This window comes from Solanum verrucosum, unplaced genomic scaffold (genome assembly GCF_900185275.1).
Source record: "Solanum verrucosum unplaced genomic scaffold, falcon-dt-bn FXZP01000103.1, whole genome shotgun sequence".
Taxonomy (NCBI): Eukaryota; Viridiplantae; Streptophyta; class Magnoliopsida; order Solanales; family Solanaceae; genus Solanum; species Solanum verrucosum.
The window spans coordinates 7,408,482-7,552,660 of record NW_026020048.1 but is presented as its reverse complement, the minus strand read 5'-3'; the positions used below and the strand labels follow the sequence as shown (position 1 = coordinate 7,552,660).

The window sequence follows — 144,179 nt, the reverse complement described above, 5'->3', positions numbered from 1 at the left end:
TCTGTTAGCGTCTCAGCTGATTGTAGATAACTGAACAGGAGATTGACGATGGAATCATCTTCGTCTGTCATAACGCCAGAAGATGTAATGGGGACACTCATGAACGATGGAACAATTGATTCCATGAGGTTGAAAATCATTACTCAGCTCAAAGCTAATGTATGGTTTGCTTTCACCTACCCACAATTACCTACTTTTTATTCAAGCATATGTTTTCCTACTAATGTTTATCTAATATTATAAGTCGGTGTGTGCCGAGTACTATGAAACCCGTAACTCTTTTGTTATATGATTCCAGAATTTGAGTGTATGTTTATTTATTATGCCTTTAGTAGAAATATGTATATCGAAAAAAAGATTTCTCTCTTTAAGCACGCAGACTTTGTATGTGAGGGTATACACATTGCCTGAACATGCATCAGCCCCTTCTTGTTATTACACTGATAATCCATTTCTATTGTCATGTAGGAAGAACTCAAGAATACCACCATAAAGATGGTTGAGCAAAGCAGGGTTCTGAACACACCTGGTGCAGAAAAGCAGACCAAAAGGGAGCTCTTTGATGCATTGCGACAAGAACTTGAGTATGTTTGTTATTTGTTCTGGTTTGCTTCTGCATTATCTCAAGAAAGTTCAATTTGACAGCATGAAATATAATTGAAAGAATAAGTTTTTGAAAAAGGAGAGTTACTAAATAAGAATTTTCCTCTAAATAGGAGATACCATATATTGTGCAAGAAAGAAAGAAAACTCTATACTATTAACCTTAACAAATCGAAAGAATTCAAAACATTCTAACACTGAATTTCTGCATAAATTCTTGACTTTCACTAGGGCCCTGAAATTGAGTTTGTCAACCTAAATTGAAAAGTCAAGTGAAGCATGTTGAAAGAACTTACAGTTTGATGACTTATCAGTACCACTGACGATTCTCTCGACTTTCAGTACATTTGCTCACATAAAAATTTGGTTCTTTGACTGGTGTGCATAATCATCTCAGAATACTGAATTGAAATACAATTGAGGTGCGCGAAAGTTGGCCCCGACATTACGGTCATCAAAAAATAAAATAAAATACTGAATTGAAATACATTGGGGGAATTATTATTTTGTCTTATTATACTTGTAAAAGTGGTCCATACAGTAAATTTAGTATTTTGTTTTGCTTGCACTATTTTGGTTGAGATATTCCTCAAGTGCGGAGTAATGAAACATTATCGACCCAAATAGAGCATTTATCATATTAAGGATTCATTCACCTGACCTCAGCTTGCTTGAGATTGAGACAGTTGTTATAATACACTATTTTGGTAGAAGGTCAGACATATCTCTGACGGTACATGTGAATGTGGGTTTTGGGTGCATTAAACATATAGGAAGAGTAAAAAGGCATTTCAAGGAAGTCCCTTGACCTTGTGCTACATCTCAGCAAGCGTTTGATTGGTATGGAAGTTTTTACAAAGGTTTTCAGGATCTTGATATTAGACATTTGTTGTTGGAGATGCCGATGCTTTATAATTAGAGCTTGAAAATTATGTGATCTTAATCAACGTTGTTCATTTATAGTGTATATTTGGTAGATAACTGAATCTTGTCCAATATCCAAGTTAGTCAGATTTAATCCGCTCCTGTACTTTCACCAGGACTTGGAGATGCTCATTGCTCCTGCACACCCTGCTTAGGATGCGATGATGCTGAAAATTTCACGTGCTGGCCACTGTTCTTAATTTATTCTAGAATTATATTCCCACAAAATCTCACCTACATCATCTCATTTAAGAATTGACAAATTTTCAGCTGCATAAAATCAGAGTGTCAATGCTTTTTCCTATTTTAAACGCTTCAGACCTTGCTGGCTGAACTCAAACCAAAAATAAGTACAGTGATAAGTGCTCACCTTATGAAATTGTCTCTTATTTTTTTGGTTGCCAATAATTTGGTTTTTATTCTCTGCTTGCCCAATTTTTCCTGTAGGACTTCAGTGCTTGAGAAAGCCTCCAAATCGGTTTGGGAACTTATTTTGGATAATAAAGGGATAGGGAAGGAAATAAGTGAAACAGTTGAACAAGTTTTCTGTCGGTTGAGTGGAAGAGAAGCACCATTATTTGTGTCGGATTTCGGACCTCAACCAGAGAAAGGGAAAGAGAAAAAGAGTGGGCAGAAAGAGGAAAACAGTGAAACTGGGAAAGATAATTCTGAATCTGCAGCAAAGAAGAGAAAGATGAACACAGAAGAAGAGTTTGATGAAGCTGTCTGCAAATCTAGTGACAAATCGCCCTCATCGGATGATTCTAGTAAAATGCCGCCACCAAGTGTGAGAAGTCAATCCACTTCCTGAATCAACTCCATTGTGTCTTATCCAGCTTTTAGCGAGGGTATTCTTTTCTCCCTGCCCTCTTGTTTGTTCGTAGATAGAATCTTTTTCACATATACTGGATCGACATAGTTAATACTAAAAAGTTATAACTTATCCCTAGGTGTTAGCTTCTTTGAAATCTATGTAGCTGTATCATTTACTCCTGAGCTTCCAGAATGAGCATTGCTTTATTTATTTCTTGTCCCAATTGGAAGTAGAATAAGTTTTATAGTGGTATTGAATTAATCTCTCTTGTTTTCTTTCCTAAAGAATTTCATGATATAATTTGGAGTATAGTTTTGAATTCCTATAAATTAGAAAGAAAAAGTTAGATATGTATCTTCAAATATTTTATCACATCAAATTATTTAGTCAATGAAAGTAATTCAAAATTTTCTTATTCAGTTGTCGTTCTCTTGTGAAGTAAGGTTCAATAGATGGGTTTAATTTTATACTAAGTTGCTTGGACTCTCCAAAATTGTTGGTACTGTCCAAATTTAGCTTCAAACTGTCCATCTTCCACCCCTAGTCAAAACATATTTAGATGAGTGATGAAAATGTATTTCCTAAAAGATCGAATGTTTAACGAAGAGGGATTAGGCATAGATGTGTTGGGCAGGATATTTTTTTCTTGGTTGTTAAACCAAAGCTTTTGTTGATAGCAAGTAGAAGTTACATAATAGAGGCTGAACACGAGGTTAAAAGTAGTACAGTACAAAGAAAAGGAAAGTAAAAGTCGGAGAGTTATTTAGCAGCAATGAGCATTGTCTTCAGAAGAGGTCAGGACCTTGCCAAAACATCAGCCACATTATTGCTCTCTCTTTGAATGTTGCTAATGTGTTGTATTGCAGCTCCTCGTTAGCTGGTGAAGGAGTACATGATAATCTGTTTCAATTAGCGCAACTTTTTCACAGTAGCAAGTTGATGTCCAAGCATTAGCGCATATAGTTCAACATATATTACCATAGTGTGATATTGTGATTGCATGTATCCAACAACTGAATGCCCACTATGATCGTGAATACCACCAGTAGCCTCACCTCTGAGTGAGTGAGTGAATGTAGGTGCTTTGCGTTTTGGTTTTTGTTCGAGAGGGAAAAAAGAAGACAGTAAAATGCAGAAATTTCAAATATGTGTGTAAAGAAGAGGAAAGCAGCCAACTTGGATTGTTTTTAGTCTTGTTTATACAGCCATTTCAGTATAAATTCCTATACATGTTGAATGAAAATCTGAATTTCTATCCATATATTTGTTTTTCCATCCTTCCTTCCGCCGTGGAATTTGCAACATTGAGTGCGTGTGTTACCTCTTTGTATGGTCTTGACTAACTCTTTTCTCATAAGTTAACTTTTTTGAGGTTGAGTTGGAGAATGTTTTTGGGGGCATTTGCCCAAATGGCCAGACACTGAAAATTTTATCTGCCAGCAAGAAAAAAGGGAAAAATCATCCAAATAATTTGAAGTTCGAAATTTAGGCATTGAGCTCACAGTAATAGGAAAGAGTGACCTCAAAAAAGGGCCATATTATGCATACAATCCAATTTTTGATGGCAGCATATTCATGGATTTAATCAACGATGATAACTTGGTTGATACATGGTCCAAAGCAAATATAGTATATTTCCCCTACTATGCCTAAAATTATTAGTATGAATATATTAAAATTAAATGCGATTTCTCACTTGGAATACTCGCAAACCGTTAGTTTAGAGTTGAAACGTACGGCTATCTTTCTTTAATAGCAACATGGTGAATTTAATTGTTGAGAGACATATGGGTGTATTTCGTAAGAAGAAAAATATTTTCTACGAGAATTGATTTTCATATGGGTGTTTAAATCTTGTTATAAATTAATTATAGGTAGAATGTAGTAAAATATAATAGTATATTAATTTTAAATATTGTTACGTGAAAAATTAAAACTAAAGGGTTCTCACTTATTTTTACGGATAAACATGAATAACTCGATTCCTAAGTAAGCCGATGGCTCACGGGTTGAGTCTCCTTCCCCCGGTCCCGCACACAGAACCGAAACCCAAAACCGCAAATTTTATTTACCGGTTTTTTACCCCATAAGCGGTTTTCCCGTAAACCGGGAGCGCTTTAACGTGGGGACACTAAAATGGTCCACATTTCTCCAGGATATGTGGCGATTCGACCGCACTCTGACATTTTCACGTGATATCCACGCGCTTTTCATCCTTCCAATATATTTTGTTGTCACTTGCATGGCACCAAAGCCCAATGCTCCCCATCTCATCTCCACCTGTCTTTTCCTATTTCTCCATTCGGAAAATATAAATGGCAAGACACCAATTTGTCACGAAATGGCACGAGGAACAAAAATGTTGTTTATTTCGAAATTTGTGTGAGAAGTTGAGGGTGATTGGGTAATTTCAATAATTTCTTGTACCCAAATTACCCTCAAAAGTAAAATTACTATTCTTAAAAAGTAAAACCACTTTTCAGTCACACTTTCCAAGAGGTGGCTGACCATTGGCTCTACTTATATTGTGCCACGTGGAAAATGTTGGGTCCCATTTCAGAAAATGATTTTCTCGCTCTTCTTGAACGTTTTTTTTCCTCTTTCCTACTTTTTATCTACTTCTTTTTCTTTGACTTTTCTTTTCAAATTAATGTTTCAAATTTCTCTACTTCCATAGTTGTATAATTTTATTCATGGAAAATATAAAAATATGAAATCCAAAAAGAAAATATTCGTTCAATTTCTAACATTTTAAATTAATTATTTATATTACTAAAAATAGTTAGATAAAATTATTTGTTAATTTACAAAATATAATTAATTACAATTTTTTTATTATAACATTTTTCTTCTTTTTGTAAGTGTAAATAAAATTTATAAATTTTAAAAATTAAATGTAAATTAGTAAAGCAATCATTTTATTTATAATTTCTTACGAAATTTGTAAAAAAAAAATAGCATAAATTTTGATACTAATTTCAAAAAGAAAATATAACGGAAAGAGCATCAATGTTTTTGATAAATAATTACATAAGTTTTTATACTAATTTCATGAACTTAAAAAAACGGAAAGCATCCATAAATATCTATATAAATACATATTCTTTCCGTCAATTTATACGATATTTTATTCTTGATATTCAAGCTAGGTGAAATTTTTCATCACTTTAACCTTTTTTATTTTTCTTGCTATTTAATTTTTGTGGACTTCTCAAAAATATACGATACGATAAAATTTTTATAAGGTACATCTATATAGGATCCTTCAAAAAAAAATAAAATTACACATTATCTAAGAATTTAATCATTTTAAAGAAATATGATAAATTATTTTCAATGATTTTATTATTTAACAACGATATATTAAGATGTCTTGTTAATATTTGATTTAAATAAAAATAATCAATAAAATTACGAGTCATATCAACAAGAAAAAGCACTATCAACATTATCAAAATTAAACTAAAAATTAAACTACAAAGTAAATGCAATAAAATTTGATTATTATAAAGAGAAACACATGAATACTAACAAAGAGAACAATTTTTTTTTTCTGTTTTGAAGAGGGTTATACGTAAAATCATTACGGACCATTTATTAATAAAATAATAGAATATAAAAATTTATCCTAAAAAATCAATGTCTATTAGTACTTAAATAATTTTTAATTTTATATTACTTTGTGGTAAATATGATTGTAAAAGTTTATATTTGAATTGTTTCACAAAAATTAAGATTTTTCACTATTATAAGTCGAATCATTATGATGAAATAAATGTAATAGATATAGTATTATATGAGTTATGCTCTCTCACAAATACAAGTCAGTTGAATGCGATTATATAAGCATGATCAATACCGGATAATACAATTAGTTATGGTACATGTCAATTTTTGATCAATTTATCTTCGCGTATTATGGGTTATTAGAGTATATTTATTGATAATATCACATTTTAAATTTTCTAGTGATATCCATTAAACAATTGATATGAAAGAGAGTCAATAAATTTCCTTTCGTAATTATGAACGAATGATATTGCAACACGAATGGTTAAAGCTTAAACGAATAGTCTATAGGCCACGAGTTCGAATCTAGGTTATGTTCCAATTTTAGGTCTTTTAAAATAATTAGACTATTTGAAACTTTTATGATTTAAATAATTTTAAAATTCATTTTATTTGGTAAATAAGATTGTAAAAGTTTATATTTGATTGTTTCACAAAAATTGAAGATTTTTCATTATTATAAGTCGAATCATTATGATGAAAATAAATGTAATGGATATAGTATTACATGAGTTATGCTATCTCACAAATACAAGTTATTTGAATGCGATTATATATGCATGATCAAGTTTTAATTGGGTAATACAATTAATTATGGTACATGTCAACCTTTGATCAAATTATCTTCACATTTAATAGTTATTAGACTATATTTATTGACAATATCTCATTTTAAATTTACTAGTGATATTCAATAAACAACTACTATGAAAGAGAGTATATACATTTCCTTTCGTAATTATGAATGAATGCTATTGCAGCGCAAATAGTTAAAACTTAAACGAATAGTCTATATGTCATATAAGTTTAGGTCCCCAATTTTAGGTATTTTTTAGTTTTTTTTTTTTAAGTCTATAGGTCACGAGATTTTTTTAATTTTTTTTTTTCAAGCCTATCGTATGCACCATCAAAATCTTCATGATTTTGGGACAACAAACTATCATCCTCATCTAAACCCAAAACATTATTCAATACGTCGTTTAATTGACTATTTGGATCCATCTTATTAAAATTATATAAATCTAACAACAAAAATAAAATAAAACTAATGAGTGAAGTAAAGAAAAAAAAATGAGTAAAGTAAGAGAGAGAAAAAATAAGAAAGAAAAAGTCAAAGAGTGGTTTTGTATTTTGGAGGGAAACCCACAAGTGGTTTTGTCACCTAAGGGCTATTTGGTCATTACGTCGTGTCTTGCCAATTCATGCCACAAAAGTGTCTTGCCATTTAGCACTACTCTTCTCCATTTGCCCATTTTTAAGCTTCTCTGCTTCAATTCATTGCTCATATAAAGTAAAGGCAACTGCTTTTGGACCATTTGTACAAACAAAACACCACATTTTAGACTACTTAAACCATGCATGTCTGTTAATGACTTACCAATAAGATTGTCAAGTAAACTATAGTGATTGGGGTGTGAAAGGCACGTAACTAGAACGAGAGTGGGTAATAACATTGCAACAATATAATTTTATACTATATGATGATTTTAATTTAATATAATATGATTTTATTTTATTTTTATATACAAATAAGGTGGCTGTGCATCCCCCTTATTCCAAGAATGTGGAAAACTGGTTTCCAATGAAAACGTATACTGCTATTCTTCCTTTTTGAGGCAAACCACTGCGCCTCTAGTAATCTCACATAAGTAATTAATAAAAACCCAGGGACTTTTATATATATAAGTCTCATGATTTCTAACTCATAAATTATATAATCTTTCTCTTCTCTCTATACTTACCAAAATTATTGACAAATTAAAAATGCGTATGAGTTGCAATGGTTGTAGAGTTCTTCGTAAAGGCTGCAGCAAAAGTTGTAGCATTAGGCCTTGTCTTCAATGGATCAAAACCCCTGATTCTCAGTCCAACGCCACTGTTTTCCTTGCTAAGTTTTACGGCCGTGCTGGTCTTATGAATCTTATTAACGCTGGCCCTGATCATCTTCGTCCTGGTAAACTCAATTTCAATTGTATTATTCAAGTGCATGTATAGGTTATATGTACAATTTTAATTTGTATTGACATTTTTTTTAAAAAATTGCAGCGATATTTAGGTCATTGCTTTATGAGGCTTGTGGAAGAATAGTGAACCCGATTTATGGATCGGTAGGGTTGTTATGGTCAGGGAATTGGCAGCTTTGTCAAAATGCTGTGGAGGCGGTACTGAAAGGAACTCCAATTACTCCCATAGCTTCTGAAATTGCTGTAAACAACAACGGTCCTCCTTTGAAATTGCCTTACGACATTAGGCATATTAACAAAGATGAAAACTCTACCAAGTCCAGCGAGCTTCATCGGGTCAGGACCCGATGTCGATTCAAGCGCTCAGGTGCTAACACAAAAGCGACAAAATCGAATCCTGTATGTTCCGGGTCGGGTGATGAATTCGCCCATGAGAAAGTTAACGGGTCTACGAGCCATGAGTCTTCATTGAGTCACCAGTCTGAAGAAGAAGCGGCGGCGGCGGTGGCTCTGAATGTGGAATGCGAAAGCCCGGAAATGGCTGAAGTAGAAGATTCAGCTAAAGCGGACGGTGAAGTCGAATTGGAACTGACTTTAGGTTTTTCGTCTTTAGGAACTGTTGAGGGTAAACCGAAGGAAACTAAACGGAATAAAGGTGTTCAGTTGGTGGACGGCGCCGGAGAATGTAAAATAGAGCTTGGACTTCATTGATTAGTTTAATACTAGTAGTTCATTTTTCTTTGTTTACTTTTTTGCCCTCTACATTAGTACAAATATCAAGTTATATAGTAGCAGAAGAAATTTTTTATTTCAAATATATAATTGTTAAGAGTAAGCTTGTTAATTACTAATTATTAAAGTTATGGAGGATACAAATTCATTAACTTATAATTACTCTTAATAAATAGTTTATCATCATGTTGAATTGGTTAAAAATATTTGTGAATGGAAAAGTGGAAGTAAGTGAAGAAGGATGCAAAACCTCTATCATATATATACTCTGTTAAACCAAAAGAATTGGAAAAGGTGGTAACATAATCAAAGAAGTGGCTACCAAAATTATAAGTAATGCTTATTAGTCCTTGTCAATTGCCTTACCAGAATGTTAATCCTAATCGAGCTCAGCTGATCAATATGGAACAACAGCCTTACCAGCAAATGAGTAGGTTCCTAACCACTATTGAGGCATTATTTGTACCATAAATATAATGTAGTGTTTCAGCATGTTTAGATGGTTCCAGAGGAATTTAAGATGTTGCATTATATGAAAGCTTTCTGGCTTTGGTGAAAAGTTACAGATTCTGGTTGGTTAGATCAGAGCACCATGGATTCTAGAAAGCCAGTTACGACATTTTGTTCGTCTTTACAACATAGTACTGCCTTTTGGCGAGTGTAGATCAGGCATTGCTGTATTGTGTTCTTTGCTGCATTCCTGGCATGAATACTCAAGCTTCATATTTGTTGGCAACCTTTATCATAATATATACTCGACGTTCATATGCATTGACTCTTTGTTTCAATAGTCAATTTGAAAATTTTCATTACTAAATTTAAATTCAAATCTACATGAAATCTACTCTAAGCTGCAATATTACTCATATCTAAATAGGGAAAGTGAGCATGCCTTTTTGTTATAAAAAACAATACTCTCTATGTCCCTAATTACTTGTTCATTTTGACAAATTAAGAAATGACAATTTTTTTACCTATTATACCCTAAATTAATTACTTTTAAAAAAGTAGATCTTCTAGAAGAAAATCTTAAGTTTTTAATTTATCCACCTCATAATTAATAGAGATAAAATAGTAAATTCATTATGTCAATTATTATTTTCTTAATAAGTGTGTCAATTCAAAAGTAAACAAGTTAGAGACAGAGAGAGCGCTACTCTAAAACTAGCAAAACTAGCTGTAGACAGTGTGGCTCCCTCAATTTTCTCTAATCAGCTCAGCCCATTGGGCTATGTACTGGTTGGGCCAAAAAGATTATAACAGTTGGGCAAGGTTAATATTAATTGGGGTAAATCACATAAATATGTTATATTAAATTTTTTTTTTACCATCTATGGCAATACAATTTTTCTAACTAAATATAACACTTTTTTGGAATTAAGAAAATTATACAGTGGCTTGCCTCTTTCTCTGCCCTTTTTCCTCTTCCTCCTCTTTTTTTTTATTCTTCTTCTTCTTCGTTTCTTTCTTTGCCATTATTTATCTTCCTCTTCTTCTTTCTTTTTTTTTTTTTTTTAAAAATCGTCTTCTTCTTTGAAATTTTCATTTAAATAACTACCCTCAAATCAATTTTTGTCCATACTTCATTATTTTTACCCAAAAATACGACGAAAAGAGGAATAGAAAGACGAAAATTTGTACAAAATCATGTTTTCAAACAGAGATTTCAAATCTCTAAAATTACAGCAACAAAAGTTCACCATTAATGGTCATTATAAAACTTTAAATTTTGAATTCATTATTTGAATTTTACGAAATTATGATTAATTTGGACATGGTGTTCCTACAAATAATTGAAAATGTTGTTTGGAGTTTATAGCTCAATTTTAAGAGGGTTTGGTTAAGTTTATAATTGATTTTAGGAGAACTATTAGATTGAAACTCGAAAAATGTAAAGTTTATGGAATTGTATCACAATTGTATTAAAGTTGTATTAGATATGTTTCATAATTGTATTTAAAATTGTATTAAAATCATGAACAATACATTTATAATACATATTACAAACTTCACTCCTTTTTTAATAATGTCAACCAAAATAACTTAAGTAACACACTCATAATACATTTATAATATAGGAACAATACATTTGTAATACGTATTGCAAACGTCGCTCTTTTTCTTAGTGATACAAATCAAAATAATTTATAAAATATATGTAATACATGTTTTATTCATGAATAGTACATTTATAATACATATTGCACACTTCACTTCTTTCTTAGTGCTACCAACAAGGATAATTTAGGTAACACACTAACAATACCTTTATAAGACATCCAGATTACATTTTTAATACATATTGCAACCGTCACTCATTTTCTTAGTGATAAATTAAAATAATTTATAAGACACATATAATATAAGTTTTATTCATGAGCAGTCCATTTATAATACATATTGCAACCATCACCCATTTTCTTAGTGATACAAATCAAAATAATTTATAAGACACATATAATATAAGTTTTATTCATGAACAATACATTTCTAATACATATTGCAAACTTTACTCTCTTCTTAGTGATACCAACCAAATGATTTAGGTAACACACTTATAATATATGCACACTACATTTTTAATACATATTGCAAACATCACTCATGTTCTTAGTGATACAAATCAAAATAATTTATAAGATACATATAATACATGTTTTATTCATGAATAATACAAGTTTAATTCAGTCTATAGATTATTGTCTTGTCTTTCGTTAGTTACGTTTTTTATTTATTCTTAATTTTCTCTTCTAATTCAACTTTAATATTGTGTAATACATTTTTAATGCAAATTTAATTCATTTTGTAGTTTATTATTTGTTACTATTAGATTACTTGTTTAATTCATTATTGATATAAGTTTAATTCACTCTATAGGTTATTATTTGGTATTTCATTAGTTACATTTTTTATCCATGCATAATTGTCTCTTCTAATTCAACTTTAGTATTTGTGTAATGCATTTTTAATACAAGTTAATTAATTGTACAGTTTATTGGTTGATTTGTTATGATTAAATTACTTGTTTAATTCATTACTGCTACAAGTTTTATTCAGTTTACAAATCACAAAATGCTCTTTCGTTTGCTACATTTCGCATGCATGTTTAATTCATTTCTAATTCAACTTTAATATATGTGTAATACATTTTTAATTCAAATTTAATTCATTTGGCAGTTTATTATGTTTCTTCATTTGTTATGATTAGATTACTTGTTTGCTCTTTCGTTTGCGATTAGTTTGGATAGGTTGTTCCTACAAATAATTGAAAATATTGTTTGGAGTTTATATCTCAATTTTAAGAAAGTTTGATTAAGTTTAATATTGATTTTAGGAGAAATATTAGATTGAAGCTCAAAAAGGATGAATTTTACGGAACTATATCGCGTTTGTATTAAAGTTGTATTGGATATGTTTCATACTTGTATTAAAATTGTATTAAAAGCATGAACAATACATCCTACATTTTTAATACATATTGCAAACTTCACTCCTTTTTTAATGATATCAACTAAAAATAATTTAGGTAACACACTTATAATACATGCACAATATATTTTTAATACATATTGCAACACCACTCACGTTCTTAGTGATACAAATCAAAAGTAATTTATAAGACACATATAATAATGTTTTATTCATGAATAATATAAGTTTAATTCAATTTATAGATCGTTGTCTTGTCTTTCGTTAGTTACGTTTTTCATTCATTCTTAACTCTCTCTTCTAATTCAACTTTCATATTGTGTAATACAATTTTAAAGCAATTTAATTTATTTAGCAATTTTTTGATTTATTTGTTACTATTGGATTATTTGTTTAATTCATTATTGATACAAGTTTAATTTATTCTATAGATCATTGTCTAGTCTTTCATTAGTTACGTTTTTCATTCATGATTAATTCTCTCTTCCAATGCAACTTTAATATTTGTTCAATACACTTTTAAATACAATTTTAAATCATTTTGCAATTTATTGGTTAATTTGTTACAATTGAATTACTTGTTAAATTCATTATTGATACAAATTCATTCAGTTTATAGATCATAGAATGTTCTTTCGTTTGCTAAATTTTGCATTCATGTTTAATTCTTTTCTAATTCAACTTTAATATGTGTGTAATACATTTTTAATTCAAGTTTAATTCATTTTGCAATTTATTATGTCTCTTCATTTGTTGCGATTAGATTATTTGTTTAGTTAATTAATTATGATACAAATTTTATTAATTCTACAGATCATTGACTACTCTACGAAAGAAAGTAGAGAGAGAAAGAAAGGAGAAAAAAGCAACAAAAAGAGACAGATAAAAAGCAACAATAAAAAGCAAGAAAAAAAAGCAACAAAAAGAAAGCAAGAAAGAAACAATCACAAAAAGAAAACAAGGGAGAAAGAACGACATAAAAAAGAAAGAGAAAGAGCGAGAATGAGAGATGAAAATTAAAAAGCTGAGAGAGAAAAAAGAGAAAGAGGCGAGAGAGAGAAAAATCTAATAAAATATATAGTATTGTTATATATTGCTATAAATGATAATAATTAAAGAGTATATTTAAAATAAGTAATTGTTTTTTAAAAGAGATTCACTCAAGTAATTAATCCTATTGGGAGGTTTTTTATACACTTTTTAGCTTTTCATTTTGCAAGTATTATGTTGAGAGTACTCTTGTTACTATTTGTTTTGGATTTCTAGAGTTTCCTGCATTCCCCTTCTTTCATTTCCATGTTTTGTCCTGCTGCTATGATAAACGATTCTAATATAATACTCTGTGTTGCACTATAATACCTTATCGCATACTTAAATTTTGATAGAATGACTTAAAATATCTCTATTGAAAATTGAACCTGAAACCTAATAGTGTACGTTCAATCCACTTTATTGACTATTAGGTCACACTCTTGGATGCACCTCCCTAGGAACATTATTATTATAAGCCTTTCCATGTCAATGAACACGTTATGTATATTTCTCTTCTTGTCCCTATATTACTCCAACACCTTGAAATTATATAAAATAATTACTATTGAGCTCAGACATGCACTTGTATCACAATTTAACTTTACACTTAAACAGTTAAATCCATTCACACAATCAGTGTATTTTAATTTGTTATAGTTCCATTACCTCCTTTGTTTTCTTGAAAACTAGTTTCACCTTGTCAGAATCGTGTAAACAATTTCAAAATTCCCGGTGTATCACTATGTATATAAGTCAAAACACATATTTTTCTAGGTTCCCCATAGTTATCACAGACATACCTAAATGTATCGGGACGTCGTTGAAAACAGAAGTGGGCACAGTGCATGATTTCTGGCCTTTTTTTAAGAGTCATGACTTCCTTTGGTGAAGCATTGTTGTGTGTGTTGACATACTTTTTTGAGTGGCCAAATTTGTACAGTTATTTGCGTGTTACACATGATCTCTCATAGTACGTAAAAAGAAAAAGAGAGTTGTTTTCTCTCGCCTCGTCTCTTATCTTGTCGTAATCATAGCTTGTAGGCCAAGTCACAACAAAATGGTCGTAATAGCCTTACTCTATTATTATTATGCCACCATTTATTTCGATAAAATTCACGATATATGGCCATAATTAATAAAGTGTTTGCTGTTCGCAATTTATCATATGCTCCACCCATATATTAGTGCTCTTACCCACTTGTCCACTCTCTATCTAATCTCCACAGATAAATATTGGGTGGGTAGCTCTATTTAGGAAAAGGTTCAATTACCATCTATCCCAAAAAAAAAAAAAAAAAACTAGTCTACGTGATTAGAGGTAGGCATAATAATTAAGAGAAGCTTGAAAACACCCCTAGAATTATTAATTAGTTTCATTTTTGAACTATTAACAATATTAATAATATTCTTCTTACTTGACTAACTCAACTTAAATTATACACCCACGATCTGACGCATGCATGGCATAGTAAGTGGTCTCAAACTCTTGTAAGCGTGAAAGAAAGGTGTTGAAAACAACCTTAAACTTGAGCGAGAACTCACATATGTATTTCACCCCTCTGGCAAGATCCGGGGTGTACTCTTTAAGTTCAGTTAGCCAAGTAGATGAGTGTTTTTAAGGTTGTCAATAGTTCGAGGACGAAACTAATAATTGAATTATTGATTCGAACTGAGATTTATCGTATTGAAGTTTGATTTGAATCTAAATTTGGTATTTACTTTAAATTATCTATTACCGAATTATTTAAATCAAACTTTAATCTGAAAATAGTGAATCAAATATCGGATGGCCACTTCTAAAGATCCTGTGTCCGTCTTTTGTTTGTGGTAACAATTGTCAGGTCACATGTTTACTTACCATGCATGAATAGTAATAATGATAAGCTGTATTATTATTTTTAACCTAAGTATTCTCTCTAAGCATATTATGGCTAATTGATCTAATTAACCAAATTCACCAGGAGCCCATGTTAGAAAATTTTGGCTATTTACTTTTAAGTTGGTGATCAGTATGAATTGTTTACCATATAAATAGATAAACATTAGTGAGTGATTTGATTGATTTCTAACGTCAAGTTTTATAATCTGTGCTTTTTTTAAATGCTACTAATATATTAAAATATTGGACAAATATGAGAATATCTTTGTCAAAATGTATAATTATTGAATTATTGTATCGGAATTTATTGTATTAAATTTTAATTTATCATATTGTACCGAATTTTAAAAGTTTGATATTTGATATTTACCTTTTGTTATCAATTATATTACTATTAAAAAATACAGCTATGAACTTCGTCGCTGGTCCGTTACTATTTTGTGCTAACGAAAATCTGTCACTAATTCATCTCTAAGTAGGAATAGCAACATATTTTACTGTTTAGCTACAAAATTTGTCCGTCGCTAAATAGGATTAGCAATAGATTTTGATATTTAGCTACGCTGAATTGTCGAATCAAATACCAAATGCGCACCCCTATTGCATATCCCGCATGTTAAGATCTTGTCATTTCATAGCATTAATTAATTAGTTTCTTTTGCATCTCTACAGAAACTATCACTAATCTTGGATGATATAATACTCACATTTCATTTATATCTTAAACAATAGTTCTAAGTTTGTCACTTATATTCTTTAGGCGTGAATCAGTTACTATTTCAATAGACTCTACTATTCACTACTCTCTCTGTCCCAATTTATATGACACCTTTTATGTTTTGAGAGTCAAACAATTTAAGTTTGACCGGTAATTTGTGCATGGAATCTTCAATTTTTTTGGAATGAAATTTATATATTTGTAAACTACGTAAAAAGTACTATGAGTCACAATAATTGATAATTCAAAATGTTTAAAAGATCTATGAAAAATTTACGATCAAAGATAGACTTATTTGACTCTTGAAATCCGAAAGGCGACATATAAAATGGGACGGAGGGAGTATTAATGCTTGACATCTACATCAGATAATCATGTCTTTGCTAGGAAGCGTGATCATTAATAAAGTTAGGCATACCAAGAGATGAGATTATAAAACAATTTGTTAGCTACTTATGCAGGTATTAAATTATGCATAAATAATACTATCATGTTGGGTAGTTGAATAGGAAATCACTTATCAATGTTTAAAATATGATATTTAGTTTGCAACTTTGAAACCTGCTTAACTAGTATATATATAAGTTATGAGAAAATTTATATACATTATTTTATGCAGGATAATACCATATAAGTGAATTACTAAAACATACTCCCTCCGTCCCTTTTTAGTTGTCCACTTTAGAAATGGCACACAGATTAAGGCAACAATGATTAGCACAGTGAAGTTACAATTTTACCCTTATGACAACTTTTCACTTCAAAATTACAACCACTTATTTGAATTAAAGTGAAATAAATTGGAGGGAAACAACATATACTTTTACAATTTTCAAGAAGTGTAAATAAGGGTATAATAGGAAAAAATTTGTTGTCCTTTCTTGATTTGTCAAAATGGACAACTAAATAGGGACAACTAAAAAAGGAAATATGGACAAGTAAATAGGGACGGAGGGAGTACATAATAATAAAAAAATACTAATCTCTTTAATTATTAAAACATGCATAACTCAAATCAACTACCGATCCTCACATTATGGTTTCATGGCCGGCATTCTGAAAGGATATCGTAGATGTGATGGTTCAAATCTGGTATAATGTTCCATGTGAATAAGAAAAGACACCATGAGAAAACCACTCAACTTAATTAATTCAGGTGACCATTGTGTCAGAATATATTTCCATTTTCGTTTGTGGCTATCGACTCAATAACTTATCGTTCGATAGCTAGTTAAAGTTATGTACTCCCTCTGTCTCTTTTTAGTTGTCCACTTTAGAAATGACACACAGATTAAGACAACAATGATTAGCACAGTGAAGTTACAATTTTACCCTTATGACAATTTTTCAATTCAAAATTACAACCACTTCTTTGAATTCAAGTGAAATAAATTGAAGGGAAACAACATACACCTTTACAATTTTCAAGAAGTGTAAATAAGGGTATAATAGGAAAAAAATTGTTGTCCTTTCTTGATTTGTCAAAATGGACAACTAAATTGGGACAACTAAAAAAGGAAATATGGACAACTAAATAGGGATGGAGGGAGTATTATATAGGGTATGTATTAATTATTTCATTTTTTTTATTTTACATAAGATTTTTCGTAACTTATAAATATATTAATTATGTAAATTTTAAAATTACAAGAAAAATATTTTATTAACTATGCTATCAAATATAGTATTATTAATCATGCAAAATTTAATATACGATTGATTTATCTCATAACCAACTACCAAACGATCTCGAAGGAACAAGAAAAGGGGTAAAAATGAAATCACGATTTGGCGTTTAACTTATTCCTTGAGTGGAAGTATTCTATAGAGTTTTATCTTTGAAAAACTTTTTAAATTTCTGTCTTTATTGATAAATTAGACGCTAATTGATAGGTTAGGTTGTAGTGTTGTACCAAAAATCCTATTTTAGAGGCTTTATATTTTTGGTGTCTGACATGCCTTCCAATAGAGATAATTGTTCAATTGCATTATTAGTCAATTAGTTTATGAGTGCCTTAGGACCTCGTTGACTAGCATTTTATTTTTATTTTTTAATTTGAAAATTAGCATATGATCATAATAAAAATTCACATATAATTTTAATTTTTATAAAATTTTATTTTTCAAATTTACCCATAATTTTTTTAATTATAAAATTACAATATTTAAATCATATTTCATGTTTGTTTTTTTTTTTTAAAAAAAAATACATTTAAATCAATTTCAACTTAAAAAATTTCTTTTGATATTTTATTTCATGATCAAACATTCACTTAATCTCACCTAAGAGAAAATAAATATGAGGTCAATATCAAGGATCTTCCTCACGTATTGCATGGGGATTTTTCGTTTTGATGAAATCAATTAGCAGTTTGACTTGCTCATAGTGATTGGCATCATAGGCGGAGTCAGTACTAGCAGTCTGGGGTTCTAAATTTTCTCCCCCTTTCATAGTATTGAGTTGTCAACAGTTTTGTTAGGGGTTCACAAGTTAATACATATGTATTTATTTAATTTTCTAGTACAAATACAAGGTCTACGGAAAAATTATTGGGTTCGTTCGAACTCACGAACCCCCACCTAGTTCCGCCCCTGATTTGCATGGTTTGTCGGTCGTCTAAACGCTAAACATGTTGTTTACAAATATCAGTGGGTACGTATTATTCGCTTTGGCTCAATAGACTTTAATAATTTGTTCTTTGATTATGCAATCACCAAACTCAAATTTATCTTATTTTGATATGGGATTCAGCTGAAGTGTCACTCTTTTTTTAACATTTTATTAGTCTTTTTTTTACTCCACCGTCACATATATGAAACAACAATAGAAATCATATAGTTGATTTCAATTTGTTTTGGAGTGAAGCGTAATTGTATACCTGATTAATTAACTTTATCAATTAAATTATTTTAAAAATATGCCAAAATGGAGGAGACTATATCTTTAAACCACAGAAGGATGTCGGACACTAATTTATCATTGACTTCTATATCGAACTAAAAAAATTTCAGTGCGATTTATTTATATCTTGTACTTTTTGTCTTGGAACTTATTATTTCAATGAAATGAATAATTAATAAAACCTGCCTCCAATGCTATTTGTATTATATATTGCATTTAGAAGTTACAGAAACACAATATTTGATATCTTGCCATACATACTACAAGTACATACAATATAAACTTACCATGATTGCATTTTAATTTTATTTTTTTTAAAAAAATCAATAGAGAAAAAAATATCAGGTAAATTTTTTCATCTATTCTAATTTTAATAGACAAAGTTATCTTTGTTGAAGGAAGCTTGAAGACTGATGGAAGATGTTGAAGGAACAGGTCCATCGAAGCAGGCTAACGAGTTAGAGTTAGAGTCATACTAGGATTAGACTACTAAATTCTAAGTTATGTACGACTAAGCTACTGAATATTGTAGGAGTCGACTATGATAAGGTATTTGACTTGTAATACAATACTACTCATGTAATTAATTGTGTTGTAGTGAATTCCTAGTATAACTAGAATAGGACTCTTCTCCTATATAGGAAGCTTGTAACTCAACATTATAATCATCAATACAATCTTTGATTTCTCCATACTTACGTGATATTTCTACATGGTATCAGAGCAATAAAGTTTTTCCGTTCTTTAATGTATTAGATCAAAACCAAAAACAGCCAAATTATCAAACCGCAATGGCCCCTTCTACCAACACTCTTTCGACTTCTTCACTTCATCATCTTATTTTGTCCTGCTCCATTAAACTTAAGCCAATGAACTATCTTATATGGAGTACACAAATGACTCAGTTGATTCAAGTGATGAGATTAACCTACCTCATCACAAAACCACCTAAATTGACATGTTCCACTGGACAAATTATTGAGAAAGCTGTAGCAGGCGAGAAGGGTGCAGAAGACAGCAACATTGTTGATGACTGAGAGGAGAATGATGTGTTACTAAAGAGTTGGATCTCAGGCATCTTGACAGAAGAAAACATGTACCTGATTGTAGGCTGCTCAACTGCCAATGAGATGTGGGAACGCTTGGAAGAAGCTTATCTTCAAGCAACAAAAAATAAGGAGTTCCAACTAAAGCAACAATTGCAAAGTGTATCTAGGAACCAAAACAACTGACGAATACATTAAAGAATTCAAAGGCATATGTGATGGCCTTGCAGCCATTCACAAGCATGTAGATGAAGATAACAAAGTGATTAATTTTGCTAGAGGTCTAGGTGCTAAGTACAAGACCTTCAGGACTGTTATGCTAGGTAAGACACCATATCCTACTCTAAATCAGTTTGTTAATGCTCTCAGGGGTTTTGATATGAGGGAGGATAAAGAAGAAGTGCCTCAATAAAATCATAACATGACATTCTTTGCCCAAAGAGGCAAGGGAAGAGGAAACTATTCTCAAAGAAGAGAAAACAATATCTTCAATTTTAGAGGAAGAGGCTTCAAGCCTGCTGGACAAGGAACATGTTCTTATAACAGTAGAAATGGACCATGTCCTCAGAACAATCCTTCAAGAGGAAGTCATGAGAGGAACAATTTTGATGCGTGTCAAATTTATGGTAGGAATAACCATACTGCTCTTAAGTGTTTTTACAGGTGGAATTACTCTTACCAAGCCACAGATGAGCTACCACAAGCATTGGTTGCTACTAATCTACAAAACACGGTTGATGACACCATGTATGTGGACTCAGGAGCAAGTAGCCATATGCCACATAACTCAGGTATTCTAACTGATCTTAAACACTACAATGGACCAGATCAAATAATTATTGGGAATGGATCAAAGTTATACATAACACATGTTGGGAACATATCTGAAACAGGTCTAAAGTTAAAAAAAGTTCTTGTAGTTCCTAAGATCAATAAAAAATTACTCTCAGTTAGTAAGCTTGCAAAGGATAATTGTTGTACTCTTGAATTTGATGAAACTAACTTTGTTAGAAAGGACAAAAGGACAAGGACATTGCTAGCCAAATGATCTAAAAGGAATGGACTCAATGCTTTGGAAGATAACAATCCCTATGCTTTAACTGTTGCACACGATTGGAACTGTGATGACCCGGAAGGTTTTCTTTTGGAAATTTTGAACTATTCGCTTAACTTGAGTTAATTATTCGATAATTAGTGGGCTAAAGTGATCATTTATTTAAGACCCCATACCATTAGGGCCATATGTTAAAAATAAGTTAGTGAATTTTGTCAATTTTAATAAATAATTAATTTAGAAATAAAGAAGATTCAGAATAGAAATTAAAGAAGAGGAAGAAACTAACCTTGGGTGGCGGCGTCCAAGGAGTTGGAACGAAGAGCTTCAGGTAAACAAATTTGTTTAACCAAACTTCAATTCTTCCGTAGGATTACCTTAATTACTCCTTACGAGTGGAATATTATGCTATGACAGTAATTGAATTGTAAAAGAAACAAAAGGGGAGGAAAAGAAAGTTAAATTGGTATATACAGTAGGTTAGGGTAACAATCTGAAAGTTTGGAATGGGTTTAAATTAATTGTCAATGTTGGTTTATTTTTTTTATATAGATATAAAATGTTAGTGCACAGCTACTGTTGTTTTCTTAATTTGGATGGCAAATTATCATAATGATTGGTCAAGCACTTGATATCCAACGATAGTGTAATAATGACCAAATAGTTGGGAAGTGCTGGATAGAAGTGGATTGTCAAAAATATAGTAAAGTTCTACGGGTGTTCATTCAAGTTGTGATATATTGAGCCAAGTAATGAAATATTGGGTGTATTATGTTACGAAAATTATTAGAGTTATAGTGTTTGGAGAAATTATGAATTAATCTTAGACTTGAAATTTAGTAAATATGGAATTTGACCTATTGGTTGGAATCAGGATTTAGGAATTTTATTGTACATTTGAGCGAGTTTTTGGGTCTAGGCTAAACCTATAGTAATATGGGCATTGTTAGTTCTGAAATCTTATTGTGAATATGCACTTGAATAGATTACATTGATTTGGAAGCTCAACGGAAAGGGAAGACTCAAGTCTCGGAGTGATTATTCGGTTATTTAAGGCAAGTGGATTTCTAAACCCTTGTTAAGCGTATGGAATTCGTGTATTTCCTTGTGGTGTATGTTTGGGAGTAATGTGATCAATTGTTTGTGTAATGTGTTGAGAATTGTTTGAAAGACTTGTTGCATCATCGTTGAAGTTGTGATTTGTGCAATGTTATGAAAATGGTCATCTCCTTATTATTTGTGTGAACATGTCATTTGCATTGTTCTGAGACGTGGTTGTGACAAGTGTTATGTGCATTAAGAAAGAATAAGAAATTAAGGAGGATGTACCATTTCGAGGGACGTATCGCGCGCCGCGATGGATACTATATTTCGAGGGACGTGTCGCGCGCCGCGACTGATATTATATTTCGAGGGACGTATCGCGCGCCGCGATGGATGCATGGACAGATATGTCCCCCATGGGTCCCGGACTGAGAGACAGCGGGTGTGTATCATTAGGTCAGACATGCATCACTATACTTGACATTGCATTTCATTGCATTGCACCTTTTTATTATTGATGAACTTGATCTTGTGTGTTGCTGATCTTGTGAGTGCCTTTCTGTGAAATTTGTTATTGAGAATATATGATATGTTAGAGTGCTGTTGTTGAGCTGTATGCTTTGTAAACTGTGAATTGTTAGGTTGGGTTGGTTTTATGCAGGTTGTAGTTATGGAGGTTAGGATGGGGTGTAAGGAGTACCCGTATTCTGTACCCTTAGCTTGTGTTTAGAGGTTTGCTTGTTGAGTACCGTGTGGTTTGGTACTCACCCCTTGCTTCTACAATCTTTTGTAGGTTACGAGCCCGGATCTTCGTGATACCTTCAATTCTCTTCGTTTCCGAGGTTTTCTGTGGAGATCTGAGAGGTAGCTGTTTGTCATCTCAGCGAACCTTCTTACTCCTGTTTATGATTTTGTTTTTACTTGAAAGACAACGTCATTTGAGACTTGCGTATTTTCTTTCAATTCTAGTATTTACATTAGAGGCTTGTGCACGTGACAACCAGGTTTTGGGGATTGAATTAAGTTGACTTGTTTTCGTAATAGTAATTGCTATTGAACTTTGCTTTATTTCCGCACTTTATCGAAATGATTGGGTTTTAGGCTGACTTGTCTTGGTGGGATACGACGAGTGCCATCACATCCATTTTTGGGTCGTGACAAAATGGTATCAGAGCCCCAGGTTCATAGGTCTCACGTGCATACAAGCCGAGTCTACATAGAGGCTCAAGGATCGGTACGGAGACGTCTGTACTTATCTCTGAGAGGCTATAAAGACTATTAGGAAACTTCCTTTTTGTTCATTCTTTCTCATCGTGCGTAGTTACCTTCTTTAGTACTGAGCTATTATATACTCTTTTGACAGATGACGAGGACTAGAGCGACTGTTACTGGTGGTAGAGGGGAGGCACTTCCCGAGGCAATTGTTGAGGCCCCAGCTAGGGGTAGGGGTAGAGCCCGAGCTAGAGGTCGTGCTCGTGGAACGACACTAGGCAGAGGTCGTGGCCGTGGAGCAGCACCAGTTAGAGGTCGTACTAGAGAGGCCTCTCCTGAGCCCCAGATTGATGACAGAGAGGACCAGGTTCCTCCAGAGCCTGCAGTCACACATTTGCTTCAGGATACATTATTGAGGGTATTAAGTGTGCTTGAGAGCTTTACTCAGGGTGGTGGTGCGACCGCTACACCACAAGACTCTCAGACTAGAGAGGGGGCTCAGACCCAAGAGCAGCAGGAAGCTCCAGTTATGCATGATGCGGTGGGGCAGCCACCAAAGGATGCCATGGTTGAGAATGATCTTGCACCAGCAATTGGGGGTCAAGGTGAACCATTGGTTGTTCTGACAGAGGATGAGCAGCGTAGGTATGAGAAATTTCGAAAGATGGACCCACCTCAGTTTCAGGGTGGGAAGAGTGAGGATGCTCATGAGTTTCTGACTACATGCCGAGAGTTACTAGAGGTTGTTGGATTAGCTGAGTCACATGGGGTTCGATATGCTACACTCCAGCTTCGTGGGCCAGCGAGAGAGTGGTGGAGAACTTATCCGGGGGCTTTGCCAGTTGGATCTCCTCCAGTGACTTGGGAGAGGTTTTCCAGTGCCTTTCATGACCGTTTTATCCCTTGGAGCGTGAGAGAGGAGAGTCGTTTGAGGTTTGAGAATCTGAGACAGGACAACTTATCAGTTACAGAGTATGAGGCCCGTTTTTTGCCAGTTGTCTAGGCATGCTTTGGCCATTATTCCAGATGAGACAGAGAGGATCCGTAGATTCGTGAGGGGGTTGACTTTCTCTATCAGATCAGCTGTGTTTAGAGCATCTAGAGAGGGGGCTTCCTTCCAGTCCATTGTGAGTGCCGCTAAAGAGGCGGAATTGATGGAGAGAGAAGAGTTTGGGGACCCTAAGAGAGTCCGTACAGCAGGCCAGTTTCATGGTGCCTCATCTGGAGGCAGGGGATCACACAGAGGGAGTGGTTCCTTTCAGCAGCGAGGACCCGTTCATGCATCTATGCCGACATCCGAGGGTGGTCAGATACCTCGGGGTTCTTATAGCATGGGTCACGGTTCACAGCAGCGACCTATGGGGCGAGGCAATTATAGTGGGTTTTCAGGGTCCGCACAGCAGTTCCCGGGATAGAGATTTTGCTTTTCTTGTGGAGATCCCGATCACCTGATGCGACAGTGTACTTCCCAGAGGGGTCGTGAAGGATCCCAACCTAATTCTTCATTTCAGGCTAGACCACCGGTACCACCGGGTAGAGGCCGAGGCAGAGTTCAGTCAGGTAGAGGCGGTAGAGCTTCTAGTAGTGGTTCTGCAGCTCAGCAGAGTGGGGGTAGAGTTACCACCCAGGCTGGAGGTGGCCGAGGGGGCCACTGTTATGCTTTTCCGGGGAGACCCGAAGCGGAGACTTCTGATGCTGTTATTACAGGTATCATCCCAGTATGCCATCGATCTGCGTCTGTATTGTTTGATCCAGGGTCTACATTCTCTTATGTGTCCACCTATTTTGCTGCTGAATTTGATATGATTTGTGATAGCATGACTGTACCTATTCGTGTTTCTACACCCGTGGGTGAACCCTTAGTGGTGGATCCAGTGTATCGATCTTGTCTTGTTTCTCTAGCGGGGTATGACACTTGGGTAGATTTAATCATTCTGGGGATGGTAGACTTTGATGTTATCTTGGGTATGAATTGGCTTTCTCCTTATCATGCTGTCCTTGATTGTAATGCTAAGACTGTGACTTTAACAATGCCTGGTGTTCCGAGGGTTGAGTGGAAGGGTGCTAATGGCTCTTATCCTAGCAAGGTCATTTCTTTTATTTGTGCTCAGAGATTGGTGGAGAGAGGGTGTTTGTCTTACTTAGCTTTTATTCGGGACACCAGTGTTGAACCACCTTCCATAGATTCTGTTCCCGTGGTTCAGGAGTTTCTCGATGTATTCCCTTCTGATCTTCCAGGTGTTCCTCCCGATAGGGATATTGATTTTGCTATTGATTTGGAGCCGGGCACTAAGCCTATTTCTATTCCTCCCTACCGTATGGCTCCAGCAGAGTTGAAAGAGTTGAAGGATCAGTTGCAGGATTTATTGAGTAAAGGGTTTATTCGCCCTAGTGTGTCACCTTGGGGTGCCCCTGTGCTGTTTGTGAAGAAGAAGGATGGGACTATGAGGATGTGTATTGATTACAGACAGCTAAACAAGGTAACAGTGAAAAATAAGTATCCTCTTCCGCGTATTGATGACTTATTTGATCAGCTACAGGGGGCATCGTTGTTCTCTAAGATTGATTTGAGGTCTGGGTATCATCAGTTGAAGATTAGGGCATCAGATATCCCTAAGACAGCTTTTCGGACTCGGTATGGGCATTATGAGTTCTTAGTGATGTCATTTGGGTTAACTAATGCCCCTGCAGCTTTTATGGAGTTGATGAACGGGGTGTTTCGACCATACATTGATTCTTTTGTGATTGTTTTCATCGATGACATTTTGGTTTACTCCAAGACTGAGGATGACCATGTCCGACACTTGAGAATTGTACTTCAGAGATTGAGGGAAGAGAGGTTGTATGCCAAGTTCTCAAAGTGTGAGTTCTGGCTTAATTCTGTGGCATTCTTGGGACACGTGGTGTCCAAGGAGGGTATTAGAGTAGATCCAGCCAAGATTGAGGCAGTTAGAGGCTGGACGCGACCTACTTCTCCTACCGAGATTAGGAGTTTTGTGGGATTGGCAGGTTATTACCGACGATTTGTTCAGAGTTTCTCTACTATTGCAGCTCCATTGACTAGATTGACTCGACAGGGTGTGGGTTTTCAGTGGTCTGATGAGTGTGAGGAGAGTTTTCAAAAGCTCAAGACTTTGTTGACTTCGGCTCCTGTGTTGACTCTACCTGAGGAGGGTGTAGACTTTACTGTGTATTGTGATGCTTCAGGAGTCGGATTGGGTGGTGTATTGATGCAAAAGGGGAAAGTGATTGCTTATGCTTCTAGGCAATTGAAGTCCCATGAAAAGAACTACCCTACTCATGATTTGGAGTTGGCGGCTGTAGTATTTGTACTTAAGTTATGGCGTCATTATTTGTATGGGGTGCATTGTGAGATCTTCACTGATCATCGGAGTCTTCAGTATATCTTTAGTCAGAGGGATCTGAACTTGAGGCAGCGTAGGTGGCTTGAGTTGTTGAAGGACTATGATGTGACCATTTTATATTATCCGGGGAAGGCCAATGTTGTTGCCGATGCTCTGAGTAGGAAGACTCCTAGCATGGGAAGTCTTGCAGCACTTAGCATTGAGGAGAGACCATTGGCTAGAGATGTTCAGAGGTTAGCTAATAGTCTTGTCCGGTTGCAGATCTCAGAGGAGAGTGATGGGATAATTGCTTTTATTGAGGCTCAGTCTTCTTTAGTCGAGCAGATCCGTGCGCACCAGTTTGATGATGAGAAATTATGTCTCATTCGAGACAGAGTATTGAGAGGGGAAGCCAAGGAGGCTGTCCTTGATTCTGACGGTGTCTTGAGGATCGGAGGCAGGATTTGTGTGCCCAAGACAGGAGAGTTGACTAGACTGATTCTTGAAGAGGCCCATTGTTCCCGATATTCTATCCATCCGGGAGCAGCGAAGATGTATCATGATCTGAGTCAGCATTACTGGTGGTGTGGGATGAAGAGAGATATTTCAGACTTTGTTTCTAGGTATTTGACTTGCCAACAGGTCAAGTGTGAGCACCAGCGTCCTGGGGGTGTATCTCAGAGGATGCCTATTCCTACTTGGAAGTGGGAGCGGATCACTATGGACTTTGTTGTGGGTTTGCCTACCACAGTGGGTGGTTATGACTCCATTTGGGTGGTTGTTGACAGGCTGACCAAGTCTGCCCACTTCATTTCGGTTCGGGTGAAATACACGGCAGAGAAGTTAGCCGAGCTATATATCAGTCAAATTGTGCGACTACATGGGGTTCCTGTTTCTATTATATCAGATCGAGGTTCACTATTCACTTCTCACTTCTGGAAGGCATTACAACATGGTTTGGGTACTCAGCTAGATATGAGTACAGCCTTTCACCCTCAGACAGATGGTCAGTCCGAGAGGACGATTCAGGTGTTGGAGGACATGCTCCGAGCATGTGTGATCGATTTTGGTGCTAGATGGGATCGACATTTACCCTTAGTAGAGTTTGCTTACAATAACAGTTATCACTCTAGTATTCAGATGGCCCCATTTGAGGCGTTGTATGGCAGACGATGTAGGTCTCCGATCGGTTGGTTTGATTCGGCGGAGATGGACTCTTTGGATACTGACTTGCTTAGAGATGCTATGGAGCAAGTCCGTAGGATTCAGTATAGACTGTTGACAGCCCAGAGTCGACAGAAGAGTTATGCAGACCGGAGAGTTAGAGCCTTAGTGTTTATGGAGGGCGATCATGTTTGGCTTAGAGTGTCACCTATGAAGGGTGTGATGAGGTTCGGCAAAAAGGGCAAGCTTAGCCCTAGATTCATTGGACCTTTTGAGATTTTGAGTCGAGTGGGAGAGGTGGCCTATAAGTTGGCCTTGCCACCTAGTTTGTCGGCAGTTCATCCTGTTTTCCATGTCTCTATGCTTCGGAAGTATATTCCGGATGAGTCACATGTGCTTTCACTCGATTCAGTGGAGTTGGGTCCAGACTTGACATTTGAAGAGGAACCTATAACTATATTGGATAGGCAGGTTCGAAAGCTTAGGACCAAGGAGATTGCTTCAGTGAAAGTGCAATGGAAGCACCGATCAGTGGGAGAGGCAACTTGGGAGACAGAGTCTGATATGCGTGCCAGATATCCTCAGCTTTTTGAAGCTTCAGGTACTTTCTTTCACCTTATGTTCGAGGACGAACATGATTTTTAGTGGTGGATAATGTGATGACCCGGAAGGTTTTCTTTTGGAAATTTTGAACTATTCGCTTAACTTGAGTTAATTATTCGATAATTAGTGGGCTAAAGTGATCATTTATTTAAGACCCCATACCATTAGGGCCATATGTTAAAAATAAGTTAGTGAATTTTGTCAATTTTAATAAATAATTAATTTAGAAATAAAGAAGATTCAGAATAGAAATTAAAGAAGAGGAAGAAACTAACCTTGGGTGGCGGCGTCCAAGGAGTTGGAACGAAGAGCTTCAGGTAAACAAATTTGTTTAACCAAACTTCAATTCTTCCGTAGGATTACCTTAATTACTCCTTACGAGTGGAATATTATGCTATGACAGTAATTGAATTGTAAAAGAAACAAAAGGGGAGGAAAAGAAAGTTAAATTGGTATATACAGTAGGTTAGGGTAACAATCTGAAAGTTTGGAATGGGTTTAAATTAATTGTCAATGTTGGTTTATTTTTTTTATATAGATATAAAATGTTAGTGCACAGCTACTGTTGTTTTCTTAATTTGGATGGCAAATTATCATAATGATTGGTCAAGCACTTGATATCCAACGATAGTGTAATAATGACCAAATAGTTGGGAAGTGCTGGATAGAAGTGGATTGTCAAAAATATAGTAAAGTTCTACGGGTGTTCATTCAAGTTGTGATATATTGAGCCAAGTAATGAAATATTGGGTGTATTATGTTACGAAAATTATTAGAGTTATAGTGTTTGGAGAAATTATGAATTAATCTTAGACTTGAAATTTAGTAAATATGGAATTTGACCTATTGGTTGGAATCAGGATTTAGGAATTTTATTGTACATTTGAGCGAGTTTTTGGGTCTAGGCTAAACCTATAGTAATATGGGCATTGTTAGTTCTGAAATCTTATTGTGAATATGCACTTAAATAGATTACATTGATTTGGAAGCTCAACGGAAAGGGAAGACTCAAGTCTCGGAGTGATTATTCGGTTATTTAAGGCAAGTGGATTTCTAAACCCTTGTTAAGCGTATGGAATTCGTGTATTTCCTTGTGGTGTATGTTTGGGAGTAATGTGATCAATTGTTTGTGTAATGTGTTGAGAATTGTTTGAAAGACTTGTTGCATCATCGTTGAAGTTGTGATTTGTGCAATGTTATGAAAATGGTCATCTCCTTATTATTTGCGTGAACATGTCATTTGCATTGTTCTGAGACGTGGTTGTGACAAGTGTTATGTGCATTAAGAAAGAATAAGAAATTAAGGAGGATGTACCATTTCGAGGGACGTATCGCGCGCCGCGATGGATACTATATTTCGAGGGACGTGTCGCGCGCCGCGACTGATATTATATTTCGAGGGACGTATCGCGCGCCGCGATGGATGCATGGACAGATATGTCCCCCATGGGTCCCGGACTGAGAGACAGCGGGTGTGTATCATTAGGTCAGACATGCATCACTATACTTGACATTGCATTTCATTGCATTGCACCTTTTTATTATTGATGAACTTGATCTTGTGTGTTGCTGATCTTGTGAGTGCCTTTCTGTGAAATTTGTTATTGAGAATATATGATATGTTAGAGTGCTGTTGTTGAGCTGTATGCTTTGTAAACTGTGAATTGTTAGGTTGGGTTGGTTTTATGCAGGTTGTAGTTATGGAGGTTAGGATGGGGTGTAAGGAGTACCCGTATTCTGTACCCTTAGCTTGTGTTTAGAGGTTTGCTTGTTGAGTACTGTGTGGTTTGGTACTCACCCCTTGCTTCTACAATCTTTTGTAGGTTACGAGCCCGGATCTTCGTGATACCTTCAATTCTCTTCGTTTCCGAGGTTTTCTGTGGAGATCTGAGAGGTAGCTGTTTGTCATCTCAGCGAACCTTCTTACTCCTGTTTATGATTTTGTTTTTACTTGAAAGACAACGTCATTTGAGACTTGCGTATTTTCTTTCAATTCTAGTATTTACATTAGAGGCTTGTGCACGTGACAACCAGGTTTTGGGGATTGAATTAAGTTGACTTGTTTTCGTAATAGTAATTGCTATTGAACTTTGCTTTATTTCCGCACTTTATCGAAATGATTGGGTTTTAGGCTGACTTGTCTTGGTGGGATACGACGAGTGCCATCACATCCATTTTTGGGTCGTGACAGGAACACGTCAGACAACACGTGGAATACTAGATTAGGACACCCTAGTTTGAAGTCTTTAAAAGTTTTGAGTAGTAATAGTTGCATCAATATTAGTAGTTGGAATAAAATGCCTACTGTTTGTTCTAGCTAGTTGTCAATTGGGAAAGAGTTGTAAACTTCCTTTTGGTTTGAGAAATAAAATTGAGAAATTTTTTTTATTGAAAATTCATTGTGACCTACTCTTGTACCTACTCTTGTCGAATCTTCCCAACATATGAAATATTATGTCATTTTTGTTGATGATCACACAAGATATACATGGATTTATTTACTGAAAAAGAAATCTGAATTCTTTGAGGTCTTTCTAAAATTCCAGAAAATGGTGGAAAAATAATTTTCTAAAGAGATTAAGATTTTTCAGTGTGATGGAGGTGGTGAGTTTATCAAAACAGACTTCATTAAGCATTTGGAAGATTATGGCATTGTGAGACATATTTCATGTCCTAACACACCTGAACAAAATAGAGTTGCAGAGAGAAAACATAGGCATATTGTGGAGACTGACTTAACTTCACTACTTCATGTTAACCTACCATTGTTTCTATGGGTTGAGGCTTTCCTCACTGCAATATTCCTTACCAATAGACTGCCTTCATCAATCCTAAAGATGGTGACTCCATTTGTTAAGTTGTTTTGGGAATTAGCTGATTACAATAGCTTAAAAGTGTTTGGGTGTAGCTATTTTTCATATATCAAGGGTAGCAATAAGTTCAGTCCAAAGACCTACCCTTGTGTGTTCATAGGGTATTTCAGTTTACATAAAAGATATAGATGCTATCGTCCCTCTACAAGGAGGGTTTACATATCCAGACATGTTGTGTTTGATGAAAACACATTACTCTATGTGAATGCAAAGTAATCTTAGACTAACATTGATGTCTCACCTAACCTTGCTACCTTTGTTGAATCTTTCTCTAAATTGCAGGTATATGATAATTCTGATTCAGGGGAAGTACAGACTGCTAGTCCACACATTAATAGTGATAATGCTGCTACAATTCATATACTTCTTGATGATGAGAGTACTATTGACTTTTCAGGTGCAGGATCAGATGTTGAGGAACATGTTGAAGGTTATCCATATAGTAGTATTGAAACTCCAGCTACAGATTTTGAATCTGCCAATAGCAGTGAGGAACAAGTTACTCTTACAGGTCCAACCAATGATCATCATCAAACAACTACTTTAGTTGATGTACCAGTTGACCATCAACCTGACAATGCTACATTCCAGTCAACTACCTTGGTTGATGTACCAGTTGAGGTACTCCCTGCACCACAAGGGCATCATATGATCACCAGACACAAGGCGGAGGAACATCACTTGTCATTTGTTGCTCGCAGCAGCACAGAAATTGTGAGAGAACCAAATACTACTAAGGAAGAACTAAGATCACCTCAGTGTCTTGCAACAATGCATGAAGAAATTGATGTTTTACATACTAACAAAACATGGATTGCCCAAATCTTATGGTATAAACTTGGTTGGATAAAAAAAGGTGCTCAAGACAAAATTAAAAATTGATGGGACAGTAGATAGATGCAAGGCCAGACTTGTGGCAAGGGGATTCCCGCAACATGAATGGATAGATTTTGAAGAAACATTTAGTCATGTGGTTAAAGCTACAACTATTAGGGTGGTTCTATCCATTGCTGTCAATTCAAAGTGGGAAGTTAGACAACTAGATGTCAAAAATGCCTTTCTCCATGGCATCCTACAATAGGAGGTGTACATGAGTCAACCTCCTGGTTTTATTGATCCTCAGTATCCTCAGCATGTGTGTCTACTTGAAAAGGCATTGTATGGTCTTAAACAAGCACCAAGAGCCTGGTTTGATAGGTTTAACATGCAACTCTTACACCTTGGTTTCATTTGTAGTAAGGCTGACCCTTCCTTATTTACTTTGCAAACTCACAAATGCAAAATATTTCTCTTGTTATATGTGGATGATATTATTGCCATATGAAGTAATCCATATCATGTTAATGAGTTTTCTATGAAAGATCTTGGCCCTTTACACTTCTTTCTAGGAATTGAGGTAAAGTATTTCAACGGTGGAATTCACTTAAATCAAAGCAAGTATGTTGTTGAGCTGCTGGCCAAGACAAAGATGACTTTGGCAAAGGCTGTAGCCACTCCTTTGGTTTAAAAACATGGTTTGCATGAAGTTGTGGGAAATCTTGTAGATACATCCTTGTACAAAATGATAGTAGGGAGCCTTCAATATTTGACCCTCACAAGACCTGATATCACTCATGCTGTGAATCTAGCAAGCCAGTTTATGCAAAGCCCAAATATTGAACATCTTCGAGAGGTAAACAGAATTCTCAGGTACATCAAATGTACTCTACACTTTGGACTCAGAATTATTTCACAATCACCATGTAGGTTGTATGGCTACTCAGATGCTGATTGGGGAGGTTGTTCCACAACTAGGAGATCAACTACAGCCTATGACATCTACCTAGGTGCAAATTGTATTTCTTGGACCTCCAAGAAACAGACCACAGTAGCCCGATTAAGTGCTGAAGCTGAGTATAGACCACTAGCCTCCACTGCCGCAGAAATGACTTGGATTTTATATCTTCTTCATGACCTTGGAATGTTCCTTCGATTTGTTCATACGTTGTATTGTGATAATATGAGTGCCTTGTACATGACAGTTAATCCAGTTATGCATGCTAGAACCAAACATGTTGAAATGGACTATCATTTTGTTCGTGAGAAAGTGGCCAGGGGACAACTTCTTACTTAATTTGTGAAGTCTAAGGATCAACTAGCTGATATTCATACCAAAGCCTTAACAAAACAAGTTTTCTCTAGTTTTCGCAGCATGCTAGGAGTTACAGTTCCTCCACTCACTAGCTTGAGGGGAAGTGTTGAAGGAAGCTTGAAGACTGATGGAACATGTCGAAGGAACAAGTCCATCGAAGCAGGTTGACGAGTTAGAGTTAGAGTCATACTAGGACTAGACTACTAAATCCTAAGTTATGTACGACTAAGCTACTGAATATTGTAGGAGTCGACTAGGATAAGGTATTTGACTAATACAATACTACTCATGTAATTAATTGTGTTGTAGTAGAATTCCTAGTATAACTAAAATAGGACTCTTCTCCTATATAAGGAGCTTGTAACTCAACATTATAATCATCAATACAATCACTGATTTCTCCATACTTATGTGAGATTTCTACAATCTTATACTTGTTACAGGTAGGAGATGAAAAATATACCATAAAATTAATCAAAATTCACGCAAGCTAGTCCAAACACCACGAATATCAGCTTTAATTTGAAAATCACAATCTCAATCCCTAGTCTGAAATTTCTAGGAAGCTCATCATCCTTTTTAAGCAAAGCAAATAAAGAATGTAAATCTTGATTGACCAATGGGCATTGCCATTAGTTAATAATAAGATCAATTTTTTCATATCGCACTTATTGCCGCCATGTGAGTCAACACATTAGTCTAGACTAGATTAAGTGGATTTTGGTAAGATTTCCACTCATTAATTATCTCAAGTATGTTTGTCAATGTCAAATAATATTCAATGCTCTTCCCTACTGTTAAACCACATCTTTATGTACAAAGAATAATTTAAAAATGCAACTATTAACATACATAAATAGTTGATACTCTCCGTCCATCTTCACTTGTTTATTTTAGAAAATCAAAAGATAATTATTAAATACATAATACTTGTCATGTTTAGAAAATCAAGAGATAGTTATCTTTTATGTTTATTTTACCCTTGATATTAATTATTAAATACTATTCAATAGTATCTAATATATTTCTCAAAATATTTTTAATATATGCAAAGGGTAATATAGTAATATTATTTCTATTATTTATTGTTTCTTAAAGTGTGTGTCAAGTCAATAATGAAAAACTATTGAAAAAAAGAATTAATTGAAGTAATTTTTTACTTTGCTTAGAGGGGATATTAGGGTCTAAAAGTAAAGGTAAAATGATTTGTAGAAATCACAAACTTACCATAATTGCATTTGGAGTAGTGTGTTATCAATCGACCTCAAGATCCATATATTAATATTTGTCTGCCCTAAACAATCTTTTCCAATACATATATTGACCAGCCGCCTCAATTATTATTTTTTTTGTTTATGTTTAGCTTATTTTAGCTACTTCAAACGGAATTCAAAATATTCAAAGTGGGGGAGTTCTTTATTTAAATATTTTCAGAGTACGGTTTCTTTTTATTTGGAGAAGTGGAAAATCGGAGACACCTTTTTTTAGTACTATGAGTGGGAGTTAATTTACACTTTTGTCCCTATTTTGTTTTGAATTTTAAATTTTATCCCTCATAATAAATATTTTTTTTCATGAAGCTTAAGTGTATTGTTTTTGTATTATAATATCTCATAAATTATAATTCACTTATTAGGCATAAGTTTGATTATTGCTAAAAAAAAAATTAATAAATAATCTAAGTTTTAAAAAGTAAAAATTAAACATATACTGATCCATTTGAAAAGCAAAACGTGTCATTTTATAGACGAGAGAGAGTCTTACAAAGATTTTTTATTTTGCGACCCTACGGGACTTTGTTTTAAAAAGAATAATCCAAGTTGATCATTAATTTTCAACTTGAAAAGTAAGCACTATGTTAAACCAGTTGAGTTGGGCAAAAAGAAAGAATCATAATATTATCAATCTTAATAAAGGTATCAAAGGAAAGAGGAAAACCTTTTTAACAATAATAAACTAATTTTGTGTTGTGATCACTTAATTAAATATATTTCTGGGTGCTTATCTAAAATTAAAAAAAAGACCCTCATCAACTTAATCATATCTTCCTTGTCTGACTTCTTATTCTAATCATTAATCTCCAAAACCATCTTTTTTTGAACCCACTCAATTAATTGATAATTAATCAACCTCAAAAGCCATAGTCACAATATCTCTTCACTTATCTTTTGTTAAAAAGAACAGTACAAGCACAACATGATCACTCCATCTTTTTACATAACCACAAGTAGCCTACTTAAGTTACCAAAAAGACAAAATAAAAAAAACAATTACGTTTCAGTTCCAAAAAAATTGAGATTAATCATTTATGTATAAATCATCACTGACTCTGTCAGTTCATTTGAACTCATCTCAATCCGATATTACATAATAAAGCTACTCATATCATTAGTACTCTTCTCCAACATCCTCCCCAAAAACTCTTCTTCAGCAAAAAAGGAAATAAAAATGGCAAAAAGGAGGAAAACAAATCCTCTAAAGACCAAAATTAATTTCTCTAAGTACTCAAAGGTGTTAATTTGACTTGAACCCCATATTTAGGCTTAATTGTGAGGACAATTATAGGTGCATGACGATAATTCTCCGAAATGGTGAATCGAAATTTTGATATTAACATTGCTAATATAATCTTAGCTTCCATTAGGGCAAATGACTGTCCAACACAATTCCGAGGACCCGCGGCGAACGGAAGAAAATTCCGTCCGGCAGTAAAGGGCTTAGAGGCAAAACGATCAGGCCTAAATTCATTTGCATCTTTTCCCCAAATTTGTTCACTATGATGTATGGCAAGTACTGGAATCCATATTGATAAACCTTTAGGTATATTAAGATCACCTAATTTAAAATCCTCAAATGCCATTCTTGGTAGTACAGTAGCTGGTGGATATAGTCGTAACGACTCGTTGATTATCATGCTCAACTGCAAAAAAATAAAAATCATTTATACTTGTCAGTATATATATAAATTAAGTTACGAAGAAGAATGAGGAGCCGAAAGGACCTTAGGAATATTTAAATCATTCTAATTTTTAGTGACTAGACTTTAAAATTTATCAAAATATTGCCCCAATGGCAGCAAAGCTGTCAGTAGAATCCAAAGATCAATGGAATTTATTGACAAGACAAGTTCTCAGTTGACAGATCGACCCTCAACGAATGATAATAATTTTAATTTTTTCGTATTCTCCCTAACTAAATAACTAATTTTATTAAAAAAATAAAATAAAAAGAAATCTCAAAATGTGGAATCCTTGATATATAAAGACGAACTCAATTTTAAAAAAAAACTAGCTCATGAAGTGACAATAGACTATTGTGGACCTTTGCCACCACTAAAGTTTCACCGAACAAACTATTCTCGTTTTCTTTTATTTTTTTAGTCACCAAAAAAAGTCTCACACCTCATAGCGAAAAGCATAGTAGAAATTAAAATTACTACTAGCACTTACCAAAGTAAGCTTTGGAAGGTGATCAACAGTAGGCGAATCTCCTTTGCAAACTTGGTTGATTTCTTCACGAACTTTATCCTGCCAAGAGGGATTACTTGCTAACAACATAACAGTCCAAGTTAACAAAAGGGCAGTGGTTTCATGTCCAGCAAAGAAAAAAGTCTTGCATTCATCCATAATAAGCTGCAAATTCAAGCTGAATCCATTGCTTGATCTTTTCTTTTGCATCTCATTTAGTAACATTCCTAACAAATCATTCCCATACGAACTACTTCGCCCAATTTCTACACAATCTTTTCGACTTTGTATTATTTCCATCAGTAATCTCTCCACTTCCATTTTTAATGTTTTTATGTCTCTGTTATACTTACTCGGGAAAAACCTGGATAAAAAAAGAATTAATATGAATCAAAACTCGAAAATTATGAGTTCAGAATTAAATTTTTTTCGAAAGTTTAATAATGTTGAGTTGAATAAACAGTCCAATCCGCCAATGCATATATCATATTGATGAGATTACTTGAAAACAGAGTCACACCAGTCAATTCCAAGAATCGAAACTGAATTTTGTCTTTTTCTTAATCTTTTAAGTAACATTTTCAAATGTTTTGGAATTAATTAATCTTTTTTTAAAAAAAAAAAAGAAAAGGAAAATGGGTATTCTGTGAGCACCAAAGATAGAGACTATGACAAAAGTTGTAATGGCTGAGTATTATACTGGATTCCAAAATTTTACCTGCTTCCGGGAAAGCACAAGTGTTTGCTAGCTTGCGCGCACTTTTTCTGTAGAATGGTTAATAAATGGAATATTTGTTTTCCCTTCTCATAGCTACTGTCAAACTCTGTCCTCGAAATTATTTCAGCAGTGAGTCGAGTCATGTACTCTCCGATCTCGAACTCCAGTTGGCCTGATTTAACCGCATTTCCAAGTGATTGGAGCATCCCACTAGTACATTCCACCATGTATCCCGCATAACTCTGTCCATATATAAGTATAAATTACTTTACTTGATAGAGTTCTATAAAAAAATTATGTATTGAGAGGGTAAAAAAAAAAATATGTTTCGTACCTTCAATTTATCTCCGATGAAAGCAGGAGCAACAATGTGGCGTTGATGGTACCAATCGTCGCCGTTAGCCATCAATAGTCCGCGGCCGATAAAATGTTTCGAACCTTGTTGTTGTAGCCATGATTTTCCAGAAACGTTGCTGTACTTTGAAAAAAGTTCTTTGATTAAATCTGCTTCTGATAAGCACATTCTCGGCTCTGTCCCGTTCCAGAAAACGAATCGTTTCCCTGTTAGTTAATTTATTTGTTAAATTATTACTAATTACAGAATATAACATTCTTTTTAAAACGAACTGAAAATAAAAAAGTGTCACAAATCAATATGTATTAGTTATTACCATAAATCTTAGACCAGGCGACATAATGGGGCAAAAGGCGAGCGACGATATCATGGTGAATAGAATCCATGTCATTTGAGGTTGATTTGGAGACAAGAGAAGCCATATCCAAGATATTTCCAACAAGAAATCGAGGTTTAGGGCCACATACACCTTGTTTTTCCATGATTTTAGTGATACGTCTGGGAATTAGATAGTAACATAAGAGAGTTTCATAGGCAATTTTCAGTGACATCAAAATGATGCAAATCAAAAGTATCACTACCACCATAGCCATGATGGTTACTTTTAGTATACAACTATCACTCTTGTTCCAAAGGAGAAAGAAAAAAAATATAAAACTCACAAGATTTGTGTGTTTGATGTCTTTGTGAGATTTTGAGGGCTATTTATAGGATTAAATTTTTTTTTTGAAAAATAAAGGTTAGAGAATTTCATGCCACGATATTTTGTCAAAAGGCAAAATTGTCTTTATAATGAAACATATTATAATGGAGAAAAAAATATTTATCATTATTATTATCCCCAAAAAAGAAAAAAAGTTATTTAATTAGTAGGAGTATTAAAAAGTAATTAAAGTTATGGGAGCAAGGCTTGGTGGAGGCGGGGAAGGTGGTTAAAGTGAAGATGATGGGTGGAGCATCAATCTTAAAAATTAAGCATGAGTTGAAACATATTTAATCAAGGGGATTATCATTAAGGGCCCCAGATTGACTCCAAAAGAAGCTGTCTAATCATGGGATTAGGGATGAGAATTAGACTTATAAACAACTAGTAATTTAATTTGAAGAGTCAAAACAATTGAGTCTTTGTGGCTCATTAGGTATATAAATAAATATAATTATCTTTGTGATCTTCTCCACCTATCTCTTTCCTTAAAAAAGAGTGTAAAAATCAAGAAACTTTGGAATGATAAGATTTTGGAAATTTTAGCAATGACAGACTTTATTTTGTTGGTTTCGTCTTGAATATTATTTGGCTCCATTCTAAGCTTAATAGACATAATTACATTTCCATTGGAGTTACTATACTTGAAAAATAGGTATCGGAAATTTTTAAAATGCATATTCAAACATAATTTAATTTTTAGATATTTTTTTCAAATATTATTCTTTTGGATATCATATTTTTATGTCTCAATATACAACTTAGCAACAAGCTATAATATATTTTGCGAAATTTCAAAGCGGAGGTTGGAGGGAGGGGGTTGTACGTGTGGAGTCTTATTTCTATCCAAAATAATATTTTTGGATAGATTTTCGACTCAAGTAAAATATAACAACAATCAATAATAAATGTAAAATATAATGGAGAAAATAAATAAATAAAAAATAAAAAAACAAAAAAGAGAAAAAGGAAGTGGTTATTGTTGTAGCCATCAAGTTAAAGGCACACTCGTGCAAGGAAATGAATAAAATAAGTGGTGAAGTGCTATCATCTAATCATATAAAAATTGTTTTATGAATGTGAGTGCGTTACTCCCATTTCATTATTATTTTTATAGAAATTAAAGAAAGGGTCTTTTTCTTTCTGATAGCTTTCTTCATTTTTATTCATATACTAATTCCTCATCTTATTTTATATGACACCATTTAATTTTATATAAAAAATAAAATAAAATAAATTTTTTAAAATTTGTGATTTAAAACAATCCTGAGATATTTATATGATTGATAGCATTTTATTAAGAATAAAAAACGTATTTTAAAATTAAATTATTTTTATTATAATAAAATGGCATTATATTATTTTGGAACGAACTAAAAAGAAAAAGATGTTATCAATCGACCTCCAAGATCCATATATTAATATTTGTCTGGCCTAAACAATCCTTTCCAATGCATATATATTGACCTGCCGCCTCAAATTTTTTGTTTATGTTTAGCTTATTTTAGCTATAATACTTCAAACGGAATTCAAAACATTCAAAGTGGGGTGCTTTATATATTAACTTCAAAATTCAAATAATTTTAAGAGTACGATTTCCTTTTATTCGGAGAAGTGGAGAATCGGAGACACCTTTTTTTTTATTACTAAGGGTGTATTTGATATAGAGCAAAATATCTTTTAACATTTTTTTTTTATATATTATTATAAAATATTATTCTAAAATTATTTGTATATCATATAAATAATAAATATGAGGAAAGGTGGGAGGGAGTAGGAGTGTGGGGTGGTACGAATAGGGACTACGGGAGTGATGGTATGTTTATGAGAGGATGAAGAAGATGTCGACATCATTAATGTAGAATGTTTGTGGAATTTGTTTTTCCTATATCAGCTAATTAAGAAGGTATTTTCTTTATTTTAGAAAATTTGTTTTTTTAGAGAAAATATTTTTCAAGTTGTGTTTGCGGACGATGGGGTTGGAGCAGGGGTTAATTTACACTTTTGCCTCTATTTTGTTTCGAATTTTAATTTTTATCCTTCGTAATAAATAATTTTTTTCACGAAATGTAAGTGTATTGTTTACGTATTATAATATCCTATAAATTATGATTCAAGCATGATTACAATTGCTAAGGAATTTATCGCTTATTAGGCATAGGTTTGATTTTTGCTTTAAAAAAATTAATAAAATTATTAAATAGTAATAAAATTATATGTATATATAAATCATCACCGACTCAATTAATTCATTTAAACTCATCTCAATCCGATATTACATAGTAAAGCTACTCATATCATTAGTACTATTCTCCAACATCCTCCTCATGAAAAACTCTTCTTAAGCAAAAAAAGAAAAAAATATTTTGGCAACAAAAGAGGAAAACTAATCCTCTAAAGACCAAAAATTAATTTCTCTAAGTACTCAAAGGTGTTAATTTGACTTGAACCCCATATTTAGGCTTAATTGTTAGGACAATTATAGGTGCATGACGATAATTCTCCGAAATGGTGAATCGAAATTTCGATATTAACATTGCTAATATAATTTTAGCTTCCATTAGGGCAAATGACTGTCCAACACAATTCCGAGGACCCGCGGCGAACGGAAGAAAATTCCGTCCGGCAGTAAAGGGCTTAGAGGCAAAACGATCAGGCCTAAATTCATTTGCATCTTTTCCCCAAATTTGTTCACTATGATGTATGGCAAGTACTGGAATCCATATTGATAAACCTTTAGGTATATTAAGATCACCTAATTTAAAATCCTCAAATGCCATTCTTGGTAGTACAGTAGCTGGTGGATATAGTCGTAACGACTCGTTGATTATCATGCTCAACTGCAAAAAAATAAAAATCATTTATACTTGTCAGTCAGTATATATATAAATTAAGTTACGAAGAAGAATGAGGAGCCGAAAGAACCTTAGGAATATTTAAATCATTCTAATTTTTAGTGACTAGACTTTAAAATTTATCAAAATATTGCCCCAATGGCAGCAAAGCTGTCAGTAGAATCTAAAGATCAATGGAATTTATTGACAAGACAAGTTCTAAGTTGACAGATCGACCATCAAAGAATGATAATAATTTTTATTTTTTCGTATTTACCCTAACTAAATAACAAATTTTATTAAATTAAAAATTAAAAAAAATCTCAAAATGTGGAATCCTTGATAAAGACAAACTCAATTAAAAAAAAACTAGCTCATGAAGTGACAATAGACTATTGTGGACCTTTGCCACCACTAAAGTTTCACCGAACAGACTATTCTCGTTTTCTTTTAGTTTTTTAGTCACCAAAAAAAGTCTCACATCTCATAGCGAAAAGCATAGTAGAAATTAAAATTACTACTAGCACTTACCAAAGTAAGCTTTGGAAGGTGATCAACAGTAGGCGAATCTCCTTTGCAAACTTGGTTGATTTCTTCACGAACTTTATCCTGCCAAGAGGGATTACTTGCTAACAACATAACAGTCCAAGTTAACAAAAGGGCAGTGGTTTCATGTCCAGCAAAGAAAAAAGTCTTGCATTCATCCATAATAAGCTGCAAATTCAAGCTGAATCCATTGCTTGATCTTTTCTTTTGCATCTCATTTAGTAACATTCCTAACAAATCATTCCCATACGAACTGCTTCGCCCAATTTCTACACAATCTTTTCGACTTTGTATTATTTCCATCAGTAATCTCTCCACTTCCACTTTTAATGTTTTTATGTCTCTGTTATATTTACTCGGGAAAAACCTGGATAAAAAAAGAATTAATATGAATCAAAACTCGAAAATTATGAGTTCAGAATTAAATTTTTTTCAAAAGTTTAATAATGTTGAGTTGAATAAACAATCCAATATGCCAATGCATATATCACATTGATGAGATTACTCGGAAATAGAGTCACACCAGTCAATTCCAAGAATTGAAACTGAATTTTGTCTTTTTCTTAATCTTTTAAGTAACATTTTCAAATGTTTTGGAATTAATTAATCTTTTAAAGGAAAAAAAATGGGCATTTTCTATCCAATAAAGAATCTAAAATTTATCAGTGCTCACAGAGTTAGCACCCAAAGATAAGAGACTGTGACAAAAGTTGTAATGGCTGCGTATTATACTGGGTTCCAAAATTTTACCTGCTTCCGGGAAAGCACAAGTGTCTGCTAGCTTGCGCGCACTTTTTCTGTAGAATGGTTAATAAATGAAATATTTGTTTTCCCTTCTCATAGCTACTGTCAAACTCTGTTCTCGAAATTATTTCAGCAGTGAGTCGAGCCATGTACTCTCCGATCTCGAACTCCAGTTGGCCTGATTTAACCGCATTTCTGAGTGATTGGAGCATCCCACTAGTACATTCCACCATGTATCCCGCATAACTCTGCCCATATATAAATATAAATAACTCTATTTGATAGAGTTCTATAAAAAAAAATTATGTACTGAGAGGATAAAAAAAAGATATGTTTCGTACCTTCAATTTATCTCCGATGAAAGCAGGAGCAACAATGTGGCGTTGATGGTACCAATCGTCGCCGTTAGCCATCAATAGTCCGCGGCCGATAAAATGTTTCGAACCTTGTTGTTGTAGCCATGATTTTCCAGAAACAGTGTTGTACTTTGAAAAAAGCTCTTTGATTAAATCTGCTTCTGATAAGCACATTCTCGGCTCTGTCCCGTTCCAGAAAATGAATCGTTTCCCTGTTAAATTACATAAGATATCATTCATTTTAAAACGAACTGAAAATAAAAAAGAGTCCCAAATCAATATGTGTTAGTTATTACCGTAAATCTTAGACCAGGCAACATAATGAGGCAAAAGGCGAGAGACGATGTCATGGTGAATAGAATCCATGTCATTTGAGGTTGATTTGGAGACAAGAGAAGCCATATCCAAGATATTTCCAACAAGAAATCGAGGTTTAGGACCACGCACACCTTGTTTTTCCATGATTTTAGTGATACGTCTGGGAATCAGATAGTAACATAAGAGAGTTTCATAGGCAATTTTCAGTGACATCAAAATGATGCATATCAAAAGTATCACTACCACCATAGCCACGACGGTTACTTTTAGTATACAACTATCACTCTTGTTCCAATGGAGAGAGAGAAAAAAATAATCTAAAACTCACTAAGATTTGTATGTTTGATGTCTTTGTGAGATTTTGAGGGCTATTTATAGGATGAAAAAAAAGCTAGACAATCATGAATTTCTACGGGCTATTTTGGACATAAATTAAAGTAGACACAATCTTTTTTTTTGTTTTTGGTTATGAAATCTAGCTCTCAAATTACACTGCTAGGTGACTATCGTGGATTGGTAAGATAAGGGCAAATACCTTTGAATGGTTCTTATTCCTATTAAGGATGCTTTATTTTTAATTAAATGGCATTTGACACTTTTAGTGATATAATTAAGTTTAATATTTGTTACTCTTTCAAGTGAAAAATTTAATCATATCCAGTCTAATACTTATCCTGTATTTACTCCCAAATCTCATTAATTAATCATGGTAAGTACTAATTAATATATTGAGCTAATTAAGAAAAATGGTAAAGAGATAATTATGTTGGTCAAAGATAAATGTTATATCATATGGTCATTACTTTATTGGAAAATGGTCAAATATACTCTGTATTAATGGAAATGGTTTAAATATACCATTTGTTATACTTTTGGGCTAAATATATATCTCCCATTATAGTTTAATAACTAATAGAGTGACACATGGAAAGTCAAAATTAAAATGTCATTTTACATAAATAATATAATATAATACATTAATTATGAATTATGGTATAATATGTACGCTTACGGCAAATAACATTAGTTTTGTTATCAAAAATAACAAAACACATTTTCTTTTTATATTTTTTGTTCTATTTATGCGGTTTCTTACTCTCTTTCTCGTTTCTTCTATCATTTTCTCTCTCTTTCATTCTTGTCTTTTCTTCGGTCAAACTTTTTTCTCTTCACGTCATTTTCTTTCTCTCTCTTTTATTCTTGTCTTTTCTTCAGTTATTTTTTTCTCTTCTTTTCTTTTCTTTACGTCATTTCTTTCTCTTTTCTTCCACCATTTTCTTTTCTCTTTCATTCTTGTCTTTTCTTCAGTCATTTTTTCTCTCATTTTCTTTTCTTTACGTCATTTTGTTCTCTTTCTCTTTTCTTCCATCATTTTCTCTGTCTTTCAATTTTGTCTTTTCTACGGTCATTTTTCTCTCTCTCTTTTCTTTTTTAAATTTCAATTAATTTAATGTTTAAGGATATTTTGAAGTTTAGCATTTTATCTTTAAAAAAATATGAACATTATTAATAAAATAAATATATGTAAATACTACTTTTAATACATTTTGAATTCAATACATTATATATATTATATACATTTTTCAATGCGCAATGTGAATATATAACTAAATATTTTAATACAATAATATATTTTAACATCGTTAATAAGAGAGAAAAATAACAATTGTAGCACATTTGAATTCAATATATAATACATATTATAGGCATGTTTCAATGAACGTGTTGAATATATACCTAAACATTTTTAATACAATATCATATTTTAGTATCGTTAATAAGAGAAAAAATAAACAACAATTATAATACATTTTGAATTCAATTTATCCTACATATTATAGGCATGTTTCAATGCATGTGGTGAATATATAATTAAAACATTTTTAATACAAATATATTATATAAGTATTATACGTGAATTTCAAACATTTTGGTACTATTTAAATTAGTTTACATGTTAGAAATGTATTATATTTGTTCTGGATTAATAACTATCGAATTTCTAGTAATGTATAATATCGAATTCGAATTATATTATAATTATCGTTTATATTTATACAGTACTCTAATACAGATTTTTCGGAGTTTCACCTCTTCTTTTTCGGTAAATTACCATCACCAGACCGCCGATTGTTTATAGTTAATACAATTTTGATACAACTTTAATACAATTTTTCAGTACTTCACCTAATATATAACTAAAATATTTTTAACACAAATATATTATAAGAATTATATGTGAATTTCAAATATTCCGGTACTATTTAAATTAGTTTACATTATTAGAAATGTATCATATTTTTTTTGGAATAATAACTATAGAATTTATAGTAATGTATAATAACGAATTCGAATTGTATCGTTTATATTTATACAATTTTAATACAACTTTAATAAAGATTTTCAGAGCTTCACCTCTTCCTTTTCGTAATCACTACCATCAGACCACCGATTGTTTATATTTTATACAATTTTGATACAACATTAATATAATTTTTCAGAACTTCACCTAATATACAATTTTAATACAGATTTATATCAAATGGTTATTAAAGCTAATATTATGTTATATATGGTAATAAAAATAAAGTAACACTTAAAAACGTAATTAATCAAATAAAATATATTATTTATGTAAAACAAATTTAAAAGAACTCATCTAATTTTAAACTATATCCGGTGCTAAGCTAACCCGCCCTGCCCAATTAATATTACCCGATCCATATTACATTTCAAACATAAAAATTCCTAACTCGTATTTATCTTCTTTGATTGCCTCTTTTGTGAAACCGAGAAGATAAATACGTGCTAGGGATTTTTATGTTTGATGTTTAATTTGGGTCAGGTAATATTAAACGGGTGGGTGGGTTAGCTTAACATTGGATATAGTTTAAAATTAATTGGGTTCTTTTAATTTTGTCCTTTCATATGTCACTCTGTTAGTTATAAGGATTTATATATGTCTAAGTATATCGAGGGTATATTTGAGCTATTTTTAATAATTTAGGAGTATATTTGACTACCAACTTCAAATCTTGATCTCATCTATCTTCTTTTGAAAGTTTAGTACTATTTAGTTATCAGGACTATTAAAAATATTTGATCCAATATACTTATCATGATATAAAATTATTTTTTATTTTATTTTTAATATAAATTAATAAAATTTCAAACATAAATAATATTAATTTCATAACATATATAGACATAACTCACATAAGTATAGTGTGTTACAGGTAAATACATATTAATATGAATTTATTTTAGGTAATTTTATAAAAATATGGACTTTTTCTTAAGTTTGATGGAGACTTATAAAAAAGATATATTTTTAAGGTAAAAAGATAGCTCTGAATCTTTAAATAAATATGGTCCCTAAACCTTACAGTGTTTTTTTCCCTTCTTTCTCTATTTCAAAAAATAACAACTAAAGAAATTAGAAGATTATATCTTCTTCAATCAAGTTATTTGTAATAGAAGAAAGTGAGTAATTTTCTTTTTCATTTTTACTATTTGTGATCTTTGGTGAATTCCATAGAAGTTTTCCAACATAGTATACATTTATTTTTTGTGATTTGTTTGAGGAGAGTGTAAAAGGAAAGTATGATGACTAAAAAGGAAAATAATTATTTAGGATAATCTTTATTTGCGGACTTTTAAAGATAAAGATATAGAAGTAATTAAGTAATTTTTTTAGTGGTGATTAAGAAAATCTTTTAATTAATTAATTAATTAACGAGCTGTAATATTTTGGATTTGGAATAGAAAAATAAAAAGAGCGACGGCTCCAAATGTAGAACGTGGCCTCTTGTGTTTCGCGAAGAGTCAAATCCGGGCTCGGTAACACAAAATTCAGTAAGACAACTAATTAACTAATTAATTAATTAATTAACTAATGAGATTCTCTGAAAATAAAATAAAAAATATATAAACTACTTTGTCAGTTTATGTGAGCCTTCCAAAAAGGGAAAGCAAAAAAAAGATTTTCTTTTCTAGTTTAGGCATAGAATATAGTGGACTAAAAGACATGACTTTAAATAAAAAGAGATGAATATTGAGTTATTGTTTATATCGATTATCGTACTATTTTTTTTTTGCTTCAGTTATCGTATTATTAGACATAAAAAGGAGGTGTTAAATATTTGATCCAAAGATATTTACCAATTTGATATATTAATTAGCTTAAATTTTTAAGAGGAAGAAATCGTGTTCTGAATTTATTCCTAAGAAAAACAAAACAAAAATATACTTACTTAACACACCTAAGAACGAGAAAAATTAACTCGAATTCTGTGTTTGTACTGAACAATGTTTATTTTAAATCATAAATTAGTGATAAATTGAAGTACAAATACAAATTCATTAACTATATGAGACAAGCCTTATATGTAAACAAAAGCATGCGTTTATTTATTTATTTATTTGTTTGATGCATGCACTGAATGTTAATAGTAAATCTGACCAAAAAAGAATGTTAAGGTTAAAAAAGGATCACTAGGATGTGCCTTTTTTTCTTTTTTCTGTTCGATGTTTAAAAATAAAACAAATTATTTTCTGTTAATTAAATTAGACTTACGAAGAGTTATTTAACGTATTGGCTAAAAGGAAAAAAGATAGGAAGACCGAAGCTATGGCCTAAAAGAACTTCATGCGCACAAAATGGTGCAAAAGTGAAGTGAGTGAATTGTGATGTCATTTGATGGAAACACCTCTTTTGAGTTTTTTTTTTAATTTTAATTATTATTATTATCTAATTAATTATTCGAAAAAGGGTCAAAATTGTCCTTGAACTACGCGAAATACATCACGTATACCCTCCATTACATTTTGGGATCAAAAATACCCCCGCCGTTATTCCAGGAGACCACAAATACCCTCAAGAGTTAACACCCCAAATTTTTAGTTACGTGGCAAGCCACATGGGACTAATCCCTCCACCTAACCATTGTCAACTAAGATTCACTACAAAAAAACTTGACCTTTGTCGCCACAAATTCCCACAATATTGCCACTAAAGGTTATGAATGATTTTTAGTGGCGACTAAGGCTCCAACAACTATTCACTAGTAAAACCTATTTTTTCAACAAAAAAAATATGATAATTAATTTTTTATTACAACCTAATTTTCTAAAACACTACTAAAAAACTGCTACAAAGCGACGGAAAAAAAAGCGACGGACAACGTAGCTCCAAAAAAGCGACGGACTAAGAGATGCCGTCCGTCGCTTTTTAATTAAAATAAGTATTTTTAAAATTATTTTACAAAAAGCGACGGACTGCATCTCTTAGTCCGTCACCTTTTTTACGGAATTTTGCGCTAAATATATATATAATTAATAATAATTTATTTAATATATATAGAGACGTCGTCCGTCGCTTTTTATTTAAAATAATTATTTAGAAATTAAACAAAAACCACGATGTCCGTCGTTTTAATTTATTTTATTTTATTGATTAGTTTTTAAAAAAAGCGACGGACGGCATCTCTTAGTCCATCGCTTTTTGGTCAAAATATCTAGTCAAACATTTTTAAAAAGTGACGGACAGCGTCTCTTAGTCCGTCGCTTTATAATTAAAATATTACTTTTTAATTTTTTCTAAAAAGCGACGGACGGCATTGCTTAGTTATTTTTTTATTAATTTTAATTGTTTAATTATTTTTTAAATTAGCGACAGACAACATCTTTATGTCCGTCGCTTCTTGGTCAAAATATCTGGTCAAATATTTTAAGAAAGCGACGGACATTGTCTCTTAGTCTGTCGCTTTTTGGTCAAAATGTTGGTCAAACATTTTTTTTAAAAAGCGACGGACATAGAGACGTAGTCCGTCGCTTTTTTAAAAATATTTGTACTAGCAGACACAATTTTCCCCATTTCTCCATATAAAAAACAAAATAGAGAAATATTTTGATTTAGTTTTATTTAAATCGTCTTCCGGAGAATGATTTTGTGTAAAATAAAAAACAAAAAAATTTATAATACCGACTTCCAGATGTCAGTAAAATTAAATAGTATGTAATAAATTAATATTTTCAATTAACTTTAAATAAATCATCCTTCGAATGACGGTTTTATATAAGTTAAAAAATAATTTAATATAAAATACCGACCTCCCGATGTCAATATTATTTAATTAACATGATTACTTTTTATTTATCTTAAAATTTAATGTGATACCGACCTCATGAGGTCGGTATTTTTTATTATATCTAATTAATTTTAATAAAAACGGCATCCGGAGGTCGGTATGTTTAAAATATTCCTATTAATCATAATTTTGCTATTGTGCATAATATTAAAATTTCATTTTACACCTACGATTAATTGTTCAAAAAGTGTAACAATTTTGTATACTTTTACAAATAAAATGTTAGAATTCGTGAAATAAATAAAAAAATATCTATAATCCATATATAGAGTATGAAACTACGTTGATATGAATTAGGAGATAATTATACTTATATTTATAGAGTAATGTACAAATCCTATCAGTCCGTCGTCTAATCATAAACTTAATATCTCATGTGATGATGTAGTAGAGGTGAAGAGCTAACATATAATCCATTCCAGTATGAAATGCGAGATAGTATTATTATATACGTTCGATCTTGAATGGATGTCAAGTGTAGTGATCACCTCCTAATTATGATGACATGTAAAGTATACTTCATAGGAGTATGAAATACGTTGATTAATTATATATATTTATTCCTCGAGTAGTTTTACAAATCAAGTCTTATATACTAGTGGTTCAGATATGAAATACATTATCAATTAAAGAAATACCGATGATCAATTCAAGAAGATTTATATATTAAATTTGATATTGATAAACTTTTGTTGATCAATAAAATTAAATTTATATAATTAGAAGGTATATAATTTAAATTTATAAAATTAACTTGATCGATAAATTAAATTTATTAAATTAAACTTTTGTTGATGTGTAGTTAAATTTTATATATATAGCCAAACACATATACAACCCCTCCAACTTGTCCACATTTTTCATTTTGGCACTTTATCTTATCCTTGTTCCATTTTAACCCTTGAACTCCATTTTTTATGTTCCATTTTAACACGAAATACTATTTTTAAGATTTATTTATTTTTATATATATTCTTCAATTGCAACTTCTTATTTTAAATTGACATGTGTCATTTAATTATAGTTAAAAAAATAAAAATTAACAAAAAATAATTCTTTTTAAAAAATAATAATTTCTTTTTAAGAGTGTTATGTATTTTTGTGTGAAAAATAACCGACGAAATTGTGTTGGTTTTCTTTCTTTAAAATCACTGACAACCTAACAAAGTCAGTCGAGTTTTAACATTGTTTAGTAGTGTTATTAGCAATGAACAAGAGTCTTTTTTTAGTAGTGTTATTAACTAAGTCAGTCGAGTCTTTATGAAGATAGGTTTTTTTATTCGTATTGATTTATATTAAAAATTAAAAGTCAGTATTTGCGTTAAATTTAGATAGCCTAGATGATAAGAAAAAATAAATAAGTAGTGTTATTTAATTTGATTGAATGTTTAAGAAAGAAAATCAAAGAACTTTCGTCAATTTATTTTCATGCAAAAATACAGAGAAATATCAAAAAATAATATTATTGTTTGAAATTTTTTATGTTCGTTCGCGAATGTTTAATTTTTTTAATAACAGGCACTCGTCTATTTTTTTAAAATAAGAAATTGCAATTGAAGAACATAAATAAAAACAAATCATAAAAATTAGTATAAATGTTTAAATGGTACAGAAAAAATGGAGTTTAAGGGTTAAAATGGAACAAGGCTAAGTTGGAGTGTCAAAATGAAAAATGAGGGCAAGTTTGAGGGGCTGTATATGTGTTTGGCCTATACATATATATATATATATATATATATATATATATATATATATATATATATATATATATATATATATATGTATATATATATGTATGTATGTATATATGTATGTATATATGTATATGTATATGTATATGTATATGTAATTTTAATTAATAAAATCAACCTCAAAAGGTGAGTTTATATTAAAATAAATTAATAAATACCGACCTAAAGAGGTCGGTATATTTAAATAATTATTTTATTTAGATAATATCGACTTCACGATGTTGGTATGTTGACACCCAATTTTGACAGACCTATAACCCTTTCGGAAGTGCTATTTGGTTAAATACGTGTTTTTTTAAAAATATTCTGAGTTTAAATTTTTAATCGATTTTGTCTTAAAATTATATATTTTAGTTTGCATACTTTATAAAATTATCGTAAATATTATTAAAATATTTTTAAAAATTATAAGTAAAACTCATAATAATTATTTTATTCAAATGTTTTAAAATTTAAGTGATTTTTATTATATAAAATGTTATAATATTTGTAGTATTTTAATTGGATAACATTTCTTTAATTTTTCTTGAAATCATTTAATTTTTAGCCCATTCTAATCTAATTCCTTTCAATTTTAGCTTTTTCCTTATTCAATTCATTGCAGTTCTAGCCACCTCAATCCAATTTCGTTTTTCAATTATAGCCTCTTATATCAATTTTAGTTGCAATTTTAGCCATTCATTCATTGCAATTATAACCCTTTTTGTCCAAATCTTAAACATTAGTTTAAATCTTAACCGTCCATCCTTTAAGTGAATCCTAGATCAAATCCTAGCCGTTCATCTTAACTAATCCAATGGCTAAAATTAAATCTACCTAACCTTCCTATTTTTGACCTAAAAAAAGACCAAACCCTCTAATTTTGAAAACTCATTCTTTTCTTCTCTCTCAAGCAGCCCAGCCTCCTCCCGCCGCCCTTCTCTTCTTATCTCTTCTCTCCTTTCTCCCTCCCGTCTCTTCTCACCGGCGAAAACGGTGAGACAAATCGCCGCCTCTCTCTCGTCTCTCCAATCAGCGAAAGTTCGTTGCTCTGTCTCTCCCTCAACTGCTCGGGCCAGCGAGCTCCAAGCAATCAACAACAGCAGCTGGCGAGGAAAGCAACAACATCTCCGGCCAACTGACCCCGACCTCGATCCACTGCCCTTCTCCTTTAATTGAAGGTTAGGGTTTCATAATATTATTTTTAATTTCTTTCAATTTGAGTATTGAATTTGTTAATTAGTGTATTGAATTAGTTTTTTTATTGATTGTTAGTTTGATTGATTGTTAGTTAGTAAGTGAATGATTTAAGGGTTTTTGATGGTTAGTTTGAATTAGGGATTATTTGATTGTTAGTTTGTGTTTGTTGATTGTGAAATGAAAATTTTAATGTTGGAGTTTGTTTGAATTAGGGTATCTTAGGATTTGTTTGAAATTCAATATTTCTTGAGTTAATTAGTTCGATTTTGGAATTGTAAGATTAGATTGAATTAGGGTATTTAAGGAGTTGTTTGAATTTAGGATTTTAGCACTAGTTAGATTTTGGGATTTTAGGACTAGTTTGAATTTGTGATTTCAAGACTAGTTTGAATTTTGAATTTAGGACTAGTTTGAATTATTATTGAAGTTGAACTTAGAATTTGAACATGAACTTGAACTTGAACTTAGAATTTGAAGTTAAACTTAGAACTTGAACTTGAAATTAGAACTTGAACTTGAACTTAGAATTTGAACTTGAAATTAGAACTTGAACTTGAACTAGAACTTCAACTTAGAACTTGAACTTAAACTTAGAACTTGAACTTGAAATTAGAACTTGAACTTTAATTTAGAACTTGAACTTGAACTTAGAACTTGAACTTGAAACTAGAACTTGAACTTAGAACTTGAACTTAGAATTAGAACTTGAATTTGAAATTAGAAATTGAACTTGAACTTAGAACTTGAAATTAGAACTTGAACTTAGGATTAGAACTTGTACTTGAAATTAGAAATTGAACTTGAATTTAGAACTTGTAATTAGAACTTGAACTTAGAACTTGAACTTGAAATTAGAATTTGAACTTGAACTTAGAACTTGAACTTAGAATTTGAACTTGAACTTAGAACTTGAACTTGAAATTAGAACTTGAACTTGAACTTAGAATTTGAAGTTAAACTTAGAACTTGATGTTGAAATTAGAACTTGAACTTGAACTTAGAATTTGAACTTGACCAGTCCCTACATCTTTCTAAGTTGTGTTATTCCAGGTCCCCAGAATCCAAAAAGTTTGATAGATGTCTATCTACAACCATTGATAGATGAGCTCAAACAATTGTGGTTTGAAGGTGTTTTGACTTATGATATATCAACTAAGCAGAATTTTATCATGCGTGCTTTTTTAATGTGGACTATTAATGATTTTCCTGCATACGGGATGTTGTTTGGTTGGATGACAGCTGGAAAGCTAGCATGTCCGTATTGCATGAAAAATAGTAAGGCATTCACTTTAAAGCATGGCAGAAAAAATACATGGTTTGATTGTCATCGCCAGTTCTTGCCAATGGACCATGAGTTTAGAAAGATGAAAAATGCATTTAGGAAAAATAAGGTTGAAAGTGACCCCCCACCTCCATTACTCACAGGACATCAAATTTGAGAGAGAATTTCTCAATTACCTAAAGTTACAGAAGCTTCACCTTCTAGACTTCCTGGATATGGTGTTGAACATAATTGGATCAAACAAAACATATTTTCGGAGTTGCCATATTGGAAGGGCAATCTGCTACGACATAATCTAGATGTGATGCACATTGAAAAAAATTACTTTGACAATTTGTTTAACACAGTGACGGATGTTAAGGGTAAGACAAAAGACAATCCAAAAGCTAGAATGGACATAAAGGAATATTGTAGGAGAAAAGAGTTATGGATGCAAGAATTAAAGAATGGTAAAATAGTTAAGCCCAAAGCTATCTTTTCATTCACATTGGATGAGAAACGTGAAATTATTGAGTGGGTTAAAAATTTGAAGATGCTAGAGGGCTATGCTTCGAATTTAGGAAACGGGCAGATATGAATGAAGGAAAATTGATAGGTATGAAAGTCATGATTGTCATGTGTTCATGGAAACTTTAATTCCAATCGCTTTTAGCCATCTACCCGAAAGGACATGGAAACCAATCACAGAGATAAGTCTTTTTTTAAAGATTTGTGTTCTGGAAAGTTATTGGAGAGTAGTTTAGATAAGATGGAGGAAAATATTCTTGTCACTACTACTAAGTTGGAGAAGATATTTCCATGTGATTTTTTTGATGTGATGGAGCATCTTCCAATTCACCTTCTACAAGAGGCCTGCCTCGGAGGTCCGGTTCAAACAAGATGGATGTATCCATTTGAAATATTCACTAAGTTATATATATTCGCCAAGTCTTTTATATATTAACATATATATACATATATGTATGCAGAAAAATTGGTAGTTCGAAGCAAACGATTAAGCAAAGGGGAAGGATCGAATGATTATTTGTTCAAGGTCATATTGGGAGAGAAACAAGTGATTTTTATTCTTATTACTTTGGTCATGATGTGTCATGTTGGAGAAACAGTCCCAATCGCACTGATGAAGCCGATATTGATCCTTTATTTTCACCGATTTCAATTTTTAATCAAAATGGTCGAGGATCTAAAAAGTGTAGAAAACGAGGCTTCACTGATATGGAAATGCAATCAACTGTGACACATATTTTGCTTAATTATCCAGAGATTCAATCATATGTCAAGTAAGTGTTAAAAATATTTTATTAAATTACATACTAATAAGTGATCATTAACTAACGAAATACTTGAATGTAAAATGATCAGCTTGTTCGTAAACACATGGGGTAATGAAGCCATCTATACAGAATTTTCCAAATGGCTGAGGAACTATGTAAGTGTGCAATCACTAAGTATTTAATAATATATTCATGTTATACTAAATTATATTACTTGAAATAACAATCGCATTGGTTTACGATGAATACTCAAGTGTCTAATATTTGCAATTAGTGAAAGAAGTAACCCTTGAACCTGAATCTCAAGTACTGGCAATGGATAAGTATTGTGTCAATGGTTTTAAGTTTCAAACTGAAGAAGTATCTAGGAACAAGAAAACAAATAATAGCGGTGTCTATATACAAGGTGTTGTTGATGGTACTGATCAAACTATTGAATATTATGGTGTCATTCAAGAGATTATTGAAGTGAGGTATTCAGGTTGGCCTAATAAGAAGATTGTATTGTTTCGGTGTGAGTGGTTTGACCCATCACATAGAGTCACAAAGGTGGACCATCAACATAATATAATTGAAGTTAAGCACACCAGGAAATACAGAAAGTATGATCCTTTTATTATTACACAACATGCTAAACAAGTGTATTACGCTTCATATCCATTGCGTAGAGACAAAGCTGATTAGTGGGTTGTTATAAAAAGTAAGCATGTGGGAAGAATTGAAATTGATAATGTCTTAGATGTGGCGTATCAAAATGATGTTGCAATTGTTCAACAACAAGTTGATGTTGTATTGGAAACCATACTACAACATCATCAACACATATTAGAAGAAGTATCTGATGATGAGATATTGAATGTTGAGGAAGAAATATCCAAGAATGAGGAAAATGAATCATTTGATGACGAAGAATGAGACGATAATGAAAATGAAACAACCGAGGACGAAGAATGGAAGAATGATGGAATTGAAACAAGCGAGGCGGAATAGTGTAAAATGAAAACTAGATAGTACATATGTAAGTGAATTTTACTAATTTTATTTAATTTATGATTTTTATATATATTACACATGTAAATTTGCTTACAGATGTCATCAGGCGGTGACGATGATAGACATCGCGAGCATCTTGGAGTTAGCCAGACTAAACAGGCTAAGAAGAAAAAGTCTAGGAGACTGATAGATCCTGAGGATATTGCGAGATCTATTTCTTCTGCGCCAGAGCGCATCAGCCATGATACTCATTTATTTGTTGTTCCGTTTTGTACGGCGGATCATCGGCAATATTATCCTAATTATCGTCGACCAGTCGGTGCTTCATCTACTTCACATGCATTGCCTTCACGACGCTACGAGGACCTACCTTTCCAGGCTATTCGTCAAGCACGACCCTTATCGGCAAGTACTCCATCTCCCATAGGTACATATCCTTAGTTATCTGCCATGAGGCTTGGAGATTCTAGTAGCGAACAGTCAGATGCTATGGCCGATACACCTTCATTGACTCAGCATTTTGTGCATCCTGATGTATCACCCTCGTCTACAGCTCCACCTAGTGCTACACCACATGATACGATGTCTGCTCTAGCTCCTGGCCAGAAGGACAGACTTGGTAGAGTCATGATTGAGCCGGATGGATCATCGTAAGTTTGTTTTGTTATCTATTTGTTAGTTGATTTTATTTATTTCTTATACTTTAATACATTATTCATGAACTAACATATTTATTATGTGTTTTGCAGGTGGCATCCTGCAAAGGATGCTGACCGGGCTTTAAAAAAGTGTGTTAAAAGACTCTATACATAAGTTTATCACTCTTGGAGCGAGATTCCAAACAGTATACGCCAAACGATGTTTAATAACTTTAAGGTATATATTTTTGGTTAAGTTTAGTATACTTTACTTTTTTTTACTATCGATTTAATTAAAGTTATGCAAAAAATTTTAAACTATGTGTATTTGGGAGTCGATGTACAATTTGGTCATTGAGACCACATTTGAGAGGAAGGCATCCGCCAGACTGTCTAGCTGGCTAAAGAGCGTTTGGGATAGTGGTGAACGTCCCAGTTGGATGTTGCCTCATGTTTTTGATGAATTGGGTCAGTATTAGAACACAAACAAGTTTAAGGCAATATCAGATCAAGCCAAAATGTCTAGAGGCAGTCTTAAAGGTGGCTCGTTGCACACCGGAGGTGCAAAGACGGTTGGAACAATTGCACGAGAAATGGTAAGTTCTAATTCAAACTTTTAAATAAATAATTAGTTGATACATATATATCGTTATAAATTTCAGTTTTTATTTATAGGAAAAAGAATTGGGACGCACTCCCATTGAACCAGAGGTTTTCAAAAAGACTCATGTCAGGAAGAAAGAAAATGAGTCGGATCCGAATGTGTGGGTGGAGGAAAGGGCCGAACGAACTTTTGTAAGTTATTTAATATGAATAATATATATCAATAGTGAATATATTTATGATATGTATATATATTGATGTCAATAGTTATATGTAATATGCAAAATGACTTTCATAAGTACGTCGCTGAGAATCTAGATAGTTCGGTTCAATTGACACCTGAACTGTCCACTCAGATTTGGAAAGAAAAAGTGGTAGGGGGGACACACAAGGGTAGATGCTATGGTCTAGGCTCTCGCAACGATGTTAGACGCCTTCAGTCAGGCTTAGAAGGTATTAGATCGTCACGTCAAGCTGAGGCACTTGACGGTGTTCAGATTGCTGCTATGTCGGATCAAATAGCTAAACTTACAGCGGCACTAGCAAAGTCAGAGCGGAAAAGAGTAGCTGAACAACAAAGCATGAGTGAGACCATTCAGCAAATCAAGAACAAGTGATGAACCTCGCTCGTCGACCTACTACTTCGGCTCCCGATGACATCGACGACGAGAGTGATGAGGATGATTATGTAGATCTCACTTCCTAGTTTAGATCTCTGGACATTTATGAACTTTTTGAAATTTTAAAACGAATTTTAAAAGACTTTATAAGTCTTTAATTTATTATTTAGATACTTTTGAATGTTATTTTAAATTTGTAGTTTTATGTTTTGTTTAGATTGTTTATAATTGTATGTGTTTGATTGAGCTGAATAATGTAGAATTGAATTGAATTGCATTTGCAGGTGGGCAGCAGAAGCTGCGAGCTGTTACTGTAAAAAATATTGCAGAAAAAGCGACGAACAGCGTGGTTTTGTCCATCGCTTTTTGGGTTTTAAAAAATAAAATTTCCAGAAAAGCGACGAACAGTGTCCTTTTATCCGTCGCTTTTCTGGGATTTTCAAAAAATAAATTTCCAGAAAAGCGACGGACTGCGTTGCCCTTTAGAAATTAAAAAAAATTAAAATTAAAATAAAGCGACGCAGTCCGTCGCTTTTTTAAAAACAATAGTAAAAAAATGACTCAGTCCGTCTCTAAAAGCGACTCAGTCCGTCTCTAAAAGCGACGCAGTCTGTCGCTTTTTTAGCAACGCAGTCCATAGCTTTTTTAGCGACGCAGTCCATCGCTTTTTTAAAACAACGTTGTCCGTCGCTTTTTAGCGACGCAGTCCGTCGCTTTTTGAAAAACGTCGAGCTAAAAAGCGACGGAAGTGACTGCGTCGCTTTTCCGTCGATTTTGACCAATAAAGCGACGCAGTCCGTCGCTTTTGGTCGTCGTTTTTTGACAATTTTTTGGTAGTGAAATAAATAACTTGCAATATCAATATTAAAAACATACAATATTATTACGAAAAATAACCAAAATTACTTCTCGATTCAAATCTCCTACTATATAATGCATCATTGTACATTTTATACATTTACATATGACATAAAAATAAACATACCGTGTCTTTAAACTCCTACTTAATTGATATCATTTTTTATTTTTTAAAAACAATGAAGAAAAAAACACAAACTTAGAATTTAATGTTAAAAACTTTTAGTGACGGTTTTCTGGGCTTGTGTGGCGACTGTTGTTGCCGCTAAAGGTCTAGTTCTTTTGTAGTGAATCCTAGTTGGCAACGCTAGGTGGAAGGATTAGTCCCACGTGGCTTGCCACGTCAATAAAAATTTGGGGTGTTATCTCTTGAGGATATTTGTGGTCTCTTAGGATAATAACAGGGGCATTTTTATCCCAAAATGTAACGAAGGGTATAAGTAGTCTATTTCACATAGTTCAGGGGCAATTTTGACCCTTTTCCGTTAATTATTTAATAAGAAGAAGTTGAATTGCTCGTAATATCAAAGTTAGTGTTAAATAAGTGGAATGAATTGAATTTGTGCTGGTCAAAATGGATTGACTTTATAAATAAGCGAGTTTTTGATAATTTGATATGTTTTAAAGTTATTAAAGCTGAAATGGATCAAAATACGAGTTATAACTTAATCCACCTAATTTCTAATAAGTTCTAATTGATTTATTTGTTCTTATACAATTATTCAGTGACTAATAAAAAAGTCTTTATTATGATTATACATATAACATATCAAATAAAAAAAATATTTTGACATTTTTGATGGATGAGTTGGGTTGAAATGGGTCAATAACTCATTCAAGGATTAATCAATTGACCAATTATATTTTCATGAGTTAATTTTATAATTTCTAATTCAACTTTAATTAGTATGAAAAAATAAATATTTAAACATACTTTGAGTCTTTGGTTTATTTATTTCTCATCTTAGTGCTAAAATATTGTATTTTAATTAGTGGGCCATAATTTCCCATATTAAAAATTATGTTTAATTGCTATGTTGATTAAGTAAATATTCATTATTTAAGCTTAAGTGCTCTGAAGATTTGACCCATCCCTAATTTTAGCTGGAATCCTTCTTCTCTATTAAATTTAAATGAATTTGGCAGATGTTTTTACAAGCCAAATTAAACCTGTAATGCCTACTTTTTTGTGATATTAACAACTATTTAATAAGGCAGGTACAATTTTTTCTTAATAGTGACTGTCTACCTACACTAGTGAATAGTTAATTGTGTATATATCGACTATCAAAGTTCACAGACAAGTCAATTATATATGATTTTTTCAAAAAATCACACAAAATTAGAATAAACCTATACACAATTATATAACCTTATTGATAAATTTTAAAAATATATATTAATGTGACTTTATTCACACACCTAATATATCATTAAAGTTTTAATAAGCTTTAGGCGGAAAGAGAAATGCCCTTTGACTTTACTAGGCGTCTAAGATTTGACTCCTATTAATTAAAGATATCTTCTTTTTCATTGTTCATGATACTTTTGTGCTTGAGGCACAATCTCTTTTTTAAAAATTTATCACCATTTTGCAACTTGCCCTCAAAAATAATTTTATTTTCTCCACCAGTATAGGATTCTAATTAAATTTGAAATAAAATCATTTGAATATAGATTCAGAACGAATCAGATCGCATGCAGTGTCTATTATGACATATTCGTCATCATTACCCCCACAATTATTCATTTTGATACCAAGAAAGCGAAATAATTAACCATAATACTATATTCAAAATGTTATTTGTTAAGTTAAATTTGAACAAACAGATCAATATATATGTATATATATATATATATATATATATATATAAAGAGAAAAAAAACAAACAGTAAGCCTATTAAATAGATTTAGATCTAACTCACGCTTCAAATCCCGATTATAACATAACATTTTGTGAGTTTATATGTTTCAATCTTCCATGCCGTAGTTATAAGAAAAATACTTCCATTTATTTTTCTATAACATTGCGCATTATGGATATGTATGTCTTTTTATTTTATTTTTCACCCAGTGTCAAGGAGCTTGCATTGGCGCTCCGATTAAATCCGGATAATGTATACGGAAGGGCTCATTCGGAGGTGACTCCCAATAGAATTTTCTCCATACCTAGAACTCAAATTCAAAACCTCTAATTAAAAGTAAAATAATTCCATCATCATTGTAGCACAATCCATATATATGACTTATTTGTTTGAAAGTGCAATTATTCGATATTTCCAACACACTAGAAAATGAGAGAACTTTTTTTACTTTCTAACAAAGTAAATATCTTAATTCCATGCACCGTATCGATGTGGAATATATTTGAATATGTGCTCTAAATTAAAGGTTACCAAATCTTGGAAAGGAGTCAAATGAGAAACTACATGATTATCCAAAATCTTGAAAGATTAGATTAATGAATAAAATGAATTAAAATATTTATTAAAAGGATAACCGAAAGCCGAAAGGTTCGAGGAAAATTCAGACCATCACCTCTAGACCTCAATTAGTTATTTAAACCATGCAAAACACATTGATGAGTCTCACTAAATTGATCATAACAATCCGTACAGATACCAAAAGAGTCAAAATTATTTTAGATATGTTCACATTTTATAAGTTAGCTCATGCAATATGTTCACATTTTATAATTTAGATATGTTCACATTAATTCTGAATATGTTCCATATATGCATAAATGCATGTAGATTGTAGGTCAGTTACCACTAAAGGTTGTGGTGGGATATATAGCCGAAAGTACTTCTAATGCACTTTTAATTAAAGTCTTTGATAATCTGATTCAACTTTGAAAATGAAAAACTTCTCAATAGAAAGCGATTTCTTTTTCGATAGGTATACTTTCTGATCAATGAGCTTTCCACTCTTGAATAATTAAGAAAAAAAAAGAAAGTGAGTCGATGTTCAAGGAAAAAAAAAGAGAGGGAATGGATTTTTTTTATTTTTTTTACTTTACATGGTGCATAATAACAGGTAAAGTTGCATCATGTAATTAAGAAGTTGTAAATTCAAATTGTGTAAATAAGTCTTTTAAAGAAATATAAGATAGGACGGTATATAATAGATACTCGTGATTCGATTCTTTTTTGTTGCCCATATATATATAACAAAAAAAATAAAATTAAATGACACTAAGAGTAAAGTAAAAGAAGAGTTAACTTTAGTGATAAAAAGAATATAGATGTAGAAATGCATGATGGATACTGAAGATTTTTTGGGGGTAAGAAAGTTAAGATGGTGAAAAGATGTCATCAAAGACGGAAAGAGGGATTGAAAACGAGAGAAAAGAGTCGTTAATTAAGATGTTTTCAATGTTATGATACACATTTTCAAAAGTATATAAAAAGGAATTAACAACATTATGATAGATTTATCGAGAAACGGATGGACTATCTATTATAGCAAATTAATTAAAGTATTTGACTTTTCTCTACTAATAATGTAATAAAATTTTCATAATATATGACTTCAATTTAGTCCACTATTTTATAGTTTTTTTTTTTTTACCTCTTCTGTTCACACCTTTTGCTTCTCGAATTTACAACCTTTGAGTTATACGTAGAGGGTGTTTAGTCATCAAGTCATTAGGATGCAAGTTTTAATATTACTCTTTCTGTTAACTTTTACTTGTCCAATATTTTAAAATAATTTTTAATTTTTACTGTCAGATTTCACATATCAAGAAATCAAAGATAATTATTTTTTTCTTGTTTTACTTTTAACATTAATTAATTATTTCTCAACTCATTGTTCATGGCTTAAGATTATACATCAATTGATATAATATTGTGATAAAATATCCATATTGATAACATTACGTCTTATGAAACGTGCAAAGTTCAAAATAGACAAATAAAAAGTAGCAAATGGAGCCGAATCAGCCGAAGGGTAATTCAGGTGAGTCTCTAGGACCAAATTCTTCAAATTGTGAATTTTGATAGCAAATATATTGGGCCTGTAATAAGCTTGGGTCAGTCCATCAAGAGTTTAGAAAATGGGCTATTCAGCAGGCTAAAAGCCTTAAGTAAGAACCATTTGAGATTTGATTTCCCATAAAAAGAGATGTAAATTTGGTAATAGCCACTTTAGTATCTTTTAGCAAATTAGATATGATATAAATTGCCATTTCATCATTTCAAACAACTATTTTCAACAAAATAAAAGTGTCTACAAGAAATAATTTACTATTAAGTACTAATCATTTTTAAATCACTCTTCAATAATTAGATGACTTATTGTAAATAGGAATGATATAGTAAAATTATCTTTTGTTTATTGATGTTTAAGAAATGTGTCAATCAAGTCAAACATGAATGGTGAAAGTAGTATTTTGTATAATTAAGACGAATAGTATATATCTTTACGCGATTTTTCGTATCATAAACAAAACATATATTAGAGTAAAAAATATGGATCGATGGAGCTTCTCTTCATTTCTCTACTCTTTATTTTTTTTCAAGTTCTTATTTAGATTGAAAATACATGACATAAGTTAAATGAACAATCAAAAATTTAATTGACTAAAAAAGACTCTATTCAAGATTTAGATAACCAATTCCTTTTCTTTTTTTTCAAAAAATGAAAAAACATCGTTACCTTTTCTTCGACAAAATTAATTTATACGATACCACATTTTCTCCATACATCAACAATGAACTTCTTTCTTATAACATTTTTCTTCATCTTTTCTTTTCCCCATTTCAAAATATTAACTCACAAGGGAATTAAAATATAGACTTTATCAATTCAAAAATAAAACTAAAAATGAAAGATATATATAGAGCAAGGAAAAAAAGTATGGATAGGGGAAAAAATTTAAAATTTATGAACAAGATAATATGCAACTCTTATTCCGGGGTTACTAAAATTCTTGAAAACAAATATATAAAATATTAATGATCTAAATCATGGTTAATATCTTTTTTTAGTCAATTAAATTTTATCCATTAATTTTAACAATATGTCATATATCCTCAATCCAAACAAGAACTTGAAAACAATAGAGAGAAGAGAAATGAAATTTGTTTACACGTTCTTGGACTCGAACGAGAATAGCACTGTTCACAATAGTAACAAAAACTTCAATTGGATTTGGAAAATTAAGTTCTTCATTTGGCTCCTCCACCACAACAAATTACCTACTAACCAATATCTTAACCTTATTGGCATGAATATGTCTCCCGTTTCCACATTTTGCGAGACTGTAAATGAAACCATCAATCATATAATTTCTGATTGTTGTAATGTAAAGTTGTTTTGGAACACAATCATCCAGAATAGCTCTAATCCCACTCTACTCAACAATATCATCTTTTCTTCTGATGAATGGTGCAACACCTGGAATCTAATTAAGAACAATCCATTTAACAACTTCTTATCATGGAAAGAACTAATTCCATTTTGCTTATGACATATTTTGTTAACTAGAAATGACAATCTCTTTAATAAGAAGAAGGCTCCCATAAATACTCATGATACCATCGCAAAAGCTACTGAATATGCTCTTTTAATTGCTAAGAAAGATGTTGCTATTAAGCATACTATTAACCTAAAGTGGGAACCTCCATTACTTGGCCATTATAAACTCAATATTGATGGTTCCTCCTTAGGTAATCCCGGTGTAGGGGGTATTGGAGTTATACGTAATAATAGAGGTGATTGGATACTAGGCTTCATGAAGGGTATTCCAAATACTACTAATACTCTGACATAATTATTAGCTCTTATGCAGGGACTTAAGATTGCAAAGGATAACAACTTGATGCCTAAAATCTCCACAGACTCAATCGAGGTAATAAATTTTATTAACAATGACCACGAATCTTATAGCTCTCTAATTTGTGAATGCATGTCATTGATGCAACTATTGAGAGATCTGAAAAGATCTCGCATACCTATAGAGAGCAGAACAAGGTAGCCGACCTCTTAGCCAAGAAAGGGGCCAATAGGCGATTATTTGAGCGCACAAGGATTTTGCAAGTTCCTCCGATGTTCGCAAATGAGTCAGTTTGGACAGATATACTAGGAACTACTTATCCAAGGGAAATTTCGACTCATAATAGTAATTTGATAGCAACCAATGCTACAATATATACAGGGAATAATACTATTTCCTTATTTTGTAATGATATTTAAGCTTTTTTGCTAATAATATTATCCAGTTAACCAAAAAAAAAAAAGTAGATCCAAATAATACGTCATAAAAACATTCTAGGAATATAATCATATATTTTAGGGATAAGGGTCTGAAAAATATCCCAACTTTGGTCGAATTTGCTGTTGCGATACTAAACTTTCATGAGGACCTATTACCTCCCTGGACTATTTAATACCGTATTTTTTACCCTGTGAACTATTTAATAGTGTATTTTAAAGGTATATATGTGTCCATGTGGACACATTACTATTTATAATTTTGCATTATTTTTTATGTTCACGTGGGCAAATATATATGTTTAAAATACGGTATTAAATAGTCTATGGAGGTAATAGGTCCTCATGAAAGTTTAATGTCGCAACAGCAAATTTAACCAAAGTTGAGATATTTTTCAGACCCTTATCCCTATATTTTATGGAAACTTAATTTTAGCAAATAATTTAGCATCTTCTACTTGTCCGTTCGTAACTAAATTTCATCAATTAAAACACATGACATTTCCACCGCCACCTGGCCTAGCTACTTGTTAATTAGCCGGCGCCATTCACAACGTGTGAGAGCATTTGTTAATTAATTAATGACAATAATCAAGTAGAGTTAAGTGGTTCTGCCCGCCACGTAGCTCATATATTTAATATATAAAGAACAAAACTACCTAATTAAATATAGCTCGTATTTATTACTACTACACTATGCTACTTGCATGGAGCGCAAGTAGAATACAATGGTCTATTAGCCAGCTAATCCATTCGCCCTTACCATTGCGACATAACGACATATTCAACTGAATTCATTATTTTTACGTTCTATCGAATCAAAGTTTGAAATTAGATGAATGGTACTATAAAAGACTAATTTCAAGAATGCAGAAGGGCACAACTTTCAATGAATTCATTAAACAGTTATCATTCTATTTTCGTGTATACGATTCATCAAATTATAACTGTTGATCTAAAAAGGAGGGGGTAGCGTACATGATATAAATTCGTAGTAGTTGAGAAAAATAAATAATTATACAGTTTTTCCACTGGACATACAGTAATAAACACCCTAATAACTAAATGCAAATGGTATATATGTTGCAGACATTTGACCAACTACCATTTTCCAGCTGTCCACAAAGAAGAAAACTGATGATCCACCCGATGAGCACATTGAATTATCCATGTGTCTGAGAGCTCACACATTTAATTTCTAATGAAGTTTAATTAACAACACCCCTAATATCCTCTTTTATTATTATTTTTGAATAAATAACTTTGTAAGATGTAAAATAGTTACAGCTTCACAATCTCTGGGATGAACACTGGGTACCTATCAATGCAATCATCCCATGGTCCATCAGTTGGTGTCTTGATTGTGCGGTTACACTTCCAAACTGCACTGTTACACTTGAATCCACTTCCAAATGCTATTTGCCAAATTCTGTCACCTTTTTTCATCCTTCCTTTCGCCTCGATGTAACTCATCTCATACCATAGTGAAGACGATGACGTGTTACCTGTTCAGACATAATATAATTAAATAAATTAAACATATCGCTCAAAATCTAACCGTTGTGATCATTCGCCCTTGAAAAAGAATCAGTCATAGACAAACAAGGAGTAGAGTTACAGTTCTGCTTATAGATTTGACAGATCCCAGTAGCTTTATCCAGTGGCGAATTTAGGTGCAAAAAATAGGGCACCTGAACCCGTGATCTCCTCGTAAAATTAGCTATTTTATGTATATATTTTCTAACATTTGTATAATATTATATTCTTGCACCCGTACTATAAAAAGTATAGTTGGTCCACATGGTTAAATGTTGAGCTTTTGACTTTGAGGACTGAGGATCAATTCCCACTTAATACATTTTTCTTGGTGCACCCATATTCGAAAAATCCTAGATTCGCCTCTGGCTTTATCCTAGATATTTTAAGTTGTCATTTTAAGTATCCAAAAGCAATAAACTCAAAATATTACGACATATATACTTGTGAGGGGACGTGTTGAAACATAATATAATAAAGTGAAGAGTGTGGTTACCAAATTTGTGCAGAGTCATTCTTGAAGCCTCAACATGTTCAGCAGATAACTGAAGATTCTTCTGAAGCTCATCAATAACAGCTCTTCCACCAGCATGGATGCAAAAATGTTCGAACGCTTGTTTGAAATCAGGAATATAAGCTTTCCATTTGGGATTAAAAATCTTCCTTCCAATAAGAGTGAACAAGAAAAGAAGCTGCTCTGATGCTGGAAGAACCAACGGACCAATAGTAGTAATATTCGATTTCAAAGCTTCCCCTGCTATAACCATAAGATCTTTTGATAGATTAATACCAACTTTTCCTTGTGGATCTTCTTGTTGAAAAACACATTTAAATGCCTTATCATCAGCACCTTTATGTGTTCTCACCACATGCATTAATCTGTACTTAGCTCTTCTACTATCTTTTCTCTTGTTAGACAAAAGTATAGCAGCACCACCCATTCTGAACAAACAATTTGGAAGTAACATTGCTCTTTCTGAGCCTTGATAATAATTAGGAGTGATAATTTCAGTACTTACAACTAAAGCACATGAATTTGGTACAACTTGAAGAAGATCTCTAGCCAAATCAATTGAAATTAAACCAGCACTACATCCCATACCAGAAAGATTGTAACTTTTTATGTTACTTCTCAACTTGTACTTATTAACAACCATAGCAGATAAAGATGGAGTTGGAGAAAACAAGCTACAGTTAACGATAAGAATATCGATATCTTTAGGCTTAAGTCCTGTTTTCTGCATCAAGTCATCAATAGCAGAGAATATAACAACTTCAGCTTCATTTCTAGCAGTTTCCATTGTTGGTGTTGGAGGGATATAATGAATTGCTGGTGGCAAACATGTTTCTTCACCAAGACCTGACCTTTCAAGAATACGCATTTGAAATTCAACACTTTTTGGATTGTCTTTCAAGATTAAACGCGAATGTTCCATGAAAGTTGAAAAGGGTACTCTGCATGTAACAGGGGCTTTGTAACATGAGTAATCTACTAAGTAAATGGATCTTGGTTTTGACATGAAGTAAACTGTGGCTATGAAAATGATGAGGAATGAAGAACAGAGGATTTGGAGGAGATCAAAGTGAAGTGAATTCCAAATACTTAGAATTTCTTCAGGGCCTAATTTTAGTACCTGAATAATGAGAGCAGCCATTATGGGAACAATCAAGAAAGTAAGAAAATTATTAACAAGGTATTGGTAACCAAGTTTCACATATTTCAGCTTAACAGAGTTAGAGAAATTTGGGACTGGTTCTGGCATTTTCACAAACAAAAAAAAATTGAGAGAATTTTTTTTTTTAGAAAGTAAGGAGGGAAATTGTTTGATTGTAGCTAAGACAATAGAAAGGGAAGATTGGTGGGAATTTAAAGAGTAAAATGTGAGGGGCAAAGAAATTAAATGAATGGAGGGGCAGATGAGAGGAATTAATGAACAAATATCATGTCACACAACCTCCTCTTAGCTGGAGTTTTTTCATTTGTCTTGTCATTTTTATTTTTTTGGTTTCGCAGCGTGTTAAGAGGAAAGTGCTTTCTACCAAAGATTTTTTTCATACCTAAGGCTCGAAACCTGAGATCTCTAATTAAGAAAAGAGCAACCTCATCCACTATACCACATTCTTTGGTGGTCCATTTTTTTTTCTAAAGAAATAATATTCGTCATTTTCGTAATTTTTTGTTAAAGTTGGTAAAACTATGCTTTAAGGACCAAACGTTTACTCTATCGTGTGTAATTGATTAAAGAAAGGTTTGTGTTTCAAGTTTCAATTGCTACTAGAGTATTCTGATTGATATATCATCTTAAATAATGAAAATTAATCAAAGTTGTTTGATAAAATTAAAGTTCGTGACATACATCAAGAACTTTAATTTACACATTATGTTTTTTTTGTAGTGTGAAATAAAAATGAGTTCCTTATTAGTCCTCCTGGTTTCAAGAATCTATTTATTTTGAAATATTTGTCGTTATAGAAAAAATAAAATCTAGTAATTTCTCCCCTAATTCTATCATTGTAGTTCGAATTAGTGTAGTGTCAATTAAGTATAAGGAGATAACAGGTACGTATAGTTTAATTTAGACAAGTACTCTTGTGATTAAAGATTATTGAGTGTCTCATTTAAAGGGTGTGCAAGAATCTTTAAAAAAATCGATAAACACCTAGTTTAAATGTCTGATTTTTTAGCGTATTATCATATATACATTACAGAAATGTAATGTAAGGCTGCGTATAATAAACCTTTATGATTGGGTCTTTCTCTGAACCTTGCATATAACGGGAGCTTTAGTATACCGGCCTCCCAATATCATAGATATACATTTATATTAAGTCATTCTTTAAGATATTTTGAAGCAGCAAATAGAGAAGGAAGATGTGCTTGTGATTATTTTAAAGTGAAAATGACCCAAGATCACATGACTTAATCAATTAGTAACTCAAGAAAGAAGATAAAATTAATACTAATGGATAATTTGGCCAGAATAGTTTCATTTTTATTCTATTATAAATAAAATGGGAATTAATAAGACAAAGCTTGAGGCTGAAGGAATGAACCACAATCATATTCATAATCTTGTATTTCAAGGTTAGATGCTCTAACTTCAACTTCCTCCTCCTTCTTTTTCCTTCTTTGTACTTTTTTATTTAATGAAGAACTCGTTCCTTGTGGACTATAAGTTAGTAGAGGTATCAAATAGGCGAGTTGAATTAAATTTGAACTGATCAAAATGAGCTAAATTAATAAATGAACATGTTATTGATCTGCCCAAAAGATACTTAAATGGAAATAGGCTAAAAGCGGGTCATAACCTAAACCCAGTTGTGGTTTATTTATTTATTCTATTATATATTTTTTTAATACGTAATAAAACTAAAAAATATATATATTATTTATATATAACATATCAAGTAAAAATAATACTTAATATTCTGTCAAAATTTCTCATAGTTCAATTTGGACTTTGTATCAACCCAAAATTTATGCGTTAAACTAATAGTGAAAATTAAGCAGGTTAATAATCCGCCCAAATTTAAATAGATTAGACCGATCATATTTTAAGCAGGTTAATAATCAGCCCAAATTTAAACGAATTAGACGGATCATATTTTATTGCGCTAATTTTGTTATTACCCCTTGCTATAAGCGAAAACATTGAAAAATACAGTTATGAATGTGTCGATGCTTTCCACATTTGCAAAATGAGCAGTGAACAAATTGCTGTGTAGCATTAACTCTCTAATTATCAAAGCTTTAGAAATTCCAGACATGCATAACCATACATGATCTGGTATGTTTTTTAATGTACTGTATTTATTTATTTATTATTTTTCACTATTGAATACGGTCCAAAAATTAGATCTAAAGGATTGGGGAAAATATATACTTATAAATTATTGATTTTTCAGTATATTGGAGAAGATAACGTCAAGTTACTTTCCTATTTATAAAATTTGATATTCAAAGCATTTTGGCCCTCAAATAAGACTAAATTATATGTCAAGGTTTGATAATGACAGATTACCATTAATTGCAATCAAGGTTAATTACAGATTGAAGCAAAATGTAGACAGTTGGGTAGTTGTAAGTTGGGGTTGTGACCACTACCCTCCCAGTATTTAATTCTCTACAGCTACCCATTAATCTATTGAGCTAACAATATAATATCCACCTTTTTTTTATTTAAAAAAAAATGCAATGATTTGTTACAATTAATTGTTTTTGGAGCATATAGTTCCCATGGTATGGTACAAAAATAAAACTCAGATCCTACCTATTTAATTGTTATTATTTATTTTAAACTTGATTTTTATTAAAAAAAATAAATGCAATGATTAGTGACAATTAATTGTTTTTGGGGCATATAGTTCCCATGGTATGGTACAAAAATAAAACTCATACCCTATTTAATTGTTGTTATTTATTTTAAACTTGGTTTTGCTTTTATTAGTTAGTACAATACAATAGTAGTACATTTGTGGTGGATATGATTTATCTATTTTGGACGCCATTTGGTAATAAAAGTCGAGAAAAAGAAAAAACAATTTAAGTACCTAAATAGCTTTATGGTTGCTTCTAATTAAGAATAGGGTACCTTTTCATTTTTGGTTTTGTTCGATATGTGTATAGGAATTCGACTATTTTGAATTTGTGTTAGGATCTCATTCGTAGGGGAGCACTCTCTATTAAGAATTTTTCCATATCCAAAGCTCCATCCCGAGACCTCTAGGAGCAACTCCTTCCGTTGCTGGTAATATGGTAGTTAAATAAAGCACTTCATTTGAGTAATTATTTGGTTAAAAAGTAGCTCCTCTTTACTTAAAACTTAAAAGTACTATCTATTAAGTATTTTTTTTAAGTACAATTATTAGTGGCGCATATGTTTGAGTGACACGTGTATGTAATTTGATTACCTTAATTATTTGCTCTTCAATATTTAGCCAAATAAATTACCTAAACTCTAAAGTGCTGGTCCAACCTTAATTTCTTTTATTCCTTCCATTTCCGGTACTATTTGGTTAAATTTAAAAATGTATATTCAGATTTGAACCACTGAATCAAAAGAAAGAATTAAAGAAAAAACTGTATATAGAGATGACTAATTAAGTGTGTCTCATTTAAACACCATGTTGACTTGTCGTAGTCCACAATAGTGTTTCTAATTGTAATATTCCTATTTCTGTATTTTTGTTGTGATAAAATTTCAAATTGCAAAAATTGGACCATATAGAAGCTGGCCATATGACTAGATAATATTCACTGAATAAAAAAAAAAGTTTTTCTACTTAAAACACTTGTCAATACTGTATGGTAGTATGGTTTTTGGATTAAAATAATACTTGCTTAAAGAGCTTATAATTACCAAATTGAAACATAAATAAATTTTCTCAAAAGAAAAAAACTTGTCTTCCATTGTTATAGGAGTAGTAATTATTTTGACCAACAACAAATCGTACAAGTGGTAAATATTTTTGTGCGACGAATAAGTTATCAACAAGTCCACCAACTCTCTACCATTGACTTAATTGATGAAATATTTATGATGCATAATTTTTCTGAGCTCTGAGAAGCTAATTACTCTCCCGTTACAAATTATCTTTTACACACTTCTTAAAAAATAGTATTATTTTCGTTTATTTTTACTTGATATATAGAAAGATTTTACCATATTCCCCTTATGGATTTATATGTAGTATTAAATCTTAGAAATTATTCAGGATAAATAATTAATGTCAAAGGTAAAACAATATGGAGAAAAAAATATATCTTATTTTATATGTTTAAAGTAACATATGAAAGTAAAAATCTATTTTTAAAATAGGGGATATATAAGTAGAAGTCCGAGGAAGTAATTATTTATAAAGAAGGATTTTAACTATCTTATCCTTATTTATATCTTAAGATATAATCTCATTTTATTGAATATTTACTCTATTTATGTATCATCAACCCATAATTTAAGTGTGCCTAGTCTTCAAAAGCAATTACTAAAGGGTCCAATGATAGATAATTTGAGATAACTATTTTTAAAAACCACGACAAATAATTCGAAATGAATATAAGTAATATTATTATTTTTTGGTACAGATTGAATAAGTTACAATATTTGCTTCTTTCTGTTGTGAAACTTGAATGCGCTAGGTACTGATCGCCAACCCTAATCAATTATTCCCATCAATATTCAACTCAGGATTATTAAATTCCTTATCCTTATTAATTCATTAGCTTTCTTCCCCTTTTTATTTAATATTCTTACTCCACAATAAACACAAGTTGCTAAAAATAATTCCGGTTTTTTTCTCGTTGATTCTTTTTTTCTTCAGTATTTTATTTTATCAGCTTCTAGAAGACATGCATAATAATAAGGAGAAATTACGCGGTTAAGCAAATTTATATTATTTAATTAGTCATCACAACTATAATTTGCTACAATTATCACTCGCGACTAACATTAATCATTAATAATAATAATAATAAAAATAATAATGATGATGATGATAATAATAATAATAATAATAATTTTAAAATTGAAAAAAAGATAAATGCACCATATTGTTTTTCAACTTTTAGGGTTGGAGAAGTTAATTTGGAAAATGACAGGAGCTGAAAACAACAGAAAAATCAACCAATAGGAAAAAAGAATAAAATTTTATGAACCGGTGTATCATTTTTCTTTCATCATTGAATACAAGCGACAAAGTATCGAAATAAAATTTGCCTACTTTTATTAATGTTACATCTTCTACACATGCCTACGTTACACGTATACAAAAGTGTTGCTCTACATATTTATTTCTGCTTATTGTATTTGATATATTTTTTTCAAAAATAATTTTATTTTACTATTAATTATTATAAATAATTTATATATTAAAAATAAGTAGTACTTAGCAATAGCGATATAAAAATAAAACAATCAAATATTTTTAATTTATCAAATTAAATAAAAATTAATATTTATTTTTTAATACAATAAAGTAAAAGTGGACGAAGCGACTACAAGGAGTAGTGAGATAATTGACACTAATTAAGAAATTCCACTCATAGCTAAAAACTCCAAAAATGAGACATATACGTGGCACTTGAAGATGTAACTTAGAGTGTTCACGGGTCGATTATTGGTCAAACTCAAAATATATTATATATTTATCGGTTTCATTCGGTTTGGTTTGTTATTAATCATAGATAAAAATAAAAGAAATAATTCATTCAAAATGTGAAAAAGTGACAACAACCCATCAAACAATTAAAAATGAAAATAATTAGAATGACTGACATTACATAACTTTCATTAATCATTGAATTTACTATGAATAAATCTTCAAAATTCATTATTTTGGCCTAGAAGGAAGAAACAGTGACATTTTCAATCTCATAAAGAATTGTCATAGACACTCATGGATACATGAAACCAATAAGATAAATATTATCACCTTGGACATTTTTGCTTTCATAATTAATTATAAAAAAATTTTGATGAAAAACACATTTAAGATCTTTAAAAGTGTATATAAAAATAATATATTATGTATGTATAATAATAATAAAATATATGTATATAATTTATCGGTTCGGTTGGGTTATTTCTTCGGGTTTTTTCGAACAAAACCATAACCAACTCAAATACTATCGGTTTTTAAAAATCTAAAACCAAACCACACCTAACCCAAATAAAATTGATTTATTTAATCAATTTGATTCAATTTTTTCGATTTAAATCGGTTTTCATCCAAACCGTAAACATCCTTATAACTAATAAGTCCCCCTTACAAATCTGTAAACCAAACTATTTTTAGGTGTAAAATGTACGGCTATTTTGCATGTAAAAACATATTACATTCCAATTAAAAGGATACAGTAAGGTTTCGGTTGCTGATTTAGTCTTCTTTTTTTTGCTTTTCGATTAACTATATGATCACTAAAATATAGATAATCAGTAATATATATATATATATATTTGTCATCTCAAGTTAATCACTACCTACTATAAATAAAAATCGACTTTGTGAAGGACCTATAATAAAAACACGCAGTTGCTCATCTTTTAAAAAAATTGTAATCAAATAATGACTTTGTTACATATTCATGATAGATTTGTAATGAAATTAGTGATGGGTCAAAATCTGAAAAAATGAACATACTAAGTAGCCGAAGAGGGTTCAACATCTATCCCTCCCTTTTAATATATATATAATAATTTTAATTATGTATAAATAATATGCCAAAGTGAGTTCAGATGAACCCCATAATTATAAGTTAGTTTCGCCCCCGAACGTAATGTTGACAAATTTTATTAATCAAACACAAAATATTTAACGTGGTAAAGGTTAAATCCTTCATAATATCTACTTGAACATCACTTCATTAGTTACGTAAATTTTCCTCATTAGACATATCGAGAACATATTTGATTACACGAAACCTGATTATTTATATTAAATTAATAGCCCTTTAATTTCTTGCTTAAGGAGTTAAACTTTTACGTGTGGTTTTTAATACTGTCATCATGTTTCCAATCTAAAGAATACGTAGTCAAATTTGAGAGCAACGTTAATTTAAATTAGTCAAGCTTGACCTGATGGATAATATTATTTATATATACTAAAAAAATCACTGAAAATTAAATTCATTTTGTCAGTATTATATTAGTATATGGGTTAGGAGTCTGTCCCAACCATGCATATTGAATTTGAACCATCAATACTACCCCGCCACAACTGACCATTTAAATTTAGCCGCCCATACAGGGACCAATTCTAGTTACTACTCACATAGATAAGTACAGAGCTAAATAATTATTCCATATAAGATATATAGTACTATAAAAAATATTTAATATTGGGGATGTGTTGTTATTGTAGGTGTGTTTGGTACGATGAAAAAATATTTTTCATAAAAATAAGTAAATTTTTTATTTATTTTTTGGTGTTTGGTTATAAATAAAAAATATTAGTACTACTCTAAATAGTTGTATATAATCTAGATAAAAATAAGGATAGGGACGGAGGCTACGGTGTGTAGGGGGGAGATAAGAGTGTTGGAGGGTAATCTATTACTTATGAAGTTTATTTTTAAAATTTTTGTATTTCTAAAGAAAATATTTTTGATAAAAGTGAACACAGAAAAATCTATCACACTTTCTTCGTACCGAACATACCTTTAATTATATTAACAAAAAGAAGAGTAGAATTAGACTATATGAGTTCTCTTAATTAATTAATTTTGGCATTATGCTGAAATGTTTTATTTTATCTTACCTTTTTGTGTTCCTCTACTTAAGAAACCTTTTTAGAAAGTTGAAGACAAATCGTACTATCTTTACAACACCGTAAATAAATTTTATTATAATCCAAAAAATTTAAAATTTTCATATCCCTTTTTAAAGTGTAAATAACTTTATCCCATTTCCTAATTCTTGCGTCGATAACATCTTTATTTTCCTTTCAATTCTAGCCAAAATCAACAACTAAAAATACCAACTTCTTGAAATAGTCTAAACCAAAAGCCTATCACGATATTGTTTCTCTTTTTCACGGTACAACTATCTGATATTCAAAATTCACTAACCTGCCTACTTCATATTCATGTAAGTAGTCCTACTCTGAACTCGAACTCAAAATATTAATGAAGGACCGTCACGCAACACTCCTTGGATTTGGTCATTGTCCTCTCTTCCACATACATTACTTTAGTTACGATTATCAAGTTTTCTGCTACTTGTTAATTCCTATCAACATATAGTAATTAACATGTACACTTGGAAGACAACAAATACACAAATGTGGTGGTCCGGCAATAAAGGCCTAAAGATAGAAAAAGAAAAAAGCAACTAAACTTACCAGTATGGCTGTAGAAGCTACCATTTAATGGCAGTCTCAGCATATATTGCCACATAAATATTGTTATATATATATGTACATAAAAGCAAATGAATGAATTACAAACAAATTTTGCAGGCCAATAAATGCATGCTATATAGGCTGCCTACCAAACTGGGTGACTCAAATGTAACTCTAAACGTCGTTGCCTTGCCCCTACTTTACAATCAATGATCACCTTCAAATGTATGTATAATTCAAGATATATATTTAATAACATGTTTATGTTAAATTTGTATAAATTGCACAAAGGGGTAACTATAAAAGTACCTAAGGCATTCAACAGTGTTCAATTACAATTCTGAATCCGTCTCTATCTCCCCTCCACCTTCGTCACTCCTGCTTAGAAGGAGACGAGGTGGGGGTAGAGCTGCAAGATTTAACATGTCAACGCCAATTAGGTCAGTAATGCACATCAAATTAAGAGGAAAAGTGGAGTTACTAGAGTTATATCCAACCCCCAACCACTTAACGTGATCGTCATTGTTTATTTATTGTATATATCCCTGTCTGTACAACACAAAATGTGATCACTTTCAATAATTCTGATAATAGCTAGTCATATTTATTGCTCCTACACCCCACGGGGTTCATTTGGTATATAAAACAAGTCAACCCTCAAGTCTACATAAATTACAACCACTAGTAAAAACTTTTAAAAAATAAAATAAAATACAAATGAGTCAAAACAAGATCCAAACAACTTCTACTGCGTTTTCTTTGCTACATCAAACAACCCAGACCCCACAATCATGTTAAAATATAAGTTTCACTATGCATGTTTCCATACAACATATACCCAAAATATATTTAAACATAGAAGAAATAATCAATGAGTAGACACAACCTTTGTAAAGATATGACACTTGGGTTGATTTCAACCCCAAAAGCTAGCTCATAAGGAGAGGTTTGTCCAAGTCCATATAAGGAGATCAAATTTCCATCTCTCGCGTGAACACTTCTAAATGGGGGCCATCATCGGTGAACAACAAATTGAAATGAGTCTGGCTCTGATACCATGTAAAGATATGACACCTGGGCCTAACTCAACCCCAAAAGCTAGCTCATGAGGAGAGGTTTGTCCAAGTCCATATAAGGAGACCAAATTCTATCTCTCTACCGATGTGGGACATCTTAACAATCTTCCCAATTGAAATGTTTGATTAAGATGAAGAGTTGAAGTCAGTTTCCTCTTTAATGCCCCTAAGTTATCAACTTTTTTCAAATAATACAGCTAGGAACATTGATTAACTTGATTAGGTACTCATTTTGATAATGGCTGTTTTGAATGATATAAAATTGAAAATGACCTAAACCAAACCGGACTACACACGTTCACACATACAACTACAACGACTACAATAATAAACCAACTGAATCTCTCTCTGAGAGAGGGATACACACACAAAAAATACCACTTGCTTGTGAGTTGTGATGGTAATCATTTCACAAAAAAAGTGAAAGGGTGAAGGTAATTTAGCCCGCACGAAGTAAGAGGGATAAACCAAACATCATTGAGTTCCAAATTCTTCGAAGGACTATATCTCTATTATGTTGTATTATTACATATCAATCTGAACCGATAGCACAAGACTCAATTGGTCATAGAAATCAAAGAGTTAGAAAGTTTAAGATAGAGCAAGTGAGAGCACTTAGGCAAGCCCCACCAAGAAAGGGGGGAAAATGAACCACAAACTTGATATCCATCACTCTAGCTATTCTATTTGTTCTTGTCTTAGTTCCACAAGTAATGAAGGGAAGACCAGCTTATCTATAGGCATGATCAATGCATTACGAAACGCTTAACTCAGTTAAGGGGTATTGATTTACTAATTTCTTTCTACTACCGAGTGTCTGATCTCCTTGGGTGTAGAACATTCATCACCAAGCATTCATTTTAGATATAAAAGAATAATGTACAAAACATGGTTAACCACGTCACACACAAGAGAACTATGTATTGGATATCCATCCCTCTTATGATATGTAGATAACATGCAAACCCACACAAACGTGGCGCAATCAGAGAGAGCAGCTGAACAGGGGTAGGGGTCAAAGAAATAAAGGTAACGCAGAAAACAACGAAAAATGAGATTAGGCCAATCAAAATCCACACGAAATGGGCTAAAATAGGAGAGTCGTCTCCTAACAGTTCTGCTAAGCTCAGCCATACAAGTTAAATCAGAAGTGTTCCAGGCACTTGAAAGTATAAGCATCTTTCCTATTTGGAAATGAAACTAAAAAAATTCGTTTACAAATTTTCTGGCAAGAAATCACCAAAACTACTAAATATTTTTCTTTTCTCTGACTGTTTGACTGGAAAGCTTCAAGAGCTCCCATTGTTTCATGTTTGTGTACATAAAAATAAAAAAGAACTGAGAGAAGCAGAGGAGCATCATTACTGCCTCAAAGAGGAAGGGGTACCTTCTTGGTGGAGTTATCATGAAGTAAACAATATGCAGAAGAAGAGAGCAGGTGATGACAAAATATTTTAAAGTTGTAAAAGGAGAGTGAGTCTGCCTTGAGTCTTCTCTTTGAACAGGTGCATTGTACAGGAGGACAAAGATACCATATAAAGCAACGTATGGAAGAATCAATTCATCACGCCTTAGAAGAGGGAACATAGAGAGCAGGGCAAAATATGTTAGCCAGCGAAAAATAAGAGGCTCATCAATCGCCAAGAAGCTTGCTGGAAGAAGAGGCAGCAGAATAGATTTCTCATGAACTGTAATTCAGCACAAAAGCATCAATTAGAGTTATACTGAGATGAGAGAAGCACAATCACATAAGTAGAGGTGCATGGCCAGATAAGGGAATCAAATCGGTATTTTGTACCTTGAAATGAGAAGAAGTAGAATGATAAAGCACTGCTGAGCAGTCCAAACAGGAAGTTTCTTCTGCTCGGTGCCAATATTAGCAGCAGCATTGAGGGCAGACACGTGGAAACAGTTGAAACAAGACTTAGAATCCTTAGTGCTTGAGTACTGAACAACCTCTTCCACTTCACAATGACTGAAGTGGTACACCAGAAGTTAGCCACATAATCCTCATATATGCCCCTCTCAAAAGGAGCTAGGCGGGAAAGAACCTGTATCAAGCATCAAAAGAAACTGAGTCCATAATCTCACATATTGTGATGGAAATATTTGCAAACAGGATGGACAAGACTCAATCCCCAATCAGGTCGTCTGTTTCCATTTAGAAAAGAAAACAAATGCAAAAGGGGTGGGCTAAGGTAAAGGGTTTCTGACACATCTGAAAAATAAAATCAGGTTACAATATTCGTGCCATTGTGATTACGAGGGTGTATAAGCACTTTAACAATCTCCCAAACTACATTTTGAAAACTAAAAGGTATAGCTCAAAATTCCTGATGTTTAATTATTTAATGGTCATAGTAAAAATTGGATAGCCAAAGGAAGCCACCTAGCAATCAATAAAGTAGGGTGAAAATCATGAAAACCCTATCTGTTGGCTGGTTAAGTAGAAAACCATATCATGGTACATTCGCTTGACCTTTGAGACTTCTATGCATTTGATTGATATGACCTAACAGGCTAACACCTAAGTGGGTCGAGAGGATGTGGAATGGGATAACTACCGAGTTACAACAGAAGCATTGCTTGCTCTTAGTAATCACAGTTTGAATTTACACTTTTAGTTCTTTACTCTTTCGATGTGTTATCCACCAAATCCTCCTGGAGGACCTCAAGAAATACACCCACACACAGAGAAACTCACTAACTAGGTGAACTTTCATGAGAAATCCAAAACAAAGAAAGAAGAAACAATCAACAGGATTTCTCATTCCATAGACGAGTAAAACCTCAAATCAGTAGCCCCAGAATATGATCATCTCCCATCATCCATGCATAAAGCTGACTTCTTATTGGAATTTTCCTCCTGCACCTTACTACTAATAGGGTGTTGCTCATATATCTAATATAAGAAAGCCCCCCTATATGCTCTTGCAGTCATTCTCATTCTTCTATAGAACTAGTAAGTAAATGAGAACACATGTTTTCAAGTATGCTTACCTTACATTACTAACTCATTCTTCCTGATTCATTTACTAGACATGACTAGAAATCAATTGTTCTTATTTATATGAAAATTCCACCATGAAATTACCCCTCCCTGCATAGGCCATTCTCATCCCAACCCTTCTGGGCAGTGTGGTAACATCCGCAATTGCCACTCTAACGCCACTGTGAGAAACTAACATCTTAAGTATGTTTGTTAAGAAATTCTAATGTAATCAATAGGAAATACCCTAAACTGACAAGAATTACAGATGCAATATGCAATATCAAGAAAATAAGGTAGAATCCTTCTTTTAAAGGCAAAGGTATGACATATCGACATTTTACCTCTATCTGGCAGGATAGAAACCCTAAGAAAAGAGGCGTGACAACCATAAGTTATAAAATTGTATACATTTAGTACGATGACATACTATTTGAATAAGAAAAAAATACTGAAAAGGTTAGGAATGAGGGAATGTTCATCTTTGCTAAAAAAGTCTTTGTTAAAATTTTGTTTCTATTATAACTGAGAAATCCCAGAGGGCACATGGTGCACGATTCAAAACTCGATGCATAATGGCCCCGATCCTCTACCCTTCTCCACTTATATCAAACTTTTGTTTGTGTCGGAGTTTGAAGCCGTGACGTGTGCCTAATCCACACATCACTTGTTGCGCTCTCACCACTAGACCAAAACCATGGGGGGCAAAAAATATTTGTTAGATTAAATAACCTTTGATATGAAATTGTTCTTTTCTAATAGAAATCAATTAAATGGTGACAAAATTATCAATCTTAGAAAGAAAAGATCCATTTTCAAACAAACCTAGAAACTAATATTGGCATTTGACTTTCTTTTGCACTCCCATTTTTAACATAAAGCAAATGTTTATGGTACAATTACTAGATAGTCACACGTAATATAATCATACTTAATGTCATGTAATGTTAATATCCAACGTCGTAAATATAGCTATATACATTGTACACTGTGCCTATAAAAAGATGTCGTAAGACATTAGAAATCACGTGTTCTCTCTATTCCTTTCCCATTTTGCTTATTTCTCAGAAAGATTTTAACATAAGTATATCATCTGTTTTTCTTATATCTTTTAGCAAAATTGAGGCTCAAAAGGTATCCTACTTGCTTAGGTATTTGAACAAACAAAAATAGCCCAATGTAGTTTAATTTACCTCAAGCAATTTCAACTCGCCCTTCCCCAAGGCAAGCCTTAGCATGAGTTCTGAAACTGTATTACGCAAAACAAATATAACAATGGTAACTCCTCCGATTATTAGCTGAGGAGATTTTAGGATATTGGTTATCATCTTCAAAACAATGGAACCACTACCAGTAACCTAAAGCAGGTAAATCATGATTCAATGTACTTGCAATTTAAGGCACCATTCTTTTACCTCGAAAGGTGCTTCCAAAGAATAAAGATATGGCCACCAAAGAACAGTGAACGTTCCTAACACCGCCAAGCCCAATTTCAAGACCTCAAGAAAAGGATTATGGCGCCTTAAGCACTTGCCAAAGAGATAGCCAAAAAATGCAGGTGCAAAATAGGCACTCATCTGCATAAATCAAGATCTGTAAGCAATACTTAATAATACAATGGAGCAAGGGACCAAACACCAATAACTTTAAAGAGTAACTCCTAGTAAATCTAGAAGATAGTCAAGCACAATTACAAACTTTTGGCATAAGTTTATCATCACATCAAGTTACTCAAGTAAGATATCATAACTTCAGTATCAACTTAAGATCACATAGCTAAACATTAGGTAATCATTGTTCCCCTCATTTGATTTTATATGATAATATTTGACTAGGCGCAGAGTTTAAAAAAGAAAGACCTAAAAATAAGCCAAATATGCACAACGTACCAAGTTACCAACAATACCCCAAGAATCTACTAGTCTAAAATATGCTATGTCATTCCTATAAGAAAGTGTCATAAAAGGTAAAATGGAAATATTAGAACTAGACATTTTCAATTAAAAAAAGGTATCAATCTTTTTGGAATGAACTAAAAATGAAAAGAGTGTCATATAAAATATATGATGCTACCTTCCCCTCATTTCATTTGACGATATTGGACAAGTTTAGGTGATTTAAGCACCTCTTATGACTTGCATGCTTTACCACATAGGAGTGGATCATCAATATTTAGTTGAAACTTATTTGATCCTTGTTTCAGCAAACTTGAGTGGATCATCAGTTTCTAGTAAAAACTTATTTGATCCTTGTTTCAGGCTTTCAGCAAACTTGAGAGCCATTCAAGATTTCAAAAAGAAATGATTTTATTATGAACTTCTTTATCAAAAAAGAATTCACTGTCAACTATTTGGCGCCTGAACAAAGTTATGATCTTTTACCCAAAGAGAAATATACTTGTTCCTACTGACCTTGATTCAAGAGCTTCGGAACACAGCCATATGTCCTACATTAGTTCAACAAGAAGTTACCTCATAAACTTTCTCATGTGTGCAGTAGAATATACATGGGATAGCTCATAGCACACTAAAGGCTTAATATTTATCACTTAGTCCAACACATCTACTACACTCTCGCATACATGGCTAGTAGACCCATTAGAACCTTAGATCTTTGAACTTTCTTTCCCTTTCTGTAAGCTACTTTGGTCATTGACTATTTCTTTATGTAGGATGACTCTACTTCCTCTCTTTAGAAATTATATCCTTTTCATCTCTTGAAATTGGCTTCAATTTTTCTTAGGGCATTAGGAATACATACAAATTAGCTAACCGATTGCCACGAGATACTAGGTTTGTGAAATTAATATTATTGTATATCTTAGTTTTTCCACCAAGAAATGAAAAGTTAACTTGCACGTTCACAATTTGGTATTTGTATATCCAAGATATGTACAAATTACATGTTCAAATTTGCTTCTTTCAATTGGGATATACATACGTATAGAAAGAATGGTACCTGTTTATGGTTAAGAGCAAGAGAGAACAAGATTGAACCAACAATGTCTCTATCAGATAGGATTGCAGAAACCGCAGCAACAGTAAACCCCAAGCTAATACAATTGTACTGTCAACAAATAAATTGAATCAAAGATCAAAGCATTCAAACATATGAAAAAACACTTCAAATCCAACTGGCAAATCCCAGACCATGAGAGATATAGTACCTGAAAATGACCATGATCAATCAAGATGAGACATGGATTCAACAAAATCATGGCAAAGTGCCACAGCCTACCACTTTTTGACCCCTCATGAATACCGGAGTAATATACAATTATAAAATAAATAACAGCAGGAAAAAATATTAGGACATCGGACAATAACACTGTCCACCGCATCAACAATTTTCTGCATCAAACAACCAACACAGATCAAATTCGTTTATCATCTCATCTTCCAGTAGATACTCCCAAAATATCAAAACTTTGAAATTGATCTGCCACAGCATACCCAATATAAGACTCGTAGCCGCGAGAAGTGTAGAGTTCAACTGACTGTGGATCAAAATATCTGAGGAAAAGGCCATGAATATAGCTCTGATACGCTGTAAGAGGAGGGTAATCTAGACCCCAGTATTTCAAATTATTGACAGTGTTATTTCGGTACCATTCTCTAACAGGGAGATTAAGAGTGATCTCCATCCAATGCCGCTGAGCCTCGTAATCTCCATACTTAGGCGGAGTTCCGGCGCCTGAATAGGGGTGGATTGATACTGCAATTCGCACCAAAATAGCAAAGAGAGTGATGCAAATGAAGGAAGCTGTAGTGCCCTTTTGAGTCAGAAATGACCAGATGGTAGATTCTGAATCGTTGCGCGATGGCTTCGTTGCCTTCTTCGTCTTCTTCTCCATTTCAGTCACAGAAATTTCACCGGAGACAAAAAGGGGAACTCAATTCCGGTGGACGCGGGGTCGTAATCAGTTCACGGCGGGGGGAAGAATCCAATTCAACCCGCAAAGGAATTCGGGCTGCTCCTATAATTGAATTGTGGGCTTAAAGACATGTCATGCTCGAATTATAATATTGAGCAACTTTCACATATAGCAAACACAAAATTCATATTTGTATGTTATATCAAAGTTTGCATAATTGCGCTCCATAGCAAACATATATATGTATAATTCGCTATACATATATATAAAAAACAATTGTATAATTCGTTATATATATACAAAGAAAGCAGTTGTATAATTAGCTATACGTATACAAAAGAAAGCAGTTGTATACAAAAGATCAATTGTATAATCTGTATATGTATAAAACGAGAAAGAGAGAAAGGCAAAAGAAAACTGGATAGATAAATATTTGTTTTGTATAATTATAAGTGTATAGGACGAAGATATATGTATTTACATGTGTATATACAATTTTCTCTCGCTTTATACAAACAAAAGCGCAATTTATACATTTCGTTTCTGTTTGTATAAGCAAGAGAGGAGAGGGTGGCGAGCGAGATTTGAGAGAGTGGCGAGCGAGATCTGGGAGAGGGGAACGAAAATATACGTATATATACAATTTTCTCTCGCTTTATACAAAGACAAACGCATTTTATACATTTGTGTTTGTATAAAAGCGAGAGAGGCGAGCGAGACTGCCACCAAACGAGAGTGGCAAGCGAGATTCCACCAGGGAGAGTGATGAAATAACAATAGTTTGCTATAGGGTACAATTAAATCAAAGTATATTTATAGCATTTAATTTGAATTAATAGTTTGCTATTATATATAATTTTCCCTATAATATTTTATTAGAAGTTTAGTTTAATAAACTGCAAAATTAATCTTTTAAAATAAAATACTATGTAAAAGTTAAGTTTGTATAAATTAGTATATGCATTATTAAGTTTTTTCATCTTAATGGTTTTAATTTAGGACAAACTTAACTACACTCATTTACTTACCTTAATATTCATTTATCCCTACTTATTTCAAAATTTTCAAAAATCCCTTATTTACCTATGTATCCCGCATGTATCCCGTGCACAACGCTATGTATCCCGCTATGTGGAATGTATCAAACACTATGTATAACGTGCACAACGCTATGTATCCCGCTAAGTGAAATGTATCAAACCTAATGTATCCCGTGCACAACGCTATGTATCCCGCTATGTGGAATGTATCAAATCTAATGTATCCCCGTGCACAACGCTATGTATCCCGCAAACATCATTTTTAAGGGATTTTTGGTAAATAAAAAATTAGAAGGGATAAGATGTTATTTAGTACTTATAATATGTGGTTCCTATAATTTATACTTTAATTTATGTATTATTAGTTTTGCTTTATATTTTATATCTCACAAAATAATATAATATAAATTTTCACATATTATTTGAGAAAAATAAAATAAAATTAATCATTAAATATTTTAATTAATATTATATTTTATATGTCGATTAAATCTCCACCAACCAAACAATCTTTGCACTAGATTTTGTAATAAAGTAATTGTTGACCGAGTGTTTAATTGACTTTCAAAGTAAGAGTTGACATTGCTTGGACATAAAAGGGCGTCCGTATTAGGATTGTTCAAAAACAAATCAAAATTGATAATCTAAACTAAAAAGTGCTATTAATTATTCGAATTATTAGTTTAATAATTTAGTAATGGTTTAATTTTTTTTTATTAAATTATTGATCTCGTATTAGTTTAATTTTTTCTTTAACACTGGTTAATTGATAATTTTACAATAATTGAAAATAAAATTTTTAAGTTTGATTTACTTTTTAGATTGCAAATAATGTAGAATTAGTTGGTTTCTTGTGTTGAAAATAGACAATAGTCCATAAGTCGTTTGTCAGGAAATTTGTCAACTTATACAAGATACTTTATTAGATATAAGTGTCTGTGTTAGCACTGACCCAATATATTATTTGTTTTGTCTCACTTTATATGATATAGATAAAATTTAAAGAGTGAAATAAATTTTGATATGATTTTTTAAATATTTTAACTTGTTAATTATTGTAATTTTTATGTAATTTTTAAATAATATATATTACTTTTCTTGTCCCAATATATGTAGCACAAATAGAATTTCAAGAGTCAATATGTTGTTAATTATTGAGATTTACAATATTTTTTACATAGTTTTCAAATTAAATAATACATGTTACTTCTCTTGTCCCATTTTATGTGACACAAATATATTAATTTTAGTTGTCAATTATCATGATTTATAGTATTTTTATGCAATTTTTAAATATATAAATTTTTTTAAAAATAAGACAAACAAATTAAAACGGAGAAAAAAGTAGGCAAATATATATGTATGTGTGGAACCACACAGGTGAAGCAGGTAGACCGCCACATGTGTGGTTATCCACACTTATATATAAGCACTAGATTTTTTTGTCTCACTTTATGTGACATGGATAAAATTAGAGAGTCAATTAAATTTTGATATGATTTATAAATATTTTAAGTTGTTAATTATGCAATTTTTACCTAATTTTAAAATAATATATGTTACCTTCCTTGTCCCAATATATATATATATATATATATATATATATCACAAATAGAATTTCAAGAGTCAATATGTTGTTAATTATTGAGATTTACAATACTTTTTACGTAGTTTCAAATTAAATAATACATGTTACTTCTTTTGTCCCATTTTATGTGACACATATATATTAATTTTAATTGTCAATTATCATGATTTATAGTATTTTATGCGATTTTTAAATATATTAAAAATTAAAAAAATAAGACAAACAAATTAAAACAGAGAAAAAAATAGACAAATATATATGTACTAGATATAGGACCCCGTGCCAGCACGGGGCCCAATATATATATTTTTTATTATTTGAATTTATGTCATATTATGGAATTTGAGAAGTTATTGAAATTTTTATATGATTTTAAAAATATTTTAAATTTTCAGCTATTGTGATTTGTAGTACTATTTTTTAACATAATTTTGAAAAAAATATTTATTACTCTGTTTGTTCTAATTTATGTGGCACACGCAGAATTTCAAATATTAAGCATTTTTTATATGTCTCTTTAATATATTAAGTTGTTAATTATTGTATTTTATTGTACATTTTGAACCTAATTTTTTAATAATATATGTTATTTGCCATGTCCCAATTTATGTGGCATTAATTGATAGATTTGTTGGAGTCGAGAGATTTATTTTGTTAATTATTGTAATTTATATTTTTTTTTCCGTCAATTTCAAACAATATATGTTGTTAATTGATAGAATACTTTTAATGTAATTTTTTTAAAAAAATATGTGTGACTGTCCATGTCCCAATTTATGTGGCACATGTAAAGTTTTGACAATTAACCAAAATTTTAATACATTTAAAAAAATATTTTTAAGTCGTTAAATTTTAAGTAATTTAAATTGTTGTATTATTTATTACAATTTATAATACTTTTAAAGTAGTTAAAATATTGTACTATTTATTATGATTTATAACACTTTTTTTTAAAATTTATGTCATATTATGGAATTTGAGAAGTTATTGAAATTTTTATATGATTTTAAAAATATTTTAAATTGTTAGCTATTGTGATTTATAGTACTTTTTTTAACATAATTTTGAAAATAATATTTATTAATCTATTTGTTCTAATTTATGTGGCAGATGCAGAATTTCAAATATTAACCCTTTTTTATATGTCTCTTTTGTTAATTATTGTATTTTATAGTACAGTTTGAACCTAATTTTTTAATAATATATGTTATTTGCCATGTCCCAATTTATGTGGCATTAATTGATAGATTTGTTGGAGTCGAGAGATTTATTTTGTTAATTATTGTAATTTATAATTTGTTTTTCATCAATTTCGTCGACCATTTTTTTTATTAATTATTGTAATTTATTGTTTTTTTTCCGTCAATTTCAAACAATATATGTTTATCATATAATCCATTTTATGTGGTACCAATAGAATTTAGAGAGTCAATTAAATTTTGTATATAAGTTTTAAATAATTAAGCTGTTAATTATTGTAATGTATAGTATTACTTATAGTATTTTTAAATATATTTAAATATTATTTGTTAGGTTTTTTATCCTAATTTATATGGCATTGATAGAATTTAAAGTGTCAAATAATTGTTAATTATTGTAATAGATAATATGGATTATTTAAGTCATTTATAGTATAGTATAATTAATATATAATATGTAGTATTTAAGTGTTATATTATGGAATTTGAGAAGTTATTAAAATTTTTATATGATTTTAAAAATATTTTAAATTGTTAGCTATTGTGATTTGTAGTGCTTTTTTTTTTACATAATTTTGAAAATAATATTTATTACTCTATTTGTTCTAATTTATGTGGCACATACAGAATTTCAAATATTAAGCATTTTTTATATGTCTCTTTAATATATTAAGTTGTTAATTATTGTATTTTATTGTACATTTTGAACCTAATTTTTTAATAATATCTGTTATTTGCCATGTCCCAATTTATGTGGCATTAATTGATAGATTTGTTGGAGTCGAGAGATTTATTTTGTTAATTATTGTAATTTATAGTTTCTTTTTCGTCAATTTCAAACAATATATGTTGTTAATTGATAGAATACTTTTAATGTAATTTTTTTTTTAAAAATATGTGTGACTGTCCATGTCCCAATTTATGTGGCACATGTAAAGTTTTGACAATTAACCAAAATTTTAATACATTTAAAAAAATATTTTTAAGTCGTTAAATTTTAAGTAATTTAAATTGTTGTATTATTTATTACAATTTATAATGCTTTTAAAGTAGTTTAAATATTGTACTATTTATTATGATTTATAACACTTTTTTTAAAAATTTATGTCATATTATGGAATTTGAGAAGTTATTGAAATTTTTATATGATTTTAAAAATATTTTAAATTGTTAGCTATTGTGATTTGTAGTACTTTTTTTTAACATAATTTTGAAAGTAATATTTATTACTCTATTTGTTCTAATTTATGTGGCAGATGCAGAATTTCAAATATTAACCTTTTTTTATGTCTCTTTAATATATTAAGTTGTTAATTATTGTATTTTTTAGTACATTTTGAACCTAATTTTTTAATACTATATGTTATTTGCCATGTCCCAATTTATGTGGAATTAATTGATAGATTTGTTGGAGTCGAGAGATTTATTTTGTTAATTATTGTAATTTATAGTTTCTTTTTCGTCAATTTCAAACAATATATGTTGTTAATTGATAGATTTTTTGGAGTGGACTATTTTTTTATTAATTATTGTAATTTATTGTTTCTTTTTCGTCAATTTCAAACAATATATGTTTATTATATAATCTATTTTATGTGGTACCAATAGAATTTAGAGAGTCAATTAAATTTTTTATACAAGTTTTAAATAATTAAGCTGTTAATTATTGTAATGTATAGTATTACTTATATTATTTTTAAATATATTTAAATATTATATGTTAGGTTTTTTATCCTAATTTATATGGCATTGATAGAATTTAAAGTGTCAAATAATTGTTAATTATTGTAATAGATAATATGGAGTATTTAAGTCATTTATAGTATAGTAATTAATATATAATATGTAGTATTTAAGTGTTATATTATGGAATTTGAGAAGTTATTGAAATTTTTATATGATTTTAAAAGTATTTTAAATTCATAACTATATATTTCAATGTACAAGATTTTGATAAAATAAAATCTTTAAAGTTAAATTATAATGTTTTTGAAATTTAAATTATTAAAACATATATAATGATTTTATGGAAAAAATAATATCATATAAAATTAAATGAAAAGGATAATAAATTCAACTTTTACCATGATAAGGTTGAAAAATATTATTTAAGTGGAAGGAGGTGGGGCCCACTTATATATTTTATATAGTAAGTTTTGGACATTTGTAATGATTTTATTGGTACAATGGTAGTAAATCCTAGACTCTTCTAATATATAGTAAAGTATGGAACCACACAGGTGAAGCAGACATGTTGACCTCCACCTGAGTGTTATCCACACTTATATATAAGTAGTAGATTTAGTTTTAAAAAACAATTAAAACAACTTGATAAAATACTGTATAGTTCAAAAGAAGAAATCACTACAAAAACAAGAAGAATGAGAATGAAATACCTCAATCTCAAAATATAAGTCCAATATTTATTTTTGTGTTTTATCTTTTTTTTCTCTCATAACAAATACTTCGAAAATCGAAGATATGGATTAAAATTGACAAATATTATAGTACTTGTTTTTTTTTTTCTTTTTACAATTAATCTTCGAAACATCACGTGTTGTTGGTGCTTATTCTAAACTGATAAATTCCAATTTAATGAAACTTGATTTTCACATACAAATTACTAGATAATTTTTAAGTACCTTATTAAATATTTTGAGAGTATTATAATTATTATTTAAAAAAAAAAAATTGATTTGTAATACCTTTAAAATCAATCGATTGATAAACAACTTTACTTTACATGTAGTTTTTATTTTTATCTTATCAAATACTTTACTGAAATAAAGTTTGCTAATAAATCATCAATGCTCGGCTTGAAATGTCAATCATTATCTACAAGTCATCTTTGAATAACTTTATATAACTATAATTTTATTCCTATATCGTGAGGGTACTGGGTACGTACTTAACCATCCTTGAATTTAAATGTATTTCGAGTCAATTGTTATGTATAATTCATATGCTCATATCTTGTGGGTTAGTGAGTCTTTTTTTATATTTAATTTTATGCGTTGGTTATTAATCATATTTATCAATTGAAATTTGAAAATGATCTTTAACAATTCAATTTTATTTTACAAGTACTTGTAGAAATTCTTGGTTTTGATACAAAAAATTATATTTATTTTAATAGTACGTATGATACATACGAATAAGAATTATATAAATGATAAGAATAATGTCGAACAAATTAATTACGTAATTAATATGACTTATGTACTATAAATAATCTAAACAGTGCTCACTATGGTGTCGTATTGGGGATGAAGAATTAGGATTATCTCCTAAAAGTTAGTAAAAAATGGCTCGTTACGATTTTATTATTAGATACTATATTTTAAGCTAAACATGAAAGAACCAAAAGTTAAACATACACATATGATAAGAGTAGTAGACTCATCAATTAGTAACGGAAAGAAAGAATAAAATCACACGCTTATATGTAATGCGCGGTGAACATTTAAAACTGTCATCAACAATAATTAGGAAAATCATCAAAGCTTCATTTAGTCTTACTATTCAACGGTTAGTTCTCTCATATATAAATATCCTTAAAAACGTTGAAGATAAATATACAAATTTACCAATAAACATATTTTCTATTCTATTTTTATTCAAAATGTTACGTTTTCACACTAAATTGGGATGAAGAAAGTAACAAAATTTAAGATAAATTTATGTCAGTATTTGATTATAGATTTAAAAAAATTATCATCAAATATATGTTTAATTATGAAGTTTGATAAAATGGTTTAATTTTTTTTCTATTTTTAACTTCGATATGATTAGACAGGAGCTACAATACGGCTGTCAACGTTGAAACGTGCGGAAATTTCCCCTTACGTGGCATCATATTATTGGTAGAATATGGGCTGTGAAAGACTGTCGGGTCACCAAATAATTGCCTTTCCTAAGGTTATATAAATTACGTCAGAGACATCAGCTCCGGTTTTCACTGTGACTCCGACTTCAGATTTTTTGCTCTGTCCGAACGTTCCGCCGGCGACGGCCGGTAATTTCACGTGCCGGTTTCAAATAAGTAGAGTAACGGGTAAACAAGAGCTTGAAGATGAAGATTTTCGTGAAGACTTTGAAAGGCACTCACTTCGAGATCGAAGTAAAACCAGAAGATAGCGTAACTAACAACCTTTTTCTCTTATTTTTCAATTGTATATGCTGCTTGAATATTCTTATTCATGTGCAATCTAATGTGTGTATCAAATTGAATGGCTTTAGCGGCATTGGAGTCTGATTAGGGTTTTGAGTGGCAACTCGTGTGGTTTTAGGGCGTTACTTTAGTAATTCTGAATGTGTATCTGTATTAGGTCGAGTCCAAGTTATGCTCTTCAGTATATGTGCTAATGCTGCTTATTAATTTTTCTCGGGACATCCTTATATGACTGCTTGGAATAGTACTCAATTTTGTGTTAAACGGATAATTGTTTGCCAGTTAGTAGTTTTAATATAATTGTTGCATTGGAAGTATTACAATACTCAACTATAACTATCAATTACTTGCTTCTGGTGTTGTAAAAATGCTTTCTGTGAGATTTTGCATAATGGCCACCGTTAATTGAACTAGTTGCACACAAGTTAGGTTGCAAAAAAGAACTTCGAGTTGTTGTTTGTTCAAGAGGTGCAAGCTTGGGTATAGTTTATCTTCCCTTGTTTTGGGGGAGGTGATCATAGAATAGTTTTTCATCATCCAATGCATGAGAAGCTGCATTATTCAAAGATAGTTCCTTTAGGATGTGTATTGATTACCGTTAGTTGAATAAGGTCACCATAAAGAATAATAACCCCTTCTTAGAATTGATGACCCTAATCCCCTACCTCCTCTCGCATTAACAAAAAGGGCGCCTCTCTGTTGCTTGGCGGCAAAGCAAAGTTCTTCGTAAATCTTTTTCAGCTGCACGTGTCGTAAAGACACCACATCAGCGGCAACAACAAAATAAGGCGGTGCAGTTTTTTTAGGATGGCCCCTTTAGGATGTGTATTGATTACCGTTAGTTGAATAAGGTCACCATAAAGAATAATTACCCCTTCTTAGAATTGATGACCCTCACCCCCTACCTCCTCTCGCAGGGCGCCTCTCTGTTGCTTGGCGGCAAAGCGAAGTTCTTCGTAAATCTTTTTCAGCTGCCACGTGTCATAAAGACACCACATCAGTGGCAGCAACAAAATAAGGCGGTGCAGTTTTTTTTTTCTACGCGTGCAAAGCTAATTCAATTGGGTTTGGGTTTCCTAATTTGTTTTGAACTCAATTATTTTATTTAGGGTTTCTATATCTATATATTGGGTCCCTCTCCCCCTCCCCCTCTCCATGCTTTTTTCTTTTTCCTTTTTGCAGAAGCTGATGTACCAATATGGCTAATTATTCAGGTTGCGGATGTGAAGAAAAACATAGAATCAGTTCAGGGGCAAGATGTCTACCCTGCTGCACAACAGATGCTTATCCATCAGGGTAAAGTTCTCAAGGAAGCTACGACGCTTGAGGAAAACAAAGTTGCTGAAAATAGTTTTGTGGTCATTATGCTTTCCAAGGTAGTGACTGTACAAGCATGTGTTGAGCAATAAGCTTTTCTATTGTTTGGCTGTGAGTTGTGCAAGTGTGTCTTTTTACATCTTGTCTAATACTGGTACTGTCCATATTTTTTGTGCTAATTGTAGAATAAGGTCTCATCAACTGGAACCTCATCTATACCAGCAGCTCCTTCAAATACGGTGAGAGCTTAATTGCCTTCATGGGTTCAGGTTGTTCTTGCTTGCTTGCATCACTGCCTCCTTCCTTTTTTCTTTCAAAATAAAATATTTCTTTGTTTAAGATGCATTTATGCACTTTTATCCATTGGCTGGTATGGCGATGTGTACCCCTGGTTTTATGCTTGAGAGTTGAGACTACATTTAAGTCTTTTTCTAAAATAAGGTTTTAAGTCATTTTTGTAACATGATTTATTGCTGAAAGAGAATAAGGGCATTAGTGCCTTGCAGAATGGCCATATTTTCATTCTCTTGTAAAGTATCATTTCACATGCCATTCCTGTGTAGCAAGTGTAAAAATATTTTATTTGAACAATTGAAAGATAGTTATGTTAATCTAGATTTTGAGAGCTGATATTAAACTGAATGACTAGGCACAACCTGCTGGTTCCACTGACCAAGCTAGACAGACGATAACAGCACCTCAAGCTACTGCTGCACTGTAAGTTTCTCCTCCTGGTATCTTTGATTTCCTCACTGGTCGTCTGTACTTGAATTTTTGTTGGTTTAGTCTTAAGATTTGCTTGCTCTGCAGTCCACAATCTGCTTCTGAGTCTGCTCCTGCTCCTGCCCCTGTGCCTGCTGCTGCTGCTAGGTGAAAACATACGACATGCTTGGTTTAGGGAATTGGCTTTTGCTTATATTCATCCTTACTGTGTGATTAGTCTCGTCTTTATTTGAGTATTATTCCTTTCTGTCAAACAGTTCTGTAACCGATGTGTATGACCAAGCAGCATCAAACCTTGTTGCTGGAAGTAACTTGGAGACCACAGTTCAACAGATTCTTGATATGGGTGGGGGAAGCTGGGATAGGGATACAGTTGTGCGTGCTTTGCGTGCTGCATATAACAATCCAGAGAGAGCTGTTGATTACTTGTATTCTGTGAGTCTGCAGCTAGCTTTGCTTATGTGATCTTTCTTTGTGTTCCTTTTTTGCACCTCATTCCTGGTTAGATTTTGCTAGGAGGTAAATTCAAATTTATGCTACGTTGGTAGTGCAAGAGCATTGGCATATCATGTAGTTCAGTGTTTGATTTATTCCCTTTCTGCATGACCACTTCCCTTTGCTATCTTTGTATTCTTCTCTTTTCTTGGCTTCTGTCTTCCAAACAATTGAGGATATTTTTCTTCCAATATTTCCCAGTTTATTGGTTAAATGATGAATCCAGTTGTCTGGTTAATGTGAGAGTGATGCAGGATTGATTCACCTTCTTCATGCTAGTACCTTGGAGAGAACCTTCTCTCCTATTTCTTCAATTTGTTCATTGCTTTTTGATAATGAGTTATTCCCTCTATTTGATTTACATAACGGTGTTTGATTGGACATGGAATTTAAAACATTCATTTGATTTATGTAATATATATTAGTCGCAGTGGAGGAAAATTGTAGAGCGTCATCTGTCTACTAGAGAGGAAGTTCACTGTAAAAAACCAGCTTCTAAAATTCCCATCCAGTCATCTGTATAAACAAGGGTTTCCTTGCTGTGTGCCAATCATACACATTAAATGGCAAATTGTTCTTATTGTGTAGCATTGAATTTTTTCCTGCTCCTCAAATGCCCTTCCATTACATTTTTTCCAGGTCACCCAAAATATGCACTTTTAAACCTTGTGCATTGCATTGCATTTATAGTTTATTCATCCCTAGAGCTTCATATCCATTTAAACCTGTTTTGCTTAGGAAATGGTACTGAATTCATGAAGTAAGAAAATATAATTATATGATCCCTGTTTGTAGTCTTATTAAGGCAGATATGGGTATGCGTTTTATTTTCTGTACTTGCATCTTTGACCTATACTGGAAACACATCAATATCAATTTCTTTCAGGGTATTCCTGAACAAGCTGAAATTCCGCCTGTTGCCCGTACACCTGCTGCTCCTGCCAGTGGTCAGGCTATAAACCCTGCAGCTCAGGATGCTTCACAACTAGCAGTTCCTTCCAGTGGACCAAATGCTAATCCTCTAGATCTGTTCCCTCAGGTAGTAAATATACCAGAAACTTAAATTTGCCTAGTTACTTGTTGTGACGTTAACCTAAATTTGTATTTACGCAATCAGGGCTTAACAAATGCTGGCTCAAATGCCGGTGCTGGAAATTTGGATTTTCTACGCAGTAGTCCACAGGTGGGTTATACGCTTTTTGCAAGTTAGATTTTATTAGTTTGAAATCACAATTTCATATCCTTCTCCATTAACAGTTCCAGGCCCTTCGAGCAATGGTGCAAGCCAATCCGCAGATATTGCAGGTATGGGATATTATATGCTATGATCAGTTTGTTTGCTCCTAGCATTTCCAGACATGCTTGAACCATGATGTTTGTTATCTGCAGCCTATGCTCCAGGAGTTGGGTAAGCAAAATCCACATTTGATGCGGCTTATTCAAGAACATCAACCGGACTTCCTGCGCCTCATCAATGAACCTGTTGAAGGGGAGGGGTAAGAGCATTTGCTATTCTTCTTCTTTTGATTTGTGATGGATCTATTTTTCTACTAAAAGTGCTTTGAGTGGACTGCATTTAAGAGCTGGTTTTTTGTGTTATATCTATTCTAGATCCTTTCTTTACCATCTTGTGTCTGAATGCGAGACTGATTTTCTCATTATATGGTGTATCAGGAATGTGTTAGGGCAGACAGCAGGAGCAATACCACAGGCTGTGACTGTTACACCTGAAGAGCGGGAGGCTATTGAACGTGTAAGTTATTTATTTGTCCTTCATCAAATAAAGTTTTATGTAAATGCAATTATCGACGGTTTAATGTGAATGCCTTTACTTTGATATCTCAAAATGCTGATGGGTCGCTTTGCAAGTTTTTTTTTAGTGAGCTAACATAATTTTCTTGTACTTGTCCACTGTGGTTGGTGATATTGTTTTGGCAGCTTGAAGCTATGGGATTTGATCGAGCTTTAGTATTGGAAGTATACTTTGCCTGCAACAAAAATGAGGAGCTGGCTGCTAACTATCTATTAGATCACATGCATGAGTTTGACGAATGACATGGATATAACATAGTGCTATTGACCTGTTATAGTTTCCATTATTAGTTGTTTTGCTTCTCTTCATTTTAAATCTGCGCGATTTCCTATTTATCTTGCCATGTGGAGTACATTTTATTTCCTCATTCGCAGCAGCTAGCCTTGGATACTCGGCCCCTTTTGTATAATGGATCATATTATATCAGTCAAATCGTCCTGCAAGCTCTTTTGTCCTTGGATACTTGGACGCTTTTGTATAATGATTCATATTATATCAGTCAAATCGTTCCTGCAAGCTCTTTCATCTTTCCTTAAAGCTAGGGATCCTTTTTTTTTTTCTTTTTTTGATTTGGATGGCGGCTATGGCCACGTAGTTGCCAAATCGATTGCTTGCCTTGTACTAGGTGTCTTTTGTGTTTAATTTACAGGATGTGCACTTAATATCCCTAGTTGAAATTTGAAAAAAGTCCCTTGTCTCATGCCTCAAATGCTGAAAGTTCCGTTGGTTTCTTTTTACATGGTTGTTCTAAAACTTCACAATAGAGGAAGAGTTCTGTAATTTCTTTGGTTTCCCCTTGGTGGGTTGAGATCTAGAAGCGTCAACTCAATCAACTATGTTGGAAGTCGGAACCATAAATATATTTATACGACATTCATTTGTCAAGTGAATCAAGAAAAAAGTGAAAAAAACCAAACCAATCATGTTGAAAGAGTCGGCACAAAAGAGCTGTTGAACTGGTTAATAAACAGGAAAACGTCTTATATCAAAAAGTAAACAGGAGAAAGTGTAAAAAGACTGCTAGGTCTCTTTCTGCACAGCTAGTCCTTTAACAATTTGGCAAATTGAACAACAGCGACTCAAAGTATTAGTTAAAATGGAAAATGACATGTTCCAAGACAGCCATCAACCATTCATGACTTCATGGATTGAATAAAGTTGTTGACAAGTTCAAAGGTTGAAATAATTGAGTCTTAACACGTTATCAAACAAAGGGAATTAAGAAATCAATTTGTCTACTTCAACTTGACCACTTCTTCAATTGCATGTATGTGCGAGTGTGTGTGTATATAAAAAAAAGATTTCACTCCAGTTACTAGTAAGTAGCAAGCTCCCAAGACACTTGATAAACAGAAAACAAACATGGGACTCTTTGGAAGAAAATTCAAGGCATCAAAAGTTGCAACACTGGCTAACCTTGCCATCTCAAGGATTTCCATTCTCAAAAAGCAACACCAAGTTAGGTGCTCACTCGCCCGCTCTGATGTTACTCAACTACTTCATCTTGGTCGCCAAGAAGATGCTCTTCATCGAGTAAGTTCCCAAAATATACTCCATTCCATTTTCCTCTTCTCAACTCAAGCAATATCACTACTGATCATTTTCACTATTAACAGGTCGAACTTGTTATCAAGGAACAGAACACTGTAGATGCACTTACAATGATGGAAAAGTATTGCCATCTCCTAATAGAAAAAAAGGTGCTCATAAAAACTAAAGGGTGAGTACTACTTACTTGTATATATCTTATCAAAATCTGCAACTAGCGAGATTGGGGCATCTCTCTGACAATGTGCTCGCGAATGTTTAAACAGGGAATGTCCTGAGGAGCTAGCAGAGGCAATATCAAGCTTGATTTATGCAGCTTCAAGATGGGGAGAATTCCCAGAGCTACATGAACTTCGTGAGATTTTCACCTCAAGATATGGGAATGAATTTGCAGCTCAATGTGTTGAATTAAGAAATAATTGTAGCGTGCAGCCAAAGGTAGGACAGCTATCTTTATTCTCTCGTCCCTAAAATATTCATGACTTCTCAAACTAATCTGATCATGAAAATTTCTCCAGATGATACCAAAGCTGTCAAGACGTCACACAGGGTCAGGGAAAAGACGCGATATGCTTAATGATATTGCTGCTGATTGTGGTATCAATCTGTGTGCAGAGGATGAGACTAGTCACATATCACTATCAAAGCCAGAGGTTAACAGTGAAAATGAATGTGCTAAAGGTATTTTCTTGACTATTTTTAATGGCAATCACTACTTATGAGTGAAGCTTCAGATTCTTACTTCATAAAAAAAGAAGATTGAAACTTCAAATGACATGACATTAATTTTTTTTTTACCATTACAGGTGAAGAGGGATCTTAACAAGGCATAAAAGCAGGTCACTCAGTGATCATATTGAAGGGTAGTCAGATAGTACATAAGAACTGATGCTTCTCCTATCAGCAGCAGCACTACTAGCAAGACTTTTTTGGATCCATCCAAGTCTACTAAGGGATGGTTGACTGGCAAGCATCTTTGCAATCATGTAACCATAACACATTCGCCAGGAAAACAACGATAGAGCAGCTGCATGTGACAGAAGCTATTCAGGGATGAACTGCTACCTTCATATTCTTTTCTTAGCTAGGAATTTGCTTGTGTGTATGTTGGGGAGTGGGGGGTTGTTGAAGACAGAAACATACAAGTATATGTAGATCAGTAAGCAATTACATATGTTTTGCAGAAAACATGAGATACTACATTTATTACATCCCCAATAATAAATAACTTATGCTCCCTACAAATTCTTTAAGATTCAATTTTTTGTCGAAAAAAATAAACTCAACTTTGTCAAATTTTTCATTTTTGGAGTAGTTACGAAATCTCCAGGAATAGGATTTCTTATTCCATGATATCGTTTTTAAAGAAGTCCCCGATACCTACAGTGGTATGCGATTAATTCCTAAGATCCATTAAAGGGGAAGTGCTCCCTACCAATTCTTTTCCCGCAGTTAACAGGAATAATTGGGTAAAGAAGTCACTAAATCTGATCTTGTAGCATTCATTACCATTTAAATTATAACTTCTTGATCATCAATCACCATGCTGATTATTAAAAATGAATGCGTCTTAATCACTTTACTACACATTGCTTTTAAATCTATATTAAAAAAGAGTCTTTCAAGCTATATAAGCTTGAAGAAAAGGTTAATCAATCAGTAATATTGCCTTCCATGCCAAAGAGATCAATCATGCTACTTGAAAACATTGATATACTTTTGTAGGTCCAACCTTGTTTTTTCTGTTTATTTTGGGATTACATAATAAGAAATGCTATATCTCAATAATCCTTAACCTCACATGAATTTAATTCTCAAAACATAAATTGTATTTCCCCAACACAAATATCGCACCATACTAGCCATTAGGGATTGCTCTGGATTTTCAGCTCCAAATGACAAGGAACCTATCCTAGGCAACGATCAAGCGACTCTTCCTTCTGATGCACTCTGTTCTCTCGATAAAACCTGCTTTTTTGTGAACACTAGACACAAATTCTGCGTATGAATATGGTAAATATGAATCATGTAGAAATAACTTGGCTGAATAGGGCACAGATTTTTGGCTCCTCATCCCAAAATTTTAAGGTGAGATGGAAAAATACAAGCAGCGGTTAAGACCATGCTTCGACATGATACTTGCCTGCCTTTTCCAATGCCCTAAGCCACCTGACTGCAGCTTCCTTTGGAACCCCGCCTTCTTTAGATACAATTTCTTCAAATGCCAACAGCACATCAGAAGGCATTTTATTGGCAGAGCCTGCGACATACACAGCTGCCCCCTCGGTTAATAGATTCCATATCTTAAAGCTTTCTTCTCTCATTTTATGCTGCACATAAACCTTCTGTTGCTGGTCTCTGGAGAAGGCAACAAAAAAGCCGCCACCTTTTTCTTCAGAAAGGACTCCCCCCTTTTGTGAATGAAACAACCAAAAATCTCGGTATAAGAAGTCATTTTCTTCATTTCTACAACCAAAGAAGAAAAGAATGGGAGCAGTAGGACCGGATTGACTCTGAAGGGCTCTTTCCTCCACAAATCCACGAAAAGGTGCACACCCTGTGCCAGGTCCAATTAGAATAAGAGGAAGTGAAGGCGGGGGGGAAGGAAGAGAACCTTTTTGAAACCATGCCGGTATGAGGCCACCTGTTTGACATAATCCAAAAACCATCATCAATGAGTTACAAGAGGTAAATGAATTAGGCATTGTAATTATAAATTACTCCAATAACCATACTTTTCTGAGGATCAAGTTCAGCTAGCCATGACGAGCAAAGACCCGTGCGCTTCCTCTTATAAGGTGTTGTCCACGATACCACACTAACAGTTAAATGCACTTGGTTTGGATGAGCTGAGTGAGAAGAAGAGATGGAAAAAGCCCTAGTTTTTAGTGGAGGTACCAACTGAACCAACCATTCAAAAGGCATCTGAACAGATGGAAAATCATCCAATACCTGCAATATAAATTGGAAAATAGAAAAATATCAAGCAGTGTAATAAAATGAGGCATTATCAGCAGAAATATTTTTATAATTTATTTCCAAATCAAAAAATTATCTCCTGTGAATCGATAAGTTAACTACAAATGGGCATTTTTAAAAATAAGGGTGGGTCAGCTTGCATGAGAAGGCATTATTATTTAGTAGAAGGATCATTCTATAGGCGAAAGATCAAGTGCTTACATGTTTTCCAAAACAAAAATGTGGAGTCTGTAGCTATTTATTCCATACTTCAACTAAAAATAGTGTTGGCTACCTAACTAACATATCAAGCTTTCATTGCTTGCAAGTAAAGGGACTAGTAGAAGATGTGCTCATTTCTAGATTTCACATTTAGAGTCTGATTAATTACTAGACCAAATATCAACTCGAGCTATTTTCTAATTTGACAATCAAGATGCTGTAATGTGAATGCATGACAGGGTTAATGTTGGCTAACCAGTTTTGCTTCCAAAAGAACTGGGCCAACTTCTTGCTTCTTAGTATGTCTTCTTAAACTATAGTACCTATACATTCCATGAAACAAAATCTACCATAAGAGAAACCATATTATTGAAGAACCCAACAGTAAGGGAAAATGCCAATGACCACTCCGAGGCAACTTCATTAATCTATACAAAGAGTGGAAATATTTTCATTACCTCCAGTACAGTTCTACGTTCCTTCTGATTGTACTCATAAAGATCATCTCTTCCTTCTGGTGAAGCAAAGTATTGAAGCCTCTCCTTCTCATGTTCGGCAGTAGCAAAATAACTCATAACCTGAAGAAGTCAACGATCCAAATGGCTTATCAAATTACTATGATATGTGGTGATCATGCATAACATGCTATTCCCCAAGCAGCAAAAAAAGATGAACACAAGATGCATCATTGACGTCTAGGCACATAACAAAGACAACAGCAGAAGATATTAATTATACAATGTCATGGGATATTACTCGTAAGAACAAATAAGAAATTCAGACATTCCATGGCTTACCTCAAAGAAATACCGTCTTGGGGAAGCTGATGCAACATCCATTGCCAGTTCCACAAAAGTTTTCAATCTTACAGGGACCTTCAATGTATTTCTCAAATCATAACTTTGTTCATTTTCTTTATTATCATTAGCCTGAACCTGAAAAAAATGTTCATATAGTAATATAAGAATTGAAGAGTTCCTTTCTTTGAGTTTTAACTATCACTTTAGTAACAACCCCCCCCCCCCCCCCCAAATAAATAAAAATAAAATATAAAAAATAATAGAAGAGTTCATACATTGATAAATCTGCCTTTTCAATTGATAAATTGCTAACATTTGCAAACCCTAATCTCACCACAAAGAAGGGAGAAAAGAAATGAGATGATAAATCTCAAATTCCTCATTGTAGAACAGATTTGTATACATGGACTCATTAACTTCAACAACAACATATCCAGCGAAATCCCACAAGTGGGGTCGTCTAAGGAGGGTAGAGTGTACGCAGACCTTACCTCGTGGAGGTAGAGACATTCTCATTAACTTATCCAAAGCAAATGAACTTCAGCTACTTCAATGCTTTTATTAACAAGACCTCAGGAACTTAACCTAGAGATTGAAGTGATCTAACCTATTTTTGTATACGATCCCCTCACAAGAAGTGCTAATACATTCCCCATCCCCCCACCCTCTTAGCTCTCCAACAAGGAGGTTTTGGTGGTGCCTGTATTGTAATAGTTTGTGCTGCTGCTTACCTATCTATTTCTGACTTCTTCAACTTCCAAAAGGTTCCATCCCACTGAAATTTTTGAAGTTAAATTTTATTAGCAAAAGTAGCACAAGAAGGGGACAGGTACTCATATGGAGCTTAGGAAGTCAAGTAAAGTACCAGTCATATACAATCTTCATATAACCCCCAAAAGCTAAAATACTTGGACAGTGTATTTTAGTCTATGCACAGCTGCAGAATCATCTTCAAACACCTAAAATTCCTTCCTTCCCACACAGCCCACAGAATACATGCTGGCACAGTGATCCACAGAACACACTGTTATTTATTCTGTTTTAAGAAAGTTCAGAATAGGACCCCCAGAAAGTTAGTGTGTAACTGGAAATTCGACCTTGGTTCAGGGGTGTACTAATGCCTTTTCCCTTTAATTGTATCTCTTTAATTAATTGAAGTTTGAACTCCTTATTTTTGTTCTTTTTAATATGGTAAACTGCAGTCCCCAAATGCGCTACTCAGGAGCCCAGTAATGGTCCTTTCTCACTTGCTCCCTTGGTTAATTAAATCCCAAATTAGAGGTGCAGGGTCTTTACCACTAGGTAATGCTCCCTTGTCTACCATATCCCAAATCCTTTGCAATACTTGTACACTTTTCCTTTGAGTTGCACTTAACATTTCCAAATACTTGCAATCCATGTGATAATAGACCCATATTAAAGATGCATGAATACAAAATAATGTCTAGGAGGAAGATTTGAAGGAGCAGGGTCCTAGTGACAGCAAGAGAGTCAAGAAAGTAGACAAGTACATACTCGGATATATGATTCAGGGTTCAAATTACAGTGCTTTATGAAGGCATCTACAGCTGCAGCATCTTGGCCAGGGAGAATATGAACAACATCACCAACCTCATACTCAATACTCTGAGATCAGAAAGGAAATCATCAAAAGGATCATATGAGGTGAAAGGAGTAAAAGAGAGATTAGAATGTACAGCACTTACAGATGAAACAGATTCAAATTCAAAATGGCGGACATCTTTCCCAGAGCCAGCCTTACTTAATGGATCATTTTTAACCTACATCAATAAGGTGAATAAAAAAAGAATATATCAATGCCTACATCACAACCATCACCATTGAAGAGAGAGATATAGAGATAGATAGAGAGAGAGAGTAATATATTCAAACAAGTGTTGGCAACATCTCTTTAGTGGGTTTTTGGTGCCATATTTCTGCAGTAAGCACTTCTCACAAGGAAAAAGAGTTATGTATCTTGTTGATGAAGTGGTTCAGAATTCCATCTTAATGAAAAAAAAAAAAATTCCTCAACTGAATGACACTAATTATGATATCTTCAAGGATGATATCAATTATATGTCATTTCTGTTTGAGCTCAGAGATGCTCAGAATATATGCTACTCTTCTAGAGAGACACTAGCACTTTGTTGCAATCACTTTTGCTTGGTAAGAATCACAAGTGAATCCACAACAAAAATTCTCTGTTTCAGGAGCAGGAGCTATTCAACCTCCACAGGCGACAGCTCCAGTGCATGCATTGACACATAATCTAAAGAAAGGTATATAGAGATCGTGTACCATTTTTAAGAAGCACTCGGGACTGTACTTTCCAGAAAGTTTTCCTGGCAATATGAAGCGCGTGCTCTCAATCTGCATTTCGAGAAGTTTGACATCTGCAAATTCACAGGTTTTATCACTACTACATGTTGAAAGACAACTAACAGAAGCATTTAGGCCAAAAAAGCCATACAATAAATAAGAAACACTCCAGCTTATTCAGAAAAACAAATAGCAAAAAGCACAAGAAACAATAATTAGATGCACTCATGCATCAAAATAATAGAAAGAAAATGATTTTCCAAAGCTCATTAGTGACAGGATAACAAGTAAAAAATTCCTGATAGTCCTGAAGGTACTCCAGAACAAACTACACAAACTTATGTATGAGTTCTCCTTATCAAAAAAACAAAAAACTTACGTATGAGTTCTCTTTTGTATCATTAAAGGTTTTATATATATATAGTGATCTTTCCTTGTAGGGGATAGTTTCTCCATAAATCCAGGCTTATAAATGCTTTCATGCACTGAAATTTTATTGACTGTCAGCCAGAACACTGAATCTACAATGACCTGAAGTTTAAAGCAGATGTTGATTCCTCAAGTACAATTTAGCAAGTTACCTGGGATAGATGAAAAGTTTGAAGTCCCTTCAGCAACATCATGATAAGTAATCTGTACTTTAGGTTGATCCATCAAACTCATATTTGAAGTCATCAATTCTGGACCTTTAGGAAATAATTTCGGATCTTTTTGGTATAATGCTTTCCACAAGGTGGACATCCAAGGATCCAGAGCACCTTCATATCTGCAAAAGGAAATTTGATGCATCAATTCAACCTTCGAATAGAACAGCGGCTAAATAACAAGACATTCTTCATGGCGCCCATGATAACCAGATGAATGACATGATAAAGCGAACAGACATAAAGTGATAGACAAGGAGCAGTTCCTAAAATTCTTTTTTATGATAACTGAGAAATCCGGTCTTTTCATCTTTGAAACTCGGTGGATAATGAGCCTCCCCTCTACCCTCTCCAACATCCCTCCCCCTCTAACCTGAAATTCTGCTAGAGTATTTGAAAAAATTTCAGAAGAAACGAAGAAAGAGGAGCACTCAACATAAGCAGGTGAGCAGCCTCTCCAAAGCAGTAAAGCCATTGTATTCCTAATGTAAAGAAGCTTCAGCACATGTAATCAACTACAATCACGTAGAGAGCAAAAACTTCTGTATTCTTAAATTACCATTACCTACAAAACTAGGAAGATTCAAGATCCTAACATGCAAATTCTTTTAGATCTGTCTCCTGAAGAGTTAGATTGAAGAAGTTTAATGTCATTCAATCCCTGTGGTTTAGTTGAATAATTATTAAATGGACAAATAATCATCCTGTATATCACATTGGATTTTCCTTCTTAACAATTGCAAAAGATGATGAAACAACACGCTTGTTTGGACAGAAGTTAACAGAAAGGTGCTTTTGATTAGTTCAAAAATATTATTTTTCAGTTCAAAAAGGTGCTTTGAAGATAGTGTTAACTCAATCCAAATGATCAAGTTTAATTGCATTTTTTTTAATTGTTGCTAATTTTGTTTAACTTTTTTTTTTTTGGATGACTAGGGAAACCCACAGCCGCTACCCTTTGGGTGCGCACAGGGTAAAACCTCCGCTCCTATGCAATAGCTCGCAAACCACATAGGAGAGATAACCCGCACTAGGCAAGCCCGGTGCAACAAGCTTGACCCAGAAGGCAAACCCCTTGCTTTCGCTAGCAAGGGGTTTCGAACTTGAGACCTCCAACATAGAAGTCCCAAGCCCAAACCACTGGGCCACCCCAAAGGGTAATTTTGTTTTGTTTTACTTTTGGTGCAAGGAATTCATAGATGAGGCTGAATCAGTGTTAGCATTTATGGAATTGGAATTCCTACAGGAATAGAAGGGAATACTTTTGCCTTTTGCTATACCTGTAAAGAATTGTTAGCACCATTCTTAGGGAAGTACATTATAATCCTTACATTCTCCACACAAAAAGAGGCAAAAGAAGAGCAAAAAAACGAAAGATGATGAAACAACAGAAGAAAAGGACAAGCTAAACAGGATACGTGATGAAATTCAGACCCTATTTTTTTTATTTTTTTTGAGAATTGGTAAACAATTCAGACCCTATTTCATTATGAGTGTTTCCTGATTCAACCAATCCACAACATAACATGTGCATTCACAGTGCAGAAGGCCAGATCTTCATGCAGGAATCGCTGCAGATGATCAGGCAAAATAAATCTACTATTCCTCTACAAGATTAAAAGTTAACAATACCCTGAAGGGTGCTGATCATCTCCCAGACCTCTTTCCACCACTGCTGTCGCACCAAGATCTGAAAGTCTTTTGTCAAGTTTCTTTGCAACGAACTGCAGCAATAAAATCCATACATCAACATTCAAAGATGGAATACATAATTTCATAAATCTAAAATTTTCTAGATTAAATATTTGCTAGGGCAACAAATCAACCGACAAGCAAAAAAGTCATCTAGAAACACAAAGCACAGATATTGACCAGGATCACTACCTGTCTTTGTTATAAAGGGAATAAATATATCTTATGGAAAGACAAAGTTGAAAAGTAATTTCAATTACTTAACTGATAAGCCTAAAACACGCCAAAGTTATATTTCAGAAAAGGCAAAAAAGTTGGAGTAAAAAGAGTTTCAAAAAGAAAAGTAGGAAGATTAAACTTTAAGGGGTCGTTTGGTGTGAAGGATAGGTACAAATAGTCCTCGGATAATTATTTTGTGGCTCTTAATTTAGTGTTTGGTTGGGAAGTTTGGGATAACTTATCCTGGGATTAATAATTAGTACCGGGGTAAGTTATCCCTTCTCATGGGTGGTATAGTAATCCCGGAATAACTTATCCTGGGATAAAATGACTAAATGACAAAAATATCCCTTTAAACACTTTTTGTACATTACTTTTCACATCCATGAAGGGTACTTTAGTAAACTTATATGTTGTTCTTAAGATTTATTATTTTGAATACAACAAACCAAACACTCAATAAAAAATAATCCCAGCACAACTTATCCCATCATAACTAATCCCAACATAACTTATCCCATCATAACTTATCCCATCATAACTCATTTTCAAACCAAACGACCCCTAAGGATTTTCTTTCTGCTATTATCATTTCTCCTCAGAGTACCATTCTCTTTCCACAGTTCTGGGGTTGTTCTGTCAGTACAGTTGAGGTATCCTAATATCATGTTTTCTTTCACTTTTTCCCAATTCCCACCTTTGTCAACATAAACTAGTGATGCACAGTTAAATAAGAACTGTCAAGAAGGATATTATAATCTCTCAAGCACATTAAAGTACGAGGATTGCACCAAGCATGGAAATCAGTTGGTTGCTGAAAATATAATCTTTTTTCTCTAGATTTGATTTCGAAATTCAACAATAAGCTCTATCTCGTAGGCTTGGTGCCTGGGTCACTGGATTCACTCCAGAATCTGGCCCTAAACTTTCCAAGATGATATGACTATATTGGTAAAGTTCTTGCGTAGCTGACGATAGGGTTCCCGTTCACTTATCAGAGTGGTTTTCAAATACGGGATTCGCCAAATGACTAATACGATCATTCTGTCCCTAGTTATTGAGGAGATGAAAATGGATGTCCAGTCATTGAGGAGATGAAAATGGCAAAGCATATTCTTGTTGTATGCATGGGCATTGAAAATATTTAAAGGATGTAGATACCCCTGTTCCTCCTATGTAGTAACAATGAAAACATGTTAAAACATAAAAGCCTAGTCAACTTCTGAAGAATCATTTTTGCGACTTCTCTGCTCCATACAGTGCTTTACCATTCTCTTCCAGTTTATAGTTATGGATTTCAGCTGTTTGAAATGAATATATAGCTGGTGACAGTTCGTAATTTGGTGAAGTATTGAGATATTAGTCATCAACCATTTTGCTGTTATAAACATTAGAACTAAATTATTCTCCTTACATTAGTGAATAAACTTTTGACCCCTTGTTAAGTCACAAAAACTAATGAGATTGGTTCTACTCATAGTCTTGTATTGTTTAGGAGAATGGTATAACTGCATATTGGTTACATGATTCATTAAGAACCCATATCTGGACTTTGTGCTATGGGATACCTATCAAATTGAAATTATAGACATCAAGATTCTCTGGGAGAACTGAACCAGTTGATCCAAATCTTCAAATCAGACCGAGTTACTTTTGGAAAATCTTTAGCTAAAATAGCAGATAAACAATGAAAAGTATTATTAGGTAGAGCGAGTGTGTACATTATATTTCTGGTAGCCTGAATCACCCAAGCCAAACACAGCATAGTTGACTCTACTAAGCCAGTTCTGGGTAAGATTCCTTTGCAAGAGAAACTTCCAAAACACCTACAAGAAAAGACAAGAAAACGAGAAAACGAAAAAAAGAAAGAAACTACAATTATGTACAGTGTCTTCAGGAGTTACACCTACAAGAAACATCAAATATCATGGACCTAATAAACACACGAGAAGCTTAATGGAGATAACAAACAAACCTTAATAGAATCTGGGTTGTCCCCTTGACCTGTAGTTGAGACCACAAAGATTACAATTTCTTGGTCCGGTAGAGAACTCTAACAAAAAGAATGATTAACTAATTAGACCTGTAATTGTTTCTGAAGCAATGAGGAGAGGAAAGGAAAATTACAGGGTCAAAATCATCAACGGAGAGCAACAAGACGGGGCATCCTCTACGCTCAGCTTCACGGCCAAGACGCTCAGCGGCGTCTATGGCATTACCAGTCTCAGATGCATATAAAATTAATAGCTTCTTTGGCTTCTCTCCCATCACCATTGATTGGTTACTGCAATTGAAGTCTTTTGGAATTCAAGAAGATACTAACGGAACGATAGCGTAGTCTTTACGGGCGCTGCGCCGTCATATGGGAACCCCTTTTGTTTTTAATCAAAGAACCCGCGTTAAACCCATTTTTTTTCAAGAGTTTTTTGCTTTTATTTATTTTTACTTTATAAAATTCATTTAATTTTCTTTTTCGAGTCATATAACTTTTTACCAGTTTTTTTTTTAATTACGTCAAAAACAATTAGAGAAAAACATCACGTCGAAAATATTAAACAAGTAATAATTACGTCTTAAGAGCTGATTAATTTCCAAAAGAGCCACTGATAGAAATTGAGTTTTCATTGAACTCCTAACCAAATAATGGTGTGTGGTCTTCTACCGTTTTTCAAAGTTTAAAGGCAAAATCTCTAAGAAACAAAATGGCAATGAAATCATTTTATAAAAATGAAGGGTAATTTAAGCCTACCGTTATTCAAGAGATTAGGAGAGATTACGTTGATAAGTTTTAAAAAATTGCCTTAAATGTAGTGGAAATAATCGTTGTGTTTCAACGTGGCTATGTCAAATGACTTTATGGCATATGAAAAGTTAAAGAAGCATCTCTGATCGCTCTCTAGCAAAAAATCATTAGCTGATAAACAATATATAGCACTCTGCAGTACATTCATGGAGAAGAATACCTTTACAATGAAAAAACCTTAACCTCACGCAGCACTAAAATAGTTCTTCTATCTTCAATAAATATTGCCAAACATTGTCAACAATAATACTAACTTTACATAAACCTATTGTGGTGACCTTTTCTAATTTTGGTGTCCCTGTATTTTAACTTCAATATACAGCCTACTGTGCCATTATAGGCTTCAACTGTTTCCTGCTAATCATTTTGGGTCAAAAGAGACCCTGGACTTTTGTAGGCAATTTAACGTGGTCATCATTTTTTGTCAAGGCGGACTAGTTCGTCACCTTCTAAATTTTTAGGAGACTGCTCGGCCAATTCTATATTAGAACGCTGGTCTTTGTTTTCTGCATTTCTCTCTTCATGGTGATCAAGTGTAGTTTGTTCTAAATTTTTAGGAGATCGCTCAGACAAATCTATATCAGAACATAGGTCTTCGTTTTCTGTTTTTCTCTCCTCATGGTAATCCTCGAGTGAGGTCATGTCTTTCATATCCTTCTCCTCATGGTGATCCTTGACTGAGGTTATGTCTCTCATATCCTTCTCCTCATGGTGATCATCAAGTGTAGTTTGTTCCAACTTTTTAAGAGACTGCTCAGACAGATCTATATCAGAAGGTTGGTCTTCGTTATCTGTTTTTCTCTTCTCACGGTGATTCTTGAGTGAGGTTATGTCTTTCAAATCCTTCTCCTCATGGTGATCCTCGAGTGAGGTTGTGTCTTTCAAATCCTTCCCCTCTTGGTGATCCTTGATTGAGGTGATGTCTCTCATTTCCTCATCCTCATGGTGATCATCAAGTGTAATTTGTTCTTTCATGTCTTCATTGCGGTCATCAAGTGGCATGCTTTGTATTTCAGCAGATTGAATATTCGGAAAAGCACCTTCATTTGTTTCACTAGATTCCTCTCTACTTCTCTGATGATCCTCATAAGAGGAACCATGTGCTTTTACATCTTCAGCATGTTCCCCCACTTCAGAAGACAAATTGCCGCCTGTTATCTTTTGGACCTCCAGATTTTCACACGTTTCAGGGCCTTTTCCTACCTCAGACTGAGAATCAGGCAAGATCACATCACCATGGTGTAACACTGCTCTATCCTTCTCCATGTGGTGAGCATCAGATAACTTGTCATCATGGAAGCCATCTTGGGAACCATTAAGATCCTGTGTCTGGTTGCTGCTATCTGCATTGCCTGACAGAGTCTCATCATCACTAGCCATTTGATTTTCAGCAGTAATTTCTCCTACCTCATCCTCCGGTATTGAAATAGTTTCTCCCTTCAAGCCACCATCTGAAATTGTAGCAGTAGTTTCTTCTACCTCATCCTGTGGTACAGAAATGGATTCTCCCTTAAAGCCATCATCTGAAATTGTGTTTTCAATTGAGCGAGAATCCTGGAACGCAGTTTTAGTAGGATCAACTTCGTTCGTAGAAGGAAAAGACTGAAAAGTATCCCAATCATCTTCTTCCTCTTCCTCGGAATTGTCCTCCACCTCTTCACTGCAAGAAGCTGAAACAATAATTTCCTCTTTTCTACTTTCCTCTATTTTTGCAGGCAACTTGATAATAAAAGATGGTCCAGTGGAATTGACTTGTTTCTGGTTCTGGTCTTGCATCACAGAAGCACGTATTATATCCTGCAAGCATAACATTCAATACTATGAATATCTTATTGGTTTCTGCTAACCAAAACTGTATTAAGTCATATTGAGCCACTCAATACATGCATAAAACTATAAAATCCTTTAAAGCCATAGTTTACTGCCAGACGTTAGTGTTAAGAGAGGAAAAAATCTCCAGTTAAAACCTTGATGCCAGATTTCGCAGTCAAAATCCCAAAAGAAGGGAAAGGGCTGGTGGACCCTACATAAGAGAAGCACTCCCTTGCGACAATCTCTGTGCTACTACTGTTTTGAAACATCAAAATTTTTTTGATGCACTTCCAAATATAACTATATTCCAATCAAATTTCAAATTCATTTAAGACAACAAATTAAACAATGATCTGAAGTTTTGTCCCCCCGAAAAAAATCGAACTACAATAACATTTAATTAATACTAAAACAAGGTATGAAAGTAGTACAAGGTTCTTAACCTCTACAGTTACCTTACTTGTCAATCTTACGATATCAGAAGAACTAGAAAGTATCAAGAAAGAGCACATATTATAATAAAGTTATAACCTGCAATTGTTGTCTTCTCATCATGGGCATTGTGAGTAAAACCTCCTTGATACAAGCAGATGAGTCAGGGAGTTGAGCCAGTTGTGTAACCAATTTTATAGTTGTGATCTTCAAATCACGTGCTTCCTACAAAGTAAACAAGAACACAATCAGCCAGTGAAGGCAAACAAAGCAAACATAAGTTTCATACATAGCAGAACCTGAGAAGAATTCTCTGACGTTGTAAAAAGGAGAACAGCTTCCAAAAACAGATTCATTAGGCATTTCTGACACTCATTAGTTCTTGAAAGTGTCTGAAGAAGCATTAAAACCTTCAAACACTCCCCAGCAATAGCCACCACTTCCCTGTTCATAGGTGTCTGCCATCAATAGAAAACTATCAGGTTCTGTAAGAACGCGAAATTCAAATCTATTGTCCACCCCAGCTCCTGGCGCCAAATACAAGAATTTAAATTTACACGTGGAAAATACATAAAACTGAACTTTGGCTACCTTAAAGAGTTTCTGGATTACAGACCCAAGGTCTTCAACAAGTTCCCCAACAAAGAATACGAAGAATGAGTACTCCGAATTGATTTTCCTTGTTAGCACGCCTTTCAGTATTTGCAACCCAATTGCTTGGACCTGCAGTAGACAAATTATGTACGCTAACCAGTGAACAAAAGCATCATTTGAAATAAGATCTGCTTACCTGAATGTCAGCATCAGTAAGAGCACTCCTGAAGCACCGGGTGGCATTGCATATCATGCCATAAAATACTGGCTTACATCCTTGATTTTCTTCAAGAAGTTGAATTTCAAAAGCTAGTTTAGCAAATGAAGTAGTCTGTTCAAGAGAGAGAGCAAGCTTCAACAGCAGCAGTTTATGTAAGTTGGACCTCTTATTCTCAAGCTGATGAATTCCTTTAGTGCAATTCTCAGCCAAAATAACACTCGCAGTCAGACAAGTTCTTGTTATTGTCATCAAGTAACCAATGCTGTCATTTCCAAGTTCAGAGATATCTGTATTGAAAGCAAATAACCATCACTCAAGTACGATAAATAAGTTACTGTGGACTACTTCAAGATTGGAAATCAAAAAATGGAAAACAGCACTTTCTCTAGATTATGCAATCTAACTTGGAGCTCACAATCTGGCTCAAGAATATTTTTTTTTCATGTTTCCAAGAATTTCCAGATTTGAAGGATCTCTAGTTTGGAGCCTAATTTGCATTAACTGACAAATTATTTAACGCTGGATTGACAAGAACCTGAATAGAGTGAAATGGATATAGAGGAGTCGTATAACTGACCCTGACCAATTTGAGATCAAGGCATATTTGATTGATTTTTTCATGCGAAAAGAAACACAAACATTAAATAAACTGACTCCATACATTGGGGAAAGAGTTAATTATGAGTACTAGACTGAACAAGATGCTAATTAAAACAAGCTCAAAAGCTTTCTTTACAGCCTAATAATCTAAAGAGGAAGGACCTGAATGCGCCTTATGAGAATTGCTTACCAGTAACATATGTTTTCATCACAGAAGTTAGACACTGGACAAAATCATGAACTCTTGAAAGGGAAATTTCGGTTGAAGCCCTTTCAATGCACTTGTAACCAACCAAAAGAAAAGCCAAAATTGATTTCAAACCCATCTGCATGAAAACCGTAAAAAAATGATTAACTATCAACGGATGAAAAATTGAGACGTGGAAACAGTAGAAGCTTAAAAATATTTACTAGAGACCAAAAGGAACTGTCTGTAAAACATGACACCCACCTTTGGCTCATATTGTTTTAAAAGTGTTGGTGCTGTGGTAAGTAAGACAGAAACAATATCGTCCCAGCTTAAATGGTATTGAGAAGTTGCACTGACAAAAAGAAAGCAAGTTAGTTCAAAATTACTTTTTTACTGTTCATGAATAAGGTAATTTGACTTCATCAAAAAGAAGTGGTACCTTGTGAAGGATTTAAAAAGAAGCGCCAAATAAAGTTCTGATACTAAATACACAAAACTTTCGGTCTTTAGGAAATCCAAGGGGCCGTTCTGCACAATCTACCAAACAAACCGAAAGAAACAAGAAGTTAAAAAGACAGATCTTTATGGGGCTCTTATGCACATATAAATAAGCAATTGAAATATGTTCCTGCATCTACTATAAGAAAATACGTCCAAAATAAAACCATAAAAGAACTTTATGGCATCAAGTCCTTTAGATTACACAAAAAATATTTAAAATGACAACCAAAAGGCCATACATGAAAGGAAATCATACGCAACACAGAAAGTTAAAGGCAACAAAGATAAAACCAGGGTGCATATTAATTTCATTTAAATTGATGGAGAGACCCTTCATTAACAACATCTTGAATGTAATAGCATGATCATGACATGAAATGGGATGTTACCTGTGATAAAATAGAGATGGCAAAATTGTCCCATGTATCTTCAACAAAAATGGAGAAAAAGCAAACCTGCATCCAATTAAATTTTGAGCTTTGATTAGACCTCGCGAAAGGCACATCAAATGAGAATATCTAACCTAACACTTCCTGCACCTCCTAGTGTAGAAACTAAAATGTTAATCCACTGATATTCCTTCTCCTTTTTCACTAAAATAATGATTTCGCACTTCCCTAAGACTCCCCCAACCACCCACCCACCCACCCAAAAAACTGCATCAGAAAAAAGACGATAAGAAGGAAATGAAGGAGGATTTTGGGATACTAGAAGAACGGGTAACTTCCCTAATCCACTGTGCAAAATGCATACTCTCTAGCTTCATAAGAATGGGTAATAGGAACTCCAAATGATAGCGCTCTGGTAGCTCCATTTATTTAATCAGGTAGTGCTCTGGTGGCTCCATAATACCATGTAACTAATTGGTTATAGCTTTTCATTACTCATTACCAAGTAAGCAATTTGCACAAACCCACAAATAAAGCACATGCCAGAAAATTTCAAGATTCAATCGCTGAAACTAGCATTTCAAGGTTGATGATAATCAAGGTTCAGAATTAGAATGTCAAAAGCTGAAGAATGACAACATTGCTATTCTCTAAGAAGAAACAAATTGATCATTGGCAATATCTATGTAAGGTTTTGCATAGTTGATCACCTATGTGATGTCTAGAGAACCTTAAAATGCACATCCAAGAAATATTACATCCATAATGTGAATCAGACAGAACAAACAACCAAACTACATTAGAGTGACTTAGCATGAAGAACAAGACACTGAAAGTACCTGCAGCAGTTCTTGACAAGAATCCATAGTGAGAAATCCTACATTAAAGAATCTCTCCGCTAACAGGACTTGAAACACAGGCAGAGCAACTTCGCACAACTCCAAAGCAATTGACTTTACTTCATCACTAACACAGCCACCACTTAATATGGTATTGACAGAGCCAATATGTAGCCTAGATTCACCAAGAACTGACTCTTGCCCCTGAAATAGAAGAAGAAGAGCAAAGCCCCACAAAAATTGAAATTCTTCTGAACCCAACTCAACCATGTTATAACCCGAAATTAAGTCTGTAATAGACTGTTCTTCAGCTTCTGAGGATCCTTTTATGTAAGTGTTCAAAGGAACTGCATCTAATGCCACCGCTTGCACGATCAGTGGCCAAGCTTCTTCCAGACATGCCAGCAACTTAGTTGAAACTAGTGTAGACTGAATCCCATCAAGAAACGGTTTCCACTGCATGTAGTGCATATAGGAACATGGGAAAGAAATTGCCAGAATTAGAAGAGAGAGAAAGAGAAAGCAACTACTTTAAGGGCCGTTTGGACATGAAATATGAAATCAATTATAAAAGACAGAAACATAAACCGAACTATGAGCTCACATTTTCTTTAGGAAATGACTGAGTCCTAATATAGCTGTAGTCCTTCAGAAGACAGAGCCAGTAAATTCCAAGAATTTTTGAACTCTCAGAGAAAAGAGGCAATAAAGCTAAATATTCATCAGTAATCTCCTTTTGTTGATTTTTCAAGAATGCAAAGGTGTAACATTTCAGAGAGGCATGTGCTGTAAGGAGTCTCACTTTTATCTGGAAAGATACATTGATAAATATGTTAGAGAAAAGAGAAACAGTCGTACGAAAATATTTTGGACGTGAGTGAACCAACCTTGCACGAGACCCATTCTGCAAAGGATGGATAGTAAAGGTCATTGAATTCATTTAGAGGACGTGAAATCAATGAAAATATCCGCTTTACAGCAAGTTGATCCCGACTAACAATTTTACATGTCAATATCTGCAATATTCACACATGATCCCGTTTAAACTTGTATCAATTAAATTACACAACTAGATGCATGTATCTAAGTATTCAACAACCTTTGTGGCGAGCTGCAAGCCTGCTTCCAATAGGACAGGGCCAGAGGACGAGTCCAATGCAGTTCGAACTGCAGAAACCAATTGGGCCTGAATGATAGTGACATAACTAGCTTAGTTGAGCTAATATCAGTAAGGATTTTGCATCATTTTGAATTGTGCCTTTAAATTTGGTTATTGAAAATAATTAGGAAGATATAGTTGCTAAGCAGGATAAAACTAAAAAGAATGATCCAAGGACTTACCTGATACTGTTCCAGAAGAAGGTGACCAGGAAGCTCAGGGTCCAATGTTCCAAACTGAAATTTATAGTAACAGCATGAAGTTGATATGTGACAACAAATTGCAATTCACATTTCTTTGAATCCAGTGTTTCGTGAAAGAACCAAAATATAAAAGTATGTTATTTTATTCAGCCCCAAAAATCAGGTGCATAATGACTGGCTTCATCAACTCCAATGATCAATTCATAGATGTTCCAATAAATCACTGTGAGTCCAGAATTAAGTACATTTGGTGACAAGCTAGGAGCATATACAATATGTACGCTCCAACATGAAGACAAGAGTTAAGAACGTTAATGTGCGAGAATCTATTCCTCGTAAAAGACTAAATGTTTATAATCCCTGTAATTGTATAATCAAGGATTATGAGTTATTTTCTTTTCCTTTTCCAGATCTCTTATAAAAATTAATTAAGGGGGTGTTTGGATTGGCTTTTTAAAGTACCTTATATAAGTTAAAAGCTAAAAGTCATGAGTTGGTCATACCCAACTTTTGCCTTTTAGCTTATTTTTGTACTTTTCTTACCTAAAAGTAAGTGCTTCAACGCACTTAGTCTTACCCAAAACACCTCCAAAAATTAAAAAAGAGCTTTAAAAGCCAAGAGCTACTTAAAATAAGTCGATCCAAATGCCTACTAAGAGCCCGTTTGGATTGGCTTAAAAAAAGTACTCCCTCTGTCCCAATGGTTTGGGCTTGGGACTTTCATGTTGGAGGTCTCAAGTTCGAAACCTCTTGCTAGCAAAAGCAAGGGGTTTGCCTTCTGGGTCGAGCTCAGTGCGGGTTACCTCTCTTGTGTGGTTTGCGAGCTATTCCATAGGAATGGGGGTTTTACCCTGTGCACACCCAAAGGGTCGCGGCTGCGGGTTTCCCTTGTTATAAAAAAAAAAAAAAACTTGTTTAAATCTCGAAATCTGAAAAGTGTCACATAAAATGGAACGAAGAGAGTAACTTTTAAGTAAAAAAAAAAGTAGGGAGAGGCCTACTTTTGGTTTTTAACTTTTTTCAAGTCATTTTAAACTTATTTTAAGTTATTTTTAACTTTGTCAAATACTTTCTAACTTATTTTAAGTAGTTATTTTTATAGTAGCCAAACACTTCATGAAGTCAAAAACTGACTTAAAAGTAGGTTTGACCAAACTTTTAAGCCAATCCAAACACCCTCTAAATCCTAACATGCTTGAGGAAATAATCAAGCAATACGTTTCCCAAATCTCTTCTTCCTCCACATTCTTCACACCGTGTTTCGAAACTAGCAATTTGAGTATTGCCCTCTAGCAGGCATCTGATTTCTTTTAACTTAGGCGTTGTCCTGAAATTCCATCTTGTTCTTTTTGAGCATAAGTGATGATTGATCTAGCAATAGAAAGTATATTACTTTTATTTGTTTAGCATGGTCTATAAAATCTGAAATATAGAGATAAAAAGGCATCAAATTGTTGTAGTTTATATATATATGGACTTACAAATGATAAAACTTAACGCCAAACTTATAGGGTATTGCCTAATAGATAATGCTATACCATTTGAAATGACCATAAGGGAAAAGGCTAACCGAATAATTGAATGAGTACCTTGTCAATAATAGTACTCAATAGGGTCACACCAACTGGCCGCATGTTCTCAAACTGAATTGTGCTGATCTGTAAGATGTAATGGGAAAGAACCAATTTATTTCCCTCACCACAGCTGATTTTAATAGCATAAGTGCAACAAGGGTTGATGTCAAGTATAGCACCTGATAAGCAAGGGAAACTAGTTCTTGCAATTGAAGAACCAGCCAGTCTCCAGAGGTCGATCCACTGGCAGGCTGCTGTCTTGCCAATGCTATATCAAAATGCACTGGATTCTTTCCAACTGCTGCAGGAAGATGACTCAAACACCTAAAATTCAGAGAAGATTATTCAGAAGGATACATTATGTCAGAGAATAACAAACAAAACAAATTTCTTAACAAGACAGTAATTTGAAGAAATAATGCGCATTAATATATAGGAAAAGATTCTCTCCCGGAGAGATAACAAAGTGAGAGCCAAAGAGAAGAACGAGTAGGGACTAGGGCAGTTTATAAAACTGGAACTAAGGGAGGATTCTATTTTAACTGTAATTTTCAGAGCACATAAGCTTGCGGATCAGGAGAATATTGTATGCAATTGCATCAATACACCAATCCAAGATCTTGATACACTCATTAAGTAAATGAGCAGAAGCAGTTCTGAAAGGCTAATTCGATGAAACACTTATTTGGTTAACTGAACTAGTTAACTACACTTATTCTTGTTGCCTTTAGCCTCATTTTGGTTGCAGCATAAAGAACTGGGGTATCAAGAGTTATTTTTATTGTCAAACTCATAAAAGAAGATGACATACAATATCACCTTTCTAGGGCTATTATTGCAGATTGCAGATTCTTGCTAGAAACCACCAAGACAAATACATATACATCTGGAGAGAGACTAACCAATGTGCAAATTTGAATGAAGGTCACAGAAATGAACAAGAGCTGCTAGTTTGGGAAGATGCATTGAAGGGTATGGAGTTTTTGCACCTAGCAGATTTAAGCAATGTACCTTTTGAATGATTTTAGTTTAGTTCTTTCCAGTGTACCAAAAAAAAGATCATGTGCACTGCTTTTCCAAAAGAACAGTATAGCCATATATCCATCCAGACAAGGAAGACAAAGGATAAGGTAATAACAAGGTACAGCAGGATGACATTAAAATTTGTGTAATCTTAACAAGGTGACAACAACTTCAATTGAAAAAAATACATTGAAGTGGGCACTGAGTGTAAAGAACTTCAATACTATCTAACTAGCAACCTATAGTGGTAATGTTGGACACCACAATAGCAGAAGATAGATGCCTTCAATATTCCATTTATTTCATTTCTTCTGCTTCTTTGGCATTAATGATTTACCGTCTCTGTTCTTGGCATTTCATTGTCCTTTTGGAATTGTTTTATATTTGTTCATAACAACTCCCTTGCCTGATTATGCGAGGAGTTTGAATGGTGGGTTGCAGGGAACAACGGAGATCGAAATGATGTCAGAAGAAAATGCTTACAAATGGGCATACAGGATAGCTACAGCGCAAGGAAACTAAGAGGAGAGCATATAACCAAAATTGCTCAGAGAGAGGGATAAGCTTAACATCAGTCACGATACACCAGGAAAGCAACACTCACTCTGCAGCAAAAACTCTTGTTCGATATCTGAGGTGCTTGTCCCTAGGAGGATAGACAATGGAATGATTGTTTCCATAACCTTGAAAGTTTCGGTTTTGGGAGCTCGACACCATGTTCTCATCATCATCCCCAGTATTCAGTCTAGTGTTACCATCCAGACCACTTGAAGAATCATTTAGTGAACTGTCACTTGTGCTGAGCACTCTTGAGGATGACGAAAGAACCTATGCACAATAAATAATTTCAGTGAAGAATTCTGATCACCAGGATAAAACACTAGAAAAGAACAAGAAAGGAAGCTTAACAAGCCATGTGACAGAAAACAAAAATGCTAGACAGGCAAGGTATAGATTGCAGAGAGCATAAATGCTTGACACAGGGTTGTGAATTACAAGCAGTCATATGATAACTGATTCTAACTTGCAACGTAGTCCTTCAATAAGATCATAAATATTTAATAGAGAAGTTCTGAAGAATCAATTTACCCTGTTCAGTCTAGCTTAGTTTTAAAGAAGTAAAATGGTTTCATCTGATGACTGCACTCTTTTAATCTTTAGAAAAGCTTAACTAGTTCTGGAAGATGCCGGCCAGATTACAAATATCAGGGGTGATACAGATAAAAATTACCATGTTGCGGCAAATTGATAGCCATTGTGATGGCCGTGATGGACATGATGCATAAAGCAATCTCATAACTGTTGTTCGTGCTAAGCTTCCAATCCTGCAAAAGTTGAAAAAATTCTAAGTACGGTGCAAGATTAGTACACAAAAATTTGAAAGCATCAACTTGCAGGTAAATGGAAAAAGGTTAAGACAATTAAGCAAAAAGGTATAGCAAATAAAAAAACAAATGTAAATCTGTCCAGGTAGATTAGTATAGAGCACTCAGACAGGCAAAGCTAGCAACAAAAAGAGAAATACAGAAAGCACTTTCATGGGGTAAAGACAGAAGATGCATGGTTATAAAAACTAGTCTCATTCAAATAGTTACTCCCTTAATAACAGTTTATGATACTATCAATATTTTGGGAGTCAACTTTTATTTCTTTGACTACAATTTTCTATAAAAATACAACTATTAAAAAATTGGAAGCTGGTTATGGTGTCCTTGTATCTGAATCTATAACTCATATATCCTAAAAAAGAAAGCAATGCCAGATGCTAGACCTAGAAGTAATAAGCCAACCCAAACAAACAAAGAGAGAAGAAGCAATCACCAAATTAGAGAACAATCAAAGTGAGATAAGGTTTAGGACCAGCTTGTGTAGGCATAATCAACTTACTCAGCATCAGTTTCCTCATCCAGCATATGGAACAATGTATCTTCTATATGTTCATTCATAATGGACCCCTGCATAAAATCAAGCATCTGTATTAAGATATAGTGCAAAGCAGACAAATCGGAACTTGGAAACTGTAGGATTGAATTGAAAATAGATCTACTAAAATTTCTATATTTATTGTTTCTTCATAAAGATCTCAAGCACACATTACTTTTCTTATTTGAAGAGTGCTTTCTTAGCAGTATAATTTTCACATGTTGTGTTTTCCATGCGGAAAGAATTATGGGAGCAGTTTTCTTGCCAGTTGAATGTCGAACAATGAAAGAAGTCATCAAAAGTACTCAGCAAAGCCTCCCTAACAGGCGCAGAAGGACTTCAACAAAAAATCAAAAGGTAGGAAGCATATTAACTTGGCTGATGATTTCAATGGGCTCTTCTAGATACAGGAATGGGTATGCGGAAATGACCAGGGAGAAGCAAGGAGGGGGTTGCCCTCAGATCCGAGACAGGGAAAAGTTTAAAGATTCTGAGTTTGGAAGGGGGGAGGTGTATTGGTAGAAAGAAGAGGAAGAAGGAAGGGCAGGTTGATGAGTTGATTTTTTTTATCAGGTAAATATATTGGTGGAAACATGGTCAAAATGGACGTATACAAGGGGTATACCAAAAGGTAAAGCATCTACAAAAAGATGTGATTGTTTACAAACTCCAATCATCTATACAACAGGGAACTCTCTGTGCGCACCAAAAGAAAATAAGGGAACAAAGACAGTCCTCAACTTGGAGAAACTCCACTCCACTCTCCTTCAAAAGCTCTCCTGTTTCTCTCTCTGGAATTGAGTTGATTATATATCGACTCAATCAGTTGAAATCTCTTATTGTTTACATGTCTTGAGGTAACTATTTGTTTATTCACACTTACTTGCTTTTGATAGGTCCTGGTAAGATAACACACTTGACTTAATTCCAGAAATGATCATGAATGAAAAAAAAAAGATGAAGGAATCGAATAGCTCAGTGCAGCTGCATTGAAAGATTTCTGCAGCTGCGTGAGCAAAATAACACAAATTCCAATGTTAGTGCAGCTGTGCTAAAAAAGTGTGAAGTTCTAAGGCTACGTCAAAAGACTACAGAATGACAATGAAGCTGCACCAGAATATACCCAGAAGGTGCATAGAAGGCCAGTGCATATGTGCTAGTAAACGGCCACACATGCACCATAGTTCAGCAGAAAAAGAAGGTTTCTTCTGATTAAAATGTTCCTAATTCTGACAGATTCTTGGGGGGCCTATTTAAGGATGCTAACAGAGTGTACAATGCATTCTTCCAGAGCCACATGCTGAGGAGAACGTAGAGGGTATCTCCAAAAGAGGAGATGAAAGTTTGAAGAAGAACATTAACCTTGTTATGTGCAAATGTTTTCATTCCTTTCACCTATTCTGGATTTGGTCAATGAATACTTGCAATCTCTTGGTGTTTATAGTTTCATACATGGGATATATATTTTGGATAGGGCTTAAGGGATCTTCAAGTATTTAGCTTTATGAAGAAGTATATTTTATTGCTGATAACAACATTTTTCTGTTTAACATAGACTTAAACAGAGAAGTTGTGTTACTAGAGTTAAAACAATCAATTTGATTCATGAATATTAGCCTGTCTTGATTAGTATATAGCAAGCTATTCAGTAAACAACAAAGAGGTTTAAAGCATAAAAACTGTTTTAGTTCTGTTCATACCCCTAATAACTTGCAAAACCTAGCCTTAAGGCATCAAAATATCTAAAGCACAGGATGACACATAGAGGTCACAGTCAAGTACTTACTGGATCCTTTTCAATGAGATGTCTCAGAGTGGATAAAGCTAAACGTCGCAGTGTTGGCTGTTGAAAATGAAATTCAGATGCTTCAGTACTCAAAAGATTATCTAAGAAAGGAGTCGATCCCAGAACCACCCACCCATTTTTTCCATGGTAGAGAAAGCATTACCTGTCTTGAGGATAGAGTTGGGAGCAGTGTTTGCACATTATGGTGCACAGTAACAGCTTGTGGTGCAAAAAGAACTAGCTGCTGAGTGAATCGAACATTCCTTCAAATTAACAAGTAAAATAAAATAAAATTCAAACACTCAAGAAAATCCATATGAGTATTACAAAACTAGATGAAGCAGGTGTAGTCTACTGAACTTTCATGTGCCCCTGAGACCTAAACCAGACCGGCCTCAAAACCATTGCGTTTTACTTGGTTTATAGATTCAAAAAGGGGACAAAATATATGAAATACAAGTGGCCATACTCATAAAGTGTTGCAGTCTCTTGCCGAGAGCTGACCTCTGCAATGACAGACTGAAGGAAAACACATGATTAGAATGAAACTGAAAAAGTAAAATTAGAAATCTAGTAAACATAACAAGTTAAAAGATCTAGTAAACAAAAAAGCTTTGCTACTACTGAAGTGAAAAAGCCACTTCAACAAAATATTGAAAGATGTATATGCTAACAAACCCAACAAGGAGTAGAAGATTTATTCCTTGCATGTGTTACCCATGGAAAATATTTTATACCTATTATGATTAGTGATAGTGATTAGTGACATGAAAACACAGTTCCTAACCTTGTAATAAAAAACAAATTAAAGAGCTCTGTATGTTAAAAGAATGCATGATAATAGGTCATTTTGTCTAGCACTCCCAACTTTTAGTAAAATTTTCAATAACACAATGAAATATGCCAGGACATGACTGAAATTATAAATATTGATTTCATAACAAATACTACATTATGAATCTGATATTTGCCTCCATTAAATTTGACTACGTATAGAGAAACTTCAAAAACATGATGAGTTTAACGAATGTCTGGAGACTTATGATGCAATTGTAACCACGATGTGATCCTTTCATTTATCAATAACATATACTTAGTTGCACATATGAAACCATAAAAAGGTAGTATAGAAATGACGTATACATTTCTCAATTCTAGAATCTTATTGATCTCAGAAAGTTCGCTTAACACAAAACTAGCTTTCTAGCATATGCAAGTGAGTTTCGGGAAGTTACTTGCACTTTTGTTTTCTTTAGGTATTGCTGGCGTCTTCTATATAGATCAGTAATACAGATTATAAGCTTATAATTGAATTGACTAACCTTGCAGCGCGAGAAAAAAATGCTGCCAGGGGAAAGTTCAGGACCAAGGACAGCAACAATAGCATTTATAAGGCGGCCCACTGCCTGCTGCAGGTTAGTCGAACCAATCTCATTTGACAACAGAATATCCATGGCAAGGCTAAGTGTCGCCTGAAAGTAAATGAAGATCGGAAACTTCAGGCTTAAACAAAAAGTTGAATTAGAATTTAGAACCTAGAGGTGCCAAATAACAAATCTAGCCTTTCTTGCTTTTCACATCAGAGGGTAACCTCTTGCCGCAATATGAACATCAAAAATCAAAACGGAAACAGATAGTAAAAATGAAATTATAACATATCAGGCAGAGAAGCTTAAAAGACCAAACAGTGAACTCAAGAAAATTGCTGAATCAAAATTCATCCTGATCGGACTTCAATAGGAGGAGCACAAGGAAGGATGATCACCCACTCACAAATCTCAAGATGACACAAAATGCTCTGGATAACATAGCAATATATAGTAGAATGGACAATAGATGCAGATTGAACGAAGGTAGCCAAGTAGATCTTAGTGGATTTATTAACAGAACACGTTTTTGATAGCCAATGGTCCCCTTCTTCAAAACTGTAAATCTCAACTTCTTCCACTAGATCCAATATGACATTAGTTTCTTGAAAGTAACATCCTCAAGAGAGAGCCATAAGGAGCTGGCTGAAGTTTGAGAGTTTCTAGCATATATCACTTTATTATACTTCTGACATAATAAATCAGATGAAGGATACCAAACAATGATTATCAAACAATGCGGATAACTGATGCTCACAGAGACACCGATGCATAACATTCTGAGAATATGGATACCTGAACATGAGAAACATAGGATAATCCAGCCGCCTCCACAGTCAACAGTAGACCATGCAAAGACCAAATTTGTAAGCCAGTGTTTGAACTTTTAGCCAGAGAAGAAAATGAATTAACAGTAGCAGGAACCAAGCTTGACAATGCAATCCCCCCTGCGCTGTAAGAAGGATTAATTGAATGAGGACTTCGATAACTAACAAGAAACAATTCAAACAGCATACTCAGACACTCTAAGTGCAGGAAGATAATTTTAGTTTCAAGAATGCTTTATAATCATCAGACAATCAACCATTGCCGTTACACCTTTATTCACCTTAAATACTGCTTTGCACATCAATTTGATTTGCTGCTCATGGACTATCAGAATTATGGTGCATTTATAGTTGAAACGTTCAGCATAATTACCAACATCAAAGATCTGTTCTTTGGAGGGAAGGGGAGAATGAAAGTAAACGGTAGTTGTATTCATGCAAGAAAGGTAAATACTAAGTTGCATCACCCAAGCTTACCTGCGATGAATGCAACCAAGTGACAGTGCAACTGAACCAGCATAGTTTGAATCTACAGCTGAATTTATATCACCAAGGAGAACTCTTGTCTGCAGTGATACGTAACAGTTAAAATGACGAAAAAAAGATGAACACTAATGGATAATTGAGGTTCTTAGGGATGCAATAGCATGACGCTACTAGATGCAACTCGGAAAGCTATTCTAGAACCAGGAGGTTATGAAAAATACAAAATGGAACCAACCAATCTGGCAGTAAACACATCATTTCCAAGACGAGCTAATAGACCAAGTCCTTCAGATGATGCTCTGCGTTGTGAAGCACAGATGTCACCCTCAGCCAGAATGTTCTGTCAAGGTAAACATCTAAAGCTAAGAAACACTGAAAAGGGTAAAGGATAGCAATAGCACCAAAATAACATTAAATATAGTGAAGAACCTGAAATATAGACTGTGCCAAACCAAGTACTTCCAATGGTAAGGGTTCAGGACGTAAAGCAAGCAAGGCCTGTGAGGAAGGCAAGCACAAGAGAAGCAGATGTAAGGAATGAAAACTCCAGATAAGCCAGAAGAAGTCAAAATATTTAGATCACCTTCAGGCCAGATAGCAGGCCCACACATATGTTTGTAACACTGGTAGCATGCCAAGCTTGTTTCTTTCCAGCTCTCAGACACTGCTCAACCATTTCTAGGAGTGAGAGCATTCCCCCAACATCCTGAGAGGAACAATGACATACTAAGTTGCAAGCTACCAATGCCTCCATATCTACTTGGCTAACGTATCAACCATAGTCACTTACCTCAGAAGCAAATATGTTGCCAACACAGAGGAGCTTCTGATTTACTAACATTTTGCTTATAGTCTCCGGCTTCATGATCAGTAACATGTATTAGTAATGGATATCAAACAGGGGGAGGGGGGAATTGGAAAGCTCCTCATGGTTTCTGAAGTTGTATGGCGTCAAGCAAATCATATTTTTCCTAAAAAGCGAACCTATTCACGAAAGTTCGTTACCTTAGGAAAGCTCGGAAGGTCGTTAGCCCATACACATGGTACCAGACCATCTTTTCCACCTTGAAATGAGCGAAGTTCATCCTCGAACAAATCCCTGGTTGAACAATCAACAAGATGAATGACTAATTTGTACATTGAGCTATCACTACCAGGTCAGAAGATGACAACATTTGGTACGATGTGCACATCATTAACCATACCATGATTGTGAAAATAAAGTTAATCCCCCAGAAATAATAAATGATCCATAGAAAGAAAGGAACAAGTTCCATGATTTTAGTCTAAGTACCTGCCAGGTTTCCAAGGACCCAGCCAAGCGTCTCTTTTGTCTAACAGCATCCTCAAGCATGAACTTTCCTCACATTTGGAAGCTTCCCTGTCCCCCAAAAAGAAAAAAATAATGAAGTAGCTCTTCCAAAAAATGAAAAGAGAAGGGGAACATAGATGCCCTTGTAGAAAAGAAATGGAATGACCCTGCCAGGGAAATACATAGCTGTGTCACAGCTGATGAGCTGGATCAAACATTCACCTATAAGGAGTTGCACATATCTGAATAAGACGGGCATGGTCTCTTCGATATACAGTTGGATCTGAAATCGACTGATAGGCTATTAGTGTCTTGATGATAAATATGTCTGATGCCTGTTTGAAAGTCATTTGGTCTTTGGCTGCCAACAGCAATATATATGATAAAGCCCTGTGTTAGCAAATTCCACAAACGTAAGTTACAGCTGCATAAGACTTATCATGCAGAAAACATATATAAGAAGATGCTTCTTTCACATATATCATTACCTACTAAGGTATAGCAAAACTGGTTCAAGTAAGATCCCCTTGTTCATAGCACCAGAAGAGACAAAACTCTTTATGAATGCTGTCAATGCATCCACTGCTGCAGACCATACACTACCAAAAAAAACGATCTTCACAAAGTCATAAAACAGTCTCAGACTTCACAAAACTACATGAAGGTTTTTTTAATTAAATTGTACAGCCCCACAAGTGATATTTCTTGAACATCTTTTATAAAGTACACAATGCTGCAATGAAGAACAAAACGAGACTAAAGTATAGAAATTATATTAATGTATACCCAGCAGAGCGTCATATATTATCTGTTTTACTAACAAACAGATTTCAACAATAAAAATGCAACAACTACACCTCAACACAAAATAAGGTGGGGAAGATATATGAATCATCAACGTCCATTTCACTGCATTTAGGTCATTACTCAATTGCCTTTAGGAACAAATTAGAGATTCTCTCAAAGTAGGGATTCTTTATATTTCACACCTGTTCCTACAATGCAATACAATCTCCAGACAAAATTGAAGACTCATGAATAATGCTAGTGTGTCAATAACATCCAAACCTAAGAAGCTAGTCGGTATCAGCTCTACGGGTAATTAGCTTACATTGTGTTCTTCTATTTGCTAAGTTTGCATGAATTCCAAGTAACTAAAAAATCTTTTTTGAAAACTGAGAAATCTCAAGGACCAGTGACACACTCATTCAGTCTTACAAGGAAGATTCATTGTATGGTATCTCCTACAAAACAAATATGAATTCTTCAATCTTGAAGTTCATTTTTTTATCATTATTTTCTGGCTAGTGGCATACTTGACAGCAAAAGGCCTGGAAGATATATGCAGCACTTATAGATGTTTACGTGTCTCAATAAAGCACTATAAATCACTCATAGTTATTGTATCCATCCATCTAATGTGGGTCAGAGTTGGGAAACTTGCTCATCCGAAATGTAGGATCTGCGCTGACTAAAATGATATTGAACAGTAGATGCACACAAGGTCACCGTCACCGTGTCATTACCCAGATGTAATTTTTCCTAAAATCCTACCAAAATATTAATAAATATTTCTGTAAAGTTTAACACATCTTTGTTTGTTTTTTTTGAGGAAAAATTACACTAGGCAGGTTAGATATGTTATTTACACATGGCAGGTTAGGCATGTCAAATTAATATATTTTAACATATCTAACATGCCATGTATAAGTTCTCTTCAAATTGTAATAAATCATTTTCTATAAGTTTTACATATCTAACCTTATGTTAGATTGGAGATCCTTTGTTTCACTGATATGGCGTTCTGGATTTCCTTGGAATGCAGAAGCCCATAAAGAAAGAATATCAAAAACTTGATCCTCAAGTTCCTGCATCGAATGAAATAGCACCATGAGAAACAAAAGAGGAGAAATTGAATTCTACCTACAAACCAATTACTGTACCTCTTTTGGCATGCACGCAAGCAGTGAGGACAAGAGCATCCACCCAGCCTCCTTTTCAACAGCTGCTGCCATAGGATTCCGACTTGATTCCATTATCATTTTCTTAGACAGTTCAAGTACTGATCTGGGCAACCTGCATAAGGTCCCAAAGGAAAAACAAGATAAAGATTTTTATTTATTTTTAAAGTATGAAAGGACATGAATAGATGATACTTCTACCAACTACAGAAAATGCATTTAACGGGAAAGATAAGGAAGCTGAGAAAATAGCCCTAGCAACAGATATGATGATAAATGAAGGGGGAAAATCTATAATCCTGTCAAATCCGTTTTCAGATACTGTTTACCAGTAGTGTTGCTTCTGGTGCACCATACCAGAATGACAGAAACAGGTTACTCATGGAGAAATGGATTTCAGGAATAAAAATACAGCAGAGAGAAGTTAGAGGAAATAAACAGCTTAGTAACATTGTACAAGTAGGACAACCAAGACAATGATACAACTGTTACCCATAGCTCTTCAGATCAATATGTATGCCTCAACAAAGTAAATCTATGTATCTCAAATTTCAATGACAGCTGGGTACAGATACAAATTGAAAAGGAGACCTCACTGAGGAATTAGTTAATCTACAGCCGAAATGTATGCTTAACAAGATCTGCTACATATTGTTTTTAAAAAAAAAACAGCCAATCTGCTCAATATTGTTTTTAAATAAAGTAAACGCATTTTCATTCATAAACATGGCTAAAAATCTGGTCGTATACAAGGGGCATACCAAAAGATAAAGAATCTAGAAAAAGAAATGATTGTCTATAAACTCCACCTGATCTTCTATACAATTGGGAACTCTATGAGTGCACCAACAGATAATAAGGGACCAGAGGCTACTCCTCAATGTAACAAACCTCAGACTCTACCACCGCAAAAGCTCTGCTAAATATTGTTTTCAGTAAAATTTCCAGCAATACAAAGATTTAAAAGTATGCTCTCCAATAGGTGCTAAATACTGTTTCCTGTCAAATAAAAATTTCCAGCAATACAAAGATTTAATAGTATGATCGCCAATAGGTGCTAAATACTGTTTCCTGTCAAATAAATCTTCTCACTTATGCCAGACAAAGCTATTATCAACCTTAAACAAAAGTTCAGGTTAGAAATGACATAGTCCAATATATAGCATTATGTTTGCAATAACATCTTCAGAAGTATTCTAATACTATCCCAAAATATTCCACTAATTAACGACAAAGTTTTCAATATAAGGCCAGACTAGTTGTTCATTCTTGGATGACTAATCTATGAAAAGTAATGACACTTCTACTTCTAGCCTACTCCTATTTCAGATGTACATAAAACCAAATAGCATTTCAAAGAGCTATGGAGGAAAATCGGAAGCTGACACTTTAATTAGAAAAACTGTCTGCACAAAAGAATCAGCTTAGCAGGTGAGAAATATTTAAACTTCTCTCAGTTATATTTCATTGGAGCATTCTAGGAGTTGGGACTATACAAAATTTCCCAGGCATTATAGATGGGAAGCTCGTATTATAAAAACGAGACTAAGGTAGATATGCTAATAAGTAAGGAAACAAACGCAAAACTTTCAGAGATTTTGCAAAGTGAAGAAATATACATAACTAAAACTAATCAATGGTCATAACTCGCATGGGAACTGTAAAAGGTTATGCTCTTTTTTTTTTCTTTTTTCTTTTTTTTGGGGGGGAGGGAGAGATAAAGCTTAGAAATAAAAGGAGGAACTCATTACCGAGATGGATAACCAAGAGGTAAGTTTGGAGAAATAGACACCAAAGCTGCCAAAACTGCAGCCTGACCATCTAGACACTCCAGCTCATACTTTAGATTAGTTCCCTGTAAATCACACAGAAAAATAGACCATTAAACCGATTAATCCTGTAATAGAACGCAATGCACAACTGGGCTTCTGGAGGAGAGAAAATGTCAGGCATGGGGCATAGCTCCTTTGAGACAAAGGAATAGGAGAGCTTTTGAAGGAGCGGAAAATGAACTCCTGCAACTGAGGCTTTGTTTTGGTTTTTGGCCAACTTTTATGCACCTACGAGATTTTTTATTAGTGCAGATGATGGGAGATCATTTGCATAACCATATTTATCTACTAGGTCCTCCACTTTTTGTATAGTTTCATCACAAAAATAGTAACAACAAAGGAGAGATGATGATGAGGATGTTAAATGAATCACTAGCACAAACAAATCTTCTACCATTCTTCCAGAATAGAAGCAAAAAAATCCGTTCTAGTGTAGGACAATTCATCTAGACTATGAGCAGTGGAATCTTTTAGATTAGGTAAGTAAAGAACTCCATTAGATTCACCTAGTTATAGGAAAAAACCTAATTCCACAGAAGATGGAGAAGAATGTAATATCAGAAATACAGACTCCTCAGCGACATAATCAAACAAAAAGTTTACTCCCTAATATCACGACACACTTCAGCCCACTGATCATTGAGCAGGGAGAGATCCTTTAAGCAAAAAATAGAGAATACAATCAAAGACAGTAAGACATCCAAAAAAAAAGAGCAGCTAAACCTTACTACAGTCTTCTCAAAAAAAAATCTCCCAAGTGAGCTGAGCAGCCCCAAAAGTTTTACCTCTTTAATACAACTAAAATCACAAAACAAAAAAACAGTGCAGAAGTGGCAATTATTAATAACAGCCCAAACAGATTCCAGAGTTCAAATGTTTTTTCTTCTGATCAGTACTTCGGACTCGTAATGTTGACACCATATATTTCCATTACGTTTATGTTTTAATTACAAACAGCAAGTGGTTGAATTACATGCTAAAGGTTTGGTCAATCCCCAAAATACATGTAAGTTTATCATCTATGGTGTTACTACCTAGAATACAACAAAGATGACGACCATGTTTGGGTGGAATCTTAAGGGTCCATAGCTTATGATGGTAAGAGAAGGAAGTGAATGGAAACAATAAGCCAACCTTATTATTTTTTCGTGTTTCCTCCTTATTCCTCAAACCAACCATCCAGACAGAGAACTATAACCTGGTCTTTATAATTACATTGAGTATGTTGTTGTTGTTGTTGTTGTTGTTGTTGTTTATAATTAAGTGCGAAGACACCACGAGCAATGAAAAGATGCAGTTTCTGCATAGGATCTTGAATATGTAAAAATAGAGTGATACAGAGAACTGAAACCCATATAGGCTCGGTAACACTTCTAATAAACATTGCCACTATTTTCATTGTATTCAAAGATATTTGAATGGAAATAGAGTTCAAAATGTTAAATTGACTTGCATATTACATTAGAGGAATGGAAGAAAATATTAAAGTAATTTTTCTCAAGAATATATATATATATATATATATATATAGACAGAGAGACGCACACACTAAAGTAAATGTTGAAAAGTTTGATTGAGAAAATATCACCGTAAAAGTTTATAATTCGAATAATTAGATGAATCTGAATTCTAAAAGTAGCATAAACTATTATTACTAATAAATGTAAGAACATCTCAAAATGAAAACAATGTCATAAGAAATGAAGCACAGGAAGTATACGCAGAAGCACAATAATTAATAGGTGAACCAAGACTTCATTATTAAGACAAGGAGCCAAACCAACCTAAGTTCCATTTCTAGAGAATTCGAGACTACCGTCTTTACATTTAGCAATTAGAGATGTGGTTGGCTGGCCTAGTGTATGGTCCATAATAACAGTTTGACAAGTCATGCATAACCTATTTCCACCAAGGCATGCAGTTTGGAGTGATTGGTTAAAAATGTTGAACAGATACAAGCATCATGACAACCAAAATCACTGAGAAATGCAAAATTAAACCCAACTAATAGAGCCAGGACAAACTAGAGAATTGAGCACTATGTATTTATCTTGGCTTTACCTTTTCAAATGAAATATTATCTCTAACTGCTCCAAGCATTGTTATTGCATAAGAAATCAAACCACCAATACATGTAGGATCAACCTCAGCTAATGCACGCAAGGTCAAAGCAGCCTCAACACGCACCTAATAAAGCAATAATCAAGGGGTCAGAAGACGATTAGCAGCTAGACCACCTATGAACTAAGTAAATGATGGATTCAATAGAAGACCTTGGGTGTTCCAACTTGGAAGTACATAAACATATATTACAAGTCCAAAGACATAAACAGGATCCCTTCCATCCTTCACTAATGGGCTAACTCAACCAGAAGCTAGCCCGTGACAAGAATATTGTAAATAGGTGAAGTACATAGTCATAGATAGCCCCCCTAACATTTACCAAGTGACCAAATACACTTTTTTTTTATGAAAAAAATACACAAATGCACGCCTCTGATTGGCATATGTGTGCCTCGTACATACGCGGATCTAACCTAGTACCATGTGTGTGCTATCTTAGTTCTGGTTTTCTCAAGCAATAACATTTTTTCTTATTTATCATAAAAAGAAGTTACCCCTATTTAGCACCAAGATAGAAACAAGAGTCATTTCTGTAAAAATTAAAATAAATTGCATACTTTGTTAAACACAACTGGCTTATGGCACCTGATTTATAGATTTTCTTTATGTATTTGTCCTTGAAAACTCAGGTCTTGAAACATGCTAGTATTTATTCCCATATCAAGGAAGCCTCAACCTAGTAGAAGCTTACCAATGGTGCATGATGGGAAACTGCAAGAACAACTGTGTTATCAAGAACATCCTTAAATTCAGCGGGAACCTGCATAACGAGCATACCAATTACTAACCAATCACTACTTCTACAAAGCATTCTAAACAGACTAATCATAGACCAAAAGCTTCTTTGGAGAAAAAATGTATGCAGAGGCAAACATGAATTTCACTAAGTGAAGCAATAAGCTCAAATCTATTCATCCTAGAAACAGATAACTCAAAGACCTATCACCTCCCTGCTTCAACCCTGTTGAAGAAGTATATAGGTGAATATCAGCCAAGCCAAGATGAGTAAAAACATCAGCTGGCAGATTCATGCTCAAAATATTTTAGTTTTCAAGCACAGGTTAGTAGGTTAAGATGAAATTCGCACTCTCACATAGAAAAATTAAATCCTCGTGATTCAGACCAAACCTCCCTATGCTAAAGAACTTAATTAACTATCTGATAAACCACGTGGAATAGCTAATGTGGAAGGTAAAATACATTACCCTTCAAATTCATTCTCTTAATTTCCATGAGACCCTCTAGCAATTTTTTGTGAAAACTGTTTACATTTCCCTGGACTCTAGCAGTATTTGTTAAAGTAACAACCTGGTAACAATCTATCAAGTATCAAATGATTCATAAAGTGATAAAACACAACAGGCACAGTTTGAGCATAAAACTGGTGTACAATAGGTCATAGGTTTCTAGATGAAAATCCGGACAAGTTCACATGTTAGTCTACGTATTCGGACTTGAAAAGTATACAGAGATTAACTTCAGGTCTCATTATTTTTGAATTCAGTAAATTAATGTTAACATTTGTACATAAGCTGTCATGCACCCCTACTCATTTGGATTGAGCACAGCTGTTGAAACGTACATAACAATCTTGAGGAGAAAAGCTACTAATACAAATAAAAAGCCCATCCACGCTGATTGTGCACATAAACAGATGCAAGAAAAGCAACTCTGTCCACAATTTCCTCAGTCTAATTCTTGGATATCGTCATCAATCCCAACCCGCTGTGAGCTTACTGACCCATATAATGTGAGCTTACTGACCCATATAATATTGACCACAGAGAGATATATTCCACAAACAGCATATTGTGGTGAACTCAGGAATCTAGTTGTGTTCTATTAAGTACAGTTGAGACTTGAGATAAAGGATTAAAGGTTCCTGATGTGAAAGATTGGCTACAGTATTTTTTTGGTGAAGTGAAAGATTGGCTAAAGTATTTTTTTTACAGTACATGTTAATGGTAAAAAGAAACATGTGTAAATAGATGCACTAGAAATAAGAAACAGCATTGATGAATGCTCACAGGAATATTGACTTTTTCATGAAGGGCATTCCCTACCTTGTGCTGTCAGATAATACAACATGATGCCAATGAGATCCAATAGTTCTTGAAGGAGAAGAAGGATCTACACTATGCAATTGCAAATGACTTTGCAGGTTTTCACCTAGACTACACATGACACTGCACTAGTAGATGATTGGATGAAGTGTGTAAAAACAATCTTTTCTCTGTAAAACTAGTGTACCACTTGTAAACATGATTTCTCATTTTCTGGCAAAAAAAGGTTTAATTACTTATCAGTAGAAATGATCCCATGAGTGCAAAATGTCAAAAGGTCATAGGTGGTACAAGTTTCCAGTCTTGAATAAACCAATCAAAGAAAATCAGGCTGCATAGAATCCCCAACCAGAGATAGTAAGTAGACCACGCAAATCGTCCATTTGTTTAATAAAGTGGGCAAATAACAGATAAACATATGCAAAGCAGAGAAAACTGTCCTCACCTCCCCTAGAGTTTTCAAAGCATATGACATGGTCCGCAAAGAAGCAACTCGCATGGAAGGAGTAGCATCAGGAGATTGAAGCTGCAGAAAGCAACTGTCAGAGTATATCAGGGTAACAACACACTGCAGAAGATCCATCTAAAATACCACCAAGAACTTCAACAAAAAAAATTCAGAAAACAATTCACAAGGGACAACCTGTTTGCCCAAAATAACCAACAGGCCTCTCTGAGTAGGTTCGCTCATTTGATCAGTTATGCCCACTCGAAGGATGTATAAAATGCAGGCCTTCAGTTAATCAATTAAACTGGTGAGGACATTGAGTCAAAATCTCGAAATTGAAAAAACATATATTACAAAGCAATGAAGATGAATAAACACTGGATTAATATTTAATGTAAGGACCAAGTGGATACAAGTTGAATAGACACCAGTCTCACATTTTGGCATTTTGAGATAAGATTTTTGGAACTTACCTTTTGGTGGTCGTATCACACTTTACTTCAGCTTATTTTAACAAACAAAACATCATGCTTCAAAGTTCATTAGCTATTTGGAGTTGGTGAGTCCACACTAGAGGAAAGTTGGTATGAGCAACTTTGTACATAAAAACATGATTTTTAAGAGATAATATGTAGTATCCATAAGCATTTTGATTGATGTTTATATCCATCAAATTCAAGTCCCATGAAGAGCATGCAATGATCAGATTTCCAGAACTATAAACTGAAATCTAGGCTTTTCAGTCAAGCATCTTACAGATGTAAATCTTATTTCATATACTAACATCCATAAGTCATTTTCAGAAGCTATGAAGAAATTGTTGATCTTAAGCATTCTTAGCTCATTTAACATAATGATGAGAATTCTCTCATCCAGAAATAGCACGAACGCGTTATATGGAATAGTAATCTAGTGCAAATAAATAAAAAACAGGGTGAAGGCCTGAAGGGAGGGCTATAACCAAGATTAGTTGTACATTAGCAATTAGAAATTGAACACTTCATCATTTGCTTCCTGGAGTGGAACAAACAATCTCTTTCACTTCAGCAGCAGTTAAAAAGAAAATATAGCAATGATACCAGTGACCAACTAGTTAAATAAATATGCCAAAATTGAATGAAAAATTTGTGGAGTAAGAATGCACTACATACCAGTGCTTGAGCATCAAACAAACTATCAGCACGAAGCATGTCCATCACTAGAAAGATGTAATTTTCAAGCTCTGTATCAGGGTGAAGGTACTTCAAGCGGATTGCCTGAAAAGAGGAACTCATCAATGGTATGTTCTGCTAACATATTTCGCATTAAATTCTTCTTGTTTTTTGGTTTGAGCGGGGAGGGGGCTGTAATAAAAGATTGTATCATATAGATGGCACCAAGGAGCTGAGATATTAAAAGAAAAATAAGCACATCAACAGACAAGTTTTGTTTTTCTAGACAAAAGATCCAAAGACAGTCTCTATTATTTGATCAAGTACAATGTCAATATATTATATCTGCACAAAACTTTCATAAGACAAATTTTGCCCTCCTTTTCCCAGCTTCAGTTATAGAGGAGGTGGGACATTAAACCCTATTTATATAAAAAAAAAGGGCAATGGCTTCCTTGATGACTACAAAAATATTCACATAAAAAAAACATGGACAGACATCCACGTGCATATGTTAATTTGATATTCCAAAACAGTATAAATTGTTTATCCACTATCCCAGGGGGCCAGCGAAAGAAAGTTCAAATATAATAGAGGATTTATTGATTCATTGCTACCTGGAGAAAGGAAACCCACGACAAGGTTAGGCCAACTCGCAGAACTTTCGCCCGAGGCCCACTAGCTGCAATTTATCAACTTATCAGAGACTGAGAAATCACTGAAAATCTTCCCAAGATTTTCAAGCAAAAGCAATACAAGCACTGAAACAAAGAATCATGAAGCATGATAATTATGCGGGAAGGAGGAGAGACAAACATATGTCAAGTTACAGTTTGCAAACATAAGACCAAGAAAGAAATCAAGTATGGAATGTTTTAAATCTGACTTTTCAATGTGAATTACTTTATTTATCTAAAAAGGAGGTTTCAAAGACAGCTAAAAAAGATGTTTCAAAAACAATGGATTGGTCCAAGAAGGGATCTCCTTTGGTTATGGATTTGTATCTAATAAGGATACTGTTGTTTGACCTAGACAGATCCCCTCATCATTACAATGGAGCAGGACAATCAACTTTGCCATTGCTCAATTATTATTATTTATGAAAGATGAGCAAAACTGAGAACCGCAACGAGAAAGAAGCTCTCTATTTCTTGTTTGAAATTGGATACTAATAGACTTTTTTACTAAAATATGAAAAATTCACAACTTCTGACTAAAAATAGTTGTGTTCTATAGGAAAATCAATCCCCTCAGGGAGAGATGCATCAGAAAATGAGACACCAGTATATATTGCGTTTAATGCTCTAAATCAGGAGCACATGCCACCTTTCCATATTCTGATCCCAATGATTGACGTGTTTAAGACCTAAATTCACTGCAATGACTTTTCTGACAATTGAAACATATATATTACAGTTTAACTGAAAAAAGGATATGGGGATGATGTTATATGTACCTTTTACAAATGGCAAAGTTAAGTGTCTCTCTAAACCCCCATCAAGTTTCTTGGGAGTAAAATGACTTTTTCCCCTTGGTTGTACCTAATGAGCATAAGCAAAGTGAGAACAAGCAATATAGATCTTTTAAAAACACTTAGAATATATTTATCTCCTCCAATTCGAGGGTTTCTTTTTGCCCAGATTTTGTTTCCATTCTTTTTCTAGGTTCCCTCGTCTTGGTACATTTCTCTTTTTATTATATCATTTTCCTTCTTTTAATGAGATCATGTTATTTTATCAAAAAGCACTTACAACCTGTGCGTCAGGATTCATCCCAAGACCAAGCAATGCTCCCAAAGCTTCGGCGAATGCATCCCTTACGGACGATATAGGATCTTCAAGGGCCTGCAAAATACAGAGTTGGAGATTCAGTTTTTACTACCAATATGGTGAGAAGAAGCATCCCAATTAAAATGGGAAATTCAAAGGAGAAGAGAAATTCACCAACCTTGACACAAGAAGAAGAAGCATTATCAAGTTCTCCAACCCCTAATCCTGGCCCTCCGATGCTCGCCAATGCTTTTAGACATCTAGCTGCAGCTACTCTAACAATAGATGATTTGTCCACGATCCCAGTTCGCATAATGATACGAAATGCATCAGTATATGCTGAGGCAGCAGCACCTCCACCAGAGCCTTCCAAAGCATTTTGAAGCATCTGTAAAGCCTCTTCTCTAACAAAGTCCTGAATGAGCAAGTGGTTATATAATATAATACCAAGTTTTAAAAGCTAAACCGCTTTCTTTTCATAAGTTCTTTTTTTCTAAGTCAAATAAACGTTTAAAAAGTAAAACATGATCTTGAAGGAAAAAGAATAGAAGATTTTGTGCAACATATGGACAGGACCTTCAGAGGTTCCAGCCAGAAACTCTATAGTGTGTCAGTTAGATTATTATTCGAAAAAATTTTGATAATATCAACCGATTAAAAAAGTAAAGAGACATCCAACACCTATTACGCACCAATGCAAAATACCCAAGAGTTCTCCATGAATCAACCAAACTCTTTTCAGCTACCTTAGCCTATAATGACAGCTCACATATCTCAATCTCCCACAAGTGCACCAGTCCTAAAACTAATCCCAGGTTGGACATTTAGATGTGCATCATAGCCACAACCTAAGGATTTATTTACATTCTTTTTTGTTTGAGAAGGAGAAATCGTGTATTTAAGTGATCTATGCAGGTCATAACATTAAGGATGTAGTAAGGCTTCAAAGTAATCATAACTACGGGATCTAAATTTTATAAAAAGCCCAAAGTAGAACAGTTGGGACAAATACAATAAAACTTTAAAAAGCAATATCTGCAACATTACTGGACTTCATAATCTAGTGCATTTGTTACACAAAATGTCCACTGATGTCAACTCCAGAAAACCATAGAAACTCATCTACTGAGTATCATATCTGATCAACTCATGTCTCAATCCCATTACAGTAGTAGTATATACTAACTTTCAGCAACTCATTTACTCAAACTATCTGCAATAGGAGTTATAATTTGGTTGAGGCTGGATTTATCGAAAGCAAAAAACAACTTCGAAAGGTGGTCATCTTTTCTTTGGTACCCATTGTTTAAAAGGGACAGCAATTTCAGAACACAATTTCACCAGTATCCCTCTGAAAGGACCCAAATCAAGTTACACAACCAACAGAACAGCATTAATTAAAATGCCTTCCAGACTCGCACATTCTGAGGAAGCTAACTAGATTGTATTTAAAAAATAAGCTAGCAAATTTCTATTCCTAAACAAAGTGATTCATGCATGAACACATACTTTGGATGGGCAATGAATGATAAGGAAATCTCAGTACCTCATTGAACTTCAGCAGTTTTGTGACAATCGTGGTTGTTTCAAGTAAGCCTGAAGTGATTCGTCTCCCAAAATAGCGATACAATTCTCCCAAGCACTCGGCAGCACCTAAAATAAGTGACTTGGTATAGCAACTCTTATATACTGAAGGAAATCTCATAATGCATATCAAGAAAAATAACATCACAAGGCATAGATCCTACATATCAATTAAAACAAAGAAAACAAGATGCAACCTGAAAACAAAGACACGGAAAAATTGATCCTATTCCATATAAGATAGTTATTGGATTGTCTACTTTATAAAGCTCGACTTCTCCGGCAAAAGATAATATGGGCATATTTGGGCGACTAATTACAACAAAACTAATATGGAATTCTAGATAAACTATTCAATTCTATGAAGCTACAACAACCAGATAAAAACTAAAAAGGAAATTTATCCTGCAATAAATGATCCCAAGTTCTAAGTGCAACTATTAATGAGCTAAAGCATAAACAACAGAAATCAAAGTTTTAGTGATTATTGACGCACCTGCGATTCGTTGAGGCTCGCTCTTCTTTCCATCAGAGAGAAATCCCTGCAAACTGCTAGCCCTGGAGTATATTGAAATACTGTCACCTTTTTGTATAATCCTTGCCATTGCCACTGAGGCCAAATGACGCACCGGTTTCCTTGCGCCTAGCACAAGTAGAGAATAAAGTGCATCCTCACATTTCCTTTGACACAGCAGTATAGAATCCTGAAATATATATAGTGTTTAAGACAAAATTAGTAAAGAGAAGTTAGAAGTAGAGTGAGTTTTACTGTGAATACACAATGCAGAGTGTATTCCAAGAAGTTAAAAGTTTGAATGTGAATCAAGATCTAAAGGCGAAGTGAGAGAGAAAGAGAGTGACCTTAGACTCTTCGGCAATGGCGGATATGAGATCAGAAAGAAGATCAAAACAGAGGAGAGCGTCGGGAGACTTGTGAGACGCTGATGCGACTATTGATTCCAACTGCGCCACCAATACTCCAAATCTTGATAGTGGGACGTCATCTCTAACGAAACTCTTCGCCATTGTAACCAAATCTTTAGGGTTTTAGAAAGCAGACAGTATTCCTCATTTGTTGGGGGTGAAGAAGTGAGATGTGATCGGAAAAATAAAATTATTAGTAGCAGAGAGATGGAAAGGTAAAGGCTATGGCGCAGGCAGTTGAGTAGAGCAGTCGGGTCGACTAAGCGCTAATGTATACAGTGATTAGTGCTTCACCCGTACACGGTAATTTATAGTGCTTTATCCATACGCAGTAATTTATAGGGTGCTTCATCCATACGCGTAATTTATAGTGTGCTTTATCCATACGCAGTAATTTATATATGGAAATTGTACTCCCTCGGCCACTGCACACATATTAATTCAATTAGGACATAAAATAAAAATCATTTTCACTTTTATCCTTTTATTTATATTTAAACTAGTAAATGAGCTCGCGCTTCGCGCAATTAGATTATTTTACTTTAAAATTTATTAGAATAGAACTTTTCTTGTATTTTGATGTTGTAGCATTTTATATAAATCCATTTTCAAGAGTATAGAGGTTATTCAATTGTAGTTTACTATTTGTTTTATTAAAAGAAAAGGCAAAATTACAAATCATAACACTATTTTCTCCTAGTTTACATAATTTCATTTTACAGATTCATTAATTTGATTTTGAAATTTTACAATGGTTAGTTTAGTTTTATCATCTATATGCATGGTTACATAGTGTCTTTAATTAGGGAGTCAAATAAATATTTTTCTCAATTTTCTTCTTTTCAAATTTCGTTAGTATAACACTATCAATTACTTTCAAAATTAAAATATTTTCTAAATATATATATATATATAACTAATGTGTTTATCAAGAGCAAAGGTTCCATAATCATATGATATACCAACAAGTAATATGTAGTCATTATGTGTTTTAAAATTAAAATGCAATCTTCCAAATCCAAATTTTATATATAATATAGTTATGATGGTGTCTGGGAATTGAAGTTGTTCACGAACGAAACATTAAGGATCTTTGAAAAGGATGAAAGAGAAGTAAGAGATAATGGGAAAAAAAATTCAAAAGAGTACTTTGGTGCAAGAGAATAGCATTATTGTGTATTATACAATTGTAATTAATTGCTAGTTTTAGTTCTATCATTTGAGTTTCTATTTTTTTTTACTCCTGTTAATATTAACATTATTATGACAACAACAAAAAATCATATAAATTTCCAGGCTTGATCTCTTGGAGAAGAAAAGATATATTTGGTGTTGTAAAGAAATGTATTTTGTAAAAAGTTATTTGTGAATCTACAATAGTTGGAATTGCATAGAGTCTGTACTAACAAATATTTATAGCAATAACTTTACAGAAACACAAACAACAAAGTTTAAAACATGTACTAAAAAATAACAATTAATATCATAAACATAAATTAATGACTGTAAAAAAAACATACCAGGATCTGTAATAATAAAATGAAACAAAAAGGAAAAATCAAGCTCTTTGAATGCACAGTGTTTCCTTAAGGAAATTATTCCCCTTTAGTACCCGAGGTTTAAAGAAATAGATCCTCTCAGGATGAAACGATTTTATTCACCAGTGTAATGATACAAAAACAATAGTGTCAGTAAGTCACTCAACATGAGCAGAGTACACAAATATTTAATTGTGCAGAAGATCAAGTTCAGAATCAAATATTTAATTATGCAGAAAAAGAAGAAGTTCAGAATTTTCGTTGTTTTAAAATGAGAGGGAGCCCCTCTATTTATAGACAACAAAGAGTAGTGTGAACAAATATTTATTGTGTCTTACCGGAAAGGTCACAACTCTTCGGAAAGGTCACAATCTTTCATAAAAGTCACAACTTTTAATAAAAGTCGCAACTCTTCATAAAAATCACAACTTTTCATAAAAGTCACAACTTTTAATATTACTATATATAATAAGTGGGAATAGAGAGGAACTTGGGGCCAAGTTTCTCTATTTACAAATAGAGGAACTAAGTTTCTTTTATTGAGAGCACACTTCATTGACCTATCACAAAGCTGGCCCACCTACTTTTATACACTACTCTTTCATTATATTTTAATTTTTTTCTTTTTAAATAGTACTAAAAAATAAATTTAAAATATTACAAATTCGGTTACCTCTCGAAATTTTACGCGAACTGTATAATTAGGACGAAGGGAATAACATATATTATTTGAAAACTTACATTAAGAATACCATAAATCACAATGGGAAAATACATAAGTAACCCCCAGCCTATGCCCGAAATCCTTGAGACACACCTAACCTTTACTAAGGTCCTATTACCCCCCCCCCCCCGAACTTATTTTTTAATTAATTTTCTACCCCTTTTCGGCGTACGTGACACTATCCTTGAAGAAATTGTCAACACGTGTTGGGCCCACAAGATAGTGCCACGTAGGCCGAAAAGGGGTAGAAAATTATATATAAAATAAGTTTGGGGAGGGTAATAGGACCTTAATAAAGGTTATGTGTGTTTCAGGGATTTTGGGCATAGGCTGGGGGGTACTTATGCATTTTCCCAAACCACAATAGTTAACAACTTACAATATTTGAAAAATATATTAACTCTCAAAATTTCACATGTGTCACATAAATTGGGACAAATTGAGTGACATATATTATTTGAAATTACATTAAGAATATTATTAATCACAACTTAAAGTATTTAAAAATAGATAACATATATTATTTCAAGTTTCTCTATTTACAAATAGAGGAACTAAGTTTCTTTTATTGAGAGCACACTTCATTGGCCTATCACAAAGCTGACCCACCTACTTTTATACACTCCTCTTTCATTATATTTTAGTTTTTTCCTTTTTAATAGTACTAAAAAATAAATTTAAAATATTACAAATTCGGTTAACTCTCGAAATTTTACACGAACTGTATAATTAGGACGAAGGGAATAACATATATTATTTGAAAAATTACATTAAGAATACCATAAACCACAATAGTTAGCAACTTACAATATTTGAAAAACATATTAACTCTCAAAATTTCACATGTGTCACATAAATTGGGACAAATGGAGTAACATATATTAATTGAAATTACGTTAAGAATATTATTAATCACAACTTAAAGTATTTAAAAATAGATAACATATATTATTTGAAAATAATGTAAAAAATATTATAAATCATAATAATTAACAATTTAACGAATATTGTGCCCGTGCTTGCATTTAGAAGTGAGAATGTTTAGGAGCTTAGGGTCAGTCGGTCAATTGACCGATTTGTCCTTCTTCTTCAACTT

At 33.3% G+C, this 144,179-nt stretch overlaps 10 protein-coding genes and 1 pseudogene across 13 annotated transcripts in view; 5 read left to right on the top strand and 6 right to left on the bottom strand.

Annotated features, from left to right (window-relative positions):
• Positions 1–3,359, top strand: part of LOC125822505 (uncharacterized) — a 3,418-nt gene extending 59 nt beyond the window's left edge. Inside the window, exons 1-4 of one of the 2 annotated variants that reach the window (XM_049501905.1) lie at positions 7–159; positions 469–584; positions 1,975–2,375; positions 3,019–3,359. In XM_049501905.1, the coding sequence (XP_049357862.1) occupies positions 49–159; positions 469–584; positions 1,975–2,338 (591 nt within the window). In that variant the 5' untranslated portion in view covers positions 7–48 and the 3' untranslated portion in view covers positions 2,339–2,375; positions 3,019–3,359. Of the gene's footprint in view, positions 160–468; positions 585–1,974; positions 2,603–3,018 lie in introns of those variants that run through there. The other variant, XM_049501904.1, reaches the window with a different exon arrangement.
• Positions 3,360–7,841: 4,482 nt separating this feature from the next.
• LOC125822290 (LOB domain-containing protein 41) lies at positions 7,842–8,888 on the top strand. Its single transcript, XM_049501678.1, has 2 exons — positions 7,842–8,084; positions 8,177–8,888. The coding sequence occupies exons 1-2, from the start codon at positions 7,895–7,897 to the stop codon at positions 8,803–8,805; spliced, it is 819 nt and encodes a 272-aa protein (XP_049357635.1). The 5' UTR covers positions 7,842–7,894; the 3' UTR covers positions 8,806–8,888.
• A 15,408-nt stretch (positions 8,889–24,296) lies between these two features.
• On the top strand, positions 24,297–28,295 carry LOC125822458 (uncharacterized; annotated as a pseudogene).
• A 7,248-nt stretch (positions 28,296–35,543) lies between these two features.
• LOC125822640 (cytokinin hydroxylase-like) lies at positions 35,544–38,433 on the bottom strand. Its single transcript, XM_049502063.1, has 5 exons — positions 38,114–38,433; positions 37,777–38,003; positions 37,443–37,684; positions 36,707–37,088; positions 35,544–36,177 (listed from the first exon to the last, which is right to left on the bottom strand). Exons 1-5 carry the CDS (start codon positions 38,388–38,390, stop codon positions 35,755–35,757), a joined length of 1,551 nt encoding a protein of 516 aa, XP_049358020.1. The 5' UTR covers positions 38,391–38,433; the 3' UTR covers positions 35,544–35,754.
• A 2,456-nt stretch (positions 38,434–40,889) lies between these two features.
• On the bottom strand, positions 40,890–44,322 carry LOC125822049 (cytokinin hydroxylase-like). The gene is made up of 6 exons (XM_049501424.1): positions 44,311–44,322; positions 43,277–43,583; positions 42,966–43,192; positions 42,631–42,872; positions 41,866–42,247; positions 40,890–41,340 (listed from the first exon to the last, which is right to left on the bottom strand). Exons 1-6 carry the CDS (start codon positions 44,320–44,322, stop codon positions 40,918–40,920), a joined length of 1,593 nt encoding a protein of 530 aa, XP_049357381.1. The 3' UTR covers positions 40,890–40,917.
• A 21,787-nt stretch (positions 44,323–66,109) lies between these two features.
• On the bottom strand, positions 66,110–68,234 carry LOC125821948 (3-ketoacyl-CoA synthase 6). Its single transcript, XM_049501301.1, has 2 exons — positions 66,895–68,234; positions 66,110–66,367 (listed from the first exon to the last, which is right to left on the bottom strand). The coding sequence occupies exons 1-2, from the start codon at positions 68,159–68,161 to the stop codon at positions 66,144–66,146; spliced, it is 1,491 nt and encodes a 496-aa protein (XP_049357258.1). The 5' UTR covers positions 68,162–68,234; the 3' UTR covers positions 66,110–66,143.
• Positions 68,235–78,547: 10,313 nt separating this feature from the next.
• LOC125822495 (probable dolichyl pyrophosphate Man9GlcNAc2 alpha-1,3-glucosyltransferase) lies at positions 78,548–84,321 on the bottom strand. The gene is made up of 6 exons (XM_049501896.1): positions 83,753–84,321; positions 83,467–83,650; positions 83,259–83,366; positions 81,716–81,877; positions 79,110–79,362; positions 78,548–78,999 (listed from the first exon to the last, which is right to left on the bottom strand). Exons 1-6 carry the CDS (start codon positions 84,151–84,153, stop codon positions 78,560–78,562), a joined length of 1,548 nt encoding a protein of 515 aa, XP_049357853.1. The 5' UTR covers positions 84,154–84,321; the 3' UTR covers positions 78,548–78,559.
• Positions 84,322–91,954: 7,633 nt separating this feature from the next.
• On the top strand, positions 91,955–97,036 carry LOC125822440 (ubiquitin receptor RAD23c-like). Of its 2 annotated transcripts, XM_049501835.1 has the most exons (12): positions 91,955–92,139; positions 93,387–93,548; positions 93,675–93,728; positions 94,139–94,206; positions 94,300–94,359; positions 94,470–94,647; positions 95,594–95,746; positions 95,825–95,890; positions 95,965–96,012; positions 96,097–96,203; positions 96,382–96,460; positions 96,646–97,036. In XM_049501835.1, the coding sequence occupies exons 1-12, from the start codon at positions 92,074–92,076 to the stop codon at positions 96,760–96,762; spliced, it is 1,158 nt and encodes a 385-aa protein (XP_049357792.1). In that variant the 5' UTR covers positions 91,955–92,073; the 3' UTR covers positions 96,763–97,036. The 2 variants fall into 2 exon arrangements, with proteins under 2 accessions (XP_049357792.1, XP_049357793.1); XM_049501836.1 differs by lacking the exon at positions 94,300–94,359 and having other exon boundaries at positions 91,961–92,139.
• Positions 97,037–97,815: 779 nt separating this feature from the next.
• Positions 97,816–99,211, top strand: LOC125822248 (uncharacterized). The gene is made up of 5 exons (XM_049501629.1): positions 97,816–98,053; positions 98,137–98,240; positions 98,335–98,506; positions 98,587–98,749; positions 98,875–99,211. Exons 1-5 carry the CDS (start codon positions 97,883–97,885, stop codon positions 98,889–98,891), a joined length of 627 nt encoding a protein of 208 aa, XP_049357586.1. The 5' UTR covers positions 97,816–97,882; the 3' UTR covers positions 98,892–99,211.
• An 870-nt stretch (positions 99,212–100,081) lies between these two features.
• LOC125822471 (NADPH-dependent diflavin oxidoreductase 1) lies at positions 100,082–109,290 on the bottom strand. 2 transcript variants are annotated; one of them, XM_049501868.1, is made up of 12 exons: positions 109,053–109,290; positions 108,901–108,978; positions 108,647–108,751; positions 106,647–106,738; positions 104,952–105,136; positions 104,350–104,444; positions 103,755–103,829; positions 103,564–103,674; positions 102,046–102,183; positions 101,707–101,826; positions 100,804–101,020; positions 100,082–100,712 (listed from the first exon to the last, which is right to left on the bottom strand). In XM_049501868.1, exons 1-12 carry the CDS (start codon positions 109,197–109,199, stop codon positions 100,183–100,185), a joined length of 1,893 nt encoding a protein of 630 aa, XP_049357825.1. In that variant the 5' UTR covers positions 109,200–109,290; the 3' UTR covers positions 100,082–100,182. The 2 variants fall into 2 exon arrangements, with proteins under 2 accessions (XP_049357825.1, XP_049357826.1); XM_049501869.1 differs by lacking the exons at positions 103,755–103,829; positions 104,350–104,444; positions 104,952–105,136; ... (2 more) ...; positions 108,901–108,978; positions 109,053–109,290 and adding an exon at positions 101,505–101,571 and having other exon boundaries at positions 103,564–103,582.
• Positions 109,291–109,855: 565 nt separating this feature from the next.
• LOC125822506 (protein SWEETIE) lies at positions 109,856–140,972 on the bottom strand. Its single transcript, XM_049501906.1, has 48 exons — positions 140,759–140,972; positions 140,394–140,601; positions 139,860–139,966; positions 138,492–138,728; positions 138,299–138,388; positions 138,001–138,085; positions 137,162–137,226; positions 136,545–136,649; positions 135,589–135,678; positions 135,391–135,471; positions 133,574–133,642; positions 132,820–132,945; positions 130,678–130,781; positions 128,909–129,041; positions 128,727–128,833; positions 127,454–127,564; positions 127,188–127,355; positions 126,948–127,034; positions 126,659–126,752; positions 126,444–126,512; positions 126,237–126,359; positions 126,083–126,151; positions 125,889–125,993; positions 125,645–125,733; positions 125,136–125,292; positions 124,296–124,445; positions 123,443–123,492; positions 123,137–123,236; positions 122,974–123,030; positions 121,152–121,219; positions 120,496–120,589; positions 119,869–120,092; positions 118,421–118,565; positions 118,257–118,325; positions 116,647–116,700; positions 116,405–116,491; positions 116,193–116,321; positions 115,910–116,113; positions 115,306–115,761; positions 114,467–114,532; positions 114,016–114,113; positions 113,838–113,928; positions 113,577–113,712; positions 112,763–113,073; positions 112,564–112,695; positions 112,272–112,430; positions 112,072–112,197; positions 109,856–111,525 (listed from the first exon to the last, which is right to left on the bottom strand). Exons 1-48 carry the CDS (start codon positions 140,921–140,923, stop codon positions 110,143–110,145), a joined length of 7,233 nt encoding a protein of 2,410 aa, XP_049357863.1. The 5' UTR covers positions 140,924–140,972; the 3' UTR covers positions 109,856–110,142.
• Positions 140,973–144,179: the final 3,207 nt, after the last annotated feature.

Coding starts and splice junctions, on each gene's coding strand:
- LOC125822248 (XM_049501629.1), top strand. CDS start 97,883: ATGGGACTCTTTGGAAGAAAATTCAAGGCATCAAAAGTTGCAACACTG. Junction 98,054..98,136: donor AAGAAGATGCTCTTCATCGA/GTAAGTTCCCAA, acceptor CACTATTAACAG/GTCGAACTTGTTATCAAGGA. Junction 98,507..98,586: donor ATTGTAGCGTGCAGCCAAAG/GTAGGACAGCTA, acceptor AAATTTCTCCAG/ATGATACCAAAGCTGTCAAG.
- LOC125821948 (XM_049501301.1), bottom strand. CDS start 68,161: ATGCCAGAACCAGTCCCAAATTTCTCTAACTCTGTTAAGCTGAAATAT. Junction 66,368..66,894: donor AATGACTCTGCACAAATTTG/GTAACCACACTC, acceptor ATGTCTGAACAG/GTAACACGTCATCGTCTTCA.
- LOC125822471 (XM_049501868.1), bottom strand. CDS start 109,199: ATGGTGATGGGAGAGAAGCCAAAGAAGCTATTAATTTTATATGCATCT. Junction 106,739..108,646: donor CAGGCTACCAGAAATATAAT/GTACACACTCGC, acceptor TTATTGCTGCAG/TTCGTTGCAAAGAAACTTGA. Junction 101,827..102,045: donor CAAGACGGTATTTCTTTGAG/GTAAGCCATGGA, acceptor TGACTTCTTCAG/GTTATGAGTTATTTTGCTAC.
- LOC125822049 (XM_049501424.1), bottom strand. Junction 42,873..42,965: donor TCATCGGAGATAAATTGAAG/GTACGAAACATA, acceptor ATATATGGGCAG/AGTTATGCGGGATACATGGT. Junction 42,248..42,630: donor TTGTGCTTTCCCGGAAGCAG/GTAAAATTTTGG, acceptor TTTTTTATCCAG/GTTTTTCCCGAGTAAATATA.
- LOC125822440 (XM_049501835.1), top strand. CDS start 92,074: ATGAAGATTTTCGTGAAGACTTTGAAAGGCACTCACTTCGAGATCGAA. Junction 93,549..93,674: donor TGGTCATTATGCTTTCCAAG/GTAGTGACTGTA, acceptor TGCTAATTGTAG/AATAAGGTCTCATCAACTGG. Junction 94,360..94,469: donor GTGCCTGCTGCTGCTGCTAG/GTGAAAACATAC, acceptor TCTGTCAAACAG/TTCTGTAACCGATGTGTATG.
- LOC125822495 (XM_049501896.1), bottom strand. CDS start 84,153: ATGGAGAAGAAGACGAAGAAGGCAACGAAGCCATCGCGCAACGATTCA. Junction 81,878..83,258: donor TTGCTCTTAACCATAAACAG/GTACCATTCTTT, acceptor TGATTTATGCAG/ATGAGTGCCTATTTTGCACC. Junction 79,363..81,715: donor CTTTGGAAGCACCTTTCGAG/GTAAAAGAATGG, acceptor TGCTTGATACAG/GTTCTTTCCCGCCTAGCTCC.
- LOC125822506 (XM_049501906.1), bottom strand. CDS start 140,923: ATGGCGAAGAGTTTCGTTAGAGATGACGTCCCACTATCAAGATTTGGA. Junction 133,643..135,390: donor CTTTGAAAACTCTAGGGGAG/GTGAGGACAGTT, acceptor CTCGTTATGCAG/GTTCCCGCTGAATTTAAGGA. Junction 125,994..126,082: donor TGGCACAGTCTATATTTCAG/GTTCTTCACTAT, acceptor TTACCTTGACAG/AACATTCTGGCTGAGGGTGA.
- LOC125822290 (XM_049501678.1), top strand. CDS start 7,895: ATGCGTATGAGTTGCAATGGTTGTAGAGTTCTTCGTAAAGGCTGCAGC. Junction 8,085..8,176: donor CCCTGATCATCTTCGTCCTG/GTAAACTCAATT, acceptor AAAAAATTGCAG/CGATATTTAGGTCATTGCTT.
- LOC125822640 (XM_049502063.1), bottom strand. CDS start 38,390: ATGGCTATGGTGGTAGTGATACTTTTGATTTGCATCATTTTGATGTCA. Junction 37,685..37,776: donor TCATCGGAGATAAATTGAAG/GTACGAAACATA, acceptor ATATATGGACAG/AGTTATGCGGGATACATGGT. Junction 37,089..37,442: donor TTGTGCTTTCCCGGAAGCAG/GTAAAATTTTGG, acceptor TTTTTTATCCAG/GTTTTTCCCGAGTAAGTATA.